This window comes from Notechis scutatus, chromosome 2 (genome assembly GCF_049901735.1).
Source record: "Notechis scutatus isolate UNSWTSFEM ecotype Mainland chromosome 2, rNotScu1.2, whole genome shotgun sequence".
In the NCBI taxonomy this organism is placed as follows: Eukaryota; Metazoa; Chordata; class Lepidosauria; order Squamata; family Elapidae; genus Notechis; species Notechis scutatus.
In genome coordinates this window covers 137,155,585-137,299,763 of record NC_142010.1, presented here as the reverse complement: position 1 = coordinate 137,299,763, position 144,179 = coordinate 137,155,585, and the positions used below count along the sequence as shown (strand labels likewise).

Sequence of the window (144,179 nt, the reverse complement as noted above, 5' to 3'; positions counted from 1 at the left end):
CCACGCCCACAGAATCGGTAGTAAAAAAAAATTGAATCCCACCACTGCTGTAATTGTAGCTTGAATGAGATCTCTGGGTTGATTTGCTCTGTTCTTGGTAGAAGTCAGGAGTCTTCTCCAATACCAAAGTAAAGAAAGCGTCAATATGGGTAGTTCTCAGTTTATTGACTGAAGTTACAACAGACTTACAACGTGAGTTACTTATCACCTGATTACAAAGTTCCAATGGCTGCCCTCTCCAGTATCATGACCACATTTTGCATGCTCAGCAACTGGCTCCCATTTATTATGCCCATTTGCAGCATCCCATGTTCAAATGGCCCAGTGGTGGGATTCAAATTTTTTTTACTACCGGTTCTGTGGGCGTGGTTTGGTGGGTGTGGCAGGGGGAAGGATAACTGTAAAATCTCCAGTCAGAGGTGGGATTTGCCGGTTCTCCGAACTACTCAAAATTTCTGCTACTGGTTCTCCAGAACTGGTCAGAACCTGCTGAATACCACCTCTGAAATGGCCACGTTTTATGAGGTTTTTGCTGCCAACCAGCATTTACTTCCAGTTTGGGGCAAACCAGCCAGAGGTGGTATTCAGCAGGTTCTGACCAGTTCTGGAGAACTGGTAGCAGAAATTTTGAGTAGTTCGGAGAACTGGCAAATACCACCTCTGACTGGAGATTTTACGGTATCCTTCCCCTGCCATGCCCACCAAGCCACGCTCACAGAACCAGTAGTAAAAAAAATTGAATCCCACCACTGAAACCAGCCCACAGTGGATAATTGGTTCTGTTGTTATTGACCATGGTGTTTGCTTAATGGCTGCAGCAGCTTCTTTATGACCACAGCATTTGCATAATGACTACCTGTTCTGACCCAGCTCCTCAAACACAACAAACCCTCTGAAGTTAACTCAATGATTCCTTTATTAGGAGTGCCAGCAGCCCCAGTAAAAAGTTTCTCTCTCAACACAGGCTAACAAGTCCAGCTGGCCGGAAGATGAATAGTTGTCTGCCACATCTATTCACCTTCACCTCCTGCCTTGTATCCCTAGAACTAGAATGGGGCCTCACTAGCAGCGGTGGCTCTTCCTTCCCAAGGATCAGCCCACAGATTTCCACTGCTCTCCTCTCCTCTGCCTTCTGCACATCTGCATGTCAGTCACTGGACCCAGCTGTTCCTTCTCTTCTTCATCAGCCACCTCCAGACCTGGGGGCTATTGACTCTCGATCAGAAGGCTGATGGATGGTCCACACTCTGCCTCTGTCTCTCTTTTCCTCTCTCCGTCAGCTCCATTCCCTCTTCCCCCTCAGACCTCTCAGGTTGCCTTGATGCTCACCCTGACTCCCACGCTTCCTCCTCCTCCTCTGATTCAGCTGCTGGAGGGGCTGGCGGCCGACAGGCCCCAACACCACCACAAAATATATTTTCATAAAATCTAATATAAGTCAAGGATTACCTGCACTCTTTCTGTCCTGCTTCTTCAAAATTCAATTTTCCCTTGAGTATCATATAGCAAACCACGGCCTGCCCAATTGTGTTTTTAGATGTAAGCAAGCACAGTCTCGGTTCATTTCTTCTAAGGCCTTCATTACCAGTAGTCCTCACTTACTAACAATAATTGGAACTTTGTTGTTAAGCAATGCGGTCATAAGATGTGATGTCATGCGACCCCATCAAATTATGGTGATAGTTTATGATAGTTGCAGTGTCCCGGGGTCACGTGATTAACTGTTGTGAATTTCTGACAAGCAAGTCAATATGGAAGCCAGATTCACTTAAGAACTGTTTTACCAACTTAACAACTGCAGTGATTCACTTAACAACTGAGGCAAGAAAGGTTGTAAAACGAGGTGAAACATGCTTAACGACTTGCTTAGCCACAGAAATTTTGGGCTCAGTAAGTTGAGGACTACCTGGAAAAGCTATCCAGCACGGCAATTGTCTTTGCTGTCCCTTCTATGACTGCTTGCTGTGTTTGTTGTCATCGGCTTGATCTTTTTTATTTTCAATCATAGTGCCATTTTTTTCACTGTGCTGTAGTGTTTTCCCAATGAAATGTTTCTAATAATTTCTATGGCACGTGTGCTACAAGTGGCATGCAGAGCCATTTGTGCCAGCACGCGAGCCGCAGGCAAAGTTACGTCACTGCGCATGTGCGTGCCTCACAGCTGATTTTTCTGCTGGTTTCAGGCCTTTTTCGGCCTCACAGAAGCTTGGGAAAAGCCTCTGCAAGGCTTTTCAGGACGAATAGGCCCGTTTTGTCACTTCCTGTAATATCAGAAGTGACGAAACGGGCATATTATTCGGCCTGAGAAGCCTTGCAGAAGCTTTTCCCAAGCCTCTGGGAGGTTGAAAAAGGCCTCAAACCAGCCAAAAAATCAACTGTAAGACGCAGTGCAGGTAAGAGGGTGGTGTGTGTGTGTGTGGGGGGAATTGCTTGCGCATGCGCATGCGCAGGGCGTGTGGGTGTGTGTGCAATGCATTCTGGGTGCTGGCACATGAGTGTGTGCGTGCTAACCACGCATAATTTTTGGCACAGGAGCCCAGAAAGGTTAGCCACCACTGCCCTAGTTTATGACTGAATTTAGACCCCTTTTTCTTTCTTTCTTCTGCTCTGTCAGTTTTCATCCCACTTAAATTTTCTAGTCTCACTCTTTCTCATAGTAATAATATTTTGAAGAACAACCTCGGTCAAGCATCATTATAGTTGTAACGACAGGGAAGCTTGGCCATAGGGATATGTTCAGCAGCATCAGAAAACTAAACTAAACAAAAACAAGCATGAAAATATAGAATTTTGCTTCGTTTTCATACACGATCACGTTTCTGTCAGCCTCTCTGCAGATTTCATTGGTGTCTACGGGATCAAAACAAGCAGATGGTAGATACAATATTGATTCAGAATAGAGCTGGAAGGGATCTTGGAAGTCTTCTAGTCCCAACCTCCTGCTCAAGAAGGAGACCTTATATCATCCCAGACACGTGGCTGTCCAGTCTCTTCTTACAAACCTCCAGTGATGGAGCACCCACACCTTCTGAGAGCAATCTGTTCCACTGGTTAATGGTTCTCACTGACAGGAAATTTCTCCTTAATTCCAGATTCCTTCTCCTTGATTAGTTTACATCCATTGTTTCTTGTCTTGCCTGTTGATGCTTTGGAAATAAGTTGACCTGGAATTGAGGAGAAACTTCCTAAGAACAATTAACCAGTGGAACAGCTTGCCTTCAGATGTTGCAGGTGCTTCTTCACTGGAGGTTTTTAAGAAGAGACTGGACAGTCACTTCTCTGAAATGGTCTGAAATTATATAGGGCCTTCTGCTTGAGCAGGGGCCTGGCCTAGAAGACCTCCAAAATCCCTTCAATTCTGATTGTTCGTGGCAGCCCCTCAAATACTGGAATATTGCTATCATGTCACCCCCTAGACCTTCTTTTCTTTAGACTGGCCATACCCAGTTCCTGCAACCGTTATTCATATGTTTTAGCCTCCAGGCCTTTAATCATCTTAGTTCCTTTTCTTTGAACTTTCCCCAAAAAGTCTCCGCATCTTTTTTGTAATGTGGTGACCAAAACTGGATGCAGTATCGTGACGCATTCTCTACCTTTGGCTTGCATTCCAATGTTAGGCCCACCATCTCAGGTGTTTTGACATCACCTTCTGTGGACACAGCTGAATATATAAGAATTGGATAAAGGCCACTCCCTAGCTGATACCTACAGTCAGTTCCTTCCATTGCCAATGAGATTTCTGAGGCTTAAAATGCTGCCAAAAACAATATTCAGAAGTTGGTTTTAGCACAGAATGCCCTCCCATTTTCTACAATGCCTCCAAAATAGCCAAATTTAACATCAATGAAACCCAGCCATCCAGCTTTGTTCAGAATATGGAATGTCAATGAATACTTCATCTACCTGTCAATGAATACTTTAGCTTCAACCATAACAATACAAGAACAAACAATAGATACAAACTCAAGGTAAACCACACCAAAGTTGATTGCAGGAAATACGACTTCAGCAACAGAGTGGTCAATGCCTGGAATACTCTACCTGACTCTGTGGTTTCTTCCCCAAACCCCAAAAACTTTAACTTTAGACTGTCTACTATTGACCTCACCCCCTTCCTAAGAGGCCTGTAGCGGACGTGCATAAGCGAACCAACATGCCTACATTCCCTGTCCTATTGTTTCTTTTTTATTTTTCTTATATGTATCCATTTCATGTATCCATAACTATGTTTATACTTATACCTGTTATCTTATAATTGCTTGACAAAATAAATAAATAAATAGAATATACACTAAGGGCAGCTTAGAGCAAATCCCTGAAAGAGCTGTTGCCTCTAGATGTGCAGATCACAACTGTCACACTGAACAAAATCTCTCATTGGTTTTGTTTCCTGGATATATTGGGAGTTCTAGACCACAAATTTGAACACCCTCCAGTAGAATCTGGAATGTTCGAAAGACTCTCCCATTCCCTTTTAAATCAGAAACGAGAGAGAGAGAGAGAGAGAGAGAGAGAGAGAGAGAGAGAGAGAGAGAGAGAGTTGACGAGCGCCCCTGTGTGGTAAAATGGTACACTTAGAACTTAGAAGCGCTGCATTGGAAAGGGTATCAGAACCCGACTCACTGCTTAGTGCAGGAAACGAAATGAAAGGCTCCCCCTGGACAGATAGATGATGTAGCCCTGCTCATACACACCCTGTGACAGGCAGGCCATCCGCTTTCTGAGTAGCTGATTCCATGATCAAAGTATTCTACTGTTCAGAAGTGTTTTTTTCTAGCATTCATTTAGAATTTGTTAATTATGATGATCTATTCCTCCATGTCTTGCCTTCTGGAACACCACAAAACATATCTTGTGTGTAACTCCCTTAAAGGTAATTTGACAATGGCTGCTGTAGCCCCTTTCAGACTTCTCAAGTCTAAAAAGCACCCACCAACAACATCTCTATTTAGGGCTGATCATCCTTGTTACCATTCTTGTTCTTAAAAGTTGATGCCCAGAATTAGGATCAAAAAGTAAAGAGCATTAAAGTTGAGTAAACATTACTTGTTTGGTTTTGGAAATTATACTTCTATTGATGCGATTGATACTTATATTTCCTTTTTAGTCCCTATCACACTGTTGATTCATATGCAATTTACAATCGAATACTTTTTCTAAGCATTTTTTTTACAAGTAGTGCTACTAAGCAAGCTATGCTCCACCTGTAGCAAACACTTGATTTTTATACCCTCAGGGAAGAATTTTACATTTTTTTTGGTTAAATTTTATGTAACTTTCAGGTGGTTTTCTTAACCTATCAATATGTTTTTGAACTGTAATTCTTTCTGCTAAGATATTAATAATGCCATCCACGTTATGATATTTGCAGATGTTATTTTCCTCTATCTCTTCACATAAGAGATTAATGTTGCAGAGTAGAGGGCCCAGAAGTGAAGCACATGGGCTCCATTTGATCTCACGCGAGAGCTTGATCTACAGTCATTGGCACAGCATTCCTTGCATACGTTTGGAACCAACTATGTATCCATTGAATTGTCCTAACATGTGGTACATCTTCAGCTTGCCTTATAATCAGAAGGCCATATTTTATTTATTAAAATAAAGATATATTACATCTGTAGCCTTCTCACCGGGTGTTAGAGAAATTACTGAATAAAAAATAGATAAAATTAATCTAGTGATGTTGATTCTGGACAACTTCATGCTGATTTCCGTAAATTCCTATTGTATTAGTATCAAAGGATGTACAATTCATTGTCATTAGAGTGGCTTCTAGAAGCTTCTGGGTGACTGCTGTCAAAATAGTCTATATTGCTGGATGCTCTTTGTTGTATTTTTGAAGAGGAAGACAACACCTGCTTTCCTCCAGCTAGCTGATACTTCACCAGTCCTCAAGGCTATCTGAATGGTAATACATGAAGCTTTGGCCAGACCAGACTAATAGAATGCTGTTTATATGGCCCTGGAGAATTAAACTACTTCAAAGTAAATATGCATCCCCTGATCTTGGGGGTCAAATCCACCTAGGGTGAGAGTTAGGTTTCCATAAATTCGCTTAGGAGGGCACTGATGTTTCAAGCCTGGCTTATCCACATTTCCTGGTAAAGTACATGGGAAAACCCCATTGGAAGACGAATCAACATAGAGTTAGGGATAGATTGTGATGAATTTGGAGAGCAGAATGGACATCACCAATGGATTCAGGATCCTTGATTATGCTTAGGAGGGCACCGACATTTCCAGTCGGTAATCTATGTTTCCTGTTAAAATACATGGGAAAATCCCATTGGAGGGAAAATACATCTAGGATTAGGATTAGGTTTTCATGAATTCAGAGAGCAAAATAGATGTCACCAATGGATTTGGAGTGCTTTATTATACTTAGGAGGGTGAGGGTTAGGGCAAAATGGACATTGCCAAAAGATTCAGAGTGCTTGATTATGCTTTGAAGGGAGCCGGACTTTTCAAGTCAGCCTTATCTACGTTTCCTGGTAAAATATATGGGAAAATCCTATAGGTATTAAAATACATCTAGGGTTAGGGTTAGTTTTCTATGAGTTAATAAAACAAAATCGACATTGCCAATGGATTTGGAGCGCTTGATTATGCTAAGGAAGGTGCAGATGTTTTAAGTGAGCCTTATCTACATTTCCTTTTAAAATACATGGGAAAATCTCATTGGCAGTGTGCTGGTTAGACCAGTGGTCGCCCACCGGTGGGCTATGGCCCACCGGTGGGCTGTGAGAAAATTTTGGTGAGCGGCAGAGAAATCTCATGCCCAGAGCACCCCCCACAAAGCACTTAATCCAGGCTGTGCAGAAACACAAGGCTGTGCTGCCCACGTGGCCCACGGGAACCCTCCCCGCCCACTCACTTCTTACCGGGCAAATCTGCCTGCTAAATTGCTCTTTTTCCTTTTTCCGACCATCATCTGTTCTGCTGTGCCTGGAGATTTAGATTAGCTAGGAAGCAGGAAATGGTTGGATTTCTTGCTTTCTAGCTAGTCTTTAGATCTCCCTTAGGACTGAAGGTTCTATTATTCAGTGCAGACTCACGGCAAGCAAATTTGAGAGACTGAGCTAGCCGATGGCAGATAGATAGATCACTGAATGATTCTGTGAGCAACTCAATCTGCCTGCCTGCTTTGCCTGCTTTTGGGCAAAAGTTGCTCTTTTTTAATTAAAAAATCAATATTTACATACATGGTGTGTTGTTAGTTAATTTTGTGAGTTTGCTTGCAAGCAAATTTTATGTGGCAGACTGAGCTAGCCAATGGCAGATAGATAGATCTCTGAATGAATCTGTGATTCTGTGGGGCAACCCAATCTGCCTGTCTGCTTTGCCTGATTTTGGTAAAAGTTGCTCTTTTTTATATAAAAAATTCAATATTTATATAAATATTTATAATATTTACATACAAGCCACGCCCAGTCAGTCACATGACCACCAAGCCACACCCACAAATTAGGCCACACCCACAGAACCAGTTAGTGGTCCCTGGGATTTAAAATTATGAGTTTGGTGGTCCCTGAGGTCCAAAAGGTTGGCGACCCCTGGGTTAGACAGTATATACTTAGTTTAGAAATGAGACCTGCCCTCTTAAGGGAATGCTTCATGGGAAATGTAGTTAATACCTCATGGGAGACGTAGTTCATGTCACGTGGTCACATCTGTAATCCTGATTGGTCACTGGCTTGATCTCTGGTTGGGCTGGGGAAGTTTTTTGGGCATTCTTACCTTGAACGGGAGATTTCAAACGGAAGGTTTCCTTTGCTATAATGCTATGGGATGAAGATAACCATCTTTTCACACTATTGAGGCAACTATTGAGGCAAACATTGGACATTAGATGAATCTCAACATAATTGTGAGCTATACTTTGAGGATGCCTAATAAAATCCAATAAATTAACTTTGCATGGAAGCTTTTGTAGTGTTTAACTGCTGTCCCAGGAACTTTGGGGACATGAAAGGTGGTAAAAGACACCTAGGGTGGGTGTTGGCAACCCGTGGCTCCAGAGCTGCATGCAGCTCTTTCATCTCTCTGCTGCAGCTCCCTGTTGGGTGATACCACCAGTAGCTGGTCCTGCCCCTTGCCCTCCCCTCCCAGTCACTCCTTATCTGGCCTGAGAAGGTAAGGGTGATGGGGGGGATGGAAAAATGCCCAGGGCTGGTGCTTCTTCCAGCCCTTGGTGCTGGGTGTTCCTTGGTCACTTGGGGAGACACGCAACCTGCTCTCTGCCCCGAGACACTGGCCCAACCTGGCCATGACTGACGCCGGCCTCAATAAAATGAGGGCTGGTGGGGTGGGGAATGAGATCTGGGAGAAGGAGATCATGGAAAGGGGGATGGGCCTGCGGGGCCCAGCCGCAGCTTTAAATCTTGCATTGGGGGGGGGGAGGACTTTCGCCACCTGGAGGATGCCTTTCAGTCAAAGCACTGCTCTGCTGGAGTAGTAAAGAAGCTCAGGACAGTGGGAAAGGGGGCTGGTGCTGCTGAATCTTGCTCACCCACCCCAGGGGTCAGGCTCAGAGAAAGGAGGAGTGCCCTCACCAAAGATGCTCACCCATCAGCCGGTCAACCCACCTGCCCCACATACCTTTGCTGTGCTTTGGCTGAACCAGGTCACTCACTTGAGGGTCTCCCTGCCCGTGCACGCCCTCCCGGCCCCACCAGGAGGCCACGAGAGGAGAAGGAGGGAGAGGAGGAGGTGGGTTTTCTTTGGGAATGGCATGGTTCCCATTCATTCCTCAGCCAGCCCAGATTTCTGAAAAGTTGCCAAAAAGAAAGAAAAGAAGTAGTGAAGAGCTTCAAGGAGAGCCTGCCAGGTCGGCCAAGCCTCGGCTTTCTTTTTTTTTTTTTTTTAATATAAATTTTATTTGGGTTTTCACAAAAACATAATACAAAGTAAACATCTTTTTTTGAGAACAGCATGATCCCGGGTTATCACTTCTCCATACAGACACAAACTCAATTTTATATTCATCTTTGTGTTCTATTCCATATCTTATTACTATTTTAACATTTTCTCCATAATTTTTCCCCTCCCTTGGTTTTCTCAACTTTATTTTTAATTATCTCATATCTAAATTCAACTATATATCTTTTTCTAAGTTTCAATGTCTTTCTAATCATTATATTTATACTTTTGTCCTGTTTCAATTTCATATTATCTTTTCTCATTAAACAAATTTTCCCCTGTAGTTACTAATTGGAGTATGACACCTTTATATCTTTTAATTTTATCCATTCAACTCTTATTTAAACTTCAATTTATGCCTTTAGAATTATAACATTCAATATAGTACATAACTTCCAATCGAATTCTGCTTGGTACATTCTTAAAATACACACTATATATATATATATGGGAAAATACCCGAACAAAGCTGAATGACACACACACACACACACACACACACACACACACACATATATATATATATATGGAGTTTGCTGTGTTCTGCTTGATTGGTGTTTCTAATATCTTCTGTCTGTTTAGTGGCTCTTTTTGTGTCTTGATTGGTTGGCAACATTGTGTTCCTTTATTGGAGGCCTTTTGTGCAGCTTGGCTCTGGGTAAATGGACGGCTATCATTAGTTAGGAAGCTGGGTTTCATCTGGGTGCCTGGTTGGGGTGTGTTTGAGCTGGAGGTATCAGGGGGGATCTGTTTGTGCCCAGGTGTTTGCCTGGCTAGTGGTGTGGAGATTTTTTTGTTTGTGAGTTCAGGCTTCCAAATGATTGACAGTCTGGTGGAATCATCTCTTCTATTCATGCTTTCAGGTCTTTTTTCAATCTCTATGGCTTCTCTGATAATTCTGTGGCTGTGGTTTTCTATAGTGGCTGTTCTGTACTGTACATTTGCATTCTTGTAAATACCCGTTCCTGATTGGCCAAGGCGCACGGCGACCCGATTGGCCGGGCGAGCCTCGCCGATTGGTCCGCTGAGAATCTCCTGCGATTGGAGGAAACCGATCGCGGGAGATTTAAAGCGGTGTCATTGGCCGCGGCTCGGCCGGCTAGATCCATATAAGCCGCCGCGCGCCCGAGCCAAGCAAAGCCGATCTTAAATAAAATAAAGAGCTGAAGTCACTGAACCTAGCGTCTTCCTTCCGATCGGGAATATAACACTGGCGATGAAGGTGGGATTTCGGAACTGATCCCCCCTCACCACCACGTGGCACCAAGATCGAGGCATCCAGCAAAGATGGCCAACATCGCGCCACCCACCCCTTTCAACCAAGCTACTGAGGACTGGGAATCATACATAGACCAATTCCTGATGTTCCTAGAAAGTAGCAACCTCAAGGACGCCAATGGACAAAAGAAAAGGGCCGTTTTCCTGACACACTGCGGGCCCGCAGTGTTCAAAATGGCAAAAGCCCTTGCGAAGCCCGAGGACGTGAAGGCGATGGATTGGGCCGACCTCGAACCTCTGTTGTGGAACCACTATGCCCCCGCCGTGCCCACCCTCATCAGGCGGCATGAATTCTATCGCAGGAATCAGAAGGAGGGTGAGAGTATCAGCGATTTCGTAGCTGACCTACGAGACCTGGGGGGCATGTGCGGATTCACAGACATGGACGAGGCGTTACGAGACCGCGTCATCCTAGGGCTCAAAGACCCCGTCCTGCAGAGCCAATTAAGGGCACGGGACGACATCTCCCTCGCAGACGCCCTTGCCGAGGCCACCGCCGCCGAGGCAACCCGGAAATCCGCAGCCAGAATGCGGCGAACCAACGGGACAGATCGGCCCGTAACCACGGAAGCAACCCAGACACCAGAGACCATTCCCGAGATGCCCCGCCGGGCGACCACCACCACCTATCACGGCGACCTCGACTGCCTCTCCAACACCACCGATGGAGAGGAAGACATCCACCGACTCCAGACAGACCGGGACCGGCGCGAGCGGCGGAGTTGTAAGTTGGGGCTGCAATGCGCCGGGTGCGGGGGTGACCATCCGTGAGTAGATTGCCGTTTCTTTGATGCAATCTGCCGCCACTGCGATAAAAGGGGACACATCGCTCGAGTCTGCCGGTTCAAACGGAACTACAGTCCTCGACGACCAAACGGCAGCAGCCAAAGGCGAGACAGCACCCCCCCTCGGAACAAAGACCGCCCAACCGAGAGCCGGTGGAACCGAGACGGATGGACCCGACGAGGCGGCGAGGACCGGCAGAGGGAAGAAAGCCATCAGATGGTCATCATCGGCCATTCTTCTAGCGGGGACGCCCGAAAGGTATACGTGGAAGTGGGCATCGAGGACCAGCCATGCAAAATGGAGGTGGATTCCGGATCCTACCTCTCCATGGTTGCATGGCGGGAAATCAAGCGCCTGGTGCCCAACATCCGAAAGAAAGAACTGGAGAGCCAAAGGCTAATCTTAAAAGACTACCAAGGGAACCGCATCCCTGTAGTCGGAACCGGACAATTCAAAGTAAATTTCAAAGGGCGAACTGCAACACTCCCATTAACAATTGTGGACCGAGACCGACCCAGCCTCTTGGGACTACAGTGGTTCGCGCCGCTCGGAATCGGGGTGACTGGCATCGACCACATCACTGACGCAGACTGGGAGGAACAACTCGCAAGGGAGTTCCAAGAGGTCTTCGACGGCAGCCTAGGCAAGTACCGTGGGGCCCCTATTTCCTTCAGCCTAGACCCCAGCATTCCCCCAATCCGCCTTAAGCTGCGGCGGGTACCTTTCGCACTCAGACCCAAGATCAATGAGCAAATAGACAAACTCATCAAACAGGGAGTGCTAGAACCGATCGACCACGCTAGATGGGAGACACCCATAGTCACCCCGGTCAAGCCCGATGGGTCGGTGAGAATTTGTGGGGACTATAAGGCCACCCTCAACTGCGCATTACAGCAAAGCACCTACCCCGTCCCGGTAGTGCAGCACCTACTGCATTCACTGGGGGGGGGGCAAGGTCTTCGCAAAACTCGACCTGGCACAAGCCTATCAGCAACTGCCGGTCGACAAAGAAACCGCAGAGGCGCAAACCATAGTGACACACCGGGGAGCCTTTCGCTGCAAGAGGCTCCAGTTCGGAGTCAGCGTGGCACCGGGAATTTTCCAGAGCCTCATGGAAAGGTTACTCCAGGGCATCAAGGGGGTAGTGCCCTATTTTGATGATGTGCTGGTATCCGCGGCAAACACAAAGCAATTGGAAAGCCGCCTGAGGGAGGTACTACAAAAATTCAAAGACGCGGGGCTGAAAGTCAAAAAAGAAAAATGCCAGCTCCACACCGAGAAAGTCGAATTCCTGGGGTACCTCCTAGACCAGCACGGGATCCACCCCACCAAAAAAAAAATCAGGGCCATCAAAGAAGCCCCCAAACCAAAAAAATAAAACCGAACTGCAGGCATTCCTCGGGCTGATTAACTTCTATAATGTTTTCCTGCCCCAGAAGGCGACGGTAGCGGAGCCTTTGCATAGGCTGCTTGACAAAACAGCCATTTGGAACTGGGGGAAGCAAGAAGAAATCGCATTCAGCCAGACAAAAGACCTACTCACATCAGACGCTGTCCTCATTCAATACAGCGACACCCTGCCACTAGTGGTCACATGCGACGCATCACCCTTCGGCGTCGGAGCTGTCCTCAGCCACATTCTCCCGGACGGGAAAGAGGCACCCATCGCCTTTTTCTCAAGAACCCTCTCCAAACCAGAAAGGAATTACAGTCAACTGGATAAAGAGGCCCTGGCAATCGTCGCCGCCGTAAAAAGGTTCCACGAGTACCTTTACGGCAGAACCTTCACCATTATCACCGACCACAAACCGCTGTTGGGAATCCTGGCAGGAGACAGGGCCACACCGAACATTCTATCCCCGAGAATGACCAGGTGGTCCGAATTCCTGGCCGCCTACAGCTACCGGTTAAATCACCGACCTGGTAAGACTATTGCTCACGCAGACGCTTTGAGCCGCACACCATTGCCCGACATGGACGCTGACCCAGCCCCCACAACATCCACCCTCAGCATAGAAACTCTACCCAATCTCCCTGTAACCGCGTCAGACATTGCCCGGGAAACCAATAAAGACAAAAGTCTGGCGCGGGTTTTGCATTGGGTAGAAAAAGGGTGGCCGGAAACAGAAAACGACGGACAATTCAGGGCATTTCGGAACCGACAAACAGAACTGTCAATACAAAAAGGTTGTTTACTATGGGGGGACAGGGTTGTCATTCCGGAGAAACTGCAAAAAAGGGTCTTGGAACTATTGCATGAGGGACACCCAGGCATCGTTAGGACTAAAGCCCTGGCCAGGAGTTACGCCTGGTGGCCAGGGATGGACAAACAAATCGAGGCTTGGGTGGCAACATGCAGACCATGCCAAGAATCCAGACCAAACCCCCCCGCTGCCCCAATCAGGGAATGGGAGACCCCCAGGGGCCCATGGTCCAGGATTCATATAGTCTTCGCCGGACCTACAAAGGGGCACACCTTCCTCATCACGGTGGATGCTTACTCCAACTGGCTGGAGGTAAGCAACATGAGAACCACCACCACAGAGGCCGTCACCAAAGAACTAAATAGACTATTTTCAACCCACGGCCTCCCAGACGTCATCGTCTCCGATAACGGGCCCCAATTCACCTCACTAGAATTTGAAAAATTCCTGGCAGAACGGGGAATACGACATGCACTGACAGCACCGGCACATCCGGCGGCGAACGGGAAGGCGGAACGAATGGTACAATTTACAAAAAAAACAATTCAAAAAATAGAACCCGGGGAGATACAGGAAAAAATTAATAAAATGCTATTCATACAGCACATAACATCCAACACGACAACCAATAAAAGCCCGGCAGAACTACTAATGGGGAGGAAATTAAGATCCCCACTAGACAGACTGCACCCCACATACAACCCAGAAAAATCCCCCAACTCATCCAGCAAGTACCGGGCATTCATACACGGTATACGCAAGGAACCTCACGGGGGACCCCCTCTGGGTACCAGCAACCATAACCCAGGTGACAGGTCCCCGCTCGTACCGACTGCAAACAACGGACGGACGAGCATGGAAATGACATATCGACCAATTAAGATCAAGAACCAACACGGGAAATACAACCGACACGCAAGCCCACACAGAGAAAGGAACCAACCAAGAGGGGAGGGAAGACCCCGGCCCCGAAAACCAACCCCAACAAAAAAGAAACCAGGAATACTCACCTGCTGAGCCAGAAGCAGAGGAACGACCCGAAGCCTCACTAACAAGAAACAGCCAAGCCAGCTCAACCAGCCCGGGAAGACCGAGCGGGAGCATCGAAGGCCGCAGCTCAACCAACCCAGGTAGACCGGGAGGGAGCTGCAGCGGAAGGCCCGGCTCACCATTCCAGGCGGTTCCATCGAGGAGACCGGGAGCGACACGGAACCCGACCGAACCATCCGACGAACAAGCAACAACTAACCTGCGCAGGTCCAGTAGGCAAGTACGGAGCCCCGCCTACTTACGGGACTACATTACGTAGGACCATACCAAGAGGGGAGGGGTGTTCTGTACTGTACATTTGCATTCTTGTAAATACCCGTTCCTGATTGGCCAAGGCGTACGGCAACCCGATTGGCCGGGCGAGCCTCGCCGATTGGCCCGCTGAGAATCTCCCGCGATTGGAGGAAACCGATCGCGGGAGATTTAAAGCGGTGTCATTGGCCGCGGCTCGGCCGGCTAGATCCATATAAGCCGCCGCGCGCCCGAGCCAAGCAAAGCCGATCTTAAATAAAATAAAGAGCTGAAGTCACTGAACCTAGTGTCTTCCTTCCGATCGGGAATATAACAGTGGCTAGGGTTTTGGTGCCATTGAAGTTGATGCTATGACCTGTGGCTTCCATGTGTTGGACTAGTGAGGAAGTGTGTTCCAGCTTTTTTACTGCATTTTTGTGTTCATCCAGGCGGGTACTTATTCTTCTATTGGTCTGTCCAATGTATGTGGCCGGGCATGATGCACAGGGGACTTCGTATATGCCTTGGTTTTCCAGGTCAATTTTATCTTTGGGGTTTCTAAGGATGGCTGCTATTTTTCTATCTGTTTTGAAGGCAGTCTTGATGTGATGTCTGTGTAGTATCTTACTAATTTTGTCTGTAGTACCTCTTATGTAGGGCAGGACAGCTGTTCCATAGGTCTGTTCATCTTCTGGGTCTCCATTATGTCTCAGTGTGTTTTTGTGGATCAAGCCGATGATTTTGCTTTTGTGGAAGCCATTGGCTGTCAGTACTTTAGTCAGGGTGCATAGTTCAGTCTTAATATGTGTCTTGTCTGCCAGGCGTTTGGTTCTAGCAATTAGTGTTTTAGCCACAGAGTTTATCTGTGCCGGGTGGTGGTGGGATTGGGCGTTGAGGTAGCGGTTGGTGTGTGTTTTCTTCTGGTATACGGTGTGTCCTAGTGTGCCATCTGTTTTTTGTAGATTAGTACATCTAGGAATGGTAGTTGTTTGTTTGTTTCGTTTCCATGGTGAACTTGATTTTGGGGTGTGCTGTTTAGGTGTGTTAGGAAATTGTTTAGGTTTTCTTTTCCATGGGGCCAAATCACGAATGTGTCATCGATGTATCTTAACCATAGTTTGGGTTTGAGGATGGCATTGGCCAGGGCTCTGAATTCGAATTCTTCCATGAACAGGTTTGCAATGACGGGTGACAGTGGTGATCCCATAGGGGCTCCTTCAATTTGCTTGTATCTTTGTCCTTGGTATATGAAATATGTGTTAGTTAAGCAGTGTTCTGTTAGTTCCATGAGGTGTTTAGCTGGTTGGTATTTATTTTTGATGATTTCAAGAGTTTCTTTTATCGGGACTTGAGTGAATAGTGAAACCACGTCGAAACTTACAAGCAGATCTTCTTGTTCCACGTGTAGATCTTTGATCATTTCCAAGAAGTGGTATGAGTTTTGTACATGTGAAGCTGCTGTTTCAGCATGGGGCTGTAGCTGTTTTGCTAAGTGTTCAGCTAGGTTTTGTAGTGGTGCTCCTCTGGAGCTGACTATGGGTCTGAGAGGTATGCCTTCTTTGTGTATTTTTGGGAGGCCGTATAGTTTGGGGCATCTGGAAGATTTTTCTCTTGGGATGATCGTCTGTTGGATCTCTTTGCTCATGTGGCTGGTTATAATTTTCTTCTTGGTTAATTTTTCCAGATATGTGGTTGGGTCCGTGTTTATGGGTTTGTATGTGGAGTCTTGGAGTAGGTCTGTTAATTTTGTTTCGTAGTCTTTTCTATCCATTACTACTGTGGCATTCCCTTTGTCTGCTGGAAATATGATTATGCTGCTATCCTTTTTTAGGGCTTGCAGCGCTTTTAGTTCTTCTTTGTGCAAGTTGCTTCAACGTCCAATCCCACCACCACCCAGCACAGATAAACTCCGTGGCCAAAACACTAAAAAAAGCCAAACCCTTTCCCTTCCCTCTCTCCTTCTCTGCTTCAAAATCTTCTTTGGGAACAATGTTATTTTTTATAGTTCAAATTCCAGGGTACTTTATGTTATTGCTTTTTCAGTTCAACCCAGTCAACCAAAACTTTCTCTTCTTATTTTCCTCCTGCACATTCTTTTCCAGTCAAGTTCTTCTTTGAGGTGGCCATTTCTGACCACTGCTGCAACCGCCTTTGGGAAAGGGAGTAATGACCAGCTGAGGAGGAGAGATGTGGCTCTCCTCGACCCTGCTGGTGGTCTCCCCCCTCTTCACCACCTCTATGGGATGGCTTAGCCCCGAATCCAGCCAGCTCAGGGTGCTCTGGCAGCAAGCACGGATCAAAACCGCGCACGATCATGGATTTTGGTCCGTCGCCGAAGAAGCTCAAACTGGAAGCCAAGCCTCGGCTTTCTGAGAGAGAGAGAAGAGACAGACAGACATGACACACAGAGACAGAAGGACAGAGAGACCCTCCACACTGAGAGACAGATACACACAGAGAGAGAGAGAGACAGAGAGACAGAGAGACAGACAGACAGACAGACAGACAGACAGAGAAAGAGGCAGAGAGTGTGATGACCCGAGGCGTGGCACAAAGGCAACACAGCCAGAGAATAAGAATTATTAGCTCCAACTTTGCCCCCAATGACCCAGTTACCTTCTGGTCTAGAAAAAACTCTCCCACGAACCTGCACCAGCCTTTGGCTGCAGATATTCCAGTCCAAACATTGTAAACTGAAAACTTTAAACTATAAATCCAACAAGACAAAATAAGGTAATAAATCTGGCAGGCCAAGATGATGGAGTTCCAGAAATGAAGTAACAAGCGCTGCAAATTCATTGGAAAATTGAATTTTCCTCTACGAGTTCATGGGGATGGTAACCCTAACCCTAGGTGGGTTTACACTCCAATGGGATTTTTCCATGTATTTTCCCTGGAAAAGTAGAAAAGCCTAATAGAGAAGGGAACAACCCTCCTAAGCATACCAATGCGCTGCAAATTCATTGGAAACATCGATTTTGCTCTGCGAGTTCATGGGGATGTAACCCTAACCCTAAGTGGGTTTACACTCCAATGGGATTTTTCCATGTATTTTCCTGGAAAAGTAGAAAAGCCTAATAGAGAAGGGAACAACCCTCCTAAGCATACCAATGCGCTGCAAATTCATTGGAAACATCAATTTTGCTCTGCGAGTTCATGGGGATGTAACCTAACCCTAAGTGGGTTTACACTCCAATGGGATTTTTCCATGTATTTTCCCTGGAAAAGTAGAAAAGCCTAATAGAGAAGGGAACAACCCTCCTAAGCATACCAATGCGCTGCAAATTCATTGGAAACATCAATTTTGCTCTGGAGTTCATGGGGATGTAACCCTCCCTAAGTGGGTTTACACCTCCAATGGGATTTTTCCATGTATTTTCCTGAAAAGTAGAAAAGCCTAATAGAGAAGGGAACAACCCTCCTAATCATACCAATGCGCTGCAAATTCATTGGAAAAATCGATTTTGCTCTCACGAGTTCATGGGGATGTAACCTAACCCTAGGTGGGTTTACACTCCAATGGGATTTTTCCATGTATTTTCCCTGGAAAAGTAGAAAAGCCTAATAGAGAAGGGAACAACCCTCCTAAGCATACCAATGCGCTGCAAATTCATTGGAAACATCGATTTTGCTCTGCGAGTTCATGGGGATGTAACCCTAACCCTAAGTGGGTTTACACTCCAATGGGATTTTTCCATGTATTTTCCCTGGAAAAGTAGAAAAGCCTAATAGAGAAGGGAACAACCCTCCTAAGCATACCAATGCGCTGCAAATTCATTGGAAACATCGATTTTGCTCTACGAGTTCATGGGGACGTAACCCTAACCCTAAGTTGGGTTTACCCTCCAATATTATTTTTCCATGTATTTTTCTTGGAAAAGTAGAAAAGCCTAATAGAAAAGAGAACAACCCTCCTAAACAAACAAATGCGCTTCAAATTCATTGGAAATATTGATTTTGCTCTGCAAGTTCATGCGGACGTATCCCTAACCCTTAGTGGGTTTAAACTCCAGTGGGATTTTTCCATGTGTTTTTCCTGGAAAAGTAGAAAAGCCAGATAGAGAAGGGAACAACCCTCCTAATCTTACAAATGTGCTGCAAATTCATTGGAAAAATCGATTCTGCTCTGCGAGTTCATGGGGACGTAACCCTAACCCTAAGTGGGTTTACACTCCAATGGGATTTTTCCATGTATTTTTCCTGGAAAAGTAGAAAAGCCTAATAGAGAAGGGAACAACCCTCCTAAGCATACCAATGCGCTGCAAATTCATTGGAAACATCGATTTTGCTCTACGAGTTCATGGGGATGTAACCCTAACCCTAAGTGGGTTTACACTCCAATGGGATTTTTCCATGTATTTTCCCTGGAAAAGTAGAAAAGCCTAATAGAGAAGGGAACAACCCTCCTAAGCATACCAATGCGCTGCAAATTCATTGAAACATCGATTTTGCTCTGCGAGTTCATGGGGACGTAACCCTAACCCTAAGTGGGTTTACACTCCAATGGGATTTTTCCATGTATTTTCCCTGGAAAAGTAGAAAAGCCTAATAGAGAAGGGAACAACCCTCCTAAACCTACCAATGCACTGCAAATTCATTGGAAACATCAATTTTGCTCTGCAAGTTCATGGGGACGTAACCCTAACCCTAAGTGGGTTTACACTCCAATGGGATTTTTCCATGTATTTTCCTGGAAAAGTAGAAAAGCCTAATAGAGAAGGGAACAACCCTCCTAAGCATACCAATGCGCTGCAAATTCATTGAAACATCGATTTTGCTCTGCGAGTTCATGGGGATGTAACCCTAACCCTAAGTGGGTTTACACTCCAATGTGATTTTTCCATGTATTTTCCCTGGAAAAGTAGAAAAGCCTAATAGAGAAGGGAACAACCCTCCTAATCTTACAAATGCGCTGCAAATTCATTGAAACATCGATTTTGCTCTGCGAGTTCATGGGGATGTAACCCTAACCCTAAGTGGGTTTACACTCCAATGGGATTTTTCCATGTATTTTCCCTGGAAAAGTAGAAAAGCCTAATAGAGAAGGGAACAACCCTCCTAAGCATACCAATGCGCTGCAAATTCATTGGAAACATCGATTTTGCTCTACGAGTTCATGGGGATGTAACCCTAACCCTAAGTGGGTTTACACTCCAATGGGATTTTTCCATGTATTTTCCCTGGAAAAGTAGAAAAGCCTAATAGAGAAGGGAACAACCCTCCTAAGCATACCAATGCGCTGCAAATTCATTGGAAACATCGATTTTGCTCTGCGAGTTCATGGGGATGTAACCCTAACCCTAAGTGGGTTTACACTCCAATGGGATTTTTCCATGTATTTTCCTGGAAAAGTAGAAAAGCCTAATAGAGAAGGGAACAACCCTCCTAAGCATACCAATGCGCTGCAAATTCATTGGAAACATCGATTTTGCTCTGCAGTTCATGGGGATGTAACCCTAACCCTAAGTGGGTTTACACTCCAATGGGATTTTTCCATGTATTTTCCCTGGAAAAGTAGAAAAGCCTAATAGAGAAGGGAACAACCCTCCTAAGCATACCAATGCGCTGCAAATTCATTGGAAACATCGATTTTGCTCTGCGAGTTCATGGGGACGTAACCCTAACCCTAAGTGGGTTTACACTCCAATGGGATTTTTCCATGTATTTTCCCTGGAAAAGTAGAAAAGCCTAATAGAGAAGGGAACAACCCTCCTAAGCATACCAATGCACTGCAAATTCATTGGAAACATCAATTTTGCTCTCCGAGTTCATGGGGATGTAACCCTAACCCTAAGTGGGTTTACACTCCAATGGGATTTTTCCATGTATTTTCCCTGGAAAAGTAGAAAAGCCTAATAGAGAAGGGAACAACCCTCCTAAGCATACCAATGCGCTGCAAATTCATTGGAAACATCGATTTTGCTCTGCGAGTTCATGGGGACGTAACCCTAACCCTAAGTGGGTTTACACTCCAATGGGATTTTTCCATGTATTTTCCCTGGAAAAGTAGAAAAGCCTAATAGAGAAGGGAACAACCCTCCTAAGCATACCAATGCGCTGCAAATTCATTGGAAACATCAATTTTGCTCTACGATTTCATGGGGATGTAACCCTAACCCTAGGTGGGTTTACCCTCCAATGGGATTTTTCCATGTATTTTCCCTGGAAAAGTAGAAAAGCCAGATAGAGAAGGGAACAACCCTCCTAAGCATACCAATGCGCTGCAAATTCATTGGAAACATCGATTTTGCTCTACGAGTTCATGGGGATGTAACCCTAACCCTAAGTGGGTTTACCCTCCAATGGGATTTTTCCATGTATTTTCCTGGAAAAGTAGAAAAGCCAAATAGAGAAGGGAACAACCCTCCTAAGCATACCAATGCGCTGCAAATTCATTGGAAACATCGATTTTGCTCTGCGAGTTCATGGGGATGTAACCCTAACCCTAAGTGGGTTTACACTCCAATGGGATTTTTCCATGTATTTTCCCTGGAAAAGTAGAAAAGCCTAATAGAGAAGGGAACAACCCTCCTAAGCATACCAATGCGCTGCAAATTCATTGGAAAATCGATTTTGCTCTCACGAGTTCATGGGGATGTAACCCTAACCCTAAGTGGGTTTACACTCCAATGGGATTTTTCCATGTATTTTCCCTGGAAAAGTAGAAAAGCCTAATAGAGAAGGGAACAACCCTCCTAAGCATACCAATGCGCTGCAAATTCATTGAAACATCGATTTTGCTCTGCGAGTTCATGGGGATGTAACCCTAACCCTAAGTGGGTTTACACTCCAATGGGATTTTTCCATGTATTTTCCCTGGAAAAGTAGAAAAGCCTAATAGAGAAGGGAACAACCCTCCTAAGCATACCAATGCGCTGCAAATTCATTGGAAACATCGATTTTGCTCTGCGAGTTCATGGGGATGTAACCCTAACCCTAAGTGGGTTTACACTCCAATGGGATTTTTCCATGTATTTTCCCTGGAAAAGTAGAAAAGCCTAATAGAGAAGGGAACAACCCTCCTAAGCATACCAATGCGCTGCAAATTCATTGGAAACATCAATTTTGCTCTACGATTTCATGGGGATGTAACCCTAACCCAAGGAGGGTTTACCCTCCAATAGGATTTTTCCATGTATTTTCCCTGGAAAAGTAGAAAAGCCTAATAGAGAAGGGAACAACCCTCCTAAGCATACCAATGCGCTGCAAATTCATTGGAAAAATTAATTTTCCTCTACGAGTTCATGGGGATGTAACCCTAACCCTAGGTGGGTTTACACTCTAATGGGATTTTTCCATGTATTTTCCCTGGAAAAGTAGAAAAGCCTAATAGAGAAGGGAACAACCCTCCTAAGCATACCAATGCGCTGCAAATTCATTGGAAACATCGATTTTGCTCTACGATTTCATGGGGATGTAACCCTAACCCAAGGAGGGTTTACCCTCCAATAGGATTTTTCCATGTATTTTCCCTGGAAAAGTAGAAAAGCCTAATAGAGAAGGGAACAACCCTCCTAAGCATACCAATGCGCTGCAAATTCATTGGAAACATCGATTTTGCTCTACGAGTTCATGGGGATGTAACCCTAACCCTAAGTGGGTTTACACTCCAATGGGATTTTTCCATGTATTTTCCCTGGAAAAGTAGAAAAGCCTAATAGAGAAGGGAACAACCCTCCTAAGCATACCAATGCGCTGCAAATTCATTGGAAACATCGATTTTGCTCTGCGAGTTCATGGGGACGTAACCCTAACCCTAAGTGGGTTTACACTCCAATGGGATTTTTCCATGTATTTTCCTGGAAAAGTAGAAAAGCCTAATAGAGAAGGGAACAACCCTCCTAAGCATACCAATGCGCTGCAAATTCATTGGAAACATCAATTTTGCTCTGCGAGTTCATGGGGACGTAACCCTAACCCTAAGTGGGTTTACACTCCAATGGGATTTTTCCATGTATTTTCCCTGGAAAAGTAGAAAAGCCAGATAGAGAAGGGAACAACCCTCCTAATCTTACAACTGAGCTGCAAATTCATTGAAACATCAATTTTGCTCTCGAGTTCATGGGGATGTAACCCTAACCCTAAGTGGGTTTACCTCCAATGGATTTTTCCATGTATTTTCCTGGAAAAGTAGAAAAGCCTAATAGAGAAGGGAACAACCCTCCTAAGCATACCAATGCGCTGCAAATTCATTGGAAACATCGATTTTTGCTCTGCGAGTTCATGGGGATGTAACCCTAACCCTAAGTGGGTTTACACTCCAATGGGATTTTTCCATGTATTTTCCCTGGAAAAGTAGAAAAGCCTAATAGAGAAGGGAACAACCCTCCTAAGCATACCAATGCGCTGCAAATTCATTGGAAAGATCGATTTTGCTCTGCGAGTTCATGGGGACGTAACCCTAACCCTAAGTGGGTTTACACTCCAATGGGATTTTTCCATGTATTTTCCTGGAAAAGTAGAAAAGCCTAATAGAGAAGGGAACAACCCTCCTAAGCATACCAATGCGCTGCAAATTCATTGGAAACATCGATTTTGCTCTCACGAGTTCATGGGGATGTAACCCTAACCCTAAGTGGGTTTACACTCCAATGGGATTTTTCCATGTATTTTCCCTGGAAAAGTAGAAAAGCCTAATAGAGAAGGGAACAACCCTCCTAAGCATACCAATGTGCTGCAAATTCATTGGAAACATCGATTTTGCTCTGTGAGTTCATGGGGATGTAACCCTAACCCTAAGTGGGTTTACACTCCAATGGGATTTTTTCCATGTATTTTCCCTGGAAAAGTAGAAAAGCCTAATAGAGAAGGGAACAACCCTCCTAAGCATACCAATGCGCTGCAAATTCATTGGAAACATCGATTTTGCTCTATGATTTCATGGGGATGTAACCCTAACCCTAGGAGGGTTTACCATCCAATGGGATTTTTCCATGTATTTTCCCTGGAAAAGTAGAAAAGCCTAAAAGAAGGGAACAACCCTCCTAAACATCCAATGCGCTGCAAATTCATTGGAAACATCGATTTTGCTCTACGAGTTCATGGGGATGTAACCCTAACCCTAAGTGGGTTTACACTCCAATGGGATTTTTCCATGTATTTTCCCTGGAAAAGTAGAAAAGCCTAATAGAGAAGGGAACAACCCTCCTAAGCATACCAATGCACTGCAAATTCATTGGAAACATCAATTTTGCTCTGCGAGTTCATGGGGATGTAACCCTAACCCTAAGTGGGTTTACACTCCAATGGGATTTTTCCATGTATTTTCCCTGGAAAAGTAGAAAAGCCTAATAGAGAAGGGAACAACCCTCCTAAGCATACCAATGCGCTGCAAATTCATTGGAAACATCGATTTTGCTCTGCGAGTTCATGGGGATGTAACCCTAACCCTAAGTGGGTTTACACTCCAATGGGATTTTTCCATGTATTTTCCCTGGAAAAGTAGAAAAGCCTAATAGAGAAGGGAACAACCCTCCTAAGCATACCAATGCGCTGCAAATTCATTGGAAAAATCGATTTTGCTCTACGATTTCATGGGGATGTAACCCTAACCCTAGGTGGGTTTACCCTCCAATGGGATTTTTCCATGTATTTTCCCTGGAAAAGTAGAAAAGCCTAATAGAGAAGGGAACAACCCTCCTAAGCATACCAATGCGCTGCAAATTCATTGGAAACATCGATTTTGCTCTGCGAGTTCATGGGGATGTAACCCTAACCCTAAGTGGGTTTACACCTCCAATGGGATTTTTCCATGTATTTTCCCTGGAAAAGTAGAAAAGCCTAATAGAGAAGGGAACAACCCTCCTAAGCATACCAATGCGCTGCAAATTCATTGGAAACATCAATTTTGCTCTACGATTTCATGGGGATGTAACCCTAACCCAAGGAGGGTTTACCCTCCAATAGGATTTTTCCATGTATTTTCCCTGGAAAAGTAGAAAAGCCTAATAGAGAAGGGAACAACCCTCCTAAGCATACCAATGCGCTGCAAATTCATTGGAAACATCGATTTTGCTCTGTGAGTTCATGGGGACGTAACCCTAACCCTAAGTGGGTTTACACTCCAATGGGATTTTTCCATGTATTTTCCCTGGAAAAGTAGAAAAGCCTAATAGAGAAGGGAACAACCCTCCTAAGCATACCAATGCGCTGCAAATTCATTGGAAACATCGATTTTGCTCTACGATTTCATGGGGATGTAACCCTAACCCTAAGTGGTTTTACACTCCAATGGGATTTTTCCATGTATTTTCCCTGGAAAAGTAGAAAAGCCTAATAGAGAAGGGAACAACCCTCCTAAGCATACCAATGCGCTGCAAATTCATTGGAAACATCGATTTTGCTCTGCGAGTTCATGGGGATGTAACCCTAACCCTAAGTGGGTTTACACTCCAATGGGATTTTTCCATGTATTTTCCCTGGAAAAGTAGAAAAGCCTAATAGAGAAGGGAACAACCCTCCTAAGCATACCAATGCGCTGCAAATTCATTGGAAACATCGATTTTGCTCTGCGAGTTCATGGGGACGTAACCCTAACCCTAAGTGGGTTTACACTCCAATGGGATTTTTCCATGTATTTTCCCTGGAAAAGTAGAAAAGCCTAATAGAGAAGGGAACAACCCTCCTAAGCATACCAATGCGCTGCAAATTCATTGGAAACATCGATTTTGCTCTGCGAGTTCATGGGGATGTAACCCTAACCCTAAGTGGGTTTACACTCCAATGGGATTTTTCCATGTATTTTCCTGGAAAAGTAGAAAAGCCTAATAGAGAAGGGAACAACCCTCCTAAGCATACCAATGCGCTGCAAATTCATTGGAAACATCGAATTTTGCTCTGCGAGTTCATGGGGATGTAACCCTAACCCTAAGTGGGTTTACACTCCAATGTGATTTTTCCATGTATTTTCCCTGGAAAAGTAGAAAAGCCTAATAGAGAAGGGAACAACCCTCCTAAGCATACCAATGCGCTGCAAATTCATTGGAAACATCGATTTTGCTCTACGAGTTCATGGGGATGAAACCCTAACCCTAAGTGGTTTTACACTCCAATGTGATTTTTCCATGTATTTTCCCTGGAAAAGTAGAAAAGACTAATAGAGAAGGGAACAACCCTCCTAAGCATACCAATGCGCTGCAAATTCATTGGAAACATCGATTTTGCTCTACGAGTTCATGGGGATGTAACCCTAACCCTAAGTGGGTTTACACTCCAATGGGATTTTTCCATGTATTTTCCCTGGAAAAGTAGAAAAGCCTAATAGAGAAGGGAACAACCCTCCTAAGCATACCAATGCGCTGCAAATTCATTGGAAACATCAATTTTGCTCTCGAGTTCATGGGGATGTAACCCTAACCCTAAGTGGGTTTACACTCCAATGGGATTTTTCCATGTATTTTCCCTGGAAAAGTAGAAAAGCCTAATAGAGAAGGGAACAACCCTCCTAAGCATACCAATGCGCTGCAAATTCATTGGAAACATCAATTTTGCTCTGCGAGTTCATGGGGATGTAACCCTAACCCTAAGTGGGTTTACACTCCAATGGGATTTTTCCATGTATTTTCCCTGGAAAAGTAGAAAAGCCTAATAGAGAAGGGAACAACCCTCCTAAGCATACCAATGCGCTGCAAATTCATTGGAAACATCAATTTTGCTCTGCGAGTTCATGGGGACGTAACCCTAACCCTAAGTGGGTTTACACTCCAATGGGATTTTTCCATGTATTTTCCCTGGAAAAGTAGAAAAGCCTAATAGAGAAGGGAACAACCCTCCTAAGCATACCAATGCGCTGCAAATTCATTGGAAACATCGATTTTGCTCTACGAGTTCATGGGGATGTAACCCTAACCCTAAGTGGGTTTACACTCCAATGGGATTTTTCCATGTATTTTCCCTGGAAAAGTAGAAAAGCCTAATAGAGAAGGGAACAACCCTCCTAAGCATACCAATGCGCTGCAAATTCATTGGAAACATCAATTTTGCTCTGGAGTTCATGGGGATGTAACCCTAACCCTAAGTGGGTTTACCTCCAATGGGATTTTTCCATGTATTTTCCTGGAAAAGTAGAAAAGCCTAATAGAGAAGGGAACAACCCTCCTAAGCATACCAATGCGCTGCAAATTCATTGGAAACATCGATTTTGCTCTGCGAGTTCATGGGGATGTAACCCTAACCTAAGTGGGTTTACACTCCAATGGGATTTTTCCATGTATTTTCCTGGAAAAGTAGAAAAGCCTAATAGAGAAGGAACAACCCTCCTAAGCATACCAATGCGCTGCAAATTCATTGGAAACATCAATTTTGCTCTGCGAGTTCATGGGGATGTAACCCTAACCCTAAGTGGGTTTACACTCCAATGGGATTTTTCCATGTATTTTCCCTGGAAAAGTAGAAAAGCCTAATAGAGAAGGGAACAACCCCCCTAAGCATACCAATGCGCTGCAAATTCATTGGAAACATCGATTTTGCTCTACGAGTTCATGGGGATGTAACCCTAACCCTAAGTGGGTTTACACTCCAATGGGATTTTTCCATGTATTTTCCCTGGAAAAGTAGAAAAGCCTAATAGAGAAGGGAACAACCCTCCTAACATACCAATGCGCTGCAAATTCATTGGAAACATCGATTTTGCTCTGCGAGTTCATGGGGATGTAACCCTAACCCTAAGTGGGTTTACACTCCAATGGGATTTTTCCATGTATTTTCCCTGGAAAAGTAGAAAAGCCTAATAGAGAAGGGAACAACCCTCCTAAACCTACCAATGCACTGCAAATTCATTGGAAACATCGATTTTGCTCTACGAGTTCATGGGGATGTAACCCTAACCCTAAGTGGGTTTACACTCCAATGGGATTTTTCCATGTATTTTCCCTGGAAAAGTAGAAAAGCCTAATAGAGAAGGGAACAACCCTCCTAAGCATACCAATGCGCTGCAAATTCATTGGAAACATCGATTTTGCTCTACGAGTTCATGGGGATGTAACCCTAACCCTAAGTGGGTTTACACTCCAATGGGATTTTTCCATGTATTTTCCCTGGAAAAGTAGAAAAGCCTAATAGAGAAGGGAACAACCCTCCTAAGCATACCAATGCACTGCAAATTCATTGGAAACATCGATTTTGCTCTGCGAGTTCATGGGGATGTAACCCTAACCCAAGGAGGGTTTACCCTCCAATGGGATTTTTCCATGTATTTTCCTGGAAAAGTAGAAAAGCCTAATAGAGAAGGGAACAACCCTCCTAAGCATACCAATGCGCTGCAAATTCATTGGAAACATCGATTTTGCTCTACGAGTTCATGGGGATGTAACCCTAACCCTAGTGGGTTTACACTCCAATGGGATTTTTCCATGTATTTTCCCTGGAAAAGTAGAAAAGCCTAATAGAGAAGGGAACAACCCTCCTAATCATACCAATGCGCTGCAAATTCATTGGAAAATCGAATTTTGCTCTACGAGTTCATGGGGATGTAACCCTAACCCTAAGTGGGTTTACACTCCAATGGGATTTTTCCATGTATTTTCCCTGGAAAAGTAGAAAAGCCTAATAGAGAAGGGAACAGCCCTCCTAAGCATACCAATGCGCTGCAAATTCATTGGAAACATCGATTTTGCTCTAAGAGTTCATGGGGATGTAACCCTAACCCTAAGTGGGTTTACACTCCAATGGGATTTTTCCATGTATTTTCCCTGGAAAAGTAGAAAAGCCTAATAGAGAAGGGAACAACCCTCCTAAGCATACCAATGCGCTGCAAATTCATTGGAAACATCAATTTTGCTCTACGAGTTCATGGGGACGAAACCCTAACCCTAACCCTAAGTGGGTTTACACTCCAATGGGATTTTTCCATGTATTTTCCCTGGAAAAGTAGAAAAGCCTAATAGAGAAGGGAACAACCCTCCTAAGCATACCAATGCGCTGCAAATTCATTGGAAACATCGATTTTTGCTCTGCGAGTTCATGGGGATGTAACCCTAACCCTAAGTGGGTTTACACTCCAATGGGATTTTTCCATGTATTTTCCCTGGAAAAGTAGAAAAGCCTAATAGAGAAGGGAACAACCCTCCTAAGCATACCAATGCGCTGCAAATTCATTGGAAACATCGATTTTGCTCTGTGAGTTCATGGGGACGTAACCCTAACCCTAAGTGGGTTTACACTCCAATGGGATTTTTCCATGTATTTTCCCTGGAAAAGTAGAAAAGCCTAATAGAGAAGGGAACAACCCTCCTAAGCATACCAATGCGCTGCAAATTCATTGGAAACATCGATTTTGCTCTGCGAGTTCATGGGGACGTAACCCTAACCCTAAGTGGGTTTACACTCCAATGTGATTTTTCCATGTATTTTCCCTGGAAAAGTAGAAAAGCCTAATAGAGAAGGGAGCAACCCTCCTAATCTTACAACTGAGCTGCAAATTCATTGGAAAAATTAATTTTCCTCTACGAGTTCATGGGGATGTAACCCTAACCCTAGGTGGGTTTACACTCTAATGGGATTTTTCCATGTATTTTCCCTGGAAAAGTAGAAAAGCCTAATAGAGAAGGGAACAACCCTCCTAAGCATACCAATGCGCTGCAAATTCATTGGAAACATCGATTTTGCTCTTGAGTTCATGGGGACGTAACCCTAACCCTAAGTGGGTTTACACTCCAATGGGATTTTTCCATGTATTTTCCCTGGAAAAGTAGAAAAGCCTAATAGAGAAGGGAACAACCCTCCTAAGCATACCAATGCGCTGCAAATTCATTGGAAACATCGATTTTGCTCTGTGAGTTCATGGGGACGTAACCCTAACCCTAAGTGGGTTTACACTCCAATGGGATTTTTCCATGTATTTTCCCTGGAAAAGTAGAAAAGCCTAATAGAGAAGGGAACAACCCTCCTAAGCATACCAATGCGCTGCAAATTCATTGGAAACATCGATTTTGCTCTACGAGTTCATGGGGATGTAACCCTAACCCTAAGTGGGTTTACACTCCAATGGGATTTTTCCATGTATTTTCCCTGGAAAAGTAGAAAAGCCTAATAGAGAAGGGAACAACCCTCCTAAGCATACCAATGCGCTGCAAATTCATTGGAAACATCGATTTTGCTCTACGAGTTCATGGGGACGTAACCCTAACCCTAAGTGGGTTTACACTCCAATGGGATTTTTCCATGTATTTTCCTGGAAAAGTAGAAAAGCCTAATAGAGAAGGGAACAACCCTCCTAAGCATACCAATGCGCTGCAAATTCATTGGAAACATCGATTTTGCTCTCACGAGTTCATGGGGACGTAACCCTAACCCTAAGGGGTTTACACTCCAATGGGATTTTTCCATGTATTTTCCCTGGAAAAGTAGAAAAGCCAATAGAGAAGGGAACAACCCTCCTAAGCATACCAATGCGCTGCAAATTCATTGGAAACATCGATTTTGCTCTACGAGTTCATGGGGATGTAACCCTAACCCTAAGTGGGTTTACACTCCAATGGGATTTTTCCATGTATTTTCCCTGGAAAAGTAGAAAAGCCTAATAGAGAAGGGAACAACCCTCCTAAGCATACCAATGCGCTGCAAATTCATTGGAAACATCGATTTTGCTCTACGAGTTCATGGGGACGTAACCCTAACCCTAAGTGGGTTTACACTCCAATGGGATTTTTCCATGTATTTTCCCTGGAAAAGTAGAAAAGCCTAATAGAGAAGGGAACAACCCTCCTAAGCATACCAATGCGCTGCAAATTCATTGGAAACATCGATTTTGCTCTGCGAGTTCATGGGGACGTAACCCTAACCCTAAGTGGGTTTACACTCCAATGGGATTTTTCCATGTATTTTCCCTGGAAAAGTAGAAAAGCCTAATAGAGAAGGGAACAACCCTCCTAAGCATACCAATGCGCTGCAAATTCATTGGAAACATCGATTTTGCTCTGCGAGTTCATGGGGACTAAACCTAACCCTAACTAACCTAATCTAACCCTAACTGTTTACACTAACCCAATGGATTTTTCCATGTATTTTCCCTGGAAAAGTAGAAAAGCCAATAGAGAAGGGAACAACCCTCCTAAGCATACCAATGCGCTGCAAATTCATTGGAAACATCGATTTTGCTCTACGAGTTCATGGGGATGTAACCCTAACCCTAAGTGGGTTTACACTCCAATGGGATTTTTCCATGTATTTTCCCTGGAAAAGTAGAAAAGCCTAATAGAGAAGGGAACAACCCTCCTAAGCATACCAATGCGCTGCAAATTCATTGGAAACATCGATTTTGCTCTGCGGGTTCATGGGGATGTAACCCTAACCCTAAGTGGGTTTACACTCCAATGGGATTTTTCCATGTATTTTCCCTGGAAAAGTAGAAAAGCCTAATAGAGAAGGGAACAACCCTCCTAAGCATACCAATGCGCTGCAAATTCATTGGAAACATCGATTTTGCTCTACGAGTTCATGGGGACGTAACCCTAACCCTAAGTGGGTTTACACTCGAAATTGATTTTTCCATGTATTTTCCCTGGAAAAGTAGAAAAGCCTAATAGAGAAGGGAACAACCCTCCTAATCATACAAATGCGCTGCAAATTCATTGGAAAGATCGATTTTGCTCTACGACTCTATGGGGATGTAACCCTAACCCTAAGTGGGTTTACATTCCAATGGGATTTTTCCATGTATTTTCCCTGGAAAAGTAGAAAAGCCTAATAGAGAAGGGAACAACCCTCCTAAGCATACCAATGCGCTGCAAATTCATTGGAAACATCGATTTTGCTCTACGAGTTCATGGGGATGTAACCCTAACCCTAAGGGGCATTTACCTAACTCTAACATAATGGGATTTTTCCATGTATTTTCCCTGGAAAAGTAGAAAAGCCTAATAGAGAAGGGAACAACCCTCCTAAGCATACCAATGCGCTGCAAATTCATTGGAAACATCGATTTTGCTCCAAGAGTTCATGGGGATGTAACCCTAACCCTAGGTGGGTTTACACTCCAATGTGATTTTTCCATGTATTTTCCCTGGAAAAGTAGAAAAGCCTAATAGAGAAGGGAACAACCCTCCTAAGCATACCAATGCGCTGCAAATTCATTGGAAACATCGATTTTGCTCTACGAGTTCATGGGGATGTAACCCTAACCCTAAGTGGGTTTACACTCCAATGGGATTTTTCCATGTATTTTCCCTGGAAAAGTAGAAAAGCCTAATAGAGAAGGGAACAACCCTCCTAAGCATACCAATGCGCTGCAAATTCATTGGAAACATCGATTTTGCTCTGCGAGTTCATGGGGACGTAACCCTAACCCTAAGTGGGTTTACACTCCAATGGGATTTTTCCATGTATTTTCCCTGGAAAAGTAGAAAAGCCTAATAGAGAAGGGAACAACCCTCCTAAGCATACCAATGCACTGCAAATTCATTGGAAACATCGATTTTGCTCTGAGTTCATGGGGACGTAACCCTAACCCTAACCTAGCCATAGCCCTAAAAGTTTTCCATGCTAGCCTAGCCCTAGCCTAACCCTAACCCTAACCCTAGACTCTAACTAAACCTAATGCTAACCCTAACCTGCAAATTCATTGGAAAAATTAGCCCTAACACTAACCTAATGTTAAACCTAATCCTAACCCTAAGCCTAATCCAATGTGATTTTTCCATGTATTTTCCCTGGAAAAGTAGAAAAGCCTAATAGAGAAGGGAACAACCCTCCTAAGCATACCAATGCGCTGCAAATTCATTGGAAACATCGATTTTGCTCTACGAGTTCATGGGGATGTAACCCTAATCCTAAGTGGGTTTACACTCCAATGGGATTTTTCCATGTATTTTTCCTGGAAAAGTGGAAAAGACTAATAGAGAAGGAAGCAACGCTCCTAAGAATATCATTGCGCTGCAAATTCATTGGAAACATCGATTTTGCTCTGCGAGTTCATGGGGACGTAACCCTAACCCTAAGTGGGTTTACACTCCAATGGGATTTTTCCATGTATTTTCCCTGGAAAAGTAGAAAAGCCTAATAGAGAAGTTCACAACCTTCCTAAGTATACCATTGCGCTGCAAATTCTTTGGAAACATCGATTTTGCTCTACGGTTCATGGGGATGAAACCCTAACCCTAAGTGGGTTTACACTCCAATGGGATTTTTCCATGTATTTTCCCTGGAAAAGTAGAAAAGCCTAATAGAGAAGGGAACAACCCTCCTAAGCATACCAATGCGCTGCAAATTCATTGGAAACATCGATTTTGCTCTGCGAGTTCATGGGGACGTAACCCTAACCCTAAGTGGGTTTACCCTCCAATGGGATTTTTCCATGTATTTTCCCTGGAAAAGTAGAAAAGCCAAATAGAGAAGGGAACAACCCTCCTAAGCATACCAATGCGCTGCAAATTCATTGGAAACATTGATTTTGCTCTACGAGTTCATGGGGATGTAACCCTAACCCTAAGTGGGTTTACACTCCAATGGGATTTTTCCATGTATTTTCCTGGAAAAGTAGAAAAGCCTAATAGAGAAGGGAACAACCCTCCTAAGCATACCAATGCGCTGCAAATTCATTGGAAACATTGATTTTGCTCTGCAGTTCATGGGGATTAACCCTAACCCTAAGTGGGTTTACACTCCAATGGGATTTTTCCATGTATTTTCCCTGGAAAAGTAGAAAAGCCTAATAGAGAAGGGAACAACCCTAAATTTTTAGCATACCATTTTGCGCTGCAAATTCATTGGAACCCCTTTGCCCATCAATTTTTCCCTAACCCTAACCCTAACCTAACCCTAACCATAAAACCTAACACTAGCCCTAGCCCTAGCCCTAACCTAACCCTATCCCAAACTTAACCCTAAACCCGAACCCTAACTCTAACTCCCCTAACCCATTGGGATGTTTTCCATGTATTTTTCTTGGAAAGTAGAAAATCCTAATAGAAAAGGGAACAATACTCTTAAGGACACCAATGCGCTTCAAATTCATTGGAAACATCGATTTTGCTCTAGCTAGTTCATGGGGATGTAACCCTAACCCTAGTGGGTTTACACTCCAATGGGATTTTTCCATGAACTATTTTCCCTGGAAAAGTAGAAAAGCCTAATAGATATCGTTTTCCTTCAATCACGGCAACAACAGATATACCAGATATAGTCTGCGCTGAGATCATTCGTCTCTCAGCGCAATTTGTCATGCAGCCCCACCCTATGCAGCTAGCTAACATCTGCCCTCCACATTAGTCCTACACGCCTCCACCCCGCAATTCTAAATGCAACTAATTACCAAACAGAATGTGGTTTCAATTCCCAGGTTTTGCCCTAACATCCCCAATGATTGTTTGTGTTTTGTTTCAGGTAATGAGAAGAGTTGGCATGATAAACCTTCTCCCACCCCATCCTGGTTGCATGTTTGTGCTGATACAAGATAAGTCGAACTGGGATGGGATCTTCAAAAGTAGGAGACATTTTCCAATCAAGTTGATATATTATAAATGGCAGGATCGGAGTTTCATTCCCCAATCAAGATAATGTGTCAGTATTCACTTCAGGAGATAAACCGGTCAACTCTTTGAAACCCAACAGGCGGCCCACTCTCCCATTGTTCTTTCTGTAACAGAAAGTTTATTATTAGTTACATGTATACATCGTATTTCATCCCTCCCACCCAGCTTGGTAGGGTTTTTTATATGGAATTGTCGTCTCAAACATGACGCCGATATATCTGTATATGGTATCCATGATGCATCAGCTAATGGGTAACCTGTCCGCTGGATTAAATATTGCAATGCTCCACGTCTATGACGTGAATCGAGTATTTCATCGATTTCATAATGGTCATCACGGAATGGTCCTGGGGTATGCAATCTAGGCTCTTGTCATGTCATATTTTCAGGTTTTAACAGACTGATATGAAATACGGGGTGAACTCTTTTGAACCAAGAGGGAAGTCGAAAACCAACTGTCACAGGGTTGATTACTCGTATAACTTGAAATGGTCCAATGTATTTTGGACCTAGTTTTTTACTAGTTAAACCGTGGTGTAGGTATTTAGTCTATAGATATACCCAATCTCCAATATTATATTGTGTTTGTGCTGATCTTTTTTTATCTGCTTGGGCTTTATACATTTCCTGCCCTTTTTTCAAAGCGAGACGAACTGAGTTCCATTGCTGACGTATTTTATCTGCCCAGGTATTTGTGTTCTCTATATTGAGTTCTTGTTCATTATAGGGCCATTTTGGTATTGGTACAAATTCCATACCACTTACTATTTGGAAAGGGGAATGACCAGTACTGCAATGTACCGTATTGTTATATGCTATTTTAGCATACGGTATCAGATCTGCCCAATCACTTTGTTGATAGTTAACGTAACAACGAAGATATTGTTCGATGGCGGCGTTTGCTCTTTCACCCGCTCCACTGGTAGCTGGGTGATCCGCTGTACTTAGTCCTTGTGTTGAGCCAATCAAATGAATAAACTCCCGCCAGAATTTTGAGGTGAACTGTACCCCTTTATCGGATATTATTTTCGAGGTGCTCCATGTAAGCGATATATATGTTTTATAAATAATTCGGCTAACTTCTTAGCGGATGGTATTCCTTTACATGGGACAAAATGTGCTTGTTTGGAGAACAGATCAATAACTGTCCATATCACTGTGTAGCCATGGCTATCTGGTAGATCAACTATAAAGTCCATTCCAATGTCTTGCCAGGGTTTCATCGGTTCAGATAATAATCCTGCTGGCTTTCCAATTTTATTTTTATTTATTATACATACAGGACAGGATTTCACATAATTCTCTATATGTGATCTCATACCTGGCCACCAAAACTGTCGTTTTGCTAAATGTAATGTTTTTAGGAACCCATAATGTCCTGCCTATTTAACGTCATGACATTTTTTTTAATGCTATTGATCTTAATGTGTTTGGTACATATATTTTAGTTCCCCACCAAGTGATTCCATCTTTCATTTGTATTTGATTTTTATTATCTATTAACCATTCATCTTCCACTAATATTGTAGGTAAGTCGGTTGTAAGTATTGTGGATCATAAAGATTCTATTCTATTAGTAGTTGGTATCAATGGTTGGATCATATTCTCTCATAAACTATTATACTGAGGAAGACTTGACAAAGCATCCACCATAAAGTTTCTCCCTGATGGGACGTATTTTAGCATGAAGTTAAACCTTTTTTAAAAAATTGCCCAGCGAACTTGCTTTGGCAACAACCTTCGTGGATTTTGGAGTGCTTCTAAATTTTTATGATCGGTCCACACCTCAAATGATTGTGAACTTCCTTCTAGTAAATGTCTCCAGTTCAGTAGTGCCCAGTGGACCGCAAAGGCTTCCTTCTCCCAAATCGCCCAATTTTGTTCAGCTGGACTAAATTTCCTAGATGTATATGCACATGGTTGTAAATTACCTTCTTTATTTCTTTGCAATAAAACAGCTCCTACTGCTACATCGCTGGCATCCGCTTGAATGATAAATGGTAGAGTTGTATCTGGGTGTTTCAATACTGGCTCTTTTGCAAACAGATGTTTTAGGTTATCAAACGCTGTTTGACATTGGTCAGTCCACTTTAACATAGCACTTGGTTTTGGATTTAGTTCGTAATAAATCCGTTAGTGGTATAGTGACATCAGCAAAACATGGAATAAATTGTCTGTAAAAGTTTGCAAATCCCAAGAAACTTTGCAGTTGTTTCCTGGTTTTTGGAGCTTGCCATTTTAATACCGCTTCCACTTTTTTGGGATCCATTTCTAATCCTCATTCTGAAATACGATATCCCAAATAATCTAATTGTTTAGTGTGAAATTCACATTTCGATAATTTCACATAAAGTTGGGCATCCAATAATTTTTTAAGCACCTGTCTGACTAATTTAATATGTTCTTGCTTAGAATTAGAATAGATTAAAATATCATTCAAATAAACTAAAACACCTTTATACAAATGTTCATGTAACACTTCATTTATCAATTGCATGAATACTGCTGGAGCTCCTTGCAATCCGAATGGAATAACATTATATTAGTAACAACCAAGAGGGCAATTAAACATGGTTTTCCATTCATCCCCTTCTTGAATTCTTACTCTATAATAGGCTTCTCTTAAGTCTAGTTTCGTGAATACGTCCTTTGGCTAGTGTGGCTAGTAAGTCCTTCATTAATGGCAATGGATACAATGGTTCTACACAGATGGCATTCAACCCTCAATAGTCCACACATAAACGCAACCCTCCATCTTTTTTTTCTTGGAATTACACGGGCGCTGCCATATGGGATCTTCCTGGAGTGATAAATCCTCTTTTAAAATTTTTATCGATGTATTTTCTCATTTTGTCCAATTCCTTTTGGGTCATTGAGTACATTCGTGGTTTGGGTAATGCCACTTCTGGGATCAATTCGATGCCACGATCTGTAGGTCGATGGGGTGGTAAACAATCAGTCCCATCTTCCTTGAATACATCTGCTAAGTCTTCATACTCAATTGGATAGGTTTTTTCAGTAAGTGTTCCCTCTCTTACTTGATTTGTATCATTTGAAAGGTGAGGCGGGCCATCATCATGGCATGGTGGATTAGGACCGATAGCTAGACGTAATTTTCGATAACCCCCTTCCCAGTGTATAATGGGTTCCCATTTATCAAGCCAAGCTAGTCCCAGAATTAATGCTTCGCTCATGTGAGGATCCACCACAAAAGAAATCCACTCCCAGTGCTCCCCCATCACCATTTTAATATATTCAGTTCTATGACTTGCTGGAGCTCCACCCAATATAGATCCATCCACTTGTTCAAATTTAATAGGAACACCTAATTTAATAACTCTTAAAATTAATTTATCAACTACTGCTTGAGTTATTAAACATCTTGTGCATCGTGAATCTATCAATGCCCCCAGCTTAATTCCCTGATAAGTCCATTTATTCCATAAGCCCACAGATAAAATAAAAGGATGAATGGGTTTACTTACCATTGGGTCACCTGGCATCTCATTATCCATATCAGCTTCTCCCAACATAGTGGATTGCATAACAGATCTTTCATCTTCCACTGGAATATCTGACGAATTCATCATTACTCCCCTCGCCTTGTCTTGGTCATGCCAATCTCATCTACTTGGTTTAGTCCTATTCAATTCTGAAGCAGATCACGGATCCTTCACTGCCATAGGTTGAATTGGACAATCCATAGTTCGATGCCCTGGTCTATCACAGCGAAAACATTTAAATATTCTCCCATTATTTTGTGTTGATATTATTCTGGGTTGTGGTTTTGGACTTGTGTTTATAAACTTTTGTGGTTATATTAATCCTTCCAGCCTCGGCTTCAAACGGTGCAAACCTTCATCTAATTCAATCGCTACATGATACCAATCAGTCAATGTAGTATACGAACCTCTATATAAACAAGCCTGATGTAATTTAGGGTCCATTCCTTCTTTAAATATATGAATTAATAAACTCTCCAGGAACGACGGGAGTTTACTAGCCACTTGTCGAAAATCATTTACATATTCCCGTTTTCCCTTTTTGTTTTATCATTAACAAATCCTCTTCTGCTTTCTTGTCTGCAGATGTATCTTCAAATCGATTTCATCCAAATGCATCCAAAAATCCTCCTTTATCCCCCAACTCCTCCGCTGTATGGCGATATAGATCAGATGCCCATTCGTATGCTTCTCCCATTAACACTCCAGTAACGGCCACTATCATTGACCAATTTGAGAGAAAACAATGGGAGTATAAATCAAAATGGTTTAATACTTGGCTTAAGAAAATAGCCACTTTATTTGTGTTCCGATCAAAGGTGGTTGTTAGACGAGGGGGCCCCCACCTCCCTGGTACTTGACCTCCCCAACGTGCTCCATAATCCAGGTCCCATGGTTCTACTGACCGAGGTCTCATGGAACATCCATCTTCCCCTATGTTTCTATCCTCCATTCTCCTAGAACGTAAGTCCGATCTGTCCAATCCACTTCCGACTTCAGACTCCTGAAACTCTAATGAACTGGATAAAGGGTCCTTTTCAGACTGTAATACTTGTTTCCGAATCAAGGTCCCCCTCTCCTTTGTTCCTTTTAAAGTCACCTCTCCAAATTGTATCCTTAACATTTCTAATGTGTCACTTCCTGGGAATGCCCATTGACTTTCATCGGACCCAGACCAATGTTTCACTTTCCAATCCATTGGACGTTACCTTTGCCTATATTCTTTCCCCTTTCCCTCTCTTAAACCAGGGTCTGGGTCACTTAATTGCACCTTAGTTGTTTTAGGTTTTACTACAGGTGGTACTGTGAATGGCACGTCCTCTCTCTCCATTTCCCCCATTCGTTTTCCATTGCCCTCTCCACCATTATCTTCAGCCACTTCTACGCCTACCTCCACCGTCCATTCAGGATCTATGCGTTCTGCCATTATCCACAGTGAAGTAGGTTTGTTTGTTTGAGAATAAAGGTCATTGCTGACTTTTTGTAAGACTTCGTTTGAATACGTAGGAATTCTAGTAATAAACTATATTACTCACAGGATTCATTGTGAATAGGTATGTTTATTTTCGCTCGTTTTCCTTCAAACATGGCAACAACAGATATACCGGATAAAGTAGGAGCTCATTCGTCTCTCAGCGCAATTTATCATGCAGCCCTACCCTATGCAGCTAACTAACATCCGCCCTCCCCATTAGTCCTACACACCTCCACCCCGCAATTCTAAACGCAACTAATTACCAAACAGAATGTGGTTTCAGTTCCCAGGTTGTGCCGTAACTTCCCCAATGATTGTTTGTGTTTCGTTTCAGGTAATGAGAGGAGTTGGAGTGATAAACCTTCTCCCACCCCATCCTGGTTGCATGTTCATGCTGATACGAGATAAGTCGAACTGGGATGGAATATTCAAAAGTAAGAGGCATTTTCCAATCAAGTTGATATATTGTAAATGGCAGGATCGGACTTTCATTCCCCAATCAAGATAATGTGTCTGTATTCACTTCAGGAGATAAACAGGTCAACTCTTCGAAGCCCGACATGTATACCTATACCTAACCCTAACCCTAACCCTAACCCTAACCCTAACCGTAACCCTAACCCTAACCCTAACCCTAACCCTAACCCTAAACCTAACCCTAGCCCTAGCTGTAACCCTAGCCCTAGCTCTAGCCCTAATCCTATCCCTATCCCTATCCCTATCCCTATCCCTATCCCTAACCCTAACCCTAGCTCTAGCCCTAGCCCTAGCCATGGCCCTAATCCTAACCCTTACCCTAACCCAATGAGATGTTTCCATGTATTTTCCTTGGAAAAGTAGAAAAGCCTAATAGAAAAGGAAACAACCCTCCTAAGCATTCAAATGCACTGCAAATTCATTGGAAAGATCAATTTTGCTCTACGACTCCATGGGGATGTAACCCTAACCCTAAGTGGGTTTACACTCCAATGGGACTTTTCCATGTGTTTTTCCTGGAAAAATAGAAAAGCCTAATGGAAAAGGTCACATCCTTCTTTACATACCAATGCGCTGCAAATTCATTGGAAACATCGATTTTACTCTTCAAGTTCAGGGGGACGTAATCCTAACCATATTTGGGTTTACCCTCCAGTGGGATATTTCCAAGTATTTTTCCTGGAAAAGTAGAAAAGCATAATGGAAAAGATGACAACCCTCCAAAGCATACCAATGTGCTCCAAATTCTTTGGAAATATAGATTTTGCTCTACGAGTTCATGGGGATGTAACCCTAACACTAAGTGGGTTTTACCCTCCTATGGCATTTTTTCCATGTATTTTTCCTGAAAAGGTAGAAAAGCCTAATAGAGAAGGGAACAACCCTCCTAAGCATACCAATGCGCTGCAAATTCATTGGAAACATCAATTTTGCTCTACAAGTTCATGGGGATGTAACCCTAACATTAAGTGGGTTTACACTCCAATGGGATTTTTGCATGCATTTTTCCTGAAAAAGTAGAGAAGCCTGACTGAAAAATGAGCACCCTCCTAAGTATACTAATGCGCTGCGAATTCATTGGCAACATCTATGTTTCCTAGTAAAATGCATGGGAAAGTCCCCTTGAGGGTCAAATCCAGCTAGGGTTAGGGTTAGGTCTCCATGTATTCCCAGAGCAGAATGGAGATTGCCAATGGTTTCGGAGCAGATGATTATGCTTAGGTGGACACTGATATTTTGAACATTGTTTATCTACATTTGCTACTATAATATATGGGACAGCTCCCTTTGGGTTGTAATCTCCCTGTGGTTCAGGTTAGGTCGCCATGAATTTAGAAAGCAAAATGGAGATCGCTGACGGATTCGGAGCACATGATTATGTTTAGGAGGGCATTGACTTTTTGAGCCTGCTTTATCTACATTTCCTGATAAAATACATGGGAATGTCCCCTTGCAGGGAAATCCACCTAGAGTTAGCATTAGCTCTCCATGAATTCGTAGAGAAAAATGGACATCACCAAAGGATTTGGAATGTTTGATTATGGTTAGGATTGTAGTGACTTTTCTAGCTTGGCTTATCTTTGTTTCCTGGTAAAATATATGGGAAAATTATTATTAATTTTTGCCAATTTTGTGTTTCTATCACTGCAAACTTCTTTCTGCTTTCTACAAAATGCTGTTGGAATACCTTCATTCCTGTTGATAAAGACTAAATGAAAATAGGAGCTGAAAAGCTCTATCTTTTTCTTCATCTAGAACAGAAACATTGCATTCAAATAATTTCCTTCCTTTGGTCAACATCGTCTGACGAATCGTTCCATACTATTTCAACAAGAATCTGCTATTATCTTGTGCCAGCCTGGCTCAATGCAGAGATATGCCACCAGGAGGAGCTGCCACATTAGATGTGTATGAATGGCAAATATTTCACTGCCAACTCATCTTGTGTCTAAGCTGTTTTCTACCTGACACGCTGCAAAATGAAGACTATTTTAAAAGTGTAACCGAATAAATAAAAGTATTTATTTTATTACACTACATTGTATTGTATGGAATTTATGTCATATAAGTGTAGATTGCTTTGTTTTTCTAAGCAGGCTGTTTCTTTGATTCATGCAATGCCTCCAGACCAAACATAATTGAAATTAATGGGAATGTAGTTATGAGGGCTGATTGCCCCAATTATTCCAGTGATACTTTGTACGAATTACTTAATTGACAAGCCAAAATAATGGCACTGAAAGGACATTTTTAAAAGAACAACAGAACTGGATAACATCTCAAACCTTACGAGTTAAAGTTGCTTAAATTAATTCAATGGTGCACTTCCAATAAGGAAGTTGGAGGGGAATGACAGTAGTGGGATTTAATTTTTTTTACTACTGGTTCTGTGGGCGTGGCTTGGTGAACATGGCCTGTCTTGATGGGCATGGCTTGGTGGGCATGGCAAGGCGTGGCTTGGTGGGCATGGCAGAGGAAGGATACTGTAAAATCCCCATTCCGTCCCCACTCCTGAGGGAAGGTTACTGCAAAATCTCCATTCCCTCCCTATCACACTAACCTGCTTTCCAGCTCCATTCTCCTGTGCAGGGCAACAAAAGAAGATCCAGCCAATCAGCTGGGACTCAGGAGGCAGAGAATAGATGGGGGCGGGGCCAGTCAGAGGTGATATTTGCCGGTTCTCCGAACTACTCAAAATTTCTGCTACCGGTTTTCCAGAACTGGTCAGAACCTGCTGAATACCATCTCTGGAGAACAATACAAATTTTATTACAGTATTGTAAAAAGAAAGACAAAAAATTTAATCTGAAAGATGGAAGAGTTCCTAGAAATGTGGGACTGGTGGTAAGCCAAGCATCAACTTAAAAGGGTAATGCTTCCATCTAGTCAGGTTCAATTCCCAAATAGCTATGTTGACATGTCAATGTAATTTCTTGGCAACAGAGCAGAATTGATTTCTTGTTGTCTTCTCCCAAGGTGAATTTTGACTTCCCAGTTTCTATAATAGTTCTAGGACAGGAATGTTCAACTTTGGCAACTTTTAAGATCTGTGGACTTCAACTTCTAGAATTCCTCCACCAGCCCTGCCAAAGTTGCCATGTTAGGATACCCTTGCTTTAGGATCTCTTAGTGGAGTCCCAGCCAAGCACTAAGATCTGACCCTGCTTAGCATTTTTAAGAGCAATCAAGTTCGGCAGTGGGCTGCCACTTTAGCCCTTACCTAACCTGCGGAGCCATCCATTTTTAAAAGAGGTTAACAGTGGTATTTCATGCAAAAAGCCAGCAAATATTATGTTTTTCATCATGGAAAAACACTGCAGTAGTGGTGATGGCTGTTTTTATCACAGTACTGATAAAGACAATACAGGTGGCAATCCTACTCCTCTTATAGTATTCGAACTAGCCACAGAATGGCAATAGAGCAGCAGCTATCCCAATGTTGCTCTTCTGGTTCCAGAAATTCCTAGAAATGTTTCCATGACAGCCTCTCTAAGGCATAGGCTTTGGAACACAATGTTTACATGAAACACTTAAGCTGATGAACCATACTTTACCTTCATGTTTCTCAACCTCATAGACTTTAAAGACTCCCAGAATTCCCCAGCCAGCTGGGTGATTTATACCCAGTCACCCTCTCTCAGCCCTACCTACCTCACAGGATAGTTGTTGTGAAGAAAATAGGAGGAGGAAGGAGTATTAGGTGAGTTAACCACCTTGACTTATTTATTTAAAAAACAGGTGAAATAAAAAAAAAATATTCTGGGAATTGGAGTTGACATATTTTAAAGTTGTTATACGGTAGTTGAAAAACATTGTTTTAGCCTGACAAGACCAACCTGTGTGATGAGTTTCATGGTTTAGCATATTCTGGGAATCCAGAAAATTGGATTAAATTAAATTAATCATAGATTTGTTGTCCTCAGTAGAGCAGTCCCCAACAGGAAGGAAAGTAGTCTGCTGCTGTGATTTTGAAATTGCAGTTTTATGCAGATATAAGATGGGGGGAAATGTGTGGCATGGTTTACAGACATGTTAAGTCACTGTTTGTTTGTGTGTTATTTAAGTAATGACAATCAATAGGCTTTGTGCACTTAACCACAGTAGCGATATACAAGCAGTTTAAGCACAAAGTAGGTTATGGGTAAAGATGCTGGTGAAATAGTTAAATAAAATCAGCAAAAAAAACCACCACTTGCTAATAATTGTTAAAGCCACAAGATCACAAGGGGCATTTCTGAACAAGTCACCATCCTTCTTGCCACAAGATTACAGGGGAGAAAATGGCTGTTGTGAACAGGAGAATGACCAGCATCATTTTACAAGGAAGGTCTCTAAAGGGTTGCTTCTAAGCTCCTGGCTTCTGACACTTTCTTTGCTGGCACAAAGGAGTGTCCTTGAACCACCAGTTGTGCAACCTGTAACCTTATCTGCCATGTGATGACTTCATGGAATTAACAATCATCAGAAGAAAGGAAAGAAGCCAGCAACAACAGTAGACACTGGAGCACCAAGGTGGTGTTTATTTACTAATGTTTTGAATTAGACTATATCACCTAATCATGCTGGAGTTGTAACCTAGCATATCTAGAGAACATCAGATGGGAAATTTGACATGGACATAAACAATGCGGTGTTGGCCAATATCTAAATTTTATAGGCAAAAAAAGGGTTTTTTCTAAACTTTGAATCTCCAGATTTTGGAAGTTTACAAAGCATATAGCCCTAGCCTATGGTCCATGGAGGCTGAGGTTGATAACTACTAGAAACTTAACAGCTTTGCTGGGTCAACCAAAATAATGAAATGTCATTAAAAAAGCTCCCCCCCCTTTTGAAAATAGTAGGATTTGCATCATTTGTTTATTTATTTATTAATTGATTTGATTTGACTTGATTTGTCAATCGCTTACAAGATAATAGGTGTAAGTATAAACATGAGTAAGAATACAGGAAATAGGTACGAATGAATGGGGACAATAGGACAGGGGTGGTAGGCACAATTGTGCACTTATGCACGCCCCTTACAGACCTCTTAGGAATGGGGTGAGGTCAATAGTGGATAGTTTGAGGTTAAAGGAGTGGAGATTAGAGGATATAACAACAGAGTCAGGTAGTGCATTTCAGGCATTGACCACTCTGCTGCTGAAGTCGTACTTTCTGCAATCAAGTTTGGAGCGGTTTACATTGAGTTTATATCTGTTCTGTGCTCTTGTATTGTTGTGGTTGAAGCTGAAGTAGTCGTTGACTGGTAGCAAATAATTTTGTGTACTACACTTAAGTCCAACTGTAGGTGGCGTAGTTCAAGGTTATCCAGGCTCAAAATTTCAAGCCTGGTGATATAGGGTATTCTGTCCATGATCTTGCTGATTTTGACCAGGGCCAAGAGCTCTGCAAAAGCATTTTCTTTTATACAGTGGGCAAGTGCATTTAGGAAACTAACAAATATGGACAAGTAAATAATTCCTCTTTTCCAATCCTGCATTACTAAACAAAACAACATTGGTAGAAACCCAACAACCAGTACACCAGCGCATGGCACAACATAAGAGATCAAACCCATCAGGACAAGATTCAGCAGTCCATCGCATGGCACAACATAAGAGATCAAACCCATCAGGACAAGATTCAGCAGTCCATCTGCATTTGAAAGACGAAAGGTCACTCTTTTGAAGACAGTGAAGTCCACATGTTAGATAGAGAGGACCATTGGTTTGAAAGAGAAGTAAGAGAGGTCATTTATGTTAACACAAAGCAACCCTCTCTCAATAGAGCAGGAGGAATATAAGACACCACCTATTTCCAGTCTACAATGCAGCTTTTGCAGGAGTTCTAAGAAGATTCCACAACCAATTGTACCCTGATTCAGATGACCCTGAAATGAAAGATAAACCCTCAAGTGGCCTCACCTCAAGAGCTCTCAGGGAGAGTGTTAACAACCAGATGACTGCAAAGAAATACAATCCTTCCCTTCTGCCCCACTATCACCATCCGATCAAAGCCTATCCTTCCATCCCGCTACCATCCAGTCTCAACTCTAAGTACCTATGTTTACACACACACACACACACACACACACCATCACAACTGATGAAGCTTCTTGGTTGAGAAGTGAAACATTTTCTTCTTCCTCAGGGGAAAAACAGCCCAACTGCTGTTTGGAAAAAAAAGGGGGGGAGCACTTTTGAGACAACTATGACCTTGTCCTGGATGACACAGAATCTCCACAGACACTATGGACATACTAGCCCTAAATAATAGTGAATGATGAGACCGTAATAATTTACTGTAGGACAGTGTTTAAGGTACTGGCCTGGGACTAGAGAGATCTAAATTTGTCTCAGTCATGGAGTTGGTTTTTCTTTCTCAGTCCAACCTATCTCACAAACTTCCTATCTTGGAAACTATCCTGAGATCTCCCCACATGCCAGCTTGAATTCTCAGAGGAAGCATGGGATATTAGTAAGATGATATCCTCACAGCCATCACCACCACAAGAATTGCTAGTGACTAGAACCACTGCCAAGCCTCACATGGGTGGAGCTATTCTCAATAACTGAATTCTGCTATTGTACGAAGTCATAGCAGTTTGTTTGTTTTTGACTCAATATGTTTTGTGAAGCAAATCAAGTGGGATGGCACTGGACATATTTCTACCCTCACAAGGTATCTTTATACCTCCCTGTATTTGTTTACAGCTTCATTTTTAACTATCGGCCTATACATACTGGACCTGCTTGCCTCACGTACCTGCTTAAGGCACTGTCAGGAGGTAGGTGTTCTATCAAGAATAATAGCCGGGTAGCTTGGCAACAGCTCCTCCACAAGCTTCATGCCACAGAAATATCTGCACATAAGTTTGAACACATTTCTGCTTCCTCAAATGAAATACTGAAAACAAGTATGAGGTTTAACAATCAGATATGGAAATATGTAGTTCTTCAGGGATCTCTAAAGGTATCACTTCTGGAAGATTAGCAAATGCTGGGTAAATATAAAAATGTGACACAGGTCCCAATCCAGTGATGGGATTCAAAAATTTTTACCACCTGTTCTATGGGTGTGGCTTGGTGGGCGTGGTGTGGCTTGGTGGGCATGGCAAGGGAAGGTTACTGCAAAATCCCATTCCCTCTCCACCCCACTAACCTGCTTTCCAGCTCCGTTCTCCTATGCAGGGCAACAAAAGAAGACCCAGCCAATCAGCTGGGACTTGGGAGGCAGAGAATAGATGGGGACGGGGCCAGTCAGAGGTGGTATTTGCTGGCTCTCCGAACTACTCAAAATTTCCGCTACCGGTTCTCCAGAACTGGTCAGAACCTGCCGAATAGCACCTCTGTCCCAAGCACTTAATATCGTGCAGGGGACCCTTAAGTAGCACTAGCCATATTTACATTAGCACCATACCATAGGACTGTCAACTTTTTGCATGCACAGAGACCCTCCGTTTTTTAAACAGCAAAGTTTACATTGTAAAAGGGGTCATGCTATTAACTTCTCCCATGCAATCTGTTTGCAGTGGGAGAATAGCTAACAGGGTAACATCTTTTTTTTTTTTCTGGGCAGTCAGCAACCATGCTTTCAGGTATGGGTGTTAGATCCAACTTTTCTGTGCTGATAATAGAAGGAATTCCCTTTTTTGGGAAACAACGAGATCCATTGCAAACTCCCTAGTTCAGTGTTTCCCAACCTAGGCAACTTTTAAGTTGTGTGGACTTCAAGTCCCAGTGGAATTCCCCCAGTCAGCATGACTGACAGTGGTTCTGTGATCTCTGCCTTCATAGAAGAGATGTGTTGTACACTGGAACATTTCCTTTCCTTTCTTCTAGGAGACTTTTCAGGATCCAGATATCTCCTTCTCTGCAGTGGAGACTTTCAAGAAGTTTGATCAGTAGCAGAACTGAATGAAGGAGATAAGCCAAGAGCCAGGGAAACAACACACAACACACAAGTACACACTTGAATCAGGAAGACGGTTGGCTGCTTAAGATACTGCAAAGAAGTTTTTCATCCCACGTGAAAAACTTCTTTTTCTCACTTCCTCACTTTCAGAAAGACCTAGTGGTTGGCCTAACTAAATGTATCAGGTGAGTTGATACTATTGATTCGAGGTGGCAGCTACACAGGTAGAAACCCTGCAGAAACAGGCAGGTGTGCAGATTATTTCAAACCTAAACTGGATGGATTACAGCACGGGTGTCAAACTCGTTGCGTCAGATTGCCATCACGTGACATATTGCAATGTTTTTCCTCTTGGCGGAGCTGGGGTGGGCGTGGCCTGTGCGTGACGCATCTGGCTCGTGCGCCACTAGTTTGACACCCCTGGTACAGGGACCCTCTAGGCCAGGGGTTCCCAACCTGGGGTGCTTGCACCCCCTGGGGGTGCGAGACGATATTCCAGGGGGTGCGAGAAAAGTCCAGGTAAATAATAGGATATTGGCTATATGTTGGCATTTTTATTTATCATGCAATGGATTAACTTTGTTTTCATTTTAGAGTTAAGTATCGTTATTTAGTGGCCGTCACATACATAGCTGAAAAGATTCAATCCTACCATATATTTAACGCATTCAGTAGTTCCTAAAGTCTAAATTTCAGGGGGTGCGAGGTTCGAGTGAAATTTCTTTAGGGGTGTGGGGCGAAAAAAAGGTTGGGAACCACTGATCTAGGCAATGTTGTATGCTTTGTGGAAATGAGACCATCTTATTGCTCAGGAGACAGAAATGGAAAAAATAGAGCAATAAAACTATCTGTAATTAGTACAGAAACTTATCATAACGTGGACCTTCTATGCTCCTTTTTTATATTTCCTTTAATCAACTGCTGAGGCATATTATTGTGGCAACATAGAAATATAATAGATAAATTAATAAAGAAAAGTACATAAATACCCATTCACCTCTTCCCAGATTAAAAAAGTTATTTCCTGTATGATCAGGTTTACAGTAACCCCAGTTGGTGGCAGCTGAGTTTGGATGACATCAGGAGGCAAAAATTTTGAGCCAAGCATAACAAGGCGTGAATTGGCAGGATGGCTTGTTAGCCTGATTTTGTTCCTTCTTTTTCCTCCCCCACCTTTTTAACCCCCCCCCACCTTTTTATTGTCTGTTGTGCAAACACTAGTCTTATAATCAGCTAGCTAGCCCTTCAAAACAGCTTCTGAACAGGACCATTTTAGTATTTCCTTTATTGCTATGGTTTGTTTAGCAAATGTGCTATTTTGTGTGGCCTCATACTTTAATTTGACATTCCAAATTATTAAAGTATTTTCTCTGGGGAAAAAAAAAAAGCTATATATTTTTTCTCCAACAACCATTTTCCACCATGTGAAGCTGAATTTTTAGAAAACTTTTTTTTTGTCAGTATGAAATTCCCTTTTCTCACCCTCTACAGGTAGTCCTCAACTTACAACAGTTCACATAGTGGTTTATTTATTTATTTATTTATTTATTTGATTTGCCAATTGTTTACAAGATAATAAGTATAAGTGTATACATAGTTGTGAATACATGAAATGGGTACATATAAGAAAAATAAAAGAAACAATAGGACAGGGACGGTAGGCACGTTGGTGCGCTTATGCACGCCCCTACAGACCTCTTAGGAAAGGGGTGAGGTCAATAGTAGACAGCCTACAACGGAACTGGGGAAAAAATGACTTACAACCATTTTTCACACTTATGACCATTGCAGCATTCCCATGGTCACTTGATCAAAATTCAGACCCGTGGCAACTGATGGTTGCAGAGTCCCAGAGTTGTGTAATTCCCTTTTGCGATGTTCTGGCAAGCAAAATCCACGTAGAAGCCAGATTCACATAACAACCATGTAACAAACTTAACAACTGCGGTGATCCACTTAACAATGCTGGCAAGAGAGGTCGCAAAATGGAGCAAAACTCACTTAACACCTGTCTCGTTCAGCAACAAAAAATTTGGCCTCAATTGTGGTCATAAGTCAAGGACTACCTGTACTTGGAATCAGTCGCTACTGTACTGCATTGTTGCTCACTGCTGAAAGCACAGATTGTCAAGAACCAGAGAGATGTTTAAGCAGAGGTGGGATTCAATTTTTTTTACTACTGGTTCTGTGGGCGTGGCTTGGTGGGCATGGCTTGGTGGGCGTGGCTTGGTTGGCGTGGCTTGGTGGGTGTGGCAGGGGAAAGATACTGCAAAAATTCCCATTCCCTCCCCACCCCACTAACCTGCTTTCCAGATCCGTTCTCCTGGGCAGGGCAACCAAAGAAGACCCAGTCGATCAGCTGGGACTCGGGAGGCAGAGAATAGATGGGGACGGGGCCAGTCAGAGGTGGGATTTGCTGGTTCTCCGAACTACTCAAAATGTCTGCTACCGGTTCTCCAGAACTGGTCAGAACCTGCTGAATACCCACCTCTGTGTTTAAGCCTGTCTCTGGTTGTTGCCCAGCACTTTCTCTGAGCCTGAGTTGATGATTCTGTCTGTTGCTAAGCAAAGCAGTTGTTAAGTGAGTTTTGATCCATTTTACAACCTTTTTTTTCAAACGTTAAGCGAATCACTGCAGTTGTTAAAGTGAATGATGCGGTCATGAAATGTACCTGGCTTCTCACCACTAACTTGGGCTCGTCAGAAGCCGGCTGTGAAGGTCGCAAATGGTGAACCCACATGACATGACCCTGGGACAGTTGAACTGTCCTAAGTACATGCTAGTGGCCAAATGCTCAAATTTTAATCACGTGGCCATGGGGATGCTTCAATGAAAGTGTGAAAACCAGTCGTCGGTCACTTTTGTTCCAGTGCCACTGCAACTCTGAACCATCACAAAATGAATGATTGTAAGTCGGGGATTAACTGTACAGCCAGTGGCAGTATGTGCACCGTTGGGGGACCTCAAAGACCAGGTTAGAGGTAGATCATCACGGAGAAAAATCTATCTGTGGAGTTGCTAGGAATAAATTAAAAAATGGCTACTATGGGGCACATAAGCAACACCATGTCCTTTGGGGGATCAAGATCGGTTAGGCCCGATTGTTTCCATAGTGCAATGATTCACACCATGGAAAGAATTTCACTTGGCCACAAACAGCATCATGCAACTAAGCAGGGGAGAAGGTGTCTCAGGAATGAAGCTACTGTTTCAACTCAAGTGAACTGTGAAAAGCTTCCTGGCAACTGGGTGACCAGTACACCAGTCAGATCCACTGCAAGGGGCCTCCAAATCTACCTCAAACATGTGGAAAATTGCAAATGAAACATCAGCAAAGACCTACGGGGAGCAATTTAAAAGGCACAACTGAGGTGTCCGCTGGAAAATGTCAGAATCCCTACTTGGCAAATAAGAGTGAAAGGGATATCTATTCCACCTTTTCGTTAAAATACTCAAGAGTTGTATACAGGTAGTCCGCGACTTACCACCAGAGGTGGTATTCAGCAGGTCCTGACCAGTTCTGGAGAACCAGTAGTGAAAATTTTGAGTAGTTCAGAGAACCGGCAAATACCACCTCTGACTGGAGATTTTACAGTATCCTTCCCCTGCCACGCCCACCAAGCCATGCCCACAGAACCGGTAGTAAAAAAAATGAATCCCACCACTGTTTACAACAGTTCATTTAGCAACCGTTCAAAGTTACAACATCACTGAAAAAAGTGACTTATGGCCATTTTTCACACTCGCCAGCATTGCAGCATTCCCATGGTTGTGAGATCAAAATTCAGACAGTTGGCAATTGACCCACATTTATGACAGTTGCAGCGTCCCGGGGTCCTGCGGTTGCCTTTTGTGATCTTTTGACAAGCAAAGTTAATGGGTAAACCAGATTCACTTAACAAACATGTAACCAACTTAACAACTGCCGTGATTCATAGAACAACTGGGGCAAGAAGGGTCGTGAAATGAGGCAAAAGTCACTTAGCAAATGTCTCACTTGGCAACATGAATTTTGGGCTCGATTGTGGTTGTAAGTCGAGGACTACCTGTATATGCTTCACCTTCTCCTACCTTAGAAGGGATGTAGCTGGGCCGAGGTCCCGCAGTTTTGGGCAAAGGGGATCAAAATGAGCTCTGCAACAGTTTGTACAACAAACTGGTTTTTTTACTTAGTGAAGGGTAGAACTGCACACCTGTTTCCCACTAACCATTCCCTTCCCACCCCACTAACCTGCTTTCCAGCTCCGTTCTCCTGTGCAGGGCCACAAAAGAAGACCCAGCCGATCAGCTGGGACTCGGGAGGCAGAGAATAGATGGGGACGGGGCCAGTCAGAGGTGGTACTTGCCTGTTCTCTGAACTACTCAAAATTTCCGCTACCGGTTCTCCAGAACTGGTCAGAACCTGTTGAATACCACCTCTGCCTGTAAGCTATCCCTTTATGATCCATTCTGGTATGTGATGTGTAAATGCACAAATCCGCTTGCAAACGGACGGCTGCACCCACACATCCAAACACTCAGAAATGCACACCGTTTTTAAAACAAAGAATTAGTAATGTAACCAGCGTATTCAGCATCTCTCCCATGAGTAATTTTGGATAGGGTATGTAATGAGTATGTAGAATCATAGTAAAGCAAACCATATTCAGCAGTTGAACTCTGCCGAGGAGTGGAGGGGGAAAGATAGGAGACTTACCATCCAGTAGCTCCTGAGTGCGGACAAACTGAGCAGCAAAGACCAGCATTTCCAGAGCACTGGTCTTCAATTCCACAACTGTTTTGTCTGGTGCCAGAATAATTCATCCTGGTTCTGGCCTGCCCTAGGTTTCAAGATCTATCCAGGAATAAAACTCAGGGGGAAACAGGTGTGCAGTTCTACCCTTCACTAAGTGTGATTAGGATTTGGTTGCCCATTCAGTCGATATGTAGATTGGAGGCAGTTAGGGTTCCTGATCAGAAGAGCATTACACACTGCTACCCTTCTCCTCTGAACAATCCCCATGTAATCTGCCAAGCCTGACTGTAAATTTGAGCAAAGCCTTGGTCAGGGCCAGCCTCAAGGATCAGCACTGCTGTGTACCTGCTGAGGTTGCTATCCCCTTCCACCAGTCCCTTGCTGCTCCGGCAGTCTCCTTGTCTTGCTGCCTGACCTAACACTGTTTGGCCTTCTACTTGTTCTCAACTGATTTTTAGAACAGGAAAGCAATGTATTAAATGTGTGAAGGGAAGCCACGAAAATTGAGAAGCTGGACTCCTTCATGTTTCCCTCAAACTCTTGCTCTGCTCTTGATGTTCTCGGTTTGCTCCCTGCCACAGGGGTTCCCAGGTTTTGCTGCAGCAGTGGGGATATTTTCCAAGATTGCTTTTGCCACCAACAGAGTGTGCCTGCTAAAGACTTACGACTCCTATTTCTATAGTTCTCCTTCTTTCATCCATGTGGATGTTGAGCATGATATGTTCATATGTGTATATGTCTGAGGCATACACACGCGTACTGTACACCTACTTAAGGCGCCACGTACTATCTTCTTTTCACACCTTCATTCTACAGGAATGCTGTCGGCAAGGTCACTCTGACTCAGCCCTCCATAACCTTCAGATTTCCTTTTTTTGATTAAAAAAAGATATATGAGAAGTAGAAGTCCTGCCAGCTATCTGCTGTTTTAGAAGCAGCAACTATGAATTCAGTGGACATCTTTTAAAAATGGAAGTCAGCAGAGGTGAATATAGCAGAACCCATTTGCAGGACCACTTTTGACTTTCAGCAGTTTGGAAACAATATGCAGTGAAACTCCTCAATGGCACAGATTGCTGCAGTGTGTTCTGCACTTGTATCCGGTGTGTGTGTGTGTGTGTGTGTGTGTGTGTGTGTGTGTGTTAGTATGAGGAGGAGGTTTGTTCTCCAGTAATGACTCCAGGTATATCGAAAATGTAAATGAGGAAACAGGAGCATGAGGGGATTTTAAATTACTGCATAGAAGTGATGTCACAGGAGACTGGAACATGTGCTAGGACACATTTATATTCACAAGAGCCAATAACGAAGCTCAACATATAAGGTCAGATGCTTTCCTAGGAGGCATTCAGGAATGTCTTAGCCATCTTAAAGGCTACCTGGGAAAGAATATTTGAGGATAGATTTGTAAACAATTACCCTTAAAAAAAAAAAACAGCATTTGTTGAAATCTTCCCCAGTTGTAGCAGATCCAATGGATCTGGGTTGTGCCACATTGGTGAAGGGCTGCTGGGACAGAGTAAGCAGGGTAATAACCAAAACATCAGTTAAAACCTTATAGAGGTATTTCTCGACTGACAATTGGTCACTTAATGGCCATTTGAAGTTATGACAGATTACCCCAAAAGCTACTTATGACCTGGTCCCAAAGTTATAACTGCTGCAGTGCCTCCACATTTATTTGTCCTTATGACTAACTATAGGCATGCTGCAGAACTCTCCATCTCCCCACTGACCCCTCACCCGGTCCCTGCAAGCATTTCCCGCCCCCAACAGCTCCCCACTGGTGTTTGGCCTGATTCTCATCACCTTTACTGGAAAAATAACCCTCCTCCTCACATTTTGAAGCACTCCAAAGCCAGATGACACAATTCTGGAATCGTGCTGTGCAGGCAAGGCACAAACCACTCTATTTTTCTGACTGTCTCAACGCAGTTTGCACAGCTTTCAGAAGCTCTCTGTAGTGCTGCGTAACCTAAGGCAAGAAAATGGAGCAATTTGTCCTTTGCCCACATAGCACGATTCTGGAATCACATTAAGTATCCGAGTGAAGGCTTTGGAGTTCTTCAAAAGGTAAGTGAGGAGGAGGATATCTTGCCTGGTGGGATGGGAATCAGGCCTAAGACTTGAGGGGATTCAGTGAGACTGGGGAAAGGCCTGTGGGCAACCAAAGGGCAGAAAGCAAAGCATGGGTTATCTCAGAAGGTGTGGGAGGCCTTGGGAGAACCAGGGTAGGTAGCCCTGGGTCTATGCTAGGCCCCCAAGTGTCTCCCCTATCCCTGTAACTTCCTGCCCTCTAGTTAATGACCTGCACCTTCGTTTAAGAATTCATTAGGAAGAGCAGAGGTGGGGTGTCATTAAGTGAGCCACCACTTCCTTTAACTGCTGTCACACAATGCAACGATAATGGGCAGGCTCCCTTATAGTCACGTCTCTATGCTGGCTGAGATCAATGGGAATTTTGATCCAAAATATACTACTATTATCACCATCACCTTGAAAACAAAGGGCCAAAGGAAGTGCCTTGGCGAAAGAAGTTTCCCGCTTTGATCTCTTCTTCTTTACAATCCCTCCAGAATTAGGGATTAGAACTGGATCCACAGACCAGGTATAATAACTCACAGGATAGCATTGTCTTGGACCTCCCCTCTCAACTGAACCTACCTCCACAGGATTGCTGTGAAGAAAAAATAGTGGCTGTTTGTGAATAATTTTGCATGCTGTCTTTTGCTTCTTGAAAAAAAAAGATGGGATATCGGTATAAAATAGAACAGAATAATTTTATTGTCATTTCAAATGTACACTAGTCGGCACACATTAAAATGACATTTTGTTGCATACAGCTCTCAAAAGGTCACCACCTCCAATATACACTACATAAATATGACAAAATACAAAATGTGTCACGTATGCGGGTATACGCATACACAGAAAAACAACACAGTCTGATCTGGATGTACACATATACATATTACTAAATATTACTAAATATGTAAAAAACTGGACACTTCCTATTGACATTTTTGTTCTGGGCTCCCAGGAACATTTATTCTAAAAAGGAATGAATATAAATCAAATAAAAGTGTTGTGAGAGGAATTTGCAGCCTTAGCAGACCTGAAGTACCTCCATGGATTCCCACCAAATTTCATAAGAACTGCGTCACCATCTTTCTCTCTCTCCCCACCTGGGACACTTCCTGTCCTCTCTCCTCCACACCGTCTTGTCCACTAATTCGTATCTTCCGTCCATTGGTTGCCACGGCAACTTTGTTTACCGATGTCATTTGGATCAATGGAACCTTAGGCCGAGTAAGGAAGCGGCTGGTTGCCAGGCAAAGAGAAGCCTGGAACCTTGCAACTCCCAGCGTTCCTTTCCTCTTTCTTCTCCACCCCCCACCCCCTCTCGTCAAAGGAGTCACGGTGGGACTAAATAGAGTGACTCCCTCGGGCGGAGTAGAGGTTGCAGCCGAAGTCCGCATAGGAGCCACATCTTCCCTGGGGAGAAGTTCCGCGGCTATTTTGGTCTTTACTTTCCCAGAAAAAGTAGCGTGGGAAACGCCGTTCAGAAGGGAACTTGCACGTGACTCCGGTTTATTTCTTGCCCATAGGAGGCGCTGTGGTAGAGACGAGCCTGCCTGGCCGAAACGAAAGCGGGTCGCTCTCTCAAGGGAACCGGACGGTGGCTCCTTTTAAAATTGAACATGTTCTGAAAGGGGACCCCTATGTCACTTCTAATCTAGCAGTGCTAGAACAATCTGGGAACCATACATTTATATGCCAACTTTTTCCGAACAAATGAAGGAACTGCAACAAAATGCTGCAGCACATCTCCCTCTCTTCTGAACAGGCAGGCCTCTGTTCAGGCAGCACAAGCAACCATTCATAAGCAATGGGAGACATTCGGCTGAATATCCCTCCCCCTCCGATAAGCCTGCTTTTCTCCTCCCTTTTTTCCTACCATTATAATATTGCAGGCGTATTAAGCAGGCTCAAATCCTTATCAGACCTGTTTTGGGCACTGGGTTCCAAATTATTATTCTTTCTGACCGACACCCCCCCTCCCCCACATTCGAACCAGCCTGTGTCTTGTTTTAGTGGCTCTTTCTTTTCTTGCTCAGGGCTTGATTTCCACAGAACTGACCTAAGCTACAATAAGGGAGGTAGGCAAATAAGAGTGTCAGTTTTTTCCGCCAGAGCTGCGGGCCACACACACATTGAAAAGAGGTTCTAAAGGCAAAAAAGGAGCCGGCCTGGTAGCGTTGAGATTTTCTTTCTCTTGGTCTCTTTCCCCCTCCCATTCCCTCTGGATTCACCCAGGGGCCTGGAATGTTTGGGGTGGCACTGTCTCCTACTGAAACCTTTGTAAATGGGCCTTTGTTCTAGGGAGCCATTTCCTGCTGCCACGGCTGCTGCCACTTTATCTGGAAGACAGCGGAGTGGACTGGAAAAGTAGTCACTCTGGTTCAGGGTGGGGGTGCAATGTCATTTCATGAGTCAGAGCTTACTTTTACTACTGGCCTTGAAACAATCCTTTTACTGCTGTTGGCTGGAAAGATGAGCCAAAAATTTGCTTTTTCAGCTCAGGAAAGCGGAGCAGAGAGATCAGCAAGGGCTGACACTTTTATTCCTTTTAAAAGTTATTTTGTTTCATTAAACTCTTTTTTTTTTCTTGGTGCTTCTTCCCAGGGCTTTGGAAATAAGCCTTGAGGAAAGCAGCTGCAGCAAGTATCTTGATATACTGTAGGAAGTTAGCAGACACCCCTCTCCTAAAAAATTGAAATATCCTAGGAAATATTAAAAAGGCAGAATATTTCCCCTAAAGAGAGTAGAAACTCAGAAGTAGATGCTCACCCCCACCTTTGTTAATGGGTGGGCCATTAAGGCCTGGCCCAGAATACTTTACATAACAAAGATTTCCAGGTAAAACTATAGCAATTGCATCATCATCATCATCCAGCAAGGCTCAACCAAGCCTGGAACTCAGGACAGTCTACAGAGTTGCCCCTGCATGGCCCCATGGGAGTCTGACAACCAATCAAAATACAAGCTCCAATTCAAACCCCAACAAAGGTTATGAAACCCAGGCACTCTCAGCACCTCAGTCCCTTTTCCTTGATCTCTTCCTTCACCTTGAAGCATGTGATCATCCTTCCTTTTCACTCTGGAGCTCCAGGCCATGTGGTCCTCCTGTCTACCATTAAACCTTCCAAACAGCCTCCATGTTTCCAGTGTCTTCTTCCCCACTTGGAACTGAACCCAGGAAGATATTTCTTCCAACAATACATTGGCACCCCAGTAATACACAACTAGACAGCAGGAATTCTGAGATAAAGATGGGAAAGTTTCCTAGGACAGCCATCCTGCCTCTCACTTCTCCATTTTCTTTTTTTTCTGTTCAATCATGTCAGAATTTTGGAGATTGCCTGGACAAGTCCCTGCAGTTTTCCTGGCAAGATTTTTCAGAAGTGGTCTGCCCTTGCATAGTTGTTCCTTGGCCAGAGAGTAACTGACTAGCCCAAGGTCACCTAGCTGAGTTCGTGCCCAAGACAGGATTAGAACTCAGTGTTTCCCAGTACTAGCCTGATGCCTACACCACTACACCTCATTGGTTCTCATTTCTCCACTCATTTAGAGGCCAAATCCATTCTGAAAGAGCAATAGGTGAGGCTAGTACTCTCTGGGAAGCAGCAACTCAGATAGGGAACTTTAAAACTTATATTTGTTGTTAATCTTAGAGGTAACTGCAAGGATAAAATCTGCATTGTTATAAAAATAAATCTGGATTAGTGATACAGAAGTTGGGGAAGATAAAAACAGTTGGAGCCATTCTTTACAACTCTTCAAACAACAGGCTTTACAATTTAATGACATTAAAAGTTTCTTGCTGGATCAGACTAAAGGGCCATCTGGTTCAATTTTTGTGTTTTCTTCTTACAGCTGTTAGCCAATTTGCCCCTGGGACTTTTACAAGGCCAGCAGTTTTCCTCATGTTTTGCCTGCACATTCACTCTTCGTTCCTTTTGTGAGGGGCACAGCCTATCTTCTCTGGTGCCAGCCCTTCCTGAACCATTTTCCTTTGAGAGGAAGCCTTTATTTTTCAAAAAGTCATGAGGGTTTCATTCCATAAAGTCACTAAGGTTTAGTTCACCAAAAATAGTTAAAAAGCACCAGGTGCTTTTCAACTATTTTCCCCCTGGCTATTCTGGGAGTTACAGTTCTGACACTTCTAGGGAGCACTAGATGGGGAGAAGTTTCTTTCACTTTGCCTTCTAGAGAAAATGCTTGGTTGTTTTGCCTTTAATCTGAACTTTCTTTGAACCCATGGACAGCATCAGAATCTGTTGCCCTCCTCCCCACCTCCTGGGCTGAGCTGCCATTTTAATATTCCAGAGTTCTCTGAAGCAACATTAAGCAGGACCGCTTGAAAAGTTCCACATCAAAGCAACTGGTGGAGTAGTAGTAGGGCATATTTAAGCATTTGATTCAGCCTCAGTTTGAGTTAGTCCTGAGCTCTGTAGCAAGCTCCTCTGTTGAGGGATTGTGGATCTCTATAAATATTGCAGAATGACTTTGCTGGCCATGCTGGCTTTTAGGGTAGGGGAGCATCACAAGTTAACTTTTCTTCTGTAATGCGATTTCTGAGGTAAAGCAGCCACAGTTTGCATGCATATAACACATTACATTGATCACAGATTATGGAACCTGTGGGTCAAGTCTTGTTTTTTGAAGATTTGCACTTTCCTAAAATGTTAAAAACTTTCTATATTATTAGGACTTTAACACTCTTTATTTCATTGAGAAGGAAGAAGAAAGTTTAGGATTGCCTTCTCTTGGTCTTGGTCCAACCCTTCTTGTACTTACATACAATCTCCCTGGGCACACTCTGATAATATTTGTCAAGTGTATCAGAATGGCTAACTTCTATTTTCTATGGATAGTTTTTGTTCTGTCAGATCTTTATATTTGAAATGAACTATATTGTTCCCCATCTCAGAACTATAGTTTCTAAGTTTCCACAGAAAGGATGAAGGGCTGCTAAACTCCTAATTTACGTCGCTGTGGTGCAGATATGAGCCTCAAAGACTGCATCAGCTCACGCTTGTTTTCTTATTCTGTAGCTCCGCTGCATTGTAGAGCTGCAAGCAGAAGGGAGGAATGACTCCACAGCTACGCTGTCCAGCTTATGTGACACAATCATTTAACTCCAGATAAAAGGGCTCCATCTCAGCATGGAGAATTCCATGTTGGAAGACTCTAAACTAGGAAGTACAAATAGTAGGAAGCCAAAAATTATGGGCTACTGTGAGACTAGGTGAGAGGGGGAGACCAATTAAAACATACTTATGGTGTCAGCTCAGGCATTGTCACATTCAGAAATGTTCTACTAAATGTGATGTTCTAGTGGTAAAAAGGTACAATCTTTGAAAATATGCTACTTCTGGCACTCATTCCATTCCTGTCTTGCCTGATAAATCACTCTGACATTGGACAAGTCCCCCACCCTATTTTCCCACCCTTGGTCTCCCTACAACACAATAGAGTTGGTTCAGCTTGTTTCATGGCCAATGGTGGCACTCAGTTAATAAACATCAAGTCCCCAAAGATCTTTTGGCAGCTTCTCCTTATCGCTGTTCTGGAATCTTGCAGCCCCCCCCAAAAAAAAAAAAGCCATTGTAATAATTAACCCTGCAGAGGTCTGAATTCTGAACTAGCAAGCTATGCAGGGCTTTGATGTCCTTGCTTAATAGTGAGAAGCAGTTCTCTGTAGGGAGGATCTGCTGCTATAGCAGCTCCATAGTGGGGTACAATGGGGCTGGACAACTATTCAAAACGGAAGCTGTGGAACATGTCCCAAATAAGCAGAGGAAATTGTATAGAAAGTAGATCCTGATTGCTTGAAGAGTGAAGTTTCCATGAAAAGGGCAAATTCTCCTTTGAATGTTGCTGAACTGGTAAATTCATGGACATATTCATGTAGTTTTCTTAGCAACGTTTTCCTGCTATAACTCTCTTCCAGTATGTTTGTTTTGTATTTCCCATTTCCTGAGGTTTTTATCCCATTTTTTTCTTCTACAAATGATGATGGAGGATTGTAGTGGAATCTCCATAGTAAATATGCTCAGAATCAGCAGAAGATAGGACCCAACTCTTTCACTTTTCTGTTGCAAATCTTCCATTCCCCCACCCCAATATTTGCTACTACACAATAAGGGCAAGGTATTTATTTATTATTCACCCAGGCATACATGCTGTTTCAAACTGTACTGAGACTTAGCAGTGAAAACTCCAGTTAGCAGATTAAACTAATACAATAACAAAATGTAATGACAGCAAAATTCAAATCATACTACACTGGGAAATAACATAACAAGTAATCATGCAAACCATCAAGTACATCAAGTTCATTTCATATCAGTCCCTCAAGGTTTCCTGGAATGACTAGGTCTTGATGGCTTTCAACCAAGCTTGGTGGTCATCGAATCCTGGAGGCCACCAAAAAGGCCTGTTTAATGGCTATTAATTCCTTTTTAAAATCTCTCTTTCAGATCTTAGTGGATGGACAGAGACACTGCTGGCAAAGGGCAATCCTGAAGTCACCCAGGACATGAGCCAAAGAGGCTTTTCAAAATGACAACCAGCACCTTGAATTTCATCCAGAAACTGGTGGAGCTCCAGTAGCAATTTGATTCTCCAGGCAAAATGAGATGCATCCCTCCCTAACCACTCAGGCTGCTGCATTTTGGACCAACTATAGCTTACTTGTAATCCCCAAGATCTGATCCATACAGGATATTTTACAATAACCCTAAGGCAGGGGTGTCAAACTCATGTTGCCACGGCAGTGTCACTTGATGTATCGGGACTTTTTTTCCCCTTTGCTAAACTGGGCATGAACGTGGCCAGCGTGTGATGCATTTGGCCCGTGGGCTGGGAGTTTTACAGCCCTGCCCTAAGGATAGATGATGAAGGAAGGAATGATTGTGAGCAGGGCCTCTAGATCTTAATTGGCACACTTGGTGGGGCTTTCTGGGTCAGAGCTGCTGGACTTGAGCAAGAGCTGTGAATTCAGAGTAAAAAAAGGAGTGAGAAGTGAGCATATTATTTGAAAAACCTTCTTTCTGAAGGAAAGGAAGGAAGGAAGGAAGGAAGGAAGGAAGGAAGGAAGGAAGGAAGGAAGGAAGGAAGGAAGAAAATCATCTGGTCTAGATGAACTGAATTAACAAATACCAGAACTTAAGAAACTAATAATATTATGAGAAGGTTAAGTGACTCCAAAACATATCTACTATTTTCAAAGTGAGTTTATCCCACAATGTAAATTGTTTATAAGAAAAAGAGTGAAAGTTGTATCTGAGGCTCAGCATTTTCTGTTTTATACTATTAAATGCAGGTGTTCTATTTTTAAAAATGAGATTACTCCCACAATGTAAGTTGTTTATGGGAAAAAGAGCAAAACTTGTATCTGGACTCAGCATTTTCTATTTCCAGTATTCAGTGCAGGTGTCCAAACTATTACAAGCACAAACATGGACCTCAATGCTTGTCATGAATTCAGTGGAGCAAAATAATATTCAAGGCCAAAAAGAAGCTGAATTCTGAACCCCAAATTAATTATTTTCCTCTATGAACTTAAATTTAGCCAGTTGTTGCTTCTTTTTATAGGAGCATAAATCTTTTAATGGTGTCTTATATCAGTGACAGATTAACCAAGTCCCTGTTATTTAAAAAGAAAACTACTTCCTATTCCATCTTCTTACTAGGCAGCAGAAAAGATATACTGTATTCAAGAACCAATTTAAAATATTTAAATTGTTAATCGGATAAAACCGAAAAGGAATAGTCAGTGGAGCTCCTAAAGTAACAGGCAGGAGCATACTCTAGTATGAAATTGAAATTGTGACTATGTTGTGAGTTTTAACTTTAGATGTTCAGTTTACTACAAAATGATATACAGTATATATATATTAAAGAATGAAAGAAAATAATCTAGCTAAAGCAGTGCTTGCATATGGGAATGCTAACATAACTAACATATTCAAAGGAAAAATAACATGATAAAAATACTGTAATAAAATTAAAAGTCAGTTCTATATATCCTAACAAAAGTTAAAAACTTTATGCAATGTATCTTTGCTACATACAAACAAAAATATATGAATGAAATATATTATTCTTTAAAGTGATGTGAACCAATGTTGTGGCAATTTATCTATTAAAATACATAAATCTTGAATGTAGATCAATTTTATGATTTTAAATTTATTTATTTAGATTTTAAATATGCAGGCTTACAAAGAAAAAAAAAGGAAAAGGAAAAAGGACGAGGGGGAGAAAATACATAACAGAAAACTGCTGTTTGTAATCTTGTTTGTAATGAAGGACATAGAGACACACTGTAACAGCCACTTGAGAGCCAGAGATAATGAACTTTAGCAGCCTGGATCCAAGTTAAGTATCATATCAAAACATGAGGAATGTTTTTATCCTCCTCCTTCACCAGGAATTTATCAAGAGGCACTGTTTTCCATCATCCACATCATGATGATGATTTCTGACTGGAAGAGTTGCAGATGTGGGCTATCTCCATGCCTCTGGATGCTCTGAAACACCTTTCTGGAAGTGTACTCCAAGGATGGCACAGCCATAATACTGAACATTTTTCTGTGCTGTTGAATGTAATTGGAGTAATTGGAGGAAAGTATAATATGAGATTTTAACTATCTTCATTAAATTCCTCTAGCTGCTCAAGCCTTCTGTAAAAATTCATTCCTAATGGCAAATCTAAGGAATTTCAGAATGAATAACCAATATTTTATCAGCTTTACCAAAAGAAAAAAAAATCACGACAAGATAAGCCATGTGTAAATTTAGCTTTGGCAAAGCCAGTTGTTTCCCATAATAGGGTTTCTAGAAAAACAACTGCTGAATCTTTCTTTAGTATTACAACATCAACAGAATCTTTAATAGTTTTTATGTACCACTTTCCTGAGCAGAATGGTTATCACATGGTTGTAGTAGCTGCTGACACTGTAGCAAGAGTGGAGAAAGATGATGGTAGAACTTCTTTGGATGGCAACCAAGTGAGCTACTCCAGTACAGTAATTATTTTTTTTTAAAAGGAACCTATGTTTTTTTGGCTCTTACAGTAATGAAGTCGCTCTTAAATAGTTACCAGGATGAAAATATTGGTAGGGAATGCAATATCTCACTATATTACCATATCTTGACTGGAAGTCACCCCAATTTAAGCTTCGTGGAAAGCTCTATTTAAGCACAACTTCTGCGCATGGCTCAAATAATATTGTCCAGATTGGTTTTAAAATTCACAAAATAATAACATAAATGCCTTTAAGGATATTTAATTCAGCTAGGATTAAGAAGAAACGTATTCAAGTCAGAGAGCAGGCTATCACCTATTTGAATTAACTGCTGACTTAGTAACATATCCAAGAACCCTCTTATGCCTAAAAGTGAGAAAATGGCCCAGATAAGGCAAACTATGTTGTTTCCCACACTATTAGTAGTTGCTCTGCATTTTTATAAATCATCTGCCACCCTGCTTATTCCAATGTGGCGTGAAACAGCACAGTTAGCAGCATACAGCAAAGTGAACTACTGTAGTATTAACACTGCAATTGCCACCATGCAGACACTGGGACAGCAAACACATTGGCCTCTAGGGCAGATATTGTGTCTCAGTAATGGTGCATCAATGCATCACCATTACATAAAAGATGCACGATGCATATACATGGTACATATTCCATAAATTAATTTCACCCAAGAGCTACATAAGCTGGGTATAAATCTGCTGTGTTGTACCCTCAAACCTATATACTTATGTCTTAAAAAACTTCTTATGCTAAGAACTATTACTCCCCATTACTCTGTAGTATTGGAAAAAGTTTTTTTTTTAAATTCAGATTAAGCTAAAGAACTAAGCTTCCCAGTTCACTGATAGAAGATTGTCTTGATTGTTTTTCCATGAGTCAACAGAACCAGCCAGTGAAATCTAGCCTCTAAGGAAACAAACTTGGAGCTCTGCCTAGGAATAAGCCTCTCTTGATATCTAAGGTTCTCACTTCCATTATTTCCCTTTTTCCTTTAAGATGGGTTGCAGTTCCTCAGATAATTACAGTTTGCTCCCCTTAAACCTATAATGTACTTTCATATCATAGCATTCAGTTCCCCAATTACTCAGAAGCCCATTTGAAGCTTGCATCAAGTTCTCATAATTGTTGCAAACTCAAATTACCGAAACAACTGTAAGTCAATTAATGCTCCCGAGCTAACCAATCAGTGAATTCAAACATGGTTTTCATTTAGTGCCCTACTCCTGTCCATGCTTGAAGTACACGCTGTTGGCATTTCTTTGGCAATTTCTCCATTTCTCAACTGAATGTTGCTACAAAGCAGGATACCATTCCTTAGAATCACTAATTAGTATCATAGCATTTTAAATATGGGGCTAAAATCTGTTGGGGAGGAGTTTGCTCCCCAACATTGATTTAGAGACTGGGGTGACAAAAGGGCCATTGACATACCCCATAGCTGAGCCAGATATAAATTGGATCAGGGATGGAAACTCAACATCTTCAACATCACTTCATAAATGGGGCAAAGATCATTAGTGACTGTACCACTGCAAGACAGTGCAATATTTTGTCTAATTTGTATGTTCTATCCATACGAGCCCAAGTCTGTTAAAGATTCCCTTGAGTCAAGCTTGATTACAGATGTCTGAGTAGACAAGTCCATGCAATCTTATGACAGTCTTAGTGAAGTGGCTCTACTTTTGAGGATGTTTTTTCAACTTACTACGGTAGTCAAGTTTATAGCTCCGAGATGTCTTGATGATCAAAGTACTAACTAATCCAGGGGTCTCCAAATTTGGCAACTTTAAGGCTTATGGACTTCAACTCCCAGAATTCCTCAGCCAACAGTTGGCATTCTGGGAGTTGAAGTCCACAATCTTAAAGTTGCCAAGTTTGGAGACCTCTGAACTAATCTAACTTCAGTTGCTTTGAGATGATTTAAAAAAAAACATGGGGTGGATGGGAGGGACCAGCAATATTAAATAGCAGATGTGACTGGCATGCAACATAAAATAAAAAGTCTTGGTGCTTTGATTACCTAGCTGCATTCACCATTTGATATCACAACATCCCTACCACAGGCACCACTACATCCACAGCTGGCTAGATGCTGCTGGCTGTTGTTGTTTTTTTAAAGCAATTTCTTCCCATCAAAAAGAAGGAGAACACTTGCCTACACAGAAATGACTGAATTAAGCTGGGGTGAAAGAGAACATCCTAGGGTAGAAGAGTAGGCAGCGGCAAGTCACTTTAGCAATTTGCCTCTTATATAAACATCTTTTTAAAGAAAAAGTCAAATTAAAGTCAATGGAATAATTCTGGGCAGCATCTCTATTGCTGCAGTTCATTCCATACATGCTGTATCCTTATAGCGGTTACAATGCTTCTGAACTAAGTTTTTTTTAAAGCTATTTATTTTGGTGCCCTTTTGGAAAAGCGTTTAAATATGAAATAAAATGTGCATATTGCTACCAAGTTATCTCTACCTTTATCTCCATTCCTCCGCCAGATAGTTTCTCCTTTGTTTAAATTGTTTAATTGTTAAACTCACTGAGACAGGGACATGTCATTTTATAAAGCACCATGTGTCATGCTAGTATTATATTTTCAATGGCTGTGCCTAGGGGCTGAATTCTACGCAGTCTTTTCCTCAAGCCTTTCCTGATTATTAGAAAACCTTGCTTCCCAAAAGAAGGGGCTGACCCACTACAAATTAAGAACTATAGACCCATTTCTTTATTAAATGCAGATTATAAAATCTTTGCTTCAATTTTGGCAGAAAGGCTTAAAAATACTTAAATAATTTTATTCATCCTGATCAAAATGGATTTTTACCAAAGAGACAAATTAAAGACAACATGAGAGTAATTCTGGATACTTTGGAATACTATGAGGCACATCCTGAAAAACAAATGGCTTTGATATTTTTAGATGCCCAAAAAGCATTTGATAACGTGAATTGGAAATTTATGTTATTAGTACTGGAACAGATGGGTTTTGCTAGAAAATTTATTCAAGCAATAGAAACTATATATTATAAGCAGACAGCCAAAGTGATGATAGATGGAGAATTTACAGATTCTATTAATATTAAAAAGGCACAAGACAAGGATGTCCATTATCCCCTCTGCTATTTGTATTGACTTTGGAAGTGCTAAACAGAAATATTAGAGAGGACACAAGCATAAAAGGAATGAAAGTTAAAAAGGAGGAATTTAAGTTGCAAGCCTTTGCAGACGACTTGGTCTTTATTTTGGAAGACCCTTTAGAGACAGCTTTAAAATTACTGGAAAAGATAGAGACATATGGTGAGGGCTGGCTTGAAAATAAATAAAGAGAAAACAAAGATTTTGACAAAAACATGTTATTGAGACAAAGAGAAGAGTTGGCAGACCTATTGAAAATTCAAGTTACGAATAAAGTTAAATACTTGGGGATAATTTTGACTTCAAGATGTATTACATTGAAAGAGAATAACTATATCAAACTTAAACAGCAGATAGCATCCGACTTGAAAAAGTGGGAAAATCTACAATTGTCTTTGATAGGTAGAATTTCAACAATTAAAATGAATATTCTACCTAGAATTTTATATTTGTTTCAAACAATACCAATCAAGCTAAGTAAGGACTATTTTGAAGAATTAAATAAAATTGTGTTGAAATACATATGGCAAGGTAAGAAAGTGAGAATAAAATTAAAACTTTTACAGGATGCTAGAATTAGAGGAGGATTTGGCCTTCCTAACTGGGAGTTGTATTATCAAGCTGCAAACTTAATGTGGGCTAAAGAATGGATAACATTAAGAAAGACTAGATTATTGACATTGGAAGGACATGACTTATTGTTGGGTTGGCATGCTTTTTTGTGGTATAAAGGAACTAAATCGCAGGGCTATTTTAGAAGGCACTATATACGGGAATCGTTATGGTTGAATTGGGAGAAAATTAAGAAACAATGTTATTTGAAAATACCAGTTTGGTTATCAACTATCGCTTTTTCCTATCCTATAGTTTATAAGAAGGAACAAACAGTTAGATATGGGGAAATATTGGATGAAAAGGGTGAACTTAAAACGATGCAAAAGTTAGAAGAACAAGATATAAAGATGAGTTGGTTTTCATATGCGCAAATACACTCAAGGTATCTTAAAGATTCTAAAACAGAAGGATTTTATGATAAATTGACTTAGATAGGATTTTGACAGGTTCTGATGAAAAGGTGATTAAAAACTATATAGTCATTTGTTGGAAACTAGAGGAAGAACAAGTCAAAGAAACAATGATTGCTTGGGGAAAAACTTTGGATATGGGATTGATTTGGAGAAATGGCAAAAATTGTGGTCTCAAAATTATAAAATGACAATGTCAGTAGCATATAAAGAAAACTTGTATAAGATGTTTTACAGGTGGCATTTCCCCCGACAAGAATAGCAAGAATGTTCAAGAACAAATCTGAAAAATGCTGGAAATGTCATCAGATTCCTGGCTCATATTACCACATGTGGTGGACTTGTGAGGACGCAAAAAAATATTGGACTAAAATTCGCATGTGGTTGGAAAAAATGACAAAGGAACATATAGATTTGAAACCAGAGATTTTTTTTATTGGGAATCTTACCTGATACATTTAATAAAAATTTAAAGTACCTGATTGTAAATGTATTAACAGCGGCTAGGATTGTATTTGCTAAAAATTGGAAAAGTGAGAAAATACCATTAGAGGAAGAAATCATTAAGAAAATATTGAACTGTGCTGAAATGAGTAGATTGACATTTGAAATTAGAGAGCAAGAAGATAAACAATTTTATGAAATTTGGGATCTTTTTACCAATGGTTAGATAATGCAATATAATAATAGAATACTTAGAAACTTAGGAAATAATGAATATATATATATATATATATATATATTTCTTTTTTTTTCTTGGCTTTGATAACATTTTTAGAATATTTCACTACGATAGACTTGGTATGATTTTATGATTCGTAATAAGATAAGCTAAATAAATTATAGTCATCTCGCTTTAAGTATGAATTACTAAAATCAGTTAAATGATTGTTTAATAACAATATTAGGATATACAATTGTTGATTGATAATATGAGTTACTATGTAATATAACTACTATGATGGTTATGAAATAGATGCACAAAAAGGAGTGATAAACCAACCGATGCACTGTCTGTAAATATATGAAGAATAATGATGTTTTTATGTCATGTCTTATGTTGTTTGTGTTTTTGTTTGTTGTTAAAATCAATAAAAAAACCTTTTAATAAAAAAAAAAGAAAACCTTGCTTCTGAGGATGGTTTTTGGCTGGGTCTTTCCTTATTTTGATAACAAAGGATAGCTAGCCCTAATAAGCACCCTTCCAGGTATCTTTGGACTATAACACCCATAATTCCCTGCCAGCCTTGTCCATACTTTGGAGGAATTCTGTTAATACCAAAACATCTAGATTGCACAAGGCTGAGTGTTCCAGGCTATTTTTAATTTCCTTTTGGTTTGCTTATTTGCTATATAATCTCCTTATATCCCCGTATGAATTTGTATATGATTATTAGTTATTTAAACTACAATTCTTTGTGTCCCCTCCCCCTTTGTTCTGGTCTGTTGCTTTTTTTCTAATGGTTTTATTTAATGGCTTTCATTATATTTTATTCTAAGGTGTCTTGAATTCTTAGAAAAGAGGATATGCATCTTGAAAATGAATAGAATATTTGGCACAATATTCTTTTTCTGTTTAATATTTTGTTTAGTTTAAGAGTCCTTATACATAGTGATGAGATCTGATTTTGGGCAGTGGTGAAGGTTCCAGGCTAGAAACCCAGCTGTGAGTTCTAATTCTACCTTAGGCAGTAAGCCAGGTGGGCAAGTTGGACAGTCTCTCCTCTCAGTCCTGGGAAGGCGGCAATGACAAACCACTTCTGCACAATCTTGCCAAGATAACTGCAGGGAATGGTCCAGGTAGTTGCCAGGAGTCAACACTGCCCCCCCCCCCAAAAAAAACACCAAAAACCAGGCAAAGCAGATAAAAAGACCTGGCAATGGTTAAGAAAGAGATGGAGGGGCTAACTCTGGCTGCACAAGCCCAAGTGTTAAGAACAAATGCATACAAAGCCAAAATTGGGAAGATAGCAACAGAAAGCAAATGCCACCTTTGCAAAGAAGCTGAAGAAATGGTGGGCCACCTAGTTAGCTGCTGCAAGAAGATCGCACAGACAACAGCATATGACAAAGTATCAACAAGGGTGCATTGGAATATTTGTAAGAAATACCACTTGCCAGCAAGCAAGAACTGGAGAGACCACAAAAGACAATATGATAGAAAATAAAGAAGCTAACAGGACTTTAGAATTCAAACAGAAAATTACTTACCACATAACACCCCAGATTATTGATAAGAAAGACAAAAAAATCTGGATAGGGTTAGGGTAGCAGTAAAATGGTAAAAGAAATCTACCAATAGCAATAGGCTCAATTGCAAAAGTGCAATTTGAAAACCTCTGGAGCACCGCTTGAATGCCATCAACATTGACAAAATTATTATGATCCATTTCAAAAGGCTGCTTTCCTTGAAAACCTATGTCTTGTGAGGATGCCTTTAACATCATCAGACAATATCTGCCTATCCAGGTCCTTGAGAAGGATTCGATAGGTAGATGATAAATGCGAAATCCAATCTAATCATATGGCTGACTGACCAATGGCCACCAATCATAATATAGAAACCACACTATCTCCACACATAAAAACAAATTAACTCGCAGCAGAATCATACCCTTATTTCAGAGAGGCTTCTCTTTTACTCCAGTAGTTTCTCTCCCCCCACCCCGCCCCCAAGTTAGAATAACATTATGTACTTCGTTTAGTCATTACAACACTTAAATAAAAATGGATTGTCAACATTCAATCCCAAGGGATTCAAAATATCAAAATATAAGTTTTAACCTGTCTGTTACCTATAGCCATGAGATGAAGAAAGGAAGAGGAAAGAAGTGGGCGAAAGTACAATTTTGTACAATCTCTGAGAAGAGGTTTATGAAGTCCCAAGGTTCTAGAAAGACTGAAATATTCTACCCTTTTCTCCTCAAATCCAGAACAAGTAGGAATTTGCCTTTCACAAATACAGTACCAAGCCAAATTGATAATTTGTAGCATTATTTTTCAGAAACCATCAGAAAGGAATGTGGCAGGGAAAAGAACAGTTTGGCTTTCTTGCTGGCAGGAACCTTCTCAAAGAAAGGAAAAGAAACCTGCTCTTTGAGGATTTGGTAATGTTCTGGCTTCCAGTTCAGGAAGGGTTAAAACAGCCACATGATACTCACCTCAAATTCCCATGACACCAAATATGATGCAATGGAACACCAGGACAAAGACACTGGAATCAATTAATTCATTAGCACCCCCTTCCCCTTGTTTCTTGCCTGGGGAAAAGCAAATCAAGAAGGCCCAGGGGAAGGACAGATCTTTTGTGTCTGGGATAATCACTCCCAAAGAGTGCTTTAGTAAGTTGCTCTGTTAAGGAGATTTGTTGGCATTATTCCATAGCCAGCCAGCCAGGAAGCCAGAAGGGTGATAAGTCTATGGGCTATGCCTAGCCACTCTGCAGTAATGCATGTTTACAGCAGCAGAAGGCTCTGTCAGACATGCCTTTAAAAGACTACACCAGCCTCTGCAGCCTCTTCCCAAATCCCCATTGGGGCTTCCTTCAAGTTAATAATCTAGCTCCCCTCTTGGGAAGCCTAGAGGATTTGCCTTCTCTGTTTTCCTTACAAGTACAAATTGAGAGGGGTTAAACAGTAAGAGGGTTCACACACACACAAAAGGCTCTCCCCGGGACAGCTGAGGACAAGCAGCTAACTAGCTGTTCCTTGTCCTCCAGGAGGAGCACAAATTATCAATAAACCTAACTTGGGTCTCCTCAGCCAATAGCAATGTTTGCCAGCAGGGCATTGGCCTACTTCCCAAGGTCAAATGTCCCTCAATACCTGGATCTTGTCAGAGATTAGAACTAGGGCTACCTGATATTTTGGCAGAGCAGCCTCCTGGCCAATTTATGCACATAGGGGAAAAAAGAGCAAGCTTCTTCAGAGTTTAGGAGAAAAAAAAAAAAAAAAAAATCAACAGGTGGCCACAGAGCTAAAAGACAAAGCTGAACTCCTCCCCGTGTTGACACTGTTTTGGGGGGATCGCTTAGTTTGGGGTGCATACCTCCTTTATACTGGAAAAAATGCAACCGCAGGAAAGAGGCCCCATTGTGGAAGCTCTTGATCTGCAATTAAAACACATGGCTCAGGACATAAGAACGACTGCAATAGAACCGAGGTTATGTTTCATCCAGGTGGTAGATGTTTGATATCCCCGGAAAATCAGGTTGAATGAGGGCAGGCTTCTAAGGCGACGAGTATCAATCACCTGCCGCGGGGAGCGAGGTAAAAGCCACCGGGCCACCGGGTGCCCGCTTCCCTTTCGTCCTTCAGCCTGTTTGCAGCAGGTGCCCCCTGCCTGCGTTGGACAGCCTCTCCTGACTCCGTTGCCAAGCGCATTCGCTGCCAAGAATCACGGCTCTTCTCTGCACCTTGGAGTCTCTCCCCCCACCCCGCCTTCCACCTTCCTCCACAACTGCCCCCGCATCCCAACGCGACAGGGGGGAAAGGGAAGCAGACAAAAGGGATCTTGTGCCTTTAAGGCCTCCCGCTTGGCGATCCCCGGTCGGGAGCGCACACAGAGCGGGGCGAGCCTTGTGGATCCGGGCTAGAGGGCGTTTACTCTGGACAACGCGGGAGGGGAGGGGAGGGGAGGGGACGGGCCCAGAGCGAGCAGGCAGGAATGGAGAAGAAGAGGCGGCGGCGAGCGGGGGACACGCCGTAAAAACACAGAACGAGGGGCTGGGAGACGAGAGCTGCTGAGCACAAAGGTGGGGGACGCTGCCCGCTTCCCCGCGCTGGCCCGAGAGGAGGGCGGCCCAGCCTTTCCACCGAAACCGCTCGGGCGTTGCGAGGTGAATTGAGGGAAGGAACGGCGGGAGGTGGAACGGGGCGCAACTGCGGCTCCCGAGCGCGCAAGGAGGAGCCGAATGGTCTGACCGAGAGGCGCCCGCCTTGCGCCTCTGGAGCCTTGGAAGCCTTGGCGCGGGGCGGGGGCGGGGGCGAGACAGGGGACGGGGGACAGGCGGCTCTGGAGAGGCCGGGCCTTTGGGGGAAATGCTTCATTTTGAGAGGGATGAGAGAGAAAAGGACGGGAAGAGGAACGAGGAGCCCTTAGGCCGTCTCTACCTCAGCTCGGGGGGACGGCGGTCTACGAATGAGTAGGAGAGTCTTCGCTTAGATAGAAGCGCCTCAGTTGGGGCGCACGACAGGCCGGGCGGTGCGGAGACTGCAAGGAAAAGGGGCGTGAGGACGCACCTGTCCGGTACACGGACTCCAGGCCCCTCTGTAGGCACCGTATAGTTGCTCAGCGCCGGGAAAGTTCTCTTGCTGCAAGCCCCACACCCACCCGACTGAATGGGCTTGTCGGGGTTGCATCAAGTACACCGACGTGGGATAAGTCTCCGTTCTCTTTTGCTTCGGATGTTTACAGGCGAAAAAGGCCTAAGAATTCGAATTCCAATTCGTTGCATTAAAGGGGGACGGACGCGGAGGAGAGGGGGAGTCTTGCACGTGTCTGAAATGTATGGCCTGGGCTGTCAGGCCGTCGATCGTCGCTTTTTTTTGTCTCTCCCCCACCCCCACCCCCAATTGTTTTTTCTGGGATGCCTGAGAAAAGGGATGGTTGGAGCCAAAAAATGAGCCTAAGCTAAGCAACGCTTCAGCTTCTCAGGTCTGGAGAGGTTACTTAGCTAGAGGAGGAACAGGTGGGCTTTCCTTAATCTTTTTTCCCCTACTGCTGTGGTGTTCTCTGGCTGTTTTGCACATGCCTCCTACAAAGAGGAGAGGGGGGGAATGAGTGAAGGAAAGGATCCTGCAATGTGGAGCTTTCTCCCCTATGCAATATTGCAAGGGGCCAGGCAGGAGGAGGAGAAGGACCAGAGGGGGTGAGAGAGAAAGAATGTTGACCTGTAACCTGCACTCCTGTGCTTTGGGGAACTTGCTCACATGCCTGGTGTGCACTCTGCCACAAAAAAAGTTTTGGGTGGTTTATATGTATCCTGACTTTTCTCCTGGTGCTCAAAAGGGTGAACCTATATGTGTTACCCCACAAGGACAGCCGTATGAAGAAGATGGCCCCAAAATTAGCTTCACAGTCCAGGGGAGAATGGGACCTACCCAAGCTCATCCAATACTGTACAGGTAGTCGTCAACTTAAGGATCACAACTGAGCCTGAAATTTATATTGCTGAGTGAGAAGTTAAATGAATTTTGCCCCATTTTATGACTTTCCTTGCCATGTTTGTTGAACCACTGCAGTTGTTAAATTAGTAATGTAGTTGTTAAGTGAATCTGGCTTTCCCCATTGACTTTGCTTGTCCAAAGGTCACAATTGTGAGTCAGTTGTCAAGCATCCGAATGTAAATCATGTGACCATAGGGATGCTGCAATGATCATAAGTGTAAAAAATGATCATGTCACTTTTCAGTGCCATATCTTCGAAAAGTCACTAAGCGAACTGTTGTAAATTGAGGACTACCTGTAATTTGCTAAATCTCTCTCTCTCTCTCTCTCACACACACACACACAACACACATAATTAACACTACTAGGCCCATCCAGCTACTGGTGCAGTTCAATCACTGTTGGTATTCTTATTGTATCATTTGATATATTTTTCTGCATTTAGGGGAGTGACTTACTCTTGCTGGGAAAATGAATTCTGAGATGTGCTATTTTAGTGTTATTTAGTTGTTTTTTTCTCTCCAAAAGCATGCATCTGTCATTTTATTCTGCAAAGCACCCCCTGGCCTATATTTGTAGCCTGCCACGAAGCTGTACTTGTCTCTCACTCAGGCTGCTGTGTCCCACAGTGGAGGTGACTTGGCCAGAGTCCTGATGGACTAGGATGGGGTTATTCTGTCTGGGTTCAGAGGGAACAGGAAGAGGGGCTGTATTTTGGTGTGTTCCTCAAGTGCCTGTGATAGAAGGGTGCTCTCATAACATTGTCCCCATCTCCCAGAATAGATGGAGACAAGAATTCTGTTGAATGGTATTGGAATCATTCTCTGAAGAGACCGAAGCTAAAACCAGCTCTGGTTTTGGCTGACAGTCAAGACAAATAGAGTTTGAAAGGAGAAAACTATTCCAGTTTGGTTTCATGCTGAATTGCAAGTTAGGTTGCCCAAAGGGACAATGCTGGGAGATGCTTTTCCCTTCACACAAATGAAATTCATTGGGTCACACACTGGGATAAACTCTCTGGAACCTAGAGAAGAACATGGACACATCACAGGGGGTTATTGGTTTAAGGAGCTAATTCAGGCCTTCTCAAACCTTACCTTATATCAGGAGTCCCCAAACTTGGCAACTTTAAGACTTGTGGATTTTGACTTCCAGAATTCCTTTGAGAATTATGCCTTATACCTTTGAGAAGGATTAATCAAGGTGTGGGAGCATTCCTTGCAAATAAAACTAACAAAGCAGCTGTGATTTGGGACAATTTGGATGGATAACCAACTCTCAAAATATGATTGGGTTTTATTCTTGCTTGAGCTTTTTGAGACAAAGCAGGAGTGAGCTTTGACAAGTGTTCCAATTCTACCTTGCAAAAGTTGCTTGTGTCTCTCTGGGCATCCCAATCCATAGCTTGAGAACCCTGCTGGGTGAGCATTTGAATATTGGTAGAGTTCAGTATAAGGATCCTTTCACCTCTGGTTGCTGCTGTTTGTTGCAAAGGTCAGATGAGCTAGCAAGTGAAGTAGGCATGATAGGGAAGAGTCTTGGTATCTTCTGGCTGTTTTTATATCACAAACAACCTTCCCAACCAGGAAACATTTAGTTTTATGGATCTCAACTCCCAGAATTCCCAGATAACAGCCCTTGTTGAAAACTTGCGAAAGTGACAGCCGCATATCTGAAGGCTAACCAGGTTGAAGAAAGTGCTTATAGGTTTAGTTATCTCTTCTAATACGATATGTTAGGGTAAAGGGCTTGCTTTTTTTGAACAGGAGATGTATTCCAGGTATTAATACATTTATTTCTCTGTGGTTACATTCATTGAAGACTAGTCCATCTGTTGTCTGGGCAGGGCTGACAATTGACTGCACGCTCACCCTCCTCTTTTTCAATGGAAATAAATGATAATTAGTTTCTGTGAGAGAAAGTGAAAACATGTAGGTTTTTTTTTTAATGCTTCTTGCCTGTTATGGCTTTGGAAGAAAGAAGACCTTAAATTTAAGATAGCATCACCCTAGATGTTAAAACTCTATTGCTTGTACCACAGATAGTCCTTGACTTCCATCCACAATGTAGCTCAAAGTTTCCATTGCTAAGCAAGGCGGTTGTTAAATGAGTTATGCCCCATTTTACCATGGTTTTTTTTTTTTGCCGCAGTTGTTAAACAAATCACCGCAGTTTTAAGTGACTTTTGTGTGGTTATTAAGAGAAACTGGCTTCCCACATTGACTTCCCTTGTTGGAAGGTTGAGAAGGTTACAAAATGGTGATCAGGTGACTCCAGGACAACTGCAAATACATGCCAGTTGCCAAGTATCTGCATTTTAATTGCACGGCCATGGGGATGCAATCAAAAGCTATGCTAGCTGGATAATTCTGGGAGTTGAACTCCACAAGTCTTAAAGTTGCCAAGTTTGGAGACCTCTGCTTTTAAGTCTTTTAAGTTTCTACCTAAAGAATTCTATCTGCTGAAAGACCAGGTAGGGCCTAGAAAAGGAGATTAGGTAGGACCTCTGCCCCACATCCTACTTTCTGTCTTCTCCAGACCTTGCAAAAGGAGATTTAGGGGTCAAGGCACTACACAGTTGTTTGATTACTTTAACAAAGTTGAATGCAGGGACATGGCTTAAATTGGGTTGAAATCTATCTGTCTTTTGGGATGAAGATAACATTAGCATACTGATAACTGTTTTGTTACTAGAGCAACCTCTGGATATACAGCAGATATTTGGCTGGCTGTGTTAGATTCTACCCAGGATAGTGGAGGTTTATAAACTGAAGGCAGTTACTGCTGGTGGTCTTCTTTGAAGTAAGTCTGGGGAAAAAAGTAGGACCTCCAGTAAAGTTGACTGAATTTATCTGAGAATCATTTTCTTAATGGTGTACTCCTTGCAACGAGTGTAATCCGCATTATTTTACTTTGTGTACTGTGTGCATCTCCTGCAGTGTGAGCCTGGGTATGTGGAGAGGGTAGGGAAGGACAGAATGCATAAGTAGTAAACAATTCTTTGTAGAAATGTCTGCTTGGATATGAAGGAAGGAAGCTATCAGTTCAAAGTGGCCTGAAATGGGAAGGAAATGTGCAAAGAGAGTTGTGGATGAGTAAAGAGTTGGGAGGGGGAGAAGAAGGAAAAACTCCTAGCTTTGGGTTCCAGAGAATGAGTACAGCTAGTGCTTCAGCCATGGAATGAAAACTAATGTGCGACCAGCTGACAGTATGTCTTCTTCCTGCAGGTTGCAGCCTCAGCTTGATGAAGAGGAAATAAGAGACCTGACACTGAGGGTGCTCCTTTACGGAGACCCATGTCGCCTCATTGTGCCCTATTCCTAGGGGCCTTCCAGGTACTGGGGCTTCCCCAAGGCCGAACGAATGATCTGTCATGCTAACAGGGATATCTGTTGTTGTTTGACAGTTCTTTGCAGAGTCCTATTCTGGGACAGAAGCCTTTCCCCCCACACACAGGCGTTAAAACTCTCCTCTGTAGAATCTCCTGATGCTTTTTGCCCAGAATCTGGCATTTGGCAGGGTCTTGTCTTTCCCTGCCATCTTGTGTCAGGTTCCCTCTGGCTGTGTCTCCTGACCCTCAAGCCTGGTTTTTTTTTTTTTTTCTCCCAGAGCTACGTTCTTGGGCTATGAGTCAAATGGCTGAAAATATTCCTCAGAGAAAGAAAGCTGTAAATCTTTTGGGTCCCGGGGCTTTGTGTATGCAAAATGCTTGGACTCTGCAGGGAATGGGAATCCAAAGGGATCTCCTTCCCATCCAGTTACACTTCACCAGGGGTGATTCCTGCAGTGGAAGCTGTTCATGGCTGTTGAGCTGTTGGGGGAATAGCGTGCGCCTTGTTCTCTTGGAGAAAAGAGATCTCCTTTCCAAAGCTGCTTCTAACTCTTTTCTCTTTCCCCCACAGTATGTCCTGGTTTAGTGGCATCCTGGTGCCCAAAGTGGACGAACGGAAGACTGCTTGGGGGGAGCACAATGGGCCCAAGCGCCATCGCCCAGCACTTTGTGGCCCACGCTACATGAGCTGCCTACAGGACCAAGAGCTGGAGCGCAGAGGCAGTGGGGTGCTGGCGTTGAACTGTTCTTGGCAGGAAGACCACTATGGCAGGAAACAACCGCCATCACTTCCACCTGGTTCTGGAACCGGAGATTTGGGGCTCAAAGCTGTGGACCTGGGATTTGAGGATGGTGGTGGTGGTGGCAGCATGGGGGTTGAGACCAAGGGGCTGTCGGTCAGCGATTGCGGCTGGCGCCTCCTGCAAGTGTTCCGCTCCAAGCGCTTCCGTTCAGCCAAGTTGGAGCGTCTCTACCAGCGCTACTTCTTCCAGATGAACCAGAGTTCGCTGACGGTTCTGATGGGCGTCTTGGTGCTAGCGTGTGGCATCATGCTGCTCTTCCACTGTGTGCCTGGCACTCCCAATTGGTACTGCACCACTGCCCTTGCCGTGGCTGCTACCCTCTTCTTCTCCCTCATGGTCCTCTGCAACCGAAGTGGCTTCCACCAGAACTGCATGTGGGTGGTGAGCTATCTGGTCATTGTGGCGCTGTGTGGAGTGCAGGCTTTGAGCACTCTCCAGGTCTCGCCGCGGAGTGCCTCCGAGGGGGTCTGGTGGAGCATCTTCTTCATCTACATCATCTACACCCTTCTGCCTGTGCGCATGCGGGTGGCAGTGCTGGCTGGAGCCTTGCTGGCTGCCCTTCACCTGGTGATCTCTTGGTACCAGAACAGTACAGACTCCTTCGTTTGGAAGCAGGTATGGGAGGAAGTTGGGCTGAGGGAAGAGATGGTGGAGCTCCTTGGTGATAAATGTATTGTATAACTGGTGGGTAGGACAGAATAGAAACCCTGTGCAGTACTAATTAAAGATGCTTTGTTGAAGGACACCTAAAGCCTTTGGTGTCAAAGAAAGGCTATGAAAGACTAGAGGTGGTAAAGGCTTATTAAGGGGGGAGGGCAGCAGCCAGGTCAGGAAATTGAAGTCCTCCCATCAAGCAAAAGGAATGAATGAAGAATGAACAAGGCCCATTGAATAATATGGGAGGGAGCAAGTTCTGTGACCTTTCCCCATCCCCACAATCACTCCAATTGTGGATGGAGCTAAGTGGAATATGCATGTCCTCAATTCCATTAAACATAGCTTGATCTCTGGATTTTGGTGATGAATACATTTGAGCATGCTTTTCTCTACTGCTGTATGTTGTCTAGTTTCTTGGTTTGATGATAGCAGAAGTTTGCCTAGAAATCCATATAGCTGGAGTTGGCGCTACCAAGGTCGCTGTAGCATTTGCAGCATCTCTCTCTATTGTTCTGAAAATAGTGTTTTTAAGCTAGTGCTGGGTGATCAAAGAGCCTGTTTCTGCAAAACCCATCATTTTGCTTCCTTTGCTATTACAATGAATTCTACATATGTACCACTTTCTCCGGTTCCTCTCCATCCCTTTTCTCTCTTCAGCTTCCCCGTTGTTTCTACAGTGCCACCCTCCTGATCTTATCTATATTCGGGATGAATTAAGAAATGTTTTAATATAATGTGGATGAGAAGAGATTGTTCCGAGGGAGGGAAAAAAGTCCATGTTATTGAATTTTGTTGCAGGCTAGACAGAAAACGCTTCCTGAACTGTTTTATTTATTGGTGGGTGGTCTGGCAACCCCTCCCTAAGCATTTGCACTTGAGACATCATTGTGTTATCATCATCAGTGGAGAACCAATGCTGTGTAACCTGATTTAGGAGAAACCCATTGGCTCTGGAGAGCATCAAATTATGGAAAGGTGTTTTCGGATTGGTTCCATATTACAGGTAATCCTCGACTTAATGATCCACAATGGAGCCCAACTTTTCTGTTGTTAAGCAAGAGAGTCGTTAAGTGAGTTTTGCTCTATTTTACATCTCTTCTTGCCATAGTTGTTAGTCACTGCAGTAGTTAATAATATAGTTGTTCAGTGAATCTGGCTTCCCCATTGACTTTGCTTTCTCAGAGGTGATCATGTGACCTTGGGATACTGTAACCGTCATAAATACGAGTCAGTTACCAAGCATCCAAATGTGGATCATGTGACCATGGGGATGCTGCAACGCTTGTAAGTGTGAAAAATGGGACGTAAGTCATTTTTTTCAGTGTCATAACTTCAGTCAGTAAACAATTGGTTGTAAGTTGAGGTACTGAGTATTACTGTACTCAGTTGAATTAAAGGCAGAATATATTTTTCACTATGCATATCTGGACAGAAAACGTAAACGTTTAGCAAGATCTATGTTAATACGTAGCTGATCACCCATTTGTGCTTTTTTTCTCTCTCCTAAAAAGCAACAACAGAATCTTCCCCTTTCTTTAGAGAATTTATCCTTTTGAAATCTGTCAAACATAGTGAATGATAGTTGCACAGGTACACCGCAATTAAGATGTTCTAAAGCCACCTAACATTCTCCTTCAACACGAATTATTAAACTTGTGGTGGCAAAGGCTGGGATAGAAATAATGCAATACTCAGGCACATAATGTATGCGTAAAGAGGGAGAAGATGGCAGAAAGGGAATGAGCCACAAGTGCGTGTGTGGGAGGCTGCATAGAACAATGATCTGATGCTCTTCTAGTGACATACCTGTGTTACCATACTGAGATGAGTTCTCAAAGACTTTAAAAACCCCTGCAGCTTGTTCCCTCTGCTCCCCCCAAACAAGGAGCTCTGCAGATTTTTTTCCCCACTAGTTGCAGATGGAGGCTGCAGGTTTTGTTTTGTTTTTAACGTTCTTAGGATAGATAGTAAAATGCTTATTTATCAGTATAAATATTGTAACAGGGAAGGAGGGAAATTTTCATCTTCTTACCCAAACCCCCCTTTATCCCTCTGTCTCCTTGTAAGCAAACTAGTGAGATGTAAGATTTCAGTATTATTCCTTTTCTTCTGATCCTAGGGCAGGAATGCTTCCTTACTGGAAGCAAAGGCCAATCCAACCGGCTCCCAGTGACCCTCCCTTAGGCACAGCTGGTAAATAAAGTAGATGTTGCTGAAGACGATAGGTATTTGGGAAGGGTCAACTCAACATCATCAAAGCATTCCTACATCTTCCAGGGCCTTAAGTGTAAGAAAGTATTTACTGAAATATGCTGCGGAACGGAGAAAGAACCTAACTCTTTCAAAGGCCAACCCACAGGGCTGATTCTTTCCCTCTGGGGTTACTGACACAATTACTCCAGTGTTGCACGTTGTTATATGGTTAGATGCAACAAAGTATTTTGGCTTATGATTGTGAGCTAAGCAATAAATGAACAGGGGTAAAAAAAAACACAGCATGGCGTTAATTGGAATAATAACATGTATGAAAAGTGTATGGCTGACAGGTGGAGAACTTTTCTTCAATTCTCCAGTAGGAGTAGGGAAAACTCAATTTCTCACCCTTTAGAAGTTAGGAACGAAAATATCAAAAGCTCACATCCTTTTTTTTTTAATCCGGCAGAAATAAACTTGAGAAATATGCTAATTATAACCCAAGGGGTCTTGTCTAATGCTTATTAACCGTCCACTGTGCTGTTTCTGAAGACATGTATTAATCATTCAGAGAGATGGGTGACTATTGCCATGACTAAGGAAGTCTGAACTGAAGATGGAGGAATGTAGCAGTGTCACAATTATGGCAATCGTGAAGTTATCAGCTCGATGAAAATTTGAAGTATGGTGGCATGTCTTTATATAGGGCCTGGTGTGCTACACTGCTACCATCACTGTGTTTCTTGTTTTCTTCCAAAGGAAATTTAAGGATGTAGCTAATTTGCTAGGATGTAGTTAATTAATAATAATCATTATTTTTCTTCACAGCATAGTTACTTGTAGCTTGGGTCTTGCACAACACACTCAAAAAGATTACTTAAAAATATAGCAACTGTAGTTGTACAATTTTTAATCTCAGTTGTGGATTTAAGGGTGGTTGGTTTTGCTGTTATGTTTTCTTTTTGTGGAGTGGGGTGGGGGAAGGTTTAGCAATTCCATCTTATGTTGTGTTGCCTGTTTGGTTAGTTTATTGTTTAGTGTACTGGTAAACCGGAAACAGGCTTAGTTTGGCAGCCCAATTAAGTTTGGGTTCCATGCTTCCAGCCCCCATGTCTTGAATTTGCTGCACAAGATACATCCAGTTTCTTCTTTGGTGCTTTGAATTATTTCAGATAGCTCTAGTCTAAAATAGACTAAGTATATCCAGATACTTCTGAATCAGAAATCCCAGCAGTTGAGTTTTGCATGGCCAGCAGTGAGTTACTGATTTGTCAACACCTTCTGAGCCCAGATTGTTTTCCTCTCTTCCAATTCTTAATGGTAATCTAAATATCATTGAACAGTCTTGAGATTAGCAGATTTTGGAATCTGAACTAACATTCAAGATTCAGTTTCCACCTATGAGAAATTCACAATGAAAAGAAGCATTTACCTGCCCTGTTATTTGCAAGAGAGAGGTTCATTTTAGCCTCCTTTGAGAACCGCAGACAAGATTAGTTTGCTTCAGTAAAACTAAAGACACTAAGATTTAATCTGTATTTTATATCGGGTTTCCCCAAAGTGATCCCCAAACAGTTGTTATTGCTATTATTGTTCATAGTACTATTAATATGGTATTTGTTAAATTATTTTCATATAATGTTTTGGGGGGAGAGTGGTTGATGAGCAGTTTGAAACTTCATGAAGGGGTTGATAAGTTGAAGAGTTTAGGGATCCCTAATTTACATACACACACACACACACACACACACACACATAGGCTCCAGGGTACTAAAAGCAGTTCTGGAAGATTCTTTCAGTCCCTAGTTCCCTTTAAAGTAAGATTTGCTGGGGTTGGAGAACCCTTCACCTTCCCTAGGCCTAGATGATGTTAGATTCTAATTCCTACCAGCTTTAGTTTAGTTTAGTTTACTTTATTGTCATTGCACCTCGTACAACTAAATCAAACACCATCTTCAGTGCACATCATGACCATGACCATGAAAATAAACACAAACACACATCCTTCACCCTTCACACATTGAACCGGAAACCCCCAACACCACACCAACATTGCACTATACAGCAGAATTCAAAAGAGCTACTGCCCCAGAAGCTGTTTTTCAGTCTATTTGTCCTTGTTTTTATTATTCTGTACCGTCTGCCAGGTGGTAATAGTTCAAAAAAAGGGTTCCCAGGATGAGATGGATCTTTGAGAATGTTTTGAACTTTCTTAAGGCAGCGGGAGCTATAAATTTCTTCCAAAGAGGGGAGAGGGCAGCTAATGATCTTCTGGGAAATGACATTAACCCTCTGGAGTGCTTTCCTATCTGCCACTGTGCAATTAGCAAACCATACAGAGGTGCAGTGTGTTAAAATGCTCTCTCTGGTGCAGCAGTAGAAGGTCACAAGCAGTTTTTCATTCAGTTGTTGTTTTCTGAGAAGTCTCAGGTAGTATAATCTCTGCTGGGCCCTTTCGACCAGGGCTGTAATGTGGGCACCCCAGGTCAGGTCCTCTTTCAGGGTAACACCCAGAAACTTAAAACTGGCCACTTGCTCCACTCGGTCTCCATTGATAAGCAAGGGCTGCATGCCTGATCTGTTCCTTCTATAATCCACTAGTCAGCATGAATATAGGAAAGGATGGATGGCAAGAGTAATCCAGCAATATTTAGGGAAACAGACATTTCACCACCTTGATTTATGATGTAAAATGTCATCTCTCTCATGTGTGCCCAAGTACTGTAGCAGATACAGTACTATAAATTCTAGTTTTGTGTTATGGCACCAAGAAGCAGTAGCAAATAATGCCTTTTTCATTGTGTATTTATTTTTTTATGTAGAACCTTTCCTGGTTTGGGGAAGATTACAGGGTTTTCCCCACTACTCTCTGTGAATTAATGTCAGACTCAGAATTGGTCCATGCTGTTGGGTGACCTTTCACAAATATTGAGTATCCATCACTGTTACAGGCTATTTCAGGGAAGGAGTTGGGAGTAAGCTACACCAGAGGTACAGTGTCAAGTAATAAGAACCAGTAAGTAGTTCCCAGATAAACAAACAGATCTGTGATGTTTGGTTACCTTAATTGGCTGAAAAATATTTATTCAGCTAGAAATGTAATCCAGCACCAGAGTTTTATACGCATGGACATACATGCCTATATATCATGAAAGTTTGTTCAGAAGCAGCAGATGGCAAGCATTATCTGAAAAGAAAGTGGAAGTTTCAAAGTTCAGTGGTATAGCCGTGCATATGTTTCCATGCATGCCATCCAAGGTTCAATCCATGACTTCTCCATTTTCTTTTTTTTTAAAAGAAGCAAGCAATAGGTGATGATAAAGCTTTCTGAGATTCTGGGAAACTGCTCACCAGTCAGTAGACAATGATGAGTTTCATCAGGGTAGGCAACCTGACTGTTACTCTGGACTACAACTCCCACAATCCTCTCGTCACTGACCATGCTGGTAGAACTGGCTGAATTGAAATTAAGAATACCTGAAAGCTCCCTTATCACCTACCATTACGCTCATATGGACAAACAGTCTGAAGTGATACAGATCAAGGCATAGTTGTACACAAGGGATGGGGGGGGAATGCTTCTAAAATATATTGAACCTCATGCAGATGTAAGCGGCTAATCCGTTAAAATGCTCACCATAATTGCGGCCTTTGGATCGTATCTCTAATAATACAGGTCTGCCGTCGTCCTCTCCTTCTGATCACTACCACTTCTAGGCAAACCATTGTCTATGCAAGTCTGTCTCAGGCTTTCAAGGTCCTCAAAGTGAAGCTTTCCTTAGCCTGAGACTGGACCGGGGGTTCTTATGACCCAAGTTCATCTCTTCTGAGATGAGTTGACTTGGGTATGAAAGTTCATAGCCTGAAAAACAAAGTACTCGCCTAGTTGGATGGCTGGAGGAGGGGCAAAAATTTCTCAGGTTTGCCAATATGGGCACAGAGAAAGGTCAGGGTGCTTCATTTCCCAGCATGAAATGCCTGATCATCTTTGGCTATCATATTACAAACTAAGTTTCAAGATTTTAATGAATTGGAGTGTCAAGATAAGAGTTTTGTAAAACCAAAGAAGGACGCTGCTATAGACCAGAGATTTAGCCCAAGACTTTCTTGCTATAGCTGAATATAGCCATCTTGGGATGGTTTATCCCTTGATGCTCAGTCCTATAAGTGTGTGCAATAACCTATCAATGATTAGATTCATGCATTGTTCAAAGCCAGGTTTGCTTAGCCGTAACTGATTGGATTTACATATTATGCTAATTGTGGTTTGCAAACTTCACAGACTGAGTTCATTCAATATGCTAAGCCAAAACCAGGCAAACTGTATCATTATAGTATCATAGAATGGAAAAGTTGAATGTACCATCTAGTCCAACCCAATGCCCAGAGCAGGAATCTATTACTATAGCATCTTCAACCCAGGATGGGTAAAACGGATTGTGCCCTTTTTTGTTGTGTAAACTCAATTAACAACTTCAAACAGTAATGCTGTATGTAGGTCTTCTTACACTGTTCTGTCATCCTTTGGTGAATCAAACTGAGATGCCAGATTGTAGCTGATGAAATTACAATTTAGCTAAATCTTGTGTTTCTGTAGCAGTGATTTGAGCAAGCACTTAGCTGCTAATGCTGGACCAATCGTTACATTCTGTAACTGAATATGTCTGTGTTAATTACTGTGGAGAGATGTTTTCATTTTGGAATATAAATGGAGCTGTTCCTGTTAAGAGAACTGAATATTTTTTGTAGGCCCGTGGAGTCTGTTTTCTTTAGTTTAACCAAGTGCAAGTACCCTTTTAACTATATTTTTTAACTTGCTTTGGAAATGTTTTATGGAACTTTGTGAATGTTTTGTGCTGGAAGCAGTGTGATTTCTGGACCGCAGCCCCTCTGCCTACATGGTGGCTCTGTGTGAAAGGATTGTAAACAGGCATGGAATAGGCTGTTGTGCTCTCACTTCTGATATTTTTGCTCTATCTTGGTGACTGCAAAACATCAAGGCAAGAAACAGTGGCGCCATTCTGGTGCCCAGTAGGAATTAATGCCAGAGGAAACTGTTAAAACACGCAAAGCATTTCACTTTCAAGACAGCATTGAGTGCCAGTAATTTTGGCCTCCATTCAGCCCCATCAGTTTTCTTCCCAGGCATGCACCCTCAACAGCTCCAGCTGCATGCGGCTGGTTATTGTATGGGGAAACCTTAAGCTGACCTCTGTTGAAAAATGGACTTTTGACTTCTTTGGATTCTCTGCCTGCCTAGTAACTTACTGCTTGTCAAATATTCAAAACTCACTGTTGTTTTTGCTTTCCAGAGCTTATAATAAACTGGCAGGGCAGGGCACAATTATTATAATATTTCAGTAAAGTGAGGCAAACACACCACAGAATTGTAGTGGTATGACTTATGCCTGGTTGGTTTGAACAGACCCCTGCTGTTGCTTGGTTGGTTTTCTGCCTCCCTTATCATCCTTATCAATAGCTGCCTTACCTGGTCACAGAACTTGTTAGTAATATGCCTTTCTTCCATCATGGGGCTTGCGTGCATCATTCATGAGTAGACTCCCATTTGCTCAGTGCCAGGCTTAGCCTGGGGATCTGTGCCCTAGCCTGATAATATATGTTGCTTTGGGACAATAAGCTCATTGCCTAAATTGGCTTATTCCCTTCAAGTCTCTTATTCTTGTCATGTAGCATGTTATGTGTGCAAGGACAATTTTTCTTTGTGGTGTGTAGAAAATGGTAGACAGTTGAATTAATTGAACTGTCATTTAAGGCAAGGGTCTTGAAACTTGGCAAGTTTGAGACTTGTGGACTTCAACTCCCAGAATTCCTGAGCTAACATAACTGAAGGAGTTGCAGTCCACAAGTCTTAAAGCTTTCAAGTTTGAAGACCCCTGATTTAAGGGACATCCCCTTGGATGTTACACAGATGCGCACATAGAGTGTGTGCCTACATCATCACTGTGGCCTGGCAAATGAGCCTGGAAGGCAGGGAGCGGATGCCTTTAGAGTGTGTGTGAATGTGTAAACACATAGGTAGCTATTCTAAATGATTACCACATCTAGCCCAGCATTGCTTATTCTTGTTGGCAATAATCTTCTTGGGTTTTGAGGAGGAACGAGTCTTCCACATTATTAGCTGGGCCTGAAGGTAGGGATGTCTGCAAATAAAGGACATGCCTTACATATAACTGGGGATCCTTTCCCACAGAAAACATACTCATCTCCCTAGGAAGGCCATTGTAGATGAAGGATTGTTTGAAAAACAAACACACATAATTATAGATTTGGTCTTCCAGCTTCACCTCCTGGCGTAGACTGCAGTGGGTTGTTGTTTTCCAGTTTCACTTCCCATCCTCTCTCCCTAAAAGCATTGGGATCTTCCTGACACCCGTTCTTCCCAGCAGAATCCTTGGTATCTTGGGCATCAACAGAGGGGCAGGGAGAGAAGTACAAAACCTTGATTGTGTTCTGGGAAGCCTTCCTCACACAAAGCTTTTAATTCATTCTTTATGCTGGGGTGTGAGGGAGGATGGCTCTTTCCGAAGACAGTGGGAAACGTGAAAGCCAAGCTAGAAACTTAAAAAAAAAATTGTCGTCATAAAATACTTGGTTTTTCCTCTTGTGCCCAGTTTGTATGGGTCTTTCCCTTGCTTGCAGCTTGTTGCAAATGCTTTGATCTTCCTCTGTACCAACATCATTGGTATCTGCACCCACTATCCAGCTGAAGTGTCACAGCGCCAGGCCTTCCGAGAAACACGTGGCTACATCCAGGCTCGACTGCACTTACAACGTGAAAACCGACAGCAGGTGGGGAGCTAATGAGAGTTGGAAGTGGGCAGGATGGGACTGCGGTGGGGAATGGGGAGTTAGAGTTGGGAAAGCAGAGCACGCACTGTGTTCTTGAGTTCCTGCATGTTAATATTGAGATGGTTTTGTTGCTTGAGGATGGGATGCCCCAACTCTGAGACTCTTTAATGCGGCTTAAATATCCTTTATAACAGTGATCCCCAACCTTTTTGACGCCGCGGCCCGGTACCGGCATCAGCTGGGCGCCGCGGCCCGGTACCGGCATCAACTGGGCGCCGCCATCTTTTTTTGACGAAAAAGATGGCGGCGCCAGCGCTTCCGGTGAGCTTTTTCGGGTAGAAATGGCTTTCTACCTGGAAAAGCTCACCGGAAGCGCTGGTGCCGCCATCTTTTTTTTGATGAAAAAGTGCTTCCGGTGAGCTTTCTACCCGGAAAAGCTCACCGGAAGCACTTTTTTACCAAAAAAAGATGGCGGCGCCCAGCAACCAGCGGCCCGGTAAGACTTGTTCCGCAGACCGGTACCGGTCCGCGGACCGGCGGTTGGGGACCCCTGCTTTATAACACTGGGCCATGGCCTGCTTGAAACTGGGCTGCATGAGTGAAGGGCAAGCGTGCATGGACGTGAAGCTCCACTTGTGCGAGTGGTAGGCCCTTGCACTCGCGTGCGAAGCTCCACCTACGTAAATGGAGGATGCTTGTGTGCAAAGCTCCATTAGTGCCTCACACGTGTGCTCCCACTGCTTGCACAAGTGGAGCTTTGCACACGAGCACAAGCACCCTCCACTCAAGTGCCCTCCACTCACGTGTGAAGCTCCGTTAGCATGAGTGGATGGCGTGCACACGCACACTGCTCTCACCAATGGAGCTGTGCGCACCTGCCCCTGCCATTCACATGCTTCCTCCGTGTCCTGTCTCCCCCCACCTCCCCCTACGCTGGGCTGGGCTGCCAAGGTGGAAAGGATGGGGACCGCTGCTTTACAGAATTCAGTAGAAATTACAATTAGAGTCTTTCTCACATTTATACTGCATCCATTCTATGAATTCAAGATCAAGAACAGTTTCTGGGTTGTTGTTGTTGTTTTTGTAAAATATACAAAGTATACTCTCCTCAGATTTTCTCCATTATTTTTGTTCAAATTAAATTAGGAAGGGTCCTGCTAAGCTTTTTGATCATATAACTTTTGCTTGCTCTTTATAAAGGCGTCAATGTATTATTCAGCATTGCGGGTTTTTTTAATCAAGAGAATCCTGTTGCTAGAAACACGTATAGGTATCAGTTCACTTTAATGTTTTTCTTGACCCTTAAAGGTTGAAAACTGTTTATTATATCCTCAGAGTCTTTCTACATTGGTAGATCGAAATTAGGTAACATTTACATCTTGTACTATAGTTTAAACTCCTTGCACTTGTCTGCTTTGTATTTAAAGTCAGACATGTTGCATATGTGCTGAACATCTTCCTAGATTGCAGGCTTGTAAATTAATTGCATTGGCTTCCTGAGATCAATGACACTAATTATTTTGGAGTTTATTTCATCATTCAGTTATGCATAAATTTCAGGATCTTTAATTCTTGAAAGAATGCATAAAAATGAAATTTGTTCTTCTCTCTATGATCCACAGATCCAGTTTAACTGTGCCAGCACATTTTCTTCCACAGAGGTTCTGTGGAAGTGAATAAATACGTCATTGCTGTTATTTAGCTCTAACACTAGTCTCTTCCAGTGAACCTCATGACTTTATTAACTAGGCAGAAGGATATAATATATTATACACATACTTGAGCATTATCTTTAACACAGATTCCCTTTTCCCCTGTATGGTAATAAATTTTGCCATCGTAGGCCTTCTTCCTTTCTGCTATGTTTCAGCCTGTCTGCCATTCAAATGAGTAGCATGGCAACTCAACTCTGCAGGCCAGAAAAGTATGAAGTAAAACAGCATTGGTACTGGGGTGGGTTAGTATGTTCTGATCTTGGTCTTTGGTTCATTCCAGCAAAATTATTGCTGTAATGAAGACCATAATGGATCTTTCTGGACCCCTGACAGGAACGACTTCTGCTCTCAGTGCTGCCCCAACATGTTGCCATGGAAATGAAGGAGGACATCAACACCAAGAAGGAAGACATGATGTTTCACAAGATCTATATCCAAAAACATGACAACGTCAGGTAATATACACGTCTGTGACTTTGATGACAGTGAAACCAGTTAATGAACATCATTCTGTTAGAAATTTGGAGATCATAGCATAATTTCTTGGCAGACGAGGGTCAGTGGGGTTGAAGATGTTGGCTGAAATGAATATATGCAAAAAAGGAGCCAAATGGCTTTTGGCTGTTTGTGGGTTTCTGTTCTAATATCTGATTCTGCTTTTCTCCCCCTACAGCATTCTCTTTGCTGACATTGAGGGCTTCACTAGCTTGGCGTCCCAGTGCACGGCACAAGAACTGGTCATGACACTGAATGAACTGTTCGCACGATTTGATAAACTGGCTGCGGTAAGGGAGGAGCAGGCTAGGCTTACGGAAGAGATGATTTCCTGAACTTAGTGCTTTTAGATATGTTGGGCAATAATCCTTATAAAACTCAGTGAGGAAGCGCAATGTTCAGTGAGCAAGGACACCACGATGCCTGTCCTCTGAGAAAAGGGGCATTGTGTTGATGGCTGGTACAAGTCAATACGACTTGTATATTTTCTTTTATGACCATCGCTGTCACAAAGTCCCCTTGGATTTTCTTGCATTGCCAAGTACAGGTAGCCCTCAATTTATGGCCATAGTTGATCCAAAATCTCCAATCCTAAGCAAGGCAGTTGTTAAGTGTGTTGTGGCCCATTTTACAACCCTTTTCGACACCGTTATTAAGCGAATCACTGCACTTGTTAATCAAATCTGTCTGGCCTCATTGACTTTGCTTGTCGGAAGCCGGCTGTGAAGGTTGCAAGAGGGAATCATATGACCCTGGGGCAGTTCAACTGTCATAAATATTTGCCAGTTTCCAAGTGCCCAAATTTTGATCATGTGACCATGGGGATGCTACAATGGTAATGCACGTGAAAAATGGTCATAAGTTACTTTTTTCAGTGCCGTTTTGAACAGCCACTAAACGAACGGTTGTAAGTTGAGAAGTACTTGTAACTTCTAATTCTTCCTAGGGTTGTTGATCTGTGTGTCTTTTTTTGTGCCACATTCTGCTGCCTTTGCTGTAGTATATATCTCTTCCAAGCTTCCTTTGTACCTACCTTGGAAGCAATACCAGTGCTGGGCCATAATGTTGATGTATAAACTTCATTAGATTTTGAAGTTTCATCGAAGTAACAGGAATCACTCTCCTCTCCCTTCCCCTCGTTATAGGGAACAAGTACTGGATAAAAACTTCTGTATTTGCAATAAACTGCAAATTCTCTGATTACTTGTGAAGTAATTATTAACTAGCTAATATGATTGATCAGTGTATGGCAGGGAATATTGAACTCAGGTGGGATGACTGGAGGGTTGCAGTTAGCATTGATGCCTTTTCTGAAACTCCCTCCTTTTCCCTTTTTAGGAAAACCATTGCCTTCGCATCAAGATCCTCGGGGATTGCTACTATTGTGTCTCAGGGCTGCCAGAGGCACGGGCTGATCATGCACATTGCTGCGTGGAGATGGGTGTTGACATGATTGAGGCGATTTCGTGAGTGCGCGAGGGATACTTGCTAGTGTTGGGAAGGGTGGATATAGTTATTGGTGAACTTAATGATGTACAGAGTTAACATTTTCCAGAATGGCAGCTGCATTAGCCTGCTGAAGCAAAATAGCAGAGAGCTTTGTGACCTTAGATACCGTTTAGCTTTTGTAAGGTAACGCAGTGGTAGGATTCACATTTTTTTTACTACCGTTTCTGTGGGCGTGGCTTGGTGGGCGTGGCAGGGGAAGGATACTGTAAAATCTCCAGTCAGAGGTGGTATTTGCCGGTTCTCCAAACTACTCAAAATTTCCGCTACTGATTCTCCAAAACTGGTCAGAACCTGCTGAATATCACCTCTGAGGTAACGGTATGAACATAAGCTCTGGTGCCTCAAAAGAAAGATCTAGTCTAGCTCCACAGCCATTCATGGCTAACCAGATGCTTCTGGGAAAGACAGCCGTGTACTTAGCACACATCCACTGTATTGTTCCCATGCAGTGGGTATTCGGAGGAATACCTGGAGTTACTGAAGTGGCCATTGACAGCTTCATTCCCCACTTCATCAGATGCCATGAAATATTATCTTCAGTTGCTGGTGGGTTCTATAATGACCTGCAGGGCAAAAGGAATTAGAAGTGGGATCACATGGCATTGAAGTACAAAATACGTTTTATGTGGTGTTTGGATTACGTTACTAGCTACCAGAATAGCAAACAATCATACTATTGCAGTATTGTTATTGTCACAGATCACAGTATTTTAAATCCACTTCAGTCAGCTCCTCTACACTGATACACAGGTAGTCCTCATTTAACAGCCTCTTTTAAAAGCGACTGTTACAAACTACAAGGGTGCTGAACAAAAGATGCAGCCTTTGATGTTCCAGCCACCCTAGAACCTCTGCAGTCATGTAATTATGATCTATTCTAGACATTTGGCAACCAGTTAACACAATAGTTGCAGCTTCCCATGGTCAAGTGATGGGCATTTACAACTTTCCCTCCGGCTTCCCACGAGCAAAGTCAATGGGGAAGCCAGCAAGGAAGATTACAAGTCTCTTCAGTACACTGCCTGCACCTTCCTCTGTGGCAGCCACACTGGGCCCCATCATGCCACACCTTGAGGGCCACCAGTGCACCCTCTCCATCTGGTAGCAACCAGCGCCGCCATGCTTGTGTTACACACCTCAGGAACCACTCACATATCCTCCCCCTCCTGACAGCAACCGTCCCTGGCCTCATCACACTCTCACTTTGCCTTGTGCTGTGCCTACTGACCTGTTTGCAAGCTGCCAGGGGACTCGCCTGACAATCCACTTAACGATGGCAACAGACTGCCGTCACTAAGAGATACGGTCATGAGACATCACACTTTACAGCCACATTGCTTAGCGATGGGAATTCCAGTCCCAGTTATCCTTGTTTAACTGAGGACTTACCTGTACATCGTATTTAACTTATTCAAAGCGCCCCTGCATCAGATTAATTGATTCTTGTCTTTGGAAGCTTATCATATGACGTGTCCCTTTTTGCTGCAGCCTCTTTATTGTGGCTGCTGCTTGAGATGATGATGCAGTTGGCCCATTTGAGACATGACAGTAAAAACTGGAGGCAGGCCATTTTTCTTGTGCAAAAGGCAGGAGGGCAGAGGGTGGGGCTAGGCCGCAGCCTCTCCTTGCTTGCACACATACATGCAAATGTTATCTTCAGGGACCTATTGGGAGAGGAGGACCTTTGACCTCACTCCTTCTAGTGATTTTAATCAAGATTGTTTCTTCCCAGCTGCTGCTACCAGCAGTTGGGAATAGCATTCGTGAATCTCCTCCTGCTAACTGATAACTCCTCAGTGAGGAAAATGAACTGAAAGCTATCTAGGCACAGGAGCAGAAGTGGGATGAGATCAGAAAAATTCACTTCCTCTTTTTAGAGAATTGCCCCTTGTTGTTTTTTCCAGACTTGAACTCTGCTTAATCTTCACCAGTTGTGTTTGAAAGAAACCTGATTAAGTCATGACAGGGGGTAATTAATCTAACGTTAAAATGAAAGCCTTTGGTTTCCTTTGTTGCAAAAAACAAAGAAAAAAAGGATGGGATGTGGAAGCCTGAAGCTCTCTTCCTTCGTGGATTATTTCTGTCATCATAAAGCCCAACTTAGCCTACTTTTTAAATCGGCTTACCCTGCATACAATATGCTAATCATAATTATCTTTCTTGTATCTAAATTTGACCTGCAAGGTACGGTATGTGATTCAAAGGACATAAAACCATCCAGGCTTCTTTCTCACAGGACCGGAAAAATATCTTTCCTAATGCAGAAAAATCACATCCTTTTGTTTTGCATCATTTCTACACATTTCTCAAAACTTACTCCCAAAACGTCTTTCCATATGGATGCATTTTCAGTAACCTGCAAAGAGCCCCTGGACTCTTCTCTTATATTTATTTTGAACTGGCTTTGGTAGTTTTGGATATTCAACTGTGGAAAGATCTAACATTTGTCCAAAGAAAGCCAAAACATTAAGTGACATCTCATTAAATCAAATGAGTTGCTTAACCATGATTAGCCATGGTGGCACAGTGGTTAGAGTGCAGACCTTCAGGCTACTTCTGCTGCCTGCCGGCTCCCTGCAATTTGGCAGTTCAAATCTCACCAGGCTCAAGGTTGACTCAGCCTTCCATCCATCCGAGGTGGGTAAAATGAGGACCCAAATTGTTGGGGGCAATATGCTTACTCTGTAAACCTCTTAGAGAGGGCTGTAAAGCACTATAAAGCAGTATATAAGTCCAAGTGCTGTTGCTATTACCTGGACAAATCACAATAGGTTGCATTGATACAACATAAGCAGCTAAAACCAAACACAACATCATGCTATGGCTTAGGAAGGTAACTGATCCAGCTGCTAAGTACTATACCTTACAGAAATTTCTGCTTTCTCCCCATAATTTTTATTGTTACTTTAGTCAGGGGTCTTCAAACTTGACAGCTTTAAGACTTGTGGACTTCAACTTCCAGAATTCATCCTCCAGTCATATTAGCTCAGGAATTCTGGGAGTTGAAGTCCACAAGTCTTAAACTTGCCAAGTTTGAAGACCCTTGCTTTAGTTGATGGTAGAATAGGAAAAGATGCTGTCTCCCTTGGATCACAAAAAGTCCTCTTGAGAATGTCTCTCTTCCCTATCCATTATCCCTCCTCCGGTGGTTGAAGTTTTACTGGGCAATGTCTATGCGTTTTCGAAATTATCTTTATAAGCCACATGGCCCTACAAGCTTCCTCTCAATAAAAATATGAAAACCAAGGACTGTTCAGGATATGTTTTTTTTTTTTTGTTTCCCCAGCAAATTCCTTATCAAGACTGACTTTCATTTTGCATGGTGAAACTTGGAGAAGCACAACGCTTCTGCTTTTGGGTTAAGCTGTTGTATTCACCTGAGGGGATGGGCAAAACAGTGGGCAGGGGGACAAGACCGAAGGGGATGTTGGTAGACAGCAGTAAGGCTGGAACTCCCTTAAGCAACCAAGATTGGGTCCATAGGCTTTTGGAGGCAAACAAATGCATGCTGTTCAATGCTTCTAGCGTTGACTGGCAGTACTTTGCCCTAACATCTCGATTCACAATTGGCTGTGTTCGTACATAAACGTTTCACTTGAACCATAAACGTTTTGCTTGAACTCAGCCCTTGAAATTTATGAACCAAAATTTACAACTTAGCATGACATGTGAACTTTGTCAGTTGTGTATGTTCAGCAAACAGTGATAAAACCCAGTACAGATCTTAGTGAGTGAGTGAGCCTGGCCAGTGTGTTTGTGTGCTATACAGGTAGTTCTCGACTTACGATAGTTCACTTAGTGACTGTTCAAAGGCACTGAAAAAAGTGACTTATGACCCTTTTTCATACTTAACCATTGCAGCAGTCCCACGTGATCAAAATTCAGATGCTTGGTAACCGACACATATTTATGACAGTTGCAATATCTCGGGGTCATGTGATCATCTTTTGTGAGCTTCTGACAAGCAAATCAATGGGGAAGAAGCCAGTTTTACTTAACAACCGTGTTACAAATTTAACAATTGCAGTGATTCACTTAATAAGTATGTTAACAAGTCTGGAATCAGCACTGCATATCAGACATTAATACAATTGAGCGAGTCCAAAAATATTCCACGAGAAGAGTACTACACTCCTCTGCTCGCAACAGAATACCCTATATCACAAGGCTTGAGATTTTGGGCTTGGACAATCTTGAACTATGCCACCTAAGGTTAGACTTAAGCGTAGCACACAAAATTATCTGCTACAATGTCCTACCAGTCAATGACTACTTCAGCTTCAACCACAACAATACAAGAGCACACAACAGATACAAACTCAATGTTAACTGCTCCAAACTTGTTTGCAGAAAGTATGACTTTAGCAACAGAGTGGTCAATGCCTGGAATGCGCTACCTGACTCTGTTGTTACATCCTCTAATCTCCACTCCTTTAACCTCAAACTATCCACTATTGACCTCACCCCATTCCTAAGAGGTCTGTAAGGGGCGTGCATAAGTGCACCATCATGCCTACCATCCCTGTCCTATTGTCCCCATTTATTCGTACCTGTTTCCTGTATTCTTACTCATGTTTATACTTATATCTATTATCTTGTAAGCGATTGACAAATCAAATAATAATAAAAAAAAATATTCAAGAAAGCTTATAAAATATGGTCATTAGTCAAGGACTACCTGTATTTCATGTTTCAGATTTATAATAGCAAAATTTGAAACTGCATTCTGATTACTATGGTTTTGTGGAAAACAAGAAATAATAAAAACACATATAAAATATTTACTTAAAATTCAGAAATTAATCAAAGGAAATCAACAAAATTAATAAAAACCTTGTATGTAGGTCCCCTGTGAACTGTAGTTATTAATCTGTTTTTTCCTATTCCTGTAGTTTTTTTCTCCCAAGTTGTGAATCTTCTTTTCTTTTTTACTATCTACTAATCCTGTCTTTCCTAAAATAATTCCATGGTTTTGAAACCAGGTTATCTGTTATACTATGCATGATTTCCTCCATTTCGGAACAAACTCTGAAGTAGTTTGAAGCAGGGTCTACTTACCTAAGCTTGTATTAAGCAGGAATTCCTTATAGTGTATCTGCTGAAAAAAGAGACTTTTTCAGTCTCTGTGAAATGCAATCCCCAATTAGATACAGGCCAGCCCAAGCATTCTTCTCACTATAGTCTGAGTTCTGATCTCTTAATGTCCTGTATGGTTTCCCAGATTGTCTGCTGTGTCTGAATCTTGTCTCTAAGGCCGCAGCATTTTTCTAGCCAAGCAGTTAATTTCATTTCCAGTCCCTTCACATTTTATTTCTTTTTCCAAGAGGTTGAGTCACTAAGCATAGTCAACAGCCTTGTGGATAATCGTCAAGGTAATAGAAGCAATAGCTGTTTTTTTTTTTTAATGGACTGGCAAATTCATGTCCAGAGGTCTTGCAGATTTCCAAACGTTTTCCTTTGAAAATACTTCCTTTAGTTTTTGTATAGCCAATTGCACAATAAATTATCTTTAAAATTAAGATTAACAGTAGCATAGAAATGAGCAAAATCTTCCCCTCAGAACCAACCCCATTTTGTCCAAACATTCATCTGTAAGACTGTGTGGTAACTTGGAAAAATAGTAGTTCCACTTTTGTGGCAAGCTATTATGCACATGATAATAGCAGTACATAGTACACCTCTCTCTCTCTCTCTCTCTCTCTCTCTCTCTCTCTCACACACACACACACACACACACACACACAAAGAGGGAGGGAGAAAACACACATCGAACCAGACAGTCATACATTGGGATATTGGTTTGCGTCATATCGATCTATATATTTTGAACTTCCTTTCTTGGCCTACTATTCTAGATTGATATGGCTATCTTGTCCAATCTTTGGCATTTTTTTCACAACAACCTTTTTCTTAATCCAGTTGAATTATGTTTCTGGGTCTAGTCTTTTGTGTTCCAACAACCATTTCAAACTGGTTGTTCAGTTCCTGCAGCTGTTTTAGGGTGGGGATCTGTTATTTTGTCCTTGCTTAAAGTAATGTAGACATACTACCTCACTTCTCCCTACCGAGAAGAGAGATTATTTCTCCTTTTTTTGGGGTGATTCTTGTCTAAGATATCTTGGTGCCAGAAGTTGTGTGCAAATAGAGAGACCTGCTCTGACATTCATTCCATCCTCTTTCTCCTAGGCTGGTGCGGGAAGTGACAGGTGTCAATGTCAACATGCGTGTTGGGATCCACAGTGGCCGTGTGCACTGTGGAGTGCTGGGGCTGCGCAAGTGGCAATTTGATGTCTGGTCTAATGATGTCACCTTGGCCAATCACATGGAAGCTGGTGGCAAAGCAGGGTGAGTTGAGCCCTTCAGCGTTTGAGTGAAACAACGGTGAATACTAATAGAAAGTAGTTCCATTGAAACAGCAGATGGAGTTTTTTTTTTCCCTCCTAATGGCCCGTGTTCCTTCGAAGAAAATTTGTTTGGAAATGGGAAAGTCATGTTAGTATTGGGTGTGACTCCATTTTTCCTATTGTTCTCTTTTTGCCTTATCTCTTATTCTTCTGTCTCTTACATACATAGCTTTAAAATTACTCTGTTCCATTCCTTGTCTGTTACCTAAACATGTGGAGTTAACCTGTCTGTCTGTTGGAGAAGAGTAGGGAGGGGGGGAAAACTACAGAGCTTTACTAGGCTCCAGCCCCCCATTGCCCTGAGGCTTCTGGGACAACACCAGGTCTTCACAGCTTTTCAGAAAGCCTGGAGGGTAGAGGCTTGCTGGATCTCAGGGGGAAGGTGCTTCCCTAGGGCAGAGACCACTACCAAGAGAGTTCACTGTTTCCCACAAGGTGGCAACATTAAAGAAGGACCTGGGGTGTGCCCACCCAGTCAGACCTTGTGGAATGAGCATATTGGAGACACATTCTTGTCAGTGGAAAACTGGCCCACCACACATAGTGATTGCAAAAGAGATGGCACTTGGATATTTGGGACAGTTAAGCTAGACAGGCAACTGGCTTGGCTGCTCAACAGGGATGCTAACATGGGAATATAAAAGCACAATGCTGTTATGCGAGTGGGATCAAAATTCTCATGTGGAAATGCTTTACATTTCTCCATGTGACTTACTGATCCAAATGAAGTAATATATTATCTCCACATTGGTTCTGCTTAAGGTTCCTTATGAGCATTATACCATATTTTCATACAGGTTCATTGGACTTTCCTCCAAATCTTCTTCAGCAAGGTTTCTGACAGTATTTTACCTGCATTCCTGCAGCTAACTGCCTCTTATATTACTTATTTTTATTTTTATTGGTCAGTCCTGCTCTTTTACTCAGAGCTGCTGAGGAAGGACCATATTTGCTTCCTTGTGGAGAGAGCAGCTTCTTCCATTCTTAAGCGAGATTGTACATAGTCTAATGAGGGGGTATCTCTTGAGAGTGGGAGCAGTGAGTTCCAGCGCTTGTCTTGGTTGAACGACAACATTTCTGTGATAGGAGGATCCACATTACCCAGGCTACTCTGCAGTACCTGAATGAGGACTATGAAGTGGAGCCAGGGCACGGGGGTGAGCGTAATGCTTACCTGAAGGAGCACAACATTGAGACCTTCTTCATTGTGGGCTGCAGCCAGAAACGGGTAAGTCCTGGGGGTGGGGCAGAGGGACAACTAAAATTTTCTTGAGGACAGGAAGAGAGAACAGATCACCATAATCCAGGAGACAAATGTTCTAGTCCCCGGAGCTGAAATAACAAAAGCTGTGGAACAAGACATCCCTGCTCTAGGGAGTAATGTCTTAAAACACCTGCTTCCATTTGTTGTTCTTTCTGTTTTGTATCTTCCCCATTCCGCCCTTTCTGCCAATAGAAAGAAGAGAAAGCAATATTAGCTAAGCTGCAGCGAGCCCAGGCAAATTCCACAGAAGGGCTGGTGCCCCGTTGGGTCCCCGAGCGCTCATTTCTACGGAACAAGGACTCTAAGGCGTTACGACAGATGGTAAGTCTTGGGTTTGCTTGAGACTGTATCTGGGAAAGGAGGTAGGACGGCATACCATATTATTGGATTCTGCTTTGTTTTTTCATTCCTGCTTAAAAATGCTGTAGAGCATATCTTTCCTGGCATTGAGCTGAAAGGGGGAATAACCCCAAATTTGAGAGAAGCTGAAGGAATAGATGAAAAAGGGCAGCCCACCCCCCCAAAAAAATCTAGGTGGTGCCCTATGCCTGAAAGCAGCTCCTGGAGATGTTTCCCCCACAACACCCCCCAGTTCATTAAACTTCTTTTGGTGATATACATGTACATTAGTACACACATATGATTGTATTCACGGTACGTGGTGGCTCAGTGGCTGAGATGCTGAGCTTGTCGATCAGAAAGGTTGGCAGTTTGGTGGTTCGAATCCCTAGCACTGAGTAATGGAGTGAGCTCCTGTTACTTGTTCCAACTTCTGCCAACCTAGCAGTTCGAAAGCACGTAAAAAATGCAAGTAGAAAAATAGGGACCACTTTGGTGGGAAGGTAACAGCCTTCCATGCACCTTTGGTGTTTAGTCATGTTGGCCACATGACCACGGAGACGTCTTCGGACAGTGCTGGTTCTTCGGCTTTGTAATGGAGATGAGCACCGCCCCCTAGAGCCGGAAACAACTAACACATATGTGCGAGGGGAACCTTTATCTACCTTTATGATAGTATTAATATGTGTTAGAAGTCATGTTCCAAAAAACTAGAAGGGTCAAGACAAAAATACATTTATATTTCTATTAACTGCCTTAAATACTATTAACTGAAATTAATTGCCTGGGAAATAAGTATCTTTTGGAGATACCTCTCTGGGAGTGAAGAAGCTTCTTGGTTGAGAAGCAAAATGTCTTCAAAGAAAAACCAGAAAGTCTAGTTGGAGAAGGAAAGAATTTAGAGATAAGTCCTCTTTAGGCATAAAAAGGGGTTAAAAAGGCAAACAGCCCTTCCCCCAAACAAGCTAATAATTACCAGATTAATATTAAAAGAGACCAATGTGTCTACTCTTCTTAGAAAAAAAGAAGAGAAGAGCCTTCCCTACCCACCGATTCACAGGCAATTTTTTGAAGAAATACTTGGTTGTCCTGTTGATAAATACAGTAGAGATATGCAATTTTGAGATGCAAAGGACAGGGATATTTTGGATCTGTGGACAAGGGTGTTTCAAATCTAGTATGGGGACCTTCGCCCAAAGGTACAGCAAGATAACCTCTTGCTGTACCTTTGGGTGAAGGTCCCCATACTAGATTTGAAACACCCTTGTCCACTGCAGATGTAAAAACTGCAGATCTTTAAATACAGTTTCCTTCAACCCAGGATAGAAGTTCTGCAAAGCCTTTTCTCCATAAGCTCTGAACCCCAAAGCCTATGGTAGTTCACATATGATACTAAGCAAACTTGTATTACGGTTTGTTCAAATGTCCAGCAAGAGCTGTTTTTCTTTTTCCTGCAAACTGGCAAAGGAGAATGGAATATCAGGAAAGGGGAAAAGGAAGTGTCATGGAAGGAATGATTCTCTCCATGTATGGGCTGTTTCAGTCTTATTGATAGATTATCCTTTAGGAAATAAAGTCCTCCACCTAAAGAAATATTGCTTGCCCTTTCGTTTAAATAAAGGATATCTGTCAAGAGGAAAGTTATACTCCTGGAAAAAAGCAATGCTCCAGAAGTTTCTTTTGCTGAATGTGCCAATGGGACAGTTGAAATTATCTATGGTTAGTAAAGTTTGCACCTGTACAGGTAGTCCTCAACTTATGGCCACAATGGAGCCCAAAATTTCTGTTATTAAAGGAGACATTTGTTAAATTTTGCCCCATTTTATCTTTCTTGCCTCATTAAGGGAATCACTGCAGTTGATAAGTTAGTAACTCGGTTGTTAGGTGAATCTGGTTTCCCCATTGGCTTTTCTTGTTAGAAGGTCACAAAAGGGAATCAGATGACCTTGGGACAAAACAACGGTCATAAGTATGCCAAGCATCTGAATTTCCATCACGTGATCATGGGAACGCTGCAAAGGTTTGTAACTGAAAAACTGCCAGAAGTCATTTTTTTCAGTGATCTTGTAACTTTGTACGATCACTAAATGAGCTGTTGTAAGTCCAGGACTACCTGTACTACCCTGTGCATAGTTAGTGTAGTGAAGTGTTCTTTCTTCATCTTGACACTTATTATGCAGTAAATATAGGCACAAAACCTGAAAGTTGTTTGCAGCCTAGAATGGTGCTTAAAGTACATGAACATTCTCTTGGGTTGAAAAAAATGGCCTTGAACGCAGGGCTGAGGGAATGGGATGGGGCGGGGGAAATTGTTTAAGGCCATAACAATAAAACTACAGTAGTATAATATAGTAGGATGATTGTCAATAAAACGGTACCTATAACATGTCAGAGCTAGAGTTTATATCGTCTTTCTGAAAGATAGACTGTTGTTGACCTGAGGAAAAAAGTAATATGATCACCCTTATTGTATTGTTTATTTGTTTGATACTTAGCAATAGAACCTTCACTTCCATGCCCACACCCATAACTCTGTCCCAGTTGGAAGCTCTGGGAAAAATCTGCTTTAAACTTCCCATAAATTGATGGCCCGAAGAGTAGACAATATGGAGTTGTCCTTCTGTCCCGTTTCCCATGAACCAACATGAATTTTTAGGGACTCTGATCCACCTCTGTCTCCTGAAGTATTTGGAGGCTATTCATTCACTCACTGTGTTTCAAGAGAAGCTTTGTCTCTTACCTTTTTTTTCCCCTTACTGTTGTGCTTATTTTTAAAAATTTTTATTTCAATTGATAAGTGCTTGAATATACAGTATTTAAGCTTCTTTAAGATTGATTGGAACTTATAAAGCTTAAGATCAGATTTATGATCAGAATATTTATTATAAACATTCAAAGACTAGGTTTCTATATTTCAACATAATCTGGGTATTGGCTTAATGTGATACTTGAATGCAACTGCTTTTTATAAATGATCATTTATGGCTTAGAGGAATAAAGGAACTATTGCAGCTTATTTGACAAATATGGTTAAAATTGAGACAAGATTCTAACTAATATTTAAAATAGCATAAAGATTTAAAGAAGTGTCCTGTTTTAATATTAGAGGATATAATTTGCCATTTATTCACAAACCATGCTTGACAATCATAGCTTAATATAATGTATACTCTCAGTTACTATCTAAATACCTATTAATGTTATCTAAATACTAGAGAGGGCAGTCAGTTGAAATAAAATGCTGATTTGTGCATTTTAATTTTTTTTTTAAAATTAATTTTAGGGGAAGATGAGGCATAAGTATTTGTTAATGTATAGCTAAATCATGTCACTTGCTAGCATAAAGTACAGTGATAGTCACTGAGTTAAATAGATTTAAAGGGGGTGAGATGAATTTATGAAGATAAGGCTATCAGTGGTTAATACTTTGACTGCATTTTACTTCCAATATCAAGAGACAGTATTTTCTGAAATAATGTTATTGCTGGGGGAAGTGAATAGAAGGGTGCATTTCTCACCTGTTTTGTCCGCATATGTATTGGCTTCTAAGAGGTTGTTGGGCGTTTTCTGTAAGACCAGAATATTGGAGCAGCAATTGTCTGTCCTGACTCTTCTTATACTCTTAAATGAATGCTGCATCTTTGTAAGAAATCAGCCAATCAGAGCTTAGCACTGTCAATTGATATACTACTGTTCCGGGTATGTGGAACTCTTGAGATGTTTGGCAGCTGGGAGTGTTCCAAGTCTGATACCTCTCTGAATGGGTTAGCTTTGGCCATGTGGGTAGCAGCAATAGCAATAGCATTTAGACTTATACACCATTTCACAGGGCTTTACGTCCTTCTCTAAGTGGTTTACAGAGTCAGCATATTGCCCCCAGCAATCTGGGTCCTCATTTTACCCACCTCAGAAGGATGGAAGGCTGAGGCTGGTGAGATTTGAACTGCCAAATTGCAGACAGCCTTGCAGTCAGCAGAAGCAGCCTGCAGTACTACACTCTAACCACTGAGCAAAGGATTCTCCGAGACACAATTTCAAATGAAATTTTGGTTGTAAGTAGATGTCTCTCTAATAATAAGGAAAGCTTATTAGCAAGGGAAAATACTCTGTGTTTCTTTTGTTTAAAAAAAAAACTTTATTGATTATAGAACTAAAATATCAAACACACACATATACAACACACAGGGGAAAAAAAGAAAAAGGAAAAAAGAAAATGATTAAAAACTCACAATTCATGAAATACTCTGTGTTTCATGCTTGATATATTCGGAGCAATTTCGCTTAGGTGAAGGAATGAGGATTGCGGGTTTTACACACACACACATACACCACGCCACACCCCCATGAGCCTTCCTAGTGGTGCAGAGGAATCCTGATCCAGGTTTTCCCCCGGTTTCTTCTGCACCCTCCACTTCCACCTACACCAATCCACTTGCAGGCCTTGAACAGTTCTTCATCCTCCGCTGGGAAATAACTTTTTTTGCCCTCAATGTGTGTGAGTTTCCCCCCCCCCCTTTTTTTTTTACTCCCACAAGAGTTGCAATTCTCTTGTGGCCATCTTTTAACTGCAGAACTATATAAGGATTAACAACATGCAGTGCACTGAGCTTGCTATCAATGTACAAAATTATGCCAAGGAAATAGAATGGTCTGTTCAACTCCAAGCCAAGAACGAAAGTCTCTATCACATGTTGTGCTATATACCTCTTTTATTTGCAGGAAGTTGTCTAACATGGGGAAAGAATTGAGCTCTCACTCTATCTATGCTACAGCTTTCCACTGCGTGTAGGAAGCAGAACTACAGAGGAATCTGAAACAAGGAACCTTCTGTTACTATTACCCATAACAATGCTCACTGCTTCGCTTTCCCTTCCTTCACGTCCCAGCTGCCCCTGGCCTTTCTTAGGGGATGTATAATGTAGTTCCCCTGAACGTTTCCTTCTTCCTTCCTGCCATCACTTCCTTAGGTTTTCTGCTTGTCTCTGTCCTTTGCTTCTTTTTGCTGAAGAAAAATAGAGATTATGGGAAAATAACCCCCCCCCACACACACACACACACATACACACAGACTGTAAGAGGGAACAGCACGTGAAAGTGTAAAGCCATATTGGAACTGAGGTGGCAGGAAGATTTTGAAATGGTCAGGTTTGTAACAATGCTTTGAAAAAATAGAAATTCGCCATTCATGTTAAATGCAGGTAGTCCTCGGCTTACGACCACAATTGAGTCCAACATTTCTGTTGCTAAGCGAGACATTTGTTAAGTGAATTTTGCCCTATTTTACAACCTTTCTTGCTCTAGTTGTTAAATGAATCACCGCAGTTGTTAAGTTAGTGGCACAGTTGTTAAGTAAATCTGCCTTCCCCGTTGATTTTGCTTGAAGGAAGGTGATTAGGTGACCCCAGGACTCTGCAACCATCATAAATATGAATCAGGTGCCAAGCATCCAAATTTTGATCACATAACCTCAAGTGACGCTACAAGGGTCATTAAGTGTGAAAAACGGTCATAAGTCACTTTTTTCAATGCTGTTGTAATTTTGAATGGTCACTAAGTGAACTGTTGTAAATCGAGGACAACCTGTATGTTGCCTTCTGCAGAATCTAGAGAATCCTAGTTGTATTTCATCAGCTGAAATAAGGGGAGATTTAATAAGAGAGATATGAAATCCATAAATTTAATTCTGGTGTTTCGGCTAATTGCCAGAATCCTGTTGAATCTTGCTGTTCCTACATTCAAATATATATACATATATCGTTATTTTTAATGAATCACAATAGGTGCTGATTTTTCCCTCAGGCCCCTATTCCTTTCCTTAGAAAAGGAAAAGCCTTAATGAACAGGTTTGTTGTTTTTTCTTCTTCTGCATTAATTTCGAATCATCAGGGATTGAAACAGATTGCCTGGCTTCAAACATTTTGCTGAGCCAGGATGTGGTTGTTTGGTTTTGATTTAACATGTTGTAGGAGCCTAGCTATTCTGGGTATATAAACATGCTCTGGGTCTTACTGAAACCACATAATTGTGCACAGCAAACTATGTTTTTGACATGATAAGTGAATCCAGTCAATATCAGCTCTGTATGGAGTCTGGCTCCTTGAAATAGTTGTGCATTATTTTATTCTTTTGGTAGGTCGTGTGATATGCTTCTTCGTTTGTGAATTTGTTCAAGTGTTTATTTTGGCAGCTTCCTCACGTCATTGTCAAGGGGCAAATTAAATCTGCTATCCAAACAAAACAAGCTAGTTTTTATCGTTATAATCACCCTCACCTACCACATTTGGGGGTAATTTGCTCTCCATTAGTGGCACTCTTGATGGTTGCTAAGTGAGAATTCCTAGTGCCCTGCCATTCATTGATACAGGTTGCTTTTGATTTGTTGTGGGCAGTTTGTTGCTATGGTACAGATTGTTTATGACATTTGGTAATCTAGCATCTGTTGCTATGATACTGCTTGCATCTGAGAGGGAGTTCCACTGGTATCGTCTTTGTAGCGGTGCTGCCAGTTGTTGACATGCGTTGTCTGACAAGTTTTTGTTGCCCTCGTAGTAGTGGCTATAGCACGGCTTATTTAATCCATTGCAATGGAATAGTTTACTAGTTGTTAAAATGCAGAAGGATCCTATCTGTTAGGTGTTACTATGAAATACTTTGAGGTCATTGTATTCCTTTCTTGGTAGGAATTCGACTTTGTTTAAAAGCAATTGCCTTTTGTGTCAATTTCCTTATCCCAGTCAAATAACTTTACATCTCTTTATGGTGGTGCCTTAAAGCACTAATTCTGTTCCACTGAATGGCAGGATATGAAAGAAGGATTCCAAGCCCATTCATTTAAATAGGGTTTGGATTTCTCCAGTCCAATTCCACCATTGTTCCTTAATCCTGGGAGGCTCGAGATGACGATGACATCCACATATGCATTGATTGATTATGTGCCATCAAGTAATTTTTGATTCCTAGTGGCCACATTAATTTTTTTTCCATGACAGTCTATCCGTAATCTGTTTGTGAGTCATATTGATACGTCTCTGTAATCTATCTTGTGCATTTGAGCAGAACCAGAGAAAACTGCAGGATTTTCTTGGAGCTGCAGGATGGCTTCCATTGATGAGAGTTCTAGCTTTTTCTCCCCTTCTCCATCCTAAAGTCAAGGCGCTGCGGCTTCTTCCAGTAATTTCTCAGATAATAATAATTTTGAAAATGGAAAAGAAAGTTGGTGTTAGGGAAGAATCTGGTGAAAGTATGATTGGGATTGAAAATAGGGAGAAGGTGGCCATATTATTCTAGTCACTGTCAGGTGAAACTGATTTTTGGGTTCCATTTCAGTATGTTTTCTGGCCTTTTTAGCACAAAGAATATATTGCTTTAGGTTGAGAGAAGGAAGAATGGTGATTCTCCTGGATCTTTCGGTCAAAATGTCCTCTTCAAGCAACTAACTGGTAGAACAATGTGGAAGTGCTTCTCTTAAATGATTTCAGCTTTACCACAACAAGCTATTTTCAGAAGGTGATTCTGCAATTCTGTTGCTAGCAGTTATAAAGAGACTCCGACTGGAGATGCCTTCCCCTACGACGGCAGAATCTTCCGCTGTCGCGCCAAGGAAGAATCCATCATCAAATCTACGAAGGTGATTGTCGGAGGAGCGAGACCGCGTGGTAACCTAAGCAACGCTGGATGGACACGATCAAGGCCGATCTAGAGACCGCGAAGGCAGACCCGACATACGTGGCAGACAGAGAGGCGTGGAAGCTACTCAAGGACATTAGCGGAGCGCGAGACAACGCAGAAGAAGAAGAAGAAGAAGAATATTGAAGAAGAAGAAGAAGAAGAAGAACATCCAAATTACTACCATATTCATTTCATCTAATGCAGGAGATGAAGAAGAAGAAGAGGAAGAAGAAGAAGAAGAAGAAGAAGAAGAAGAAGAAGAAGAAGAAGAAGAAGAAGAAGAAGAAGAAGAAGAAGAAGAAGAAGAAGAAGAAGAAGAAGAAGAAGAAGAAGAAGAAGAAGAAGAAGAAGAAGAAGAAGAAGAAGAATAATTAAAATGCTGAACTTGCATTTAAGATAAATCAGGGAGTAAATAAGGCCTAAGGAATTGAAGTTCAGTCTATAGTACAAAATGGAAAGACTGTGTGGCCAGAGAAAGCCAGAGGTCATATGGGCCTTGATACATTTGGAGAAATAAATTATATATTCATTTTCATCAAGGTATGGATTGCTGCCATTTAAATAAACAGGGATGTTACCACAGAGTTGACTTTGTCTTGGAAGTTCAAAGATGCCGTGATATACATTTTCCTCTCCCCATCTTCAGTGGTATGCTAAGGGTATCTGTTCTTCACAAAAGTAGCCAGGCTGCAACATTGTATGCCCAGATAATATCCCATTTAAATTACTGTAATGATTGATTGTAGGTAGCACTGCCTTTTTTAGATAGGTCAGAAGTTTTAGCTGCTACAAAATACACAGATTGTTGATCGGGACTGGATGGTTTGATCGCCTCTCAATCATTTTGAAACAGTGGCAGTGGCTTCCCAACCATTTTTAGGTATGACTGTGTTTTTAATTTCTGAAATAATTAGGACCCAGTTCACACAAGTTCTTCATTTTTCTCTTCCATGTGAAGTAAGGTAGATAATGAATTGAGGTTGGATTTTCTCTGTGTGGCCCTTCATATCTATCTTGGAGAGGTTTGCCTGATGCCAACTTTGATCTTCTTAGATGGTAGATAAAGAGTGTTTTAAATAAGCCTAGGTTTTCTAAATGCCGTTATTACTTTCACCTTATTGATATGATATGGTTATACCATCTATCTCTGTTATATTCTTCAGCTAAAAATAATTAGTTAATGATGAATACCAGTTATAAAATAATTGCAATTGATGATTACTCTAGAAGGCTTTTGGGCTCAAGCAACAGACTATATATTTATATAGTACAGGTAGTCCTCTACTTACAATGATTCATTTAATGACCATTCAAAGTTGCAACCGCACTGCCAAAAAATTACTTGTGACTTTAAAAATGTGACTTTTTTACACTTATGACTGTTGAAGCATCCCTTGGTCATGGGATCAAAATTCAGGTGCTTGGCAACTGATTCATATATATGACCGTTTACAGTGCCCCGGGTTTGTGTGATCACCTTTTGCAACCTTCTGCCCAAGTCAATGGGAACCCACGTTCCTCACTTAACAACTGCAGTGATTCACTTAAAAATTGTGGCAAGAAAGGTCATAAAATGGGGCAAAACTCACTTAAAAAATATCTCACTGAGCAATGGAAATTTTGAGTACAATTGTGGTCGTAAGTCAAGGAAGACCTGGAGTAAGAATATGAGGTGTCAGGGCCACTTCCCCCTCCCCTTTTTGGCATTATTTGGTCAACTAACTCCAAAGACTATCAGGATGAGAAATACTTGAATTATGCCTGAAGTCAGAGGCTGAATACGAAAAAGGAGACTTTTTTTTTTTAATGGCAGAAGAGATTGGTAATTATTGTTCTCTGCAAACTCACTCTCAGCCTCCCAAACTCTCTGTGAATCTCTTTCCCACCCTTATTAAGTTGAGCATTAACCAGCCGTCAGGTGGCCCTGCTTCTTAGCTGTAAATCTCAGCTATTCTGAGGCAAGCTGTAAGGTGATGTTATTTTGTTGGCCAAAGGCCAGCCTGAGCCAGTCAAATTTATTGCACCTACCTGTGTGTTTGAAATGGGAGAGTCCAGGGAAGGGCTCTGCTTCTGTTCCCTCTGTTGGTCTAATAAAGTGCCCAGCCAACCAGCCTATTAAATTTCTTTTCTCAGCTTTTCAGAGGTTTGGAGCAGAGAGAAAAAGGATGACCTTAGAGGGTTCTGTCTTTAAATGTTCTTTTTAATTTAAAAAAAAAAAAACAGGCTTGCAAATACTACCACCACCACCCTTCCTTATCCATTTTGGGTGAAAACTGCCAAGAATACCTAATTTGGTACAGGCAGTTCTCGACTTATGACCCACAATCGAGGCCAAAATTCCTGCTGCTAAGCAAGACAGTTGTCAAGTGAGCTTTGCCCCATCTTGCAACGTTTCTTGCCACGGTGGTTAAGTGAATCACTGCAGTTGTAAAATTAGTAACACAGTTGTTAAGCGAACCTGGATTTCCCATTGACTTTGCATGTCAGAAGGTCACAGAAGGTGATCAAGTGAGCCTGGGGCACTGCCACCCTCATAAATACATGCCAGTTGCCAGGCGTCTTAATTTTGATCATGGGGATGCTGCAACGGTCGTAAGTGTGAAAAACAGTCGCAAGTCACTTTTTTCAGCGCCATTGTAACTTCAAATGGTCCCTAAACCTACGGTTGTAAGACAAGGACTACCTGTATACATGTGTGGGACCACTAATAATCCCAAGGATGTCCAGAGAATGTCTGCCCAAAAAAAGAGAGGGAGGGAGGGAGGGAGAGAGAGAGAGAGAGAGAGAGAGAGAGAGAGAGAGAGAGAGAGAGAGAAATGTTGATTGAAAACTATGTTGCTGGCAACATTCTCTACTTGCACTCTTCCCAAAATTGTTGCTTTCCAAAGATATCAAAACTACAATATCTGGGTTTTCTGGTATCGTAGCCAGCAGCACGATAGGAGTTATAGTCTGAGTTTGAAGAATGCTGTAACCCCACTATTACAAAACTTCACCACATGTAGAATTAATTATACAGGTACTTACCGACCACTTAGGTGCAATGGTGCTGAATGCGTAGTACGTACGACCGGTCCTTGAAGTTCTGGCTACTGCACCACACCAACAGTCATGTGATCCCAATCTGGATACTTGGCTTGTGTTTACAACAATTGTAGCACCTGCAGTCACATGATCACCGTTTGCGACCTTCCCTGCTGGCTTTCGATGGGAAAGCCAGCAGGGAAGGTCCCAAGTCGCTCGGGTAAGTCCGCCCCAATGGCAGCAGCCATCCCTGAGCCTGAAAACACTTGCACATGCTACTGCGCCCACCCACATACCCTTCCCCCACCAGGCTTGTGAGTTACCTGGGACTTGCAACTTCTTACCGCCTTTCCCACTGACGTCGATTGTGGGAAGGCGGTAGGAAATTGTGAGGAGGTCCTTGCTTAATGAGCCACAATTCTCGCTTAACAGCAATGGGAACTGCTAGGATTGCCATTGCTAAGCGATGTGGTCATGTAACATCACATTTTATGACCACATCACTTAGCAGGGGAAATTCTGGTTCAAATGACCATCGTTAAATGAGGACTACCTGTATTCATTGCAATTATCAGGTTTTTCTGCGATTTTTTTCAAATTTACCGTACAGGGAATGGGTGGTATCAAAACTGTTATATATACTGTGTGCTCTTGAACATGATACTTTCTCTCTTTCTTTCTCTCTCTCTCTTTTAGGGTATTGATGATTCCAGCAAAGACAAGTAAGTGCCATGACTTTATAACCTCCTTGAGATTTTGACAGTGGGGATGGAGGAAATCATTCAAACCAGAGTCCCTAACTATCTTGTGGCAATATATGAAAGATGGTACTGATTGCAGGATAGAATGGAATAGGAATAGAATAACTTGATTGTCACTTTGAATGTACACTAATCAAGCATACATTAAAATGAAAATTCATTACATAGAGCTCTCAAAGGGTCTCCATCTCTAATATACACTACATAAATACATACATACAAAAGTATACATATACCCACATATAATATATATAACACAGAGAAATAACATAGTCTAGTTTGGATGTATATACCCTGTTTCTCCAACAATACGCCCCCCCCCCCCATAGGAAAACCCAGCATGTTTTCTAGGCATAAGGCTAAATTAAGCCCCTCCCCCCAAATTTAGGCCTAGTTTAAAACATGCGAAATGGGAGGGAGGGCGGGGGAACTTGCCGTTAGGAGTGCCCCTCAGGCAGCCATGCCTCGCCACCAGCCACTCCTAATGGCCCAATCATGGCAGAGCTCGGAGAACTCCCTAATCCCACCAAGTACCTTTGCTGCCGGGGGCTCTTGTGCAGGAAAGACGGGGCCGCACCAAGAGGTGGATGCTTCCGCTTTCCCATCTGCGCAAAGGGCACCGGCTCCCCCCTCCCCTGCCACAGCCCTGGCACGGGCGCGGGAGCTGACTTTAAAACGGACTCCATCCACGTCCCCTCAGGCAGCCAGAGCAGGGCTCGGCAGAGATGCCTCCAGCAGGACCGCAGAAGAGTGAGCCGCCCAGCCTGCTGCTGGCGCGCCAGCCTTTGACCAACGCTTCGCTCTGGGCATAAGCGGGCGCAGCGGCAACCCAGCCCAGCCCACATGTCCCGCTCCTCTCGGGGACTGCAAGCTCACTTGCCCCGCTCAGCCTGGCTTCTAGCGCTACCACCAGCCACTCTTACCTTACACAGCAGCGGCACATCCTCCTGCTGGCCACGCCTTGCAGGCTGAAAGCGCAGCCCAGCGGCGCCAAGCCAGGGCTGCACGCTTTGCCCCTGCACCCTGCAGAGCCGGAATCTGCCCCCCTGCCACGCAAACCCCAATGAGCAGACTCACCTGTGCTCGGGGGAAGAGAAGCTGCACTCTGCCAGCTCCTTTTCCCCCAAGCATGGGTGAGGCTGCTCATTGGGGTTCACGCGGCAGGCAGCAGATTCCAGCTTTGCTGGGCCCCGGGGTGACAGCGAGCAGCCCCCACTTGGGCTGCGCTTTCGGCCTTCCGAGCGCCTGCAGGCACCATTGTGTATACTTCGGTGGCGGCTTTGTAAGCAGAGAGTCTGTATCCTGTGCATCTCTGGGAGCACCTGAAGCTTGACGGGGCTACCTGGGCCCTTGGTGGTCCCATGCCCTGTTGCAAGCTTGGAGTCCATGGGTTGGAAAACAACCCCCGGACTTCCAAAGAGAACTTGTCAAGGGAAGAAGTCGGGGCAGGTTGGTCGTGGCCACCGCACCTGAATGGCGCAGCCACATTGTTTTGGAAAGGTCTGACTGAGAGACTTGGGAAAAGCCCAGGAGGTTAGAGAGGGTAGAACAAAATTGGTGCGTGAGACCGGTCAGCTGGTGTTTGCACTGGGGGAAGAGGAGCTGGTGGAGCGCCAGCCGCGGTGGGAGTGCCAGAAAGGCAGCCCACTTGCCTTTGTCTCTCGCGCAGTGGCAGGAAGCCGGACATTGCCGGAGCCGGGGGCTCTAAGCGACCCAGCAGTCAGCAGGGCAGGTTAATAAAGCAGCCTCCTGAGTAACAGTTCCGAGTGCTGCAGCTTGATCTGAGCTCGAGTATGTGCACATGGCATGCCAAATTTGGTGTTTAATGGAGCTCTGCAGGTTTGCCAATGCACTGGACCAAGAACTACCCGCACAAGCTGAGCTGGCATGATGCACAGGGTGGAAAGTAGTTGGCTGTGTGGGTGTCGTGGGAACACGGCCATTCACTGATAAGGGTGTAAATACACACGCACACACACTACTACCAGGCTGCGCGTGGGAGGAAAATTAAGACATCCTCGAAAAGACGGCCTAGCCGTTTTTTGGGGGCTCAAAAAAAAAAAAAAAAAGACCCGGCCTTATTTTATGAGAAACACGATATGTACACGGCAAGAGAAACAAATCTTGCGAGTTTACCAGATGGATGGCATAGGGATCAAAGCTGTTACAGAATTTGGAAGTCCTGCTAGAAATACTTCGAAACCTCCTCCCAAAGGGGATCAACAGAAACAGACCGTAAAGTACATAACAATGCTTTGAGCTCTAAGCACATAGTGCTCATAAGCAATATCCTGAATGACAGGAAGAGAGCTTCCTATAATCATCTCTGCTGTTCTTACCTCTCTCTGTATGGACTTTCTGTCTGAGGCACTGCTATCACCAAACCAAATAGGGATGCAGTTTTTTTTAAACGTTCTCAATCGTGCCTCTGTAAAAAGTGGCTAGGACAGAATGAGAAAGATGTGCTGTCCTCATCCAGTGCAGGAAATGCAGACACTGGTTTGAACGCTTCACTAAGGATGTCATAGGCAGAGACCAGTTCAGATTGTTAGTTATCTGAAACCCCAGATACTTAACATTGTTGACCACCTCTATAGCTGCATCCTTGATACAGAGTGGAGTATGACCATGCCGGCTCTTTCTAAAATCCACGATAATCTCCTTTGTTTTATTAACATTTAGAACCAGGTTACTTTTACTGCATCAGTCCATCAGAGCCTTCACCTCTTCCGTATATGCATCTTCATTGTCGTCCCGGATAAGGCCCACCACTGCCTTGTGAGCCGCATAATTCACAATATGATTTGTAGCAGGTTCGGCACAGCAGTCGTGGGTCATCAAGGTGAACGGTAGCGGACTCAGGACACAGCCCTTTGGGGAACCTGTTCTCAGGGAGATGGAGGCTTGTCTTCCAACTCACACAAACTGGGTCCTATCAATAAGGAAGTCCAGAGCGGTTCACATTATTCAGTCGGGGGGTTAAGGCAGCAGGCTAGAAACCAGGAGACTGTGAGTTCTAGTATCACCTTAGGCATGAAAATCTGCTAGTGACTTTGGACCAGTCACTCTCTCAATTCATCTAACCTCACAGGATTGTTGTTGTAGGGAAAAATAGGAGGAGAGAGAAGTGTTAGGTACGTTTGCTGCTTTGAGTTATTTATAAAAATAATAACAGTGGGATACAAATAAAATAAATTGTCTCATGTCTCTCTTTACTCTCTCCTATGTGAACTTTGCTTTCCCGTAGCCGAAGTACACAGGAAGCCTTAAATCCTGAAGATGAGGTTGATGAGTTCTTGGGCAGGGCCATTGATGCCCGAAGCATTGACCAGCTGCGCAAGGATCATGTCAAACGTTTTCTGCTCACTTTCCAGAAACCTGAGTTGGAGAGAAAGGTATTTCCCTTCTCTATCTAGAATTGAGATTTCAAATTGGAAACAAAGTCATCTGTTCCTCTCAATTCTTGGTAATTTTTTCCCCTTCTCTTTTAATCCTATAGTATTCCAAAAAGGTGGATACCCGCTTTGGTAGTTACGTGGCTTGTACCATGCTGGTCTTCTGCTTCATTTGTTGCATCCAGATAGTCATCTTCCCGCAGTGAGTGACACATGTACAAGAGTACGTTCATCATGTACTCTTTTTGCATTATGCACATACCCTGTTTCCCTGAATAGAAGACCTATCCCAAGTATAAGCCCTTGCATGTTTTTATGTGCGTGCTTAATATAAGCCATACCCTCAAAATAAGCCCTACTTAAGAGCCTGCACAGCTGGCCAGCCACCCATTCCATCTGGTTGCGGTGCTGCAGCCATGGGGAGATGGGGGGGAGTGGAGCTGTCCATCGCGCCTTGCCCCAGCTTACTTCGGGGCCCCTGCAGCCAGGCCATCCACGCCCCAACACCTGCCTCACGGTGGCAGCACCAGCAGCCATGTGCAGCAGGAGCCCATGTGGCCACCAATCCACTTCTTCTGCTTGCTCGCAGCTCAGCAGGAGGCTGAGCAGTGTGTTGGTGCCATGGCTACGAGACAAGGCAGGTGTGGGACATGGATGGCCTGGCTGTGGGGGCCCTGAAGCAAGCTGCTGCAGGGCGTGTGAGGCAGCTCCATCCCCTCCTGCCTTGCCGTGGCAGTGGTGGCACGCCGTGAGCAAGCAGAAGAAGTGGGCCTTCCTTACATGGAAAAAAATAGGGCACCCCCTGAAAATAAGCCTTACTGCTTATTTTGGGACCCAAAAGAAAATAAGACCCAGTCTTATTTTCAGGGAAACATGGGTAAGCATGTGCATGCCCATGATGAAGGAGGAAAGATCTTAATGTACCCAGTATAGATAGTCCTTAATTTATAACCATTTGTCTGGCGACCATTCAGAGTTAACAGGATACAGGTAGTCCTCAACTTACGACCACAATTGAGCCCAAAATGTCTGCTGCTGCTAAGTGAGACAGGTAATACAGAATACAGTGAGTTTTGCCCTACGTTACGACCTTTCTTGCCACCATTCTTAAATGAATCGCTGTAGTTGTTATGTTAGTAAGGTGGTTGTTAAGTGAACCTGGCTTCCCTATTGACTTTGCTTGTTAGAAAGTTGCAAAAGGGGATCACCTGACCTCGGGACACTGCAGCTGTCATAAATATGAATCAGTTGCCAAGTATCTGAATTTTGATCACGTGACCCTGGTGATGTTGCAATGGTTGTAAGTGTGAAAAATGTTCATAAGTCACCTTTTTCAGTGCCATTGTCATTTTGAATGTATTTAGTATTTTAGTATTTATTTGATTTGTCAATCACTGACAAGATACAGGTATAAGAATAAATATAGTTTTGAATGCATGAGATAGATACTTATAAGAAAAATAAAAGACAATAGGACAGGGATGGTAGGCATGATTGGTGCGCTTATGCACGCCCCCTACAGGCCTCTTAGGAAAGGGATGAGTTCAGTAGTAGACAGTCTAAGGTTAAAGTTTTTGGGGTTTGGGGAAGAAACCACAGAGTCAGGTAGAGTATTCCAAACATTGACTACTCTATTGCTGAAGTTGTATTTTCTGCAGTCAAGTTTGGTGCGGTTAACCTTGAGTTTGTATCTATTGTGTGCTCTTGTATTGTTATGATTAAAGCTGAAATATTCATTTGCAAGTAGCACATTGCAATGTATGATTTTATATACTATATTTAGATTGGACCGGAGGCGGCATAATTCTAGGTTTTCTAGGTCTAGAGTTTCAAGTCTGGTGGCATAAGGTATTCTGCAATGAGTAGAGTGGAGAACTCTTCTTGTGAAATATTTCTGGACTTTTAAAATTGTGTTAATATCAGATGCATGATATGGGTTCCAGACTGATGAGCTGTATTCAAGTATAGGTCTAGCAAATGTTTTGTATGCTCTAGTTAGTAGTGTGATTTTACCAGAGAAGAATCTACATAGGATTAGATTAACAACTCTTAATGCCTTTTTGGCTATGTAGTTACAGTGGGCTCTAGCACTTAGATCATTTGAGATGAGTACTCCAAGGTCCTTGACAAAGTTTGGATCCTCAACAAGATCTTGACTATTTAGCTTGTATTTTATTTTCTGATTTTTTTCTGCCAATATGTAAGAGAAGAGCATTTATTTGTTGAGATTTGAAGTTGCCATTTGATTGACCATTCTGATACATAGTCAAGGTCTTTTTGGAGGGTAGTAGTATTGTCTGTGGTGTTGAATAGCTTTACATCATCAGAGAAGAGAACGCAGTTGCTCTTAATATGATCACAGAGGTCATTTATGTAGAGCATGAAGAGTTGGCCCTAAAACACTGCCTTGGGGGACACCACTATTGACAGGTACAGAATTTGATAGGACGCTCCCAATTTTGACCATTTGTTGTCTGTTTGACAGGAATGCTTCTATCCAGTTATGCAAGTGTCCAGAGATACCATAAGATTTTAGTTTTAGGAGTAGTTTGTCGTGTACCACTGAATCAAAGGCTTTACAGAAGTCTATGTAGATTGCATCTATTGCTTTGCCCTGATTGAGTTGTGTAGTCCATATGTTTTTGCAGTGTAAGAGTTGCAGATTACAGGATAGTTTTTTTCTGAAAAATCAAATTGTTTATTAGAGAGTAGGTTGTTTGTTTCTAAGTGGAGGATGATGGATTGGTTAAAGGAGATTGGTCTGTAATTTTCAACTAGGCTGGGGTCTCCCTTTTTGAAGATGTGGATGACCATGGCTTGTGACCATAGTTTTGGCAAGGAGCTGGTCCTGAAAGATTTTTCAAAGATTATGCTTGGAGGTTCGGCTATGGCAGTGGATAGCTTTTTTAAGAAGTAGGCACATATTCTGTCCGGTCCAATAGATAGAGATGGTTTTAGATTGCGTAGTGCTTTTTCAACATTGTCCTCTGTAAAATCAATATGTATTAGATCATTGTAGTTGTCTGTGGTTCGACTAGGAAGTACTGGGCTTGATCCATTGCTGTTTACAAATACTGAGCCAAAGAATGTGTTAAAGAGGTTTGCTTTGATGGTGTCGTCGTTGCAGTCTTTGCCATTAGGTCCTTTCAGGGGTATGATGGACCTTGAGTCTTTTAGTTTGTTGTTTACAAAAATGTAGAAAGCACGAGTGGAATTTGTGCAAACAAAGTTTTCCTGTTGTTTGATGTGATAATTAGTGCATTCAGTTTTTATCTGGTGGCATAGATTTTTGTATCAGCTTTTGAAGTTGGCAACATGACCAGATTTGTTTTTTCGCCAAAGTGATCTCTTTTTGGATTGAAGCTTCCTTATTGTTATGGGTAATTTGTTTTTCCTGGTTTTGGGAGTTGTTATTGGTACATATAGTTTGATGGCTCTTTTGATTTCTAGTAAGAATATGTTGTAATGGTCTTCAACAGTATTGCATCCAGTGAATAGAAATTGCCAATCAAGAGATGAGAGATCATTGTCTATAAGATCATAGTTGCCTTTTGTGAGGTTATAATTGGGGATTTTGTCATTGTGATGATTTTTGTGTGGACGTCTGTTGAGACAAAAGTCAATCATGTTGTGGTCACTGTTGGAAAAGGGTTCTTTAATTTGTATTCCGTAAATTGAATTCAAACTATTGCAGAAGATGAGATCGAGGCAGTTGTTAAGCCTAGTATTGATTACTAGTTGTTCCAGTCCCAGATTTGTTACAGCGTTGTAGAAGATTGCATGTATGGATTCAGTTGTACATTCGTTTAGGGTCCAGTTAATATGAGGTAGATTGCAATCACCAAGAAAGATAAAAGCGTGTAGGCAGGATGCTGCCCATGTTAGTAGTGTATTTAGCTTGTTTACATGTTCGATGTCATAATCAGGGGCTCTGTAACATAGTAAGAACCGAAATGTGATATTTAAGGTCAGTTCACATATAATGGTCTCAGGAAGAGCAAGCTCTTGGGTAACTTGGACGTTTTTTAGATGTAAGGACTTTTTATAGAAGATAGCAACAGCACCTCCTCTACGGATTTCACGATTGGATCGGTAAACATGATAGTCTCTTACTGAGGTAATAGAGTCAAGGAGAGATGCATTGAGCCATGTTTCACAAACAAATATGATGTCGAATTTAGTCGTATTTAGTAAGAGGAGAAATTCAGATATTTTATTTACAAGGCTTCTTGCATTGAGTAGCTTGCATTTAAGGACAGTTGTAGTTTGAATTGAGGTAGTTGGGGGTGTGCGTGCCTAGTCTTGGGTGATGGTGGATTGGTTGAAGAAGGTTTGGATGCTGAGTTGTGGGTTGTGTGACTTTCTTTTGATACAGTCTGCATGGTAATCAATGTACAGGTCCTTCTCTCCATTGTCTAGATGATTTTTGAGTTCTGTGCGTAGTATACGGGAGCTGTTGTAAACCAAGGACCACCTGTTCTGAAAAAATGACCTATGATCAGCATCACATATACGACCATTTGCAATATCGCCATAGTCATGTGATCAGAATTTGGGGACTTGGCAGCCAGCATGAATTTATGAAAGGTGCAGTGTCCTGGGGCCATGTGATCACTGTTTGCTACCTTCCCAACAACTTCTGAAAAGCAAAGTCCATGGGAAAGCTGGATTTGCTTATTGACAATCAATTAACAACTCCAGTAATTACTTAACTGTGGCAAAATAGCTTTGAAAAATTAGGCATGACTCAACAAGTGCCTTGTATAACAACCCAAATCCTAGTCCCAACTGTAAGTTGTAAGTCAAGCACTACCTGTGTTTGGGGCATATATAGGCAAAGTAGCCATTTGCTACATAGTACACACAGATGCAAAAACCCAAATTCCAAATCACGTACCATATTGTGCTACAAACAAATGTGCTGTTCCTGGAAGCAACATTAAGTAACTTCTAATGCTCCAGCGATGCTGAAAGTTCAAAAAGAAGTCTGCAAGACCGAGAAATCCGCTTCAGCCAAATTACTGAAAAATTATCCAAATAAAAATGGCAAGTTGTATACATACGCACCATCCATGCACATACCTAACTGCATGGATTTCCAGGTTTCCCTTCATATTATTAGTATATGAAAACATACTTCAGCGCTGAGGCATCGTAGGGCAAAATTGGTGCAATGTACTTTAATAACGTTATGTAAACCCTCCTAATCCAATGTTTCCAAATGTGTTGGTTTATGACCATTCAGCCAACAATGGATGTGTTGGGGGTAGTGGGAATCATCTTTCAACATAGCTAAAGGGCTCAAGTTGGGGAAGATCAGGCCTGTATACTAGCAAGTACTGAAAAGGTTAACTTGATGACAGTGTCTGGATTTCTCAGTCTAACTGCGCTCCTTATTTCCACAGTTCCTCTCTGATGCTTGGTGCCTACATCAGTATCTTCATCATCCTGGCCTCCATTCTTTTTGTGTGTGCCCTTTATTCCTGCCTTGGTGTAAGTTACACTCTCACAAATCCCACCATCTTGATTTGTTCTGACTTTGTCTCCACCAGCTGCTTGGGCACATCTTCTTATCAAGAATAGAGATGTGTGCAGTTTTTCCAGCTGGAGCATTCCTCCCCAGCTGAGTACCTTTGAGGTATGTTTGGGATTACCCTGCATAGAATTTCCAGCCAGCCTGATTTTAACACATTTGAAAAGAACCTGCTTCTGGAAAGCTGTTTCAGAACCTATTATTATGGTTTTTTTCACTTTTTCACTGGCTCCTGCCAAGTTGCAGATGGAGGGAAGTACTAATTGGTGTTGGACCAGTAATCAAGCAAGATTTGGAGTTTTTTCTTCTTTTTGTCCAGATTAGGGAAATAGAAAAATGAAACTTGTTTTATATCAGGCCAGATTATTCATCCATCTTCTCCAGGGTTGTCTCCACTGTTATTGGAAAATAATAATATCTACAGTGTCATTAATATTATACTGTATTATTGTTGTCTGCTGAGCACAATTCAGCTTCTCAGCAGAAAGCCTGAATCCCCACTGTAGAGTCTTTTAGATTAAAGACTGCCATGAGTTTGATTCCTGGTATCTGGCTCTGGTGTCATCAGGCTAAGGAGGATAGTTGGAACTAGTTGGAAGTGATGAATGGTAATATCAGCACCCCTTTTACTCATTCAACCTTTTTTTCCCAATCCCTTGTAGCCCTTTCCTGCCGCTTTGCAGAGTGCGTCTCGCAAGATCATCCAATCCCGAATCAACAGCACTATTACTGGCGTTGCTTCCATCCTGCTTGTCTTCATCTCTGCCTTTGTCAACATGGTATGAGAAGCAGGGAGGGGCAAAGATGCTGGAGGAGGGCTGAAGGTCAAAGGCCTTGAATTCACAAGATTGGTCAGATGATAGTAAATTGTGCAACTAAGATTGCTATAGGCAGAGACCATGGTGCCAACATTTCTGTTGTTAAGTGAGACATTTGTTCAGTGAGTTTTACCTCATTTTACTATCTTTCTCGTCACAGTAGTTAAGTGAATCACTGCAGTTGATAAGTGGGTTGTTAAGTGAGTCTGGCTTTCCCATTGACTTTGCATACTGTCCCAAAAGGTGATCACATGACCTTGGGACACAGCAACGGTTATAAATATGAACCAGTTGCCAAGCATCTGAATCTTGATCCTGAGATTATGGGGATGCTGCAGGGATCGTAACTCTGAAAAATGATCATAAGTCACTTTTCTCAGTGCTGTTGCAACTTTGAACGGCCACTAAACGAGCTGTTGTAAGTTGAGGATTATGTGTATTACAGCAAGTTATAAGATACATTTATCAGACGCTGTACTTTACAAGTGAACTACAGAGACCTGGTTCACATACAATGCCAAAGTTATAAACCATGCTTTATAAACCACGATTGGCTGATTTTGTGTATCCCCTCAAGCAAACTATACTAGGACTTAGCACTGTTAGGTATTTGCATATTCCACTTTGTTAGGTTTTGAACAGAGGGGTTGTAGACATTTTATTTTTCTTGCTCTGCTACAGTTTTCTGATCAAAGATTCTGATTGCACTGAAGATTTCTAAAATTATGCAAAATGTTGTTTGCCAAGAAAAAAACAACAGGAAGACTTATGCATTAATATTTCCCTAAATCGGTATCATCTCCATATGTTGGTATTAAGAACTATCAGAATTCCCAAATGGCAAGGGAAAGCTGAGGAAAGGACGCTGGACAAAATCCCTATCAATTCTCCTGGGAGCCGTTCGGATCATCCAGAGAGTGGGAGGTGCTTCAGTCTGCGTCGTTGTAGGCTGAGCTTAATTACTGAGGATTGCTCCGCCCTTCACCACGTGGTTGCCTTGCAATCCCCAGTTTACGCTCAGCCTTCGTGAGATTAGGCTGTGCATTTCTCCACTCTTTGGCCGATTCAAGTTCCTTTTTAACAGCTATAGAAAAGAAAATTTCCCTTCAGGTTTGCCTTGCGTTTCGGTTCTCCTTAGCCTCTGCGCAATTGGGGTGGCTATAGCAGGGGAGCGCGTTCTTCGCCCCCAGGGGGGATAGGGAGCGGGCGGCTTTCGCGCTCCGGCGCCAATCCTCCCCCCTTCCACCCGGCTCCTTTCCTGCCGCTTTTGCGCCGCTATTGTAGCGGCTCCACTCGATCGCGCTGATAAGCGCAGCTGGTGATCCCCCCCACCGCGAACGCCGATCGCCCCAAAAAGGGGCGAAAAATTGTCTCGCTGCCTCTCTCGGCCTCCAGGTTTGCCGGAGAGGCTTAGTCTTGCCCTGAGCGGCCCGTTTTTAAAGGGATCGTGGGCGGCCGCCATTTTGGGCGCCGCCACGCTGGCGTTTTGTAACAGGCCTCTGCGACTGCGAAGAAACTAGTCTTCTAATCATAGGCCTCCCAGCCTGTGAGAACTTACTGCATTCTTAGATATTGGCAAATTGTTGGCTTTCCGCAGCAGCTCAAGGCAGGGAATTGCAGCCTATCCCTCCCGGTGGTTGCCTGGGAGCTCCAGCTGCCAGAGGCCTCACTTCAGCCTCAGGCGTTCATTTGGACAATTGGAGAATTTAACACCGTATCTGGGGTCACTCCCTTCTGGGAGCGCTGAACAGGTCCCGGTTTATTTCTTGTCAAAAAGTATTATTATTAAAAATTAATAATAATAATAATAATAATAATAATAATAATAATAATAATAATAATAATAATAATAATAATAATAATAATAATAATAATAATAATGATAATGATGATAATGATACATAACTATATACATATACATATATATGTTTTCTGAGGTATATATATATTTTCATATATATTATTGGTACTTGGCAATAACGCATTACCAACACTGATTGGATTACATATACAGTGCTTATACGCATGTATATATATTTATATTAATAATTATAACAATAATAATATTGTAGAACTTACATATCTAAATTCCAAAAGGGGGCGCGGGCCAGCTGAAAGGACACCTGGCCTTTGTTGTAGGCCGAAACCTTGGCGAGCCAACCGCCTTAAATTGGAGCTAGAGTCCTTTCTTCTATAATGGCAGATGACAATTCCACTAGAGGCTCTTCTTTGAAGGCCAGATCTAAGTCCTACCACCTGCGCAGACAGGCTAAGGAAGCCCCTAAGGAAACTTCCAAGGCTTCTCAGAGAGACGCCCTAAGGCGTCATAGGGCACTGGAGAAAGAATTTGACAGGCGATCTAGAAAGGCACAACCAGTGCCCCCAGCCCTCCCACCCTCCATTCCTTCTACGTCCAGACACCCCCCCTCCCCCAGATTGTTCTTCCCTCTCCAGGCGCAGCTTATCCCTGGGACGCCAGGTCCCGAATCAACAGCCAGACGGCCGAAGTACTTTCACGCCCACGGCCGCTGGTCTGCGCCAGGAGGAGGCCGCCACTGTCGAGATTTCTGCGCTCATGCAGGCATGGATGGAACGGGCTATCCGCCAGGGGATAGCAGAGGGCATTCAACAGATGTACAGGTCCGGTCCCCTCGATGGCGCCCGAACACGACTCGCCATCAGTCAGGTCCTCGCCTAGATTGGACCCTACCCATGGTCAGGTACCTCTATGGGGGGACAGCCCCCTCCCAGAAGGGGAAATGGAGGAGGCTATAGAGGACCTGGATAGGTTCGGGGAGGAGGAGGATCTTGAATGGGGGTCTACACAAGGGGAACCCCTATCGGAGATAGGCCCGATAGAAGGAGACATGTCCGAGGACGAGGGCCTCACTCCCGATCAACCCACCTTCTGGGTTTGTTCAAGCCACACATGCTTAATCACTACTCTTTAAGGCCAAGAACATTTCTGGCCTGTCGGTTCAGTCCTCTCTGGCTCTCCCCGCCCCGGCAGAGGGACAAGAGGATGCCATTTTTAGGCAGCCCGTGGTGGAGGCGAAGGTTATTCCGGCCCCACCCATATTCCACGACCTAGTTTCAGACCAATTGGACTCTACAAGAGCTTCCCCTGCCCCATCCAGCCAGGACAAGAGGTTCTTTAACCTCGAGCTGAGCTTTTGCAACTTGCTTAACACTCCCGAGGTAGACAAGCCCTTCGTTGGTTCAGTATCCTCGTCCTCTTCCAGTGACCCCCTGGAAGCCCGAAACCCGAGGACAAAAGGTCCGAACTGGCCTTACGTAGGACTCATCAGGCCGACACCTGGGCCATTAGATCGGCCATGGCCGCTTCCCTTTCACCAGGTCCTCGATCCGGTGGCTCCGCCAAGTGAAACAGCATGTTCCCCCTCTAACACAAGGGCACATCAGGAAATCGCAAAGTTGACGGCCGCAGCAGAATTCTCGGCCGACGCCACCTACCATGCGGTGAAGTCCTCCGCCAGAGCAATATCCTCTCACGTTACAGCTCGCCGCCTGCTCTGGCTCAAGCACTGGCAGGCGGACATAAAAACAAGGTTAAGCTGGCCACTGCCCCCATTAAGAGGGACAGACTCTTTGGTGCCGCCCTGGAGCCATTGCTATCCGAACCCCGAAGTAAGAAAAAATTTCTTCCCCCCCCTTTTCGGAGGTCAGAGTCAAGAGCCCCCCAGCCCTTTCGGAGAGGTCCCTCCCGACCCTTCTACCAGTCATCTTTCCAGCCCAGGTATCCGAGACTCCCCTCCTTCCGGCCATTCCAGCCCCAGGATCGAGCCGATCCAGGTGACAGGAACAGGAGGGGCGGCAGCTACAGACGTCCCTTCAGGGGCTCCGGAGGGTAGCCCTTCCGGCGCACCAGATAGACCTCGTCCCTCCCTTCCCATCGGCGGACGCCTCAAGCATTTCGCTGACCGATGGGATTCCTCCACTTCCGATGCCGGGATCCGGGACTCCATCAGACCTGGTCTCGCGCTTGAATTCCAGCGCACCCCCCCTGACTTCTTTATGGCATCCCCCCTTCGAGGGACCCCACTAAACGCAACTTAATGGATTCAGCCATTCAGCATCTCTTTAGCATACAGGCCATACAACCCGTCCCACCATCCCAGCGGGGGCAGGGGTTTCACTCTCACCTCTTCGTGGTCCCCAAATCCTCAGGGGGATGGAGGGCTATTCTAGACCTGAAACGCCTCAACCGTTACCTGATTTACCGCAGTTTTAAGATGCACACCCTGCAGTCCATTCTCCTGGGCATCAGACAGGGGGATTGGCTAGCCTCTATAGACCTTCAGAGGCGTATCTCCACATTCCAATCCGGCCCTCCCATTCCATATTCCTCAGATTCTGCTACAACCACCACCACTTCCAATATGTGGCCATTCCCTTTGGGATGGCCTCTAACCCGAGGACCTTCACTAGGGTCCTCGCGGCTCTGGCGGCCCACCTCAGGAACCTTCCGGTTTGTCTCCATTGTTACCTGGATGACATCCTCATCCTGTCCCACTCCAGACTCCAAGCAGAGAAGGATGTCAGAGCTACCCTCTCTGCCCTCCAAGACCATAGGTTTCCGGTAACTGGAAAAAGAGCCAACTGTTACCTTCTACACGGATCACCCACTTGGGGGCCGTCATTGACTCAGTTCGGGGAAAGGTTTCCCTTCCTCGGAAAGATTCCTTAGCATTCAGGAAACCATCACACACATCAGACGTTCAATAAGGGTAACACTTTTGGATCTGTCTAAGCTACTAGGTAAAATGGTCTCATGTATTTCCATCGTTCCCTGGGCCCGGTTACACACCAGGTCCCTACAGTGGTTCCTGCTTCCGTTCCAACGGTCCGGCAGTAGCAATTCAAAGGCCACGGTCAAGGTACCTTCAAAGGTCCTCACGTCTCTCCTCTGGTGGACCAGTCCCGCCATCAACAAGGACATGGCCTCAAGAAGCCCCAACGCCTCACCCTCACCACAGATGCCAGCCTGTCCAGAGGGGGCGCTCACATCCACTCGCTTTCGACACAGGGCAGATGGTCTCAGGTAGAACGGGCATGCAGTATAAACTGGTTGGAACTCCGCGCCATCCACCTGGGCCTACGCCACTTCCTCCTCAGGTACGTGGGCGGCATGTCCTTATACTTACGGACAACATCACACGCCAAGGCCCTTGTCAACCGACAAGGGGGCACCCAGTCCATCCGTTTGATGAGAGAGGCCGAGCGCCTCTGCCGTTGGGCGGAGCGCAATCTCCTCTCTCTCAAAGCCGAGCACATCTCAGGGGACTTAAACACCCAAGCAGACTGGTTGAGCAGGACCACGGGGACCAGTCCGAGTGGCACCTCCACCCGTCACTGTTCAGGGAGGCGACCGGGCTGTTCGGCCTCCCGTCAGTGGACCTCCTCGCATCCCCCCTCAACACTCAACTCCCCAGGTTTTTCTCGAGGTACCCCTCCCACGGGGCCGAGAACTACAATGCCCTCCGTTGCCCCTGGCCCACAGGGCTTCTATATGCTCTCCCTCCCATATCCCTGGTACTCAGGGTCTTCCAGAAGCTCATCTCCGAGACAGCAGAACTGATTCTGGTGGCACTCTACTGGCCCAGGCGCCCATGGTTCGCGGACCTCCGCAACCTATCGATGGCCCCTCCCTGGGAAATTCCTCCGAACAGGATTCCTTTCTCAGGGTCCCCTCCAGCACCCGGACCCGCAGTGGCTCCAGCGAGCTGTTTGGAGGTTGAGCGGGAGCGTTTAAGAAAGGAGCAGTTTCGGACTAGGTTATTGATACCATCCTAGCCGCCAGGCGACCCTCCACAGCCCGAATCTTTAATGCCACTTGGAATAGTTTCTGCAAGTGGTGCCAGGGTTTCAGGTCAACCCACTTTCACCATCCATAGCTCAAGTGTTGGAATTCCTCCAGAGGGTCTGAGGAAAGGTCTTTCTCCGAACACCCTGAGGCGTCAGGTCGCAGCCTCTTTCAACCGTCATTGCTTGTGGCAATCTGGGGTCCCTTTCCCTCCACCCTCGCATTAGGGCATTCCTCAGGGGAGCCACTACCTGTGTTCCCATCAGTTCACAGATACCCCACTTGGGACCTCAATAAGGTCCTTGTGGCCCTTACCAAACACCCCTTTGAGCCGCTCAGGGAATCCACTCTCCAGTTCCTAACATTCAAGGTTGTGTTTCTGGTGGCCATAACTTCGGCTCGCCGAATATCAGAGATAGCGGCCTTGTCGGTGAGGAAGGACCTTTGCATCTTCCATGCCGACCGGGTAGTTCTCCGGCCGGATCCTACCTTCTTGCCCAAGGTCAACTCAGCCTTCCACAGGGCACAGGAACTCACACTTCCGAACTTCTGCCCCAATCCCTCGCGGGAAAGGGAGAAGCCTTGGCATACCCTAGACGTAAGACGGGCCCTCTACATTTACATTAAACGTACCCAGCCCTTCAGGAGATCCGAATCCCTATTCCTTTCCTTTCAGCCCAAATCGTTAGGCCACAAAGTGTCCCCGTCAAACCATCGGCCGCTGGATTAGAGCTACTATTTCCCAAGCTTACCTGTCCCAGGCCCTGCCCATTCCCAGCGGAATAACGGCACACTCCACCAGAAGTGCTGCTACCTCGGCTACTTGGGCCACCCAGGTTCCAATTGCTGACGTTTGTCGGGCGGCCACTTGGGCCTCCCCATCTCCCTTTATTAGATATTATAAGATCGACATATTTGCTTCGGCGGAGGCTTCGCTTTGATAGACGAGTCCTCCAGCGAGTCCTCACAGAACCGCAGAGATTGCAGGACCAGACGGACTCCCTCCCGTAGGGACAGCCAAGCTTTGGTATGTCCCACTCTCTGGATGATCCGAACGGCTCCCAGGAGAATGGGCGTTGGTTCTTACCTGACACGCCATTTCTCTGGAGCCGTGAGGATCATCCAGCCCCACCCTTATTAAGTTTTCCGTCTGGTGGGGTCTTGTTTCGCCAATAAACCCTTTAGCATAGTAAGATGAGAGCAAGATCTTCTCTTCACTCTCGACTTCGCGTAAACTGGGGATTGCAAGGCAACCACGTGGTGAAGGGCGGAGCAATCCTCAGTAATTAAGCTCAGCCTACAACGACGCAGACTGAAGCACCTCCCACTCTCTGGATGATCCTCACGGCTCCAGAGAAATGGCGTGTCAGGTAAGAACCAACGCCCAATCTCTTCATTACCTGTCTGCATCCCTAGAGCCTCAGGGATTTGTCATAGACCCAGTTACAGTAGGGGATCAGGGGGTTCTAGAACCATTGAGCAGCAGTTCCTTAGCTGAATTACCCTACCCTTTAGTTTGCTTGCAGTCGGATCCGGCTCCAAGATTGCGTGGTTAGATTCTACAACATTACTCCGGCTACAGTAGACCCCTGTTACCTCCGTGGTCTCAATTATACCTTGGCATCAGACACAACACCCTGCCAAGGGAAGGATGATCTGACCTGCAGTTTCCCTGAGGTATGTGCATCAGAGAAGGCTTCGGTGTGGAAAATGGGGTTTGGGTAGGGCACAAGGGAGGACGTCAAGCTTTGTGTGCAGCGACGTGGAGCATTTCTTTCTGAGGGTTGTCTCCTTCCTCCTTCACTCCATGTTGCCCTCCCGGAAGTTCGTTGATAGGTGGACTAGCCTCTCTTGGCCATGAAGGTTGCTTGAGTTTGGAATGGGGAAATGTGTTGGTGGAAGCAGGAGGGAGAATAAGAGATAAGAGGCCTGCTGGATGGGAGATCTGAACTGTTGCTAAACGGTAAAAGTCGGCCTCCATCATTTGGCTGGCTGTGCTGGAATCAGAGAGCCAATTTCCCCCTGGCAACTTGGATGCTTATTAACCTCCTGCCTCTGATACTGAAGGAGGAGACTTATAACATCCATTGTGATTAGTTGTTATCACGTCTCATTTCAGGGGAGAAAACAGGGTTGGGAACGCTTTGAAGGAGCGATTGTGGGACTTCTGGGAACACATCTGGGTTTGTCCTTACAAATCTCTATCCTTTCTTCCTTTTAGTACTTCACTTACTCAGTGTTGCTGAGTCTGCTGGCCTCTTCCGTCTTCCTGCACATCAGTAGCCTTAGGAAGCTGGCGCTGCTGGTGACGATGGAGGTGGTGTACCTGATACTGGCTGAGGGCCCACAGGGTGTCCTGTTTGACAACTATGACTTGCTGGTGGCCACTAATGCTCTGTAAGAACCTCTCTCTCTCTCCCCAGGGGTGGGAAGAATCTCAGTCTTTAGTCATGCCTCAAACACCTCTCAAGATTTTGGGGTGGGTGTGGTGGTTCCCTATAATTCTTCTATACAGATAGTCCTTGAGTTGTGACAGCGATTGGGGTTGGAATTTCTGTTGCTAAGTAATGCAGTTGTAAAGTACTGTACAATGCCATGGGCTCACATCACTTAACGACAGCAATCCCCGCATTCCCTATTGCCATCATTTAGTGAAGATTGCAGGTCATTAAGCAAGCACCACCTTGCAACTTTCTGCCAGCTTCCAGAGCCAAAGCAAGTCCCAATTGGTTGGCAAGCAGGCAGGGAAATGGCTCATGGTGTGGGAGAAGGTGTCAGAACACTGGAATTGTCCAGTGTAAATGCAGTGCAACCAGAGTTGGGCTGTTCCGGGATGTGTGAGGTGGTGCAAGTTTTAGAGGAGGCATGGTGCAAGCACAGTGGGGCTTGGATGGTTGCTGTTGGGTGGGGGAAGGTGCAGAATTGGCCAGAGAGGGCTGGCCAGGCCTGGATTTACCCAAGCAACACGTGACCTTCCTTGCCAGCATCCCCACTGACTTTGCTTGTGGGTAACCAGCAAGGAAGGTTGCAAATTGCAATCATGTGATTGCAGGATAATACAACTGTCGTGTGAGCTGATTGCCAAAGATCACGATCACATGGCTTCAGGGGTTCTGGAAAGGCCAGAACTTTGAAGACTGGTCATAACCATCACTCATTCAGTGGATTTCTAATTTTGCATGGTTTCTGAACAAGTGGTTGTTAACAAGGACCACCTCTTCCATTATTAGATTTGACATCTCCTTGAATCTAGTATTAGAAATTATTACAAAAGTGTTAATACTAGTTGTAATGATAATATAGTACCATCTTTTCAATCAATCAGAATAGAGTTGGAAGGGACCTTGGAGGTCTTCTAGTCTAACCCCCTGCTTGAGCAGGAAACCCTATACCATTTGAGATAGGTGGCTATCTAGTCTTTTCTTAAAGACCTCCAGTGATGAAGCACCCACAACTTCTGAAGGCAAGCTGTCCTACTGGTTAATTGTCCTCCCTGTTAGGAAGTTTCTCCTTAATTCCAGGTTGCTTCTCTCCTGGATTAGTTCCCATCCATTGTTTCTTGCTCTACTCTCTGGTGCTTTGGAAAATAAATTGACCCCCTCCTCTTTGTGGTAGCCTCTCAAATACTGGAATATTGCTATCATGTCCCGTCCCTCCCCCCCAGTCCTTTTATCAGTATGTTCTCAAATGCAAGGAAACACTCTCATTTTTTTAAAAAAATTCACCTGATGTTCCTTAAGAGCATTGTATTGGCAATGAATAGCACTTCTTGATTGGCCAGGCAGGCAGCAGTAGGTGGACTGTGGGTGGAGCCATCCATCAGTCATTCAGTGTTAAGGGCTGTGTTTTGTGGCTGCCAAAATTCTGCCAGTGAGTTCTTCAAGTGCTCCCTACTTAACCTTCTTTTTCTTAGAAGATTGATTTGCCTTTCTAGACGTCCTACTTTTACTAGATTGTGGTGTTCACACAACATGGCTTTGACTCAGCATGTTGAGCAAACCCAACTAGGTTTCCTGAAAGTCCTAGACCCCAGGAACAAGGAGAGAGAAATAGATAGCATCCTGAAAGACAGCCTCTGGGTAGTTGAAGGCCCAAAAGCCACATTTGTATAAACTTTCTCCAGCGCACTACAGAAATGCTACTCCATGTATGGGTCCTTATCCCTTTGGACTGAATACACACACATACACACACAAATTCAGAGTGAGGGGTTTACCCTTCCTGCCCACATGCATACCCTTGACTTTTTTGGCCACTGGAAGAAGGAGAAGAAGAAGAAAAAATATTCATCTCTTTTCTCCTTAAGTGATGGTTTTCTCTGAATAAGAGGTTGCAACTGTGGCTTTTGCAGCAGTAGATGGTACCTGCTGACCTCCAAAATTAGTATGATTCTTATTTAATTATTTAAATTAAATCACCGGAATCTTTTTAAATATTTTTGTTTTCACATGAGAATCAGCATGGTGTAGTGGCTAGGTGTAGAGTGGATAGATGTGATGTTATGAATCAATGGGATGGACTGTCACGGAGGAGACTTAGGTTCCAGATCCACTGTCAGCCACAGAAACTCTCTGAATTATTTGGGCATTCCACTTTCTCTCAGCTCAGCCAATTTCACAGGGTCGTTGTTCTGAGGAAACATTGGAAGAGGGACTAGTACAAATGCTGCCTTGAATTCCTCAAGGAATAGGGGAACGTCAATCTGACAGTAATTATCTTTAAAGTGTTTTTCAGCCATGGTATTATGTAAAAAAAAACAACACAATACTCATTGCTTTAAGAAAAGCTACTGATTCCATCTTTAGACTGTGCATTTAGGGATCTCCGTTAGGGTTTTTTGAAAAATAAAATGTGGGAATAGACAGAATTAACCTGTGACATAACTTCACATATAAAGTGAAAGCATTCAATAGATGAGGTTGTGAAGGCAGGGAAAACTAATGGGACAAATCCATGAAATGCTTCTGGCTACCCAAGAAAAAGAATAGTGGGATTGTGGAAGACTATAAAGTAAGAAAAAACGAAGCCTGGCTTGGAATTAGAATGTTGGCATTCAGAAGTTGACTTAAGCCTTGTGTCACAGTGAACCTTCAAAATCTTGCAATTAAAATATAATCTCGTATCTGAAAGTATTTTTTAAATCAGGGGTCTCCAAACTTGACAACTTTAAGGCTGGTGGACTTCAATTTCAAGCATGGCTGGCTGGAGAATTCTGGGATTTGAAATCCACTGATCTTAAAGTTGCCAAGTTTGGAGTCCCCTCTTATTAAACAAAGGAAAAGAGACCAGAATAATTCAGACTTCATTAAGGACTATTTCTAAAAATGTCTTCTTTTTTTCCAAAACAGGCAAGCCTCCAATGAGACTCAGCCCTGGTGAGTAGGAATTGGGTGTGGACTAAATAGAGTGGGGGGCGGGGGGAATGATGGCAGGGAGAAAGAGATGGGTAGGTGGGATGTTTCAGAAACCAGTGAAAGTATCACCAAAGTTTTGTGAAGCATGCTTGGAAGTTAATGCTCTTAGGACAAAAAAAAAACATTACTCCCTTGAGCATTAGAACTGAACAGATGACTGTTCAGGGACATTTTGCCCATTCCCCTTGTTTTGGCTCATGCTGGTTTTGGGTTTCCATGAGTCTTGTTTGTTCTACCACAACAAGACAAAACTGATGATATTATTTAAGTAGCAGAAGTACAAGATAAGTTCATATCCAGAGGATCTTGCAAATCTAAATTTAAAATGAACGGAGTGCTCGGAGGGACTTAATTTAATAGAAGGGAAGAGAAGCAAATTGTATCAAGGGACCACAGTAAACAACTGCAGTTGTGCACTAAGTTTGGAAATACTTTAAGTGAGGAATGATGATTAAAGAGATATGGCAGAGGTTTTGTGGTCAAGAAGAGGATTAGAAAATAAAACATTGTGATGATGAGGATGAGGATTTTGACCAGTATCCTACCTTTCTGCTTTGATGAGCCCTCAAGGTAGCTGACAAAAAAGATACAAAAAGTTGAGAATAACTGTTAAATTTTTGGTAATTTGGAAAAATGTTTCTTTAGACACTTGCGAAAGATAGGGACCCAACACAGTTCCCAAGGAACACCCTCCATGGCTTGGGAGCAATTCAGGAGAAAGACTTCTCCAATTTATAGAAAGAGAAGCTTCAGTCAAGTAGATGTGTCCAAGATGGCCACTCCTGATGACTAAATAATCACACCGATTGGCTATGAGAGGCAATCCCTTAGATAGCTGGGCTGCAAGCCATTTAGGGCTTTAAAGGTTGCTACTAACACCTTAAATGGTACCTGATGAGCAACTAAGAACCAATGTAGGTCTTTCAAGATTCATATTACTTTATGTTTATTCTTATTAATTTTTTCAGGGCACCTCCTGCCTTTCTGCATATGGCTCCTTTCCCCATGTGTTACCTCCTAGATTTGTTTGGACTGAAACTTGCTCTGGTTGAGGATTCTGTGTCTTTTTGTTCCTAACCAGTCTCATCAGATTAGAAAGGGCTGGAATATAGCATCAAAGGCCAGCTGGCAACAGTGTAATTAGGAGGGCTGATTGAGTTGGAGTGGCAAAGATCATGGGGTAAAGTGCCGAGGTGTTAGGGTCATGAGAAGTGAAAAGTACTTTGTGTTTTTTTCTTTACTCTCTTGTTTTCTGCCTCTCTCAATTTAATTTAATAGTTCTTCACAGAAGAAAGTAGCTCTGCAGTACATGACACCTGTTATCCTGTTGCTTTTTGCTTTGGCCCTCTATCTTCATGCCCAACAAGTCGAATCAACAGCGCGCCTTGATTTTCTCTGGAAACAACAGGTATTGGAGAAAAAGTAGAGATTCTGAAAACAAGCTGCAAGAGAGAGTTTTTAGTATTGGTGAATACCCAGATTTGCGGTTGGGTCTTATCTTTTGTCCATTCCTATTTAACATTCCTTCTTCTCATTGTCAGGGTCTGGACAGGAAAGAGCCTTAGAGCTTTTATTAGCAGTAGACAGGGAGAAGATTAGCTGCCCAGCCCATCTTCTCATATCCTATTGCCTATACTTTGCCATACAAGCTCTTAACGATGTAGTTGTACAACAAGGGTCCCCAAGGGTACTGGGCCACAGCCTGTTGGGAACAAGCTGCGCAAGTTGTGGGCAAACAGCTGAGCATGCAAAACTCCATTTGTGCAAATGGTGGGTGCCCTTACATGGAACCATCCCCTCTCCCCACCCGGCCGCTATGACCGCCTCTGCCACTGCCCCCGCCGATCTGCAGAGCTGGAAAGGTTGGGGACCACTGTTGTACAACATCCAACCCTGAAGATACCAGTTATCTGAGATATAGTCTCTGAAAAATTCTGGTTTGGTCTTAAAACATTTGACTGAAGCATGGTGAGACAGAAACTTTAAATCCTCAAGTAGCACCCAGTCTTGCAAATATATTATTCCTTTCTTATTATATAACTAAAATAACATATTGAGTTTGGTTGTTATCTGCTTAATGGAAGGCTTAGATGCAATCTACATTTTTTTCAAGACTCCTAGCAGAAAAGTTCTTGTTGACTTATGGATACAGAGATAACTTCTGCGTAGTACAGGTAGTTGTTGAAATACAACCCTTCATTTAGTGACTGACCAAAGTTCCAAAGGCACTGAAAAAAAGTGACTTACCACAGATCCTCACACTTATGCCCATCACAGCATCCACACAATCACGTGATCCAAATTCAGGCGCTTGGCAATTGACATGTATTTATTACAGTTGCAGTATCCTGGGGTCATGGGATTGCCACTTGTGTTCTTGCCAGCTGGCTTCCAACAAACAAAGTCAATGGGAGAAGTCAGAGTCACTTAACAACAGCATGATTCAGTTAAACTCAGCGATTTGCTTAACAACTGTAGCAAAACAAGTTGTAAAATTCGACACAAGTCCCTTAACAACTGCCTTGTTTAGCAATGGAAATTCTGGTCAAAATTGTGGTTGTAAGTTGAGGATTACCTGTACAAATGAAAGAAAAATGTCCTTTTTTTGGTGATTTTTTTGTGATTCCAAAAGTACACAGAGTACATAATAAAATGTTCTCATATTAATTTCTAAATAATTGGCGATTCAAAAGATCATGAACATCTATTAAAAATTAAATGGATATTCCAGAACAAAATGAATATGTGAAATATATTACAACTCTCATTATCCTCAACTAATACAGATAATAACTATGGTATATGGGGATGACAGAGACTCTCAGATTGAGGAAAACCAGTTTATCTTATTAACTTGTTATTTCTGAGGAAACGAGACCCAATCCAGATATATGTAAAACAGAGGTGGCATTCAGCAGGTTCTGACCAGTTCTGGAGAACCCGTAGTAGAAATTTTGAGTAGTTCAGAGAACCGGCAAATACCACTTCTGATTGGAGATTTTACAGTATCTTTACCCTGCAACTCCCACCAAGCCATGCCCACAGAACCAGTAGTAAAAAAAATTGAATCCCACCAAACATACATGTGTATTTAAAAGCTAAATGTACAGAATTTTGTATGATGCAGAATTCAACTTCTTCTTTTGAGGCTTTTGCAAAACAGGATTGCGCTTCCTATTAATCTTTCATGTATTGAACATGAATAAATTACAATTGATTGTATAACTCGGGATGGACAGAGTACATTATAGTATCTTTAGACTTTTGAAAGATGAACACTAAAATTAAATGAACCAAACCCTCCTTCTGTGCAGAAATCCAGTTTAGCCTATCCAGCCATCCATTTTATTTCTTCAAGAGGATAGCTAGCATTTTGTGACTACTAGAACCAAGGATTCTTGTTGATCCACTTGTAAGTCCCGAGATGATCTATTCATATGTTAAGATTTGCCTTCTGTTTAACGCCTGCATAAGGGATGACCTGATTTCTCCCAGGCTACAGGTGAGAAGGAAGAGATGGAAGAGCTGCAGGCTTATAATCGTCGGCTGTTACACAACATCTTGCCCAAAGATGTGGCAGCTCACTTTCTGGCACGGGAACGCCTCAACGATGAGCTGTACCACCAGTCGTGTGAATGTGTAGCTGTCATGTTTGCCTCGATCAGCAACTTCTCTGAGTTCTACGTGGAGCTGGAAGCCAACAATGAGGGTGTTGAATGCCTTCGGTTGCTCAACGAGATCATTGCTGACTTTGACGAGGTGAGTGTGTGTTTTTTAGAAGATTGGAAAATGGAAGGCACTAAACTCAGTGGGGTAAAAAGTCTCTGTTTTTCAGGAAGTGGCATGACATGGCCCTCCAGGCGTTGCTGGACTACAACTCCCATTAGCTCTAAGCGGTATGGCAATAGTTGACGAGAGGGATTGTAGAGTTGCAGTCCAACAACATCTGGAGAGCCTTGAAAGGAAAATAGAAAGATCATGTTATAATATGATTTCCCTCCATAATACTATCTGCTATTTACAACAGCAGAAACCTGCATAGTGAATGCTGGTGGCTCCAACAGTGACTGGCTTCACACATCTCATTAAGCCAAGATGGTTTGGTTTGGGTGTTATGTAGACTCAGATGTTGTAGTTTGTCAAGTATTGTTTATAGACTCAGCTAATTGGACTGAAGGATTCCCCCCCCCCCATTGTTTGGGGCGGGGAACATTATTTGGGGGGTTTCCCCCCAATTTTTCCATTTTTTCCCCAGGCATTCCCATCTCTAGACTGAACCCTGGTTAAACAAACTGTGACTTAGCAGACTACAAATCCTGCAATTATATTCCTTAGTATACTTTTTCTTCACTCACTTTTAACTACAGAATGAATCTAAGTTGCTTGAAGTGGTCTGATAGCCAACATTCAGCAGCCATTACAAGTAGGAAAAGATGTAATGTAAATCTAGTTGGTCCACTCAATAACCTTAAGTTTGTCAGGTGAATTTAGATAACCTTGATTGATAGAAAAACATTGGTTAAGGACACAGAAGCTAGCTGTCTGAATATGAATATTAATCTTCAAAGTTGCAAATAGAGAAAAAAAATTCTCCCTGAAAATTTTAAAGGATCAAGAATGTTTGATTCTAAGAAATAATCATCTCTTATCTGCATGGGTCTGCTGGAGACCCATCTGTGGCAGAATGTGCTCTGCATTGCAATAGATTTTATTAAAAGTAACAAGTCATCTTGATGAAGGATAGTGTGTGTGTGTGTGTGTGTGTGTGTTTCGTGTTTCTCTCTGTGACGGTCATAAGTGTGAGGACCACATTTTCACTGCCTGATGAATGAACACCAATCAAATAGTAGTAAGTCGAGGCCTACCTGTGCTCCTTGTTGATCTTTAGATTTTTTGCAATCCAGGTAGCTCCGTCAGAATTCTCAGCCTGACTATTCAAAAGCTGCACTTGCCCTTTTTCAACATGTTCTCTTCAGTTGTTCTAGTCCAGGGGTCCCCACCCTGTGGGCCACAGCCCACTACAGATCCGTGGCTTATTTGCAACTAGGCCGTGTGAGTGGCCGACTGGTGTGCGCACTCAGCACCACTCACACAAGCATCAAGGGGCTTGTGCCCCACTCATGTGAGCATCGCAGGGGATCCTCATGCGAGCGTTGCGGGTGCTTGGGGCCGCACTTGTGCTTGTGTGCGCACAGTTGCCCCTCCCACAAAACCATCCCCTCTTTCCCCCTTCCCTCTGTTTCCAATCTGGGACGCCAATCTGGAAAGGTTGGGGAACTCTGTTCTAGGCTATTGTGACAGCACTAGCAATAGCACGTAGACTTTTATTCTGCTTCATAGTGCGTTACAGCATTCTCTGGGTGACTTACAAAGTCAGCATATTGTCCCCGACAATCTGGGTCCTCATTTTACCAACTTTGGAAGGATGGGAGGCTGAGTCAACCTTCAGTTGGTGAGGATTGAACTCCTGACAGTGGGAAGAGCCTGTATTCTAGTGCATTCTACTACATCCTAAGCACTGTGCCACCACAGGGCTCCTGGCAGAATCAGTCAGGTCTTGTTTTTAGCCCTGAACAACTTGGGACCACATTATTGGCAGTCACCTTCAGCGTTATGCACTGCTGATAGCCCAGGGAATTGGAGGAGTTTCAAAGGGGAAGGCTTGTGCCTGCATAGATTGTAGCAGTGCCTCCCCATACTATATAAATCAGCAGTTGCTTAAACCATATTTTTTCCTGGACTCACATGACTACTCTGCAGTCCCAGGAAAATACCCATTTGAATTTAGAAAGGCAGTGACAGGATGCAGCTACCGTAATACAGGTAGTCCTCTACCCTGCTATGGGGAGAGGCACTGCTACAATCTATGCAAAGGTGTCCAAGGCTGAAAAAGATGCCCATTTATAAAGTTTTCCCTGACTTGTTGACCCTGTATCAGGAGCATAAGAAACAATTTTGGGAGCAGAGCCTAGTTTCTGCCGATCTGAGAATATTTTAAACGGTGATATAATAATGCTCTTCATAATATTAAATGGCATGATCCTTCCTCCTGTCTATAGATCATCAGTGACGAACCATTCAGGCAGCTGGAGAAGATCAAGACAATTGGAAGTACTTACATGGCAGCATCAGGGCTGAACGATAGCACCTATGACCGAGAGGGGCGCTCTCACATCACTGCACTGGCCGACTATGCTATGAGGCTGATGGAGCAGATGAAATATATCAATGAACACTCTTTCAATAATTTCCAAATGAAAATTGGTCAGTTAAAGTTTTGGAAGTAGCAAGGGGGAAACGAGGGGTTGCAATGCATTTATGATGTTGTTTCATTCTGACCTTTGAGATTCTTTCCGCCCTTCTAGGACTAAACATTGGGCCAGTAGTGGCTGGTGTGATTGGAGCCCGAAAGCCACAATACGACATCTGGGGCAACACTGTAAATGTTTCTAGCCGTATGGACAGCACTGGCGTCCCTGACCGCATTCAGGTGAGACCAGTTATGGGGTGACCATTTTCCCATCATGAATAAAATGATCACTACTTAATCTTAAAATAAATTTTTGCCCTAAATTGAATATTGCATTATTCAAACTCATGCTAATTTTAAAAAAAAATGAATGGGATTTTGCAAAAAGCCAAGCATCACATTGATTTTTATTTTAGAAAATGGTCTTTTAGCTGGAGCCAGCAGTTTCTTTGAAGATAAAAATAAGTGTGCTCTTATTTGGATCTAGTTTGGAGGTCTTTACTAAATGAATCGAAGGGACGCGGTGGCTAAGACGCTGAGCTTGTCGATCAGAAAGGTCGGCAATTTGGCGGTTCGAATCCCTAGCACCGCGTAACGGAGTGAGCTCCCATTACTTGTCCCAGCTTCTGCCAACCTAGCAGTTCGAGAGCATGTAAAAATGCAAGTAGAAAAATAGGGACCACTTTGGTGGGAAGGTAACAGCATTCTGTGCACCTTTGGCATTTAGTCATGCCGGCCACATGACCATGGAGATGTCTTTGGACAGCGCTGGCTCTTTGGCTTAGTAACAGAGATGAGCACCGCCCCCTAGAGCCGGAAACGAATAGCATGTATGTGCGAGGGGACCCTTTACCTTTACTATACGAATCAGCAGCTGCTTAAGGAAACCACACTTTTTCCTGGATTCACGTGACAGCTGTGTTGTCCCAGGAAAATACTCATTTGAATTTAGAAAGGCAGTGACAGGATACAGCTATCTATATACAGGTAGTCCTCTACTTACACCACAATTGAGCCTAACATTTCTGTTGTTAAGTGAGAAATTTGTGAGTTTTTGCCCCATTTTACGATCTTCCTTGCCACAGTTGTTAAGTGAATTACTGCAGTTGATCAGTAAGTAAACTGGTTGTTAAGTGAATCTGAGTTCCCCATTGACTTTGCTTGTCAGAAGGTTGCAAAAGGGGATCACATGACCTTGGGACACAGCAACGGTCATAAATATGAACCAGTTGCCAAGCACCTAAATTTTGATCATGTGACCATGGGGATGCTGGAAAGGTTTTAACTGGAAAAACAGCCACTTTTTAAATGCCATTGTAATTTGAACAGTCATTAAATGAACTGTTGTAAGTGAAGACTACCTGTAGTTTTATAGTTTTAAGAGCTGTGGTGGCTCAGTGGTTAGAATACAGTACTGCAGGCTAATTCTGCTGACTGCCAGGGGTTTGATCCTGACCGGCTCAAGGTTGACTCAGCCTTCCATCCTTCTAAGGTCAGTAAGATGAGAACCCAAATTGATGTGGGGCAATATGCTGATTCTGTAAACCGCTTAGAGAGGGCTGTAAATGCACTGTGAAGCTATATATAAGTCTAAGTGCTATTGCTGTAGTTTTAGATTTGATTAAGATGAAAGTGCTTTGATTTTTGCAGGTTTGGCTATATCTTGTGATAATGAATTTCATGGCTACATGTTGAAGAAGTACTCGGTAGAAATGTTGAGACTCTTAGACTCATTTCTTTGGCTGATTACTAAGAATTTTTGTCCCTGCTTTTTTTCCTCCCCTAGGTGACAACTGACCTCTATCAGGTATTAGCTGCCAAAGGTTATCAATTGGAGTGCCGTGGAGTCATCAAAGTCAAGGGCAAAGGCGAGATGACTACCTATTTTTTGAATGGAGGCCCTACCAGTTAGCAAGAACCTTCTGGAACCAAGGAAACTTTTAAGCTGGGCTTAAGCAGCCACGGGGTTAATCGGTTCTATCTGTTTGATCTGAATTTTAGAACCAAACTTCTAGGAAGGAGAGCCCTTACGTTTCTATCATGGTATCCTCGGCGGTGTTGACAAAGAGAAGATGGGTGTTATCACTCTGCCCCTTAAGAGACTTATTTTTTATTTATTGGGAGCAAAGCCTAATTTGGAGTGCCCCTCCAGCTGCTGGCCCATTTCTTTGGGATCAGGAAAACAAAGTCATTCTTGTAGAACTTACTCTTCTCCTAGCATTGACCAAACAATCTGGCGAGGGGAAGCTACAGCAGTGGTTAAAAGTCACACCGATTTATAAATCTCTGGATCCAGAAAGCTGATACTTTCACTTTCATTCTGAAGAGGGCTGTTCCTCCCACTTGCCTCTCCCCAAAGTTACTTTGAGGCTCTTGAAAAGAGGCTGTATTTCTCTTGCCGGTGGCACTTTACCACAACTTTGGGAAGTTCATCAATGCTGCTTGCCCTCAAAATGCCTATTGAACGTCTCATTAGAACATCACATCTCTCACAGCAACACCCGCTTAGTCTGTTTTTTGCACACGTGCACACATTTGTCACTGTGAAGTTCAGGAATGCGTATTTCTTGGGAAGGGGTGATTGTTTGGGGAAGGGAGGGGTACAGTTCTTATTTGCCAAACAGCTGTGAGGAAAGAAGGGTGAGGTTTGAGGTGCTTCAGAAAAAGGGACCTCGAGACTCCGGCTTTGATACCAAAGAAAAGGTGTGGGGTGAGGCAGCTTGTTTTCTCCACCGCTCCTGCCTTTCCAAAATAGGCAGAGAAAGACATAATCCCACCTTATGGAAGAGCAAAAGGAGGAGATTGACCTATGACTGGATGGAGTGGTTTGATAGGCTTTTACCTCTTTCACTTTCTGCAGGAAGCCCCCAAAAGAAAAGAAATGGCAATTGTTATCTCCTAAGTGTGAAGGATGCTTTTCCTTCCATGTAGGACTTCGGTTACAGCTGTTTCCCATCCACCTACAATTTTCTTCAAAATTCCCTATCCTATGGTCTTCCTGTCATTTTTTTTTTTGGCTGGGGGGAGGGAACTGCAATGTTTGCATTGAACAGTCCAGGATTGAGATGTCCTTGAATTGGTCCTCCCTGACTTTGGAAGAGAGGAGGTGGGAAAAGGAAAGGGCTTACAAATCAGCAACAAGTCAACAATAAGAGCCAGTGTTACACACTAGTGTAAACTGGGGAGAATTTGGTGCTGCAGATGTGGGTGGGCCCTGGGGTTCTCTGTCCAAAGATTGCTGGAAGATCGGAGAAATTAAGCTTGAGTATTGCAGTAAAAATAAATTAAAAAATGTTTGTTTTGTTTGCACACATATGATAAAAAGGGATGGAAATCCAGCGATGGAAATTCTGCACTTAGTGGGATTTGGTACTGCATGAATCTCAATTCTAAAACTATTTCTTCTACTGATTACTGAATTAACTCCAATAGTGGGAAGAAGATTTGCCGGATGATGAAGACATGAAGCCTGCTTCAGTTTTGTGGCTTTTTTTTTTTTGCCTTTGTTTTCTCCTTTATGAAGAGAATATGATTGTAATCTCCATGGTGCCTGCAACTTTCTTTTTTCCCTGAAGAGATATAGTATCTTACTTTTGATTCTCCTCCCCTGTTATGTTCTCATAACAGCTCTGGATTTTACTGGCTATAGCATTTCTTTTAACAACGGCTCAGCTAAGGTTGCTTTGATCTTGTCTCTGCTGAGTCTACAATTGGCACATTGCAGACTCCCTCCCTACCTCCGCCTCTCAATGTTGACACTTTTGAACCAAGGTTGGGTGTGCTGGAGTGTCAATTCTTTTATCAGAAGTGGCAGGTAATAGGAAATCCAAGCAATGAAGTGGTAAGATAATGTAATATTTCTGTTTCTCCAAAGCAGATGAGGGCAAAAAAAAATTGATATGAAGGTGTTTTGTTTTTTTAAGCAAGCTGGAGAGATGACGACCATTTTAAATTGCTGGTTTAAAGATTTCTTCAATTGCTTCAATTTTTTTAAATAATTTTTTTAATGGAAGGCAATCGCCTCTCAGCATAGTCTCTGTGATATTAGTGCCCATCTTGATGACAGGCTCCGCAGGAGGAGAAAAGTGAATGGTGTGATAAAAACATCTTTGCTCATATCTCCTTACTCCATTTAGAGTTGATGCTAAAATGGCTCAACCTTGTGGAGTAAGTGATTATGGTACTTATTTGGTACTTTTTTGGTTTGTGTATATATACATATACATATATATATATATATATATATATATATATATATATATATATATATATATACACACACACTATATATATACACTATATATATATATATATATATATATATATATATATATATATATATATATATATATATATATATATATATATATATATATATATAACTATATATATATGTACTATATATACTATATATATATATATATACTATATATATACTATATATATACTATATATATATATAATTACAATATATATATATATTACTATATATATATATATATATATATATATAGTAATATATATATTGTAATTATATATATATATATATATATATATATATATATATATATATATATATATATATATATATATATATATATATATATATATAATAAATTATATATTAAAGATCACTTTATATTACGCTGTTTCATTTTTATTCTGTCTAGTGCATTTCAGTGTGTCTACCTATCCATCATCTCGGCTTCCCTCTGTCCTATGCACACACACACAAATATACACATGCCCAGGAATGGAATCACGAGCAGGGAGAGGGCAACATTAAACATATGATTTCATTGGACTGGCATCATTGCATACTGTTACTAGTTTTGTTGTACAATTAAAAAGCCCTAAGTTGCAATGCCATGTGTGCCTCTGTGCGAGAAAGCACATTTGAACGTAATGAGACTTATTAAATACAGATGGTCCTCAACTTGCAACCATTTATTTAGTGATTGAAGCTGCATCCTTGAAAAAAAGTGCTATTTTTCACACAACCCAGTGCAGCACCCCGTGGTCACTGGATCAAAATTCACATTTGGCAACTGGCTCATCTTTATGACAGTTACTGTATCCTTAACCGTATTACTATTAACCACTGCAGTAATTCACTTAACTGGTAAGAAAGGTCATAAAAGGGGGTAAAACTCACAATTAGCTCAATTGTCATAAGTCAAGGACTTCCTGTAATGCACTGGAGATGTTTGGCAGCTGCAGTGTTAATAGCTGAAGGACAAAAAAGCAAGTTGGGTAAAGCTTAACAAGCTTCTTGTTGTGTTTTACTCTTTTAATATGCCACTGCAATTACGTGACAGTGGTTCCTAAAACTGAAATGCAATCTCAGTTCAGCTGTGCAACATGATAAAAAACAGTTTCAAATGAAGAGGATGGCAATCCTTCACTACTCATAGGCTTTAAAGTTTTGAAAGCCCTGTTAAAAGGCCATTTTGAGCAGATTGCCTAATTAGTCTTGGTGGAGCCAATATTCCTACCTTCCCTCATACAAAGGCCAGACCTGAGCTCTGCCCTCCTGCACAATGTTGCTTCATCTCACATGGTGATGGGATGGGATCTTAAGCAGATCCTCTCTCAGCCTGAAAAGCATAGCCATTATGGACAATATTTACTGGGTAATTGATCATAAACAATTTTAAACCATTTAAGAAAACTTGATATTTAAAGGATGTGTACACATTCTTTCCTTGGGAAGCTGGACATATTCTAATGAGATTGATGGGGGAGGATAGCTGCAGTAACTCCTGCCTGCACTCCCTCAGTTTTAAGAGCTAATCTTATCAAGTATGATTTAATATGTTGGTCATAAAACTCAATCCATCTGGTGGTCATGAAAGCTGAGGATTCTATATATTGTAGACCCATCTCTGTAGAGAGGACATCAGCTTGTGAAGATTAATATTTTAAAATGAAAATGCCTCCATTTTTAAAAATTATTGCCTAACTCACAGGTGTCAAACTTGCCATACCATGATGTCATATGACATATTGTGACATTTCTTTACCTTTGCAGAGCTGGGGTGCATGCGGCCTGCGCATGACACATCTGGCCTGTGGACTGCCAGTTTGACACCCCTGGCCCTAACCCAGGGATGTCAAATTCCTATTATGGAGGTGTCACATGATGTATCACAATTTCCCCACCCCCTTTGCTAAACTGGGTGTGGGTGTGGCCAGTGTCTGACGCATTTGGCCCCTGGGTGGTGGTATTCAAGTTCTCACCAGTTCTGGAGAACAGGTAGTGGAAATTTTGAGTAGTTTGGAGAACCGGCAAATCCCACCTCTGACTGGAGATTTTACAGTATCCTTCCCCTGCCACGCCCACAAAGTCATGCCCACAGAACCTGTAGTAAAAAAAATTTGAATCCCACCACTGCATGGGCCATTGGTTTGATAGCCCTGCCCTAACTGATTAAGTCCACATATTTAAATCACTTAAAGGATTATATGCAAGATGGTTGTTTCTCTTTTAAAGCTGTATTTAAAGATGCAAACAATTC

General features: G+C 42.9%; 1 protein-coding gene across 2 annotated transcripts; it reads left to right on the top strand.

The window, feature by feature from the left end:
• The first annotated feature begins 71,911 nt into the window (after positions 1-71,911).
• ADCY6 (adenylate cyclase 6) lies at positions 71,912-140,768 on the top strand. 2 transcript variants are annotated; one of them, XM_026683840.2, is made up of 23 exons: positions 71,912-72,124; positions 76,682-76,789; positions 77,357-78,203; positions 87,099-87,248; positions 89,297-89,418; positions 89,637-89,748; positions 90,797-90,924; positions 97,154-97,312; positions 98,458-98,599; positions 98,828-98,956; positions 110,363-110,388; positions 113,675-113,822; positions 113,927-114,024; positions 119,228-119,315; positions 120,018-120,134; positions 127,513-127,674; positions 128,219-128,394; positions 131,346-131,372; positions 132,690-132,819; positions 134,907-135,170; positions 137,471-137,675; positions 137,777-137,901; positions 139,448-140,768. In XM_026683840.2, exons 3-23 carry the CDS (start codon positions 77,358-77,360, stop codon positions 139,571-139,573), a joined length of 3,480 nt encoding a protein of 1,159 aa, XP_026539625.2. In that variant the 5' UTR covers positions 71,912-72,124; positions 76,682-76,789; position 77,357; the 3' UTR covers positions 139,574-140,768. The 2 variants fall into 2 exon arrangements, with proteins under 2 accessions (XP_026539625.2, XP_087810139.1); XM_087954013.1 differs by having other exon boundaries at positions 71,922-72,040.
• The last annotated feature ends 3,411 nt before the right edge of the window (positions 140,769-144,179 follow it).

Coding starts and splice junctions, on each gene's coding strand:
- ADCY6 (XM_026683840.2), top strand. CDS start 77,358: ATGTCCTGGTTTAGTGGCATCCTGGTGCCCAAAGTGGACGAACGGAAG. Junction 97,313..98,457: donor GAAGCTGGTGGCAAAGCAGG/GTGAGTTGAGCC, acceptor TTTCTGTGATAG/GAGGATCCACATTACCCAGG. Junction 114,025..119,227: donor CAGATAGTCATCTTCCCGCA/GTGAGTGACACA, acceptor TTATTTCCACAG/TTCCTCTCTGATGCTTGGTG.